Here is a 144,179-nt window from a genome sequence, read left to right as displayed (position 1 = left end):
TTCCTGGAATAAAAACCTGAGCTAGAGAACTTTATGTTCTCTCTAAGGCAGTGTTTCTCAATCTTTTTTTTTTCCCCTAATCACCCCCTCCCCGTGAACTTTTAATACCACAGGTATACCGTATATCTATTCATGTACTGAGAAGGGCCACAAACAACTGTAGTATCTGATCTGGTTTTTCTCACCCTCTATAACCAATTTTTACCTCCTTGTCAATAATACTGTCCTCTGTTAAGAATGCATGCTCTAAGGAAAGTCTGTAAGCCCTTTCGTACTGTCATTGTCTATCCACATATTACAACACTATGGTATGAACAAAAGCCTCCATGTAGGCTGACTTCACAGGAAATGTAGTAATGGAAGAATTTGGGTTCTTTCTCGCTAGCTTCTGAGGTTGTGTGTTTGAGGGTGGCTGCCGGTGTGTTTTGCGAGAACGGGGAATGAATAACACCAAAGTAACTGCCTCCAAGCTGGAGATTCCAGTTGTCCTTATTATATACAGTCAGTTTTCAATTACGTGTGCTAATGAGGTCCAGCAAGAGGATGGGTAATTGAAATCCACAAAGAATTCCCAAATCTCATTTAGGAAACTATTTCAAGCTCCTTCTTGAGCCTGTGAACATGTAAGGACCAGACTAGGATAACTATTGTTTCCAGCCTCAGATGGAGTGGGAATAACAATCATGCCATGTTCACCTTGTATTCATCCAGTGGAGCCTTCTCTTTACCAGGTAAACTTTGTGAGTTCTGTTCACTGAGGTATCTTACTTAAGCCCACAGGGTCCATATGTGGTAGGTATCATCTTTCTATTTTAAAGAAATGAAACTGACTTGCTCCAAGTGCTACCAGTAGGAAATGGCAGAATCCGGTTCAAACTCAGGTAATTCTAATTCCAAGTAAGTTCCTCTGTAGTATCATCAAAGCCTTATGCAAAAGCTAGAAAGACCTGGAAAATGTTCAATGCAATTGAATTCAGTGCATTTTGAATTGTTAATCAATTCAAATGCTAATTGTTTGAGCTTTAAAGTTAGACAAACTGGATTTATTTCTTTCTAATTACGTGTCCATAAGCAAGTTTCTTAACTACTCTTGTGTTTCCATCAACATTCTAATCAGTAAAACTGTGTTGTAGGGAAGATTAAATGAGACAGTGTTTTCAAGCACCTAGTACATCATCTGCATCAAAACATCCTGTTTCCTGTCCCATCCATCAGTTTAGTCCTCATGTCACTTATTTGGCTTTTGTCCTACGCTTCCCTGCATTGTTACATGTCACTTTACAGTATCTGTCTGGCCTTTTTTGCTGTTCTCATAAAGGTTGTTCTCAAATTTCCATATTTATATCTTTTCAGTGTATGAAATTGTATACATTGCACACTGATACTCCTAAAAATGACTGTTCTGAGCTAATTTTAGACTTCTTTACATCACCCAGTGAGCAAGAATTTGAACTTTCAAATGGAGGCGCCTCCAGGATGGCAACAATTTTTGTTTGTTCTATTATATGAACAGTTGATTGCATTTGCCCTTCTAATTTTAGAATGGGTGAAAAACAGTGATGAATAAAATTGTGAGATGATAGAAGGTATACCCTAAGTGGCAGATCTGTGGCTTCAAATGGATGTTTATTGAACTTCAGCCTATATCTGTGTTCAGTTGTGAGGGTAAGAAAAAAATGAAAGGTCATCCAGGAAACATCAAGGTCTATCTTCTCAGACTACCTCAAAGGAGAGGAGTCGGGGATATGAAGAAATCTTTAGATTGTGAATTGTGAATCTATGTAAAAATTATTGCTATAATTTGAATGCCCAGAGGAGTTCAAGGCTGAGAGAGATATTGCCAGAGGTAAAACTCACACAGATTCCTCCCTCAAGGAGAGAATGCCAGAGTTCAATTCCTTTTGACAAAAACTTCAAAAAGAAAAAACCAGAAGTTGCTGCCATAAAGTCATCTTTATAAACTCCTGCTCAATATCCTGCACAATCTCATTTTGCAAATCCTTTTTCCCACAATGAAGTGATGTGTTTTTTCTGTTTATAAGATGCCATCTTTAGAAAGTAAGTTCCTTAGAGGCAGAAATATATTTTGTTCACTGAAGAACTCCAAGCACCCAGATCAGTACCTGGCATAGAATAATCACTTAATAATTATTTACTGAATTTAATTCAAGTAAAGTCAAGTTGGAATAAGATATTACTTTATAAAATTATTTGCTATATTCAATTTTCTCTGTGTTAAACAATCATGTGTACCTGGTGTAACCCAGGAGTTTAAGGAAAGCTAAAATGGAAAATACAATTAGGATTTTATTATTTTAGCTCTTTCAGGTCCAGAAAAGTTAAGCATCAGGTTAGGTTCTGTCTTGCATGAAAAGTTTAATATTGATCATGTCACTAAACTTCCCTGAACCTGATTTAAGATAAATAAATAATGACATGTTTATGTAGCAAACTATTTGTTTAGCAAACTATTTGTTTATCTATGTATCCTCCTCACAGAATTAGGACACCTTCTAAGAATACATACAATGGACCAAAACAAATTAGATAAACTGAATAAAGAAATGTATAAATACATGTGTAAGTTTCAAAAAAACTATAAGCTAAAGGAGAAGATATGACAAAGAATAAAGCTTTGGTTTTTTCAGTTTTAAGTTAAGAAATGGCACCAACCTTGCAGATTGATGTATTGAATGATTTTATGTGATATTAACTGTAAACTTAACACATTTTAGGTCTTTTAGTTGTAATAGTTGTTGTAATTGTAATCTTAAAGATGAGTAGGGTAACTTCATGTTTCCTACCTTCATACCATTTGTGGCATTAATCTCCCCTCTGCACTGTAATCTTTGTGACAATTGTGGATACTCAGTGGGTATTACTGAGGGTGACACAGTGTGTGGTAGATTATATGCAAAGATGGCCACTAGCAACACCTCCTATTCTTATATGTCTGCTGGGCCTCTCCTCTAGAAGTGCAGTTTATTTTCCTTTCTCTTAAATCTGGGATGACCTTGTGACTTGCTTTGTCCAAAAGAATGGAACGGAAGTAATATTGCACCAAGCTTTGTGAAGTGTTGAAACTTGTATTTTCACTCTCTTGGGAGCCCTCTGAGACACCATATAAAGGAGTCCATCTACCCTGCTAGACAGAGAGGCCATAAGTAGAGAAACAAACCCAGTCATTCCCGGCCATTCTAGTCACCCGCTCTAGCTGGAGCTCCAGTCATGTGCGTGAAGCCATCCGAGATCCTCCAATCCAGGGGAGCCACCCAGCCAAGAACACATGGGGCAGAGAAGAGCTGTCCACCCAAATCCTGGCCAATCTGGAGAATTGTGGGCAAAAGCGTGGCTCTTGTTGGAAGCCACTCACTTTTGGGGTGGCTCTTTATGCAGCAATAGATCAACAGCATGGTTTTCCCTGGGCAGAACCCCAGCCTCAGAAGTGCCCTATCCAATAGTAGTTTGTTTTGTTTGCTTCACCTGTTATCTCCTATCCTGAGCAACTTCCTCTTTATTTCTTCAGTTACCACTCCATTAGCTGATCTATCCACTGTCCATGGATTTTCAAGGAAGATCAGTGATGTTGTGAAAAGGGCCTTGACCTTTGATTGGTACCCCAGGGAAGACTATCAGGTGTGAGGACTAAGTGAAGATATTTAAATATTTAAAACTCAGAGTTGTTTAACAATACAGAAATGGAAATCTGGGCCTTTTATAGACCAAATACCAGAAACTGGATGTCACAGTGGCTTGTTTGCATAAGGCAAAAAGGAAGGAAAATGACATTAGTCAGTCCCAGTGGACCGCAATAAGATATTGGTATTGCGCAGGAAATACAACCTCACTTCCCTTAAAAGTGAAAAAGAAGCGTAGCACACACACAAACATGCCCTTTTTATTTTCAATTTTAATGTATTATACAATCAATATTTTAATGACAAGGAAAAGAATAAAATAAGCCACAGTCTTACCACCAAATTCAACTATTTTCATTTTGCCAAGTTCTTTTCCAGTCATCTTCCATGTGCGTTAACTGTAAGCCCTTATTTTTAGCTGGTTAATTATCCAGCTTCTCTTGCACAAGAATAAAGACCAATAGGAACCGAAAGGAGTGAGAGAAGCAGGGAAGGAAAATAAGGGAACTGTGCCCCCTGTCTCCATGGAGGCTTGGAGAGAAGGTGTTAATGGTTAATTTATATCTTCATTTATTCAGTCAATGAACATTATTGCAAGTATTTTAAGTACTTTCCATTTCTTAACATTCTTCAGCTGTGTAACTACTTGTTCCATGGTCTTCTGCCCAATTAGACTGTGAGTTATACATGTCAAGATCTGTTTTATCTTATTCACAATTATTTTTCTAGCATTTAATATAATGTCTAGCACTTTGAAGGTATTAAGTAAATATTAGTTGGATTGAAGCACGGGAATGGCAAGTCTAGAGAATATATTTACCAAACCAGAGATGGAAGGAAAGAAGTAAGGAGGAATGGTGGTTGTTAAATAGTGGGTAAGAGTCTATATATTAAAAGGAAAACATGCATGCCCTAATGTACTTTAAAATAAATGTGGTCTATTTGATTAATCCTGCTAGTTAGGATTTGGGTCTTCTGGAAAAATAATGATGAAACCATCTCCGGAGACATTGTGTATTCAGTTCATTTAATATTTATATTGAGCTTCTTAACTCAGCATCCTCAAGGAGACTGAAAATGATCATTGGAATGTGCAGTGATACTCAGGAGGATGGGGTAAGAGCACTCCCCACTCTCCCAGTCCCAGATAAATCAACATAGATTGAGTTAAATTTAGGTACTTTCCTGAAGGGCGGAGGAAGTACTATAGAATATTCAGAAAGGAAATATCCTTTCTCATCTCTTTCTCCACAAGACTCTAGCAGAAGTTTAAAAAGTAGGTTTGCTATTACGAAGAATAAAAAATATAAGTTAGGGGATTCCCTGGTGGCGCAGTAGTTGAGAGTCCGCCTGCCGATGCGGGGGATGCGGGTTCGTGCCCCAGTCCAGAAAGATTCCACGTGCCGCGGAGCGGCTGGGCCTGCGTGTCCGGAGCCTGTGCTCTGCAATGGAAGAGGCCACAGCAGTGAGAGGCCACAGCAGTGAGAGGCCGGCGTACCGCAAAAAAATATATATATATAAGTTAGAGTAGAGGTCAAAAAAAGACCCCAAAATTCAGTGGCTTTAAAGAAGATAAAAATTTATTGTGCTCTCTCATAGTAGTCTACAGGTGGGCAGACAAGGCCAGTAGACAGATTTGCTCAACAAAATAACTGACATTTAGATTTTTTTCCCATGGATGTTGATCCATCATCCGCTACTGAGGCAGTACTTCTCAAATGTTAATGTGCATTCAAACCACCTGAGGATCTTGCTAAGATGCAGATTCTGGTTCAGTGGGACTAGGATGGGGCCCAAGATTGTGCATTTCTAAAGGGCATCCAGGTGATGCTGATGCTGCTAGTCCAAAGACCACACTAGGGGTAGCAAGGCCCTAGGGTGGCACTGTCATTATCTGCATTGTCAAAGCTGGGTGGCTGGCTTTTTTTTTTTTTTTTTTGCAGTAAGCAGGCCTCCCACTGTTGTGGCCTCTCCCATTGCGGAGCACAGGCTCCGGACACGCAGGCTCAGCGGCCATGGCTTGCGGGCCCAGACGCTCTGCAGCATGTGGGATCTTCCCGGACCGGGGCACGAACCCGTGTCCCCTGCATTGGCAGGCGGACTCCCAACCACTGCGCCACCAGGGAAGCCCGGCTGGCATATTTTGATTCCAGTTTTCAGGAAAGGGAAAGAGAACAAGTCCAGGGCAAAAAGTTTCCTTAAAGTGAACAATGTAGAAATTATATGCATACCATCTGCTTATATTCAAAATCAAAGTCTTAGTACGATGGCCATGCTGGGGTTCCATGGGGCTGGCAAATGTGCTTAGTCTCTAGTTGGCAGCCATGTTGCCAGCAAAAAATGTGGAGTGGAGGAGGAAAGCACTATTACCCTAGGAAAAGAGAGAATGGCTGTTGGGGAACTGTTATCAGTCTACACACAAAAACAAAGGAGGCAGGAATGTGTAATGAAGCAATAGACATGAAATGGAACACCAAGAAATAGGATGTATGAGCTAGATATTACCCTTAAACCTATGAAGACAGCTTTAGCAAAAAGCTATTGGATCAGAAGTCTATGGGTGCTGACAGAATCCCATTTTAAGTTTTCAACCCCTGGCATGCTTTGCTTGCGTGTCCTCTGTGACTTATTCTTGGGGGGTGCTGACAATATGATAGGTAACTGGGAATGGCTCAGAGACTATTTTATTTTATTTTTGGCTGCAGTGGGTCTTCATTGCTGCACGCGGGCTTTCTCTAGTTGTGGCGAGCGGGGGCTGCCCCTTGTTGTGCATGGGCTTCTCATTGCGGTGGCTTCTCTTGCGGCGGAGCACGGGCTCTAGGCGTGTGGGCTCAGTAGTTGTGGTGCACAGGCTTAGTTGCTCCGTGGTCTGTGGGATCTTCCCCGACCAGGGCTCGAACCCATGTCCCGTGCATTGGCAGGCAGATTCTTAACCACTGTGCCACCAGGGAAGTCCCCAGAGACTATTTAGAGACACTGAGTAGACACTGACATCTGCCTATGGTTTGAGAAAAGAGATGTAAACAAAAATCAAGAACATAGCTAAGATGTCATTAAAGACATTAGGCTAAATATTAAGAAAATCCAAGCATAAATTAGGAACTTCTGGACATAGTTAACATGATTTTTTATCCCTGTGACCATCAGTTTACCCGGGACGTATTTTGAAATTTGCTTCTGACGGCATCAGAAAGAAAATTCATTGCCTAGCCCTTTGATATGACACATTTTCTCGGAACATTCAGTTGCATAATAAATTTGAGAAGCTTCCAGCAAAGAAAATTACATAAACTTTTCTGATAGTCCCACCTCATTTCAACATTTAATTATCCTCTGTCTTACATAAGATCTTGCTTGGATCTAACGTCATTAGAGTGACCATGTTGGAACACTTTTGAAATTGAAATGGGCATTGTTAACAATTATGCCAGAACAATAGGTATAAACCAGGACTGTCCTGGGTAACCCAAGGGATATATAACTTAGTCTAGGTAATACCTATCATATCTTCTCTCTCTCTCTCTCTCTCTCTCTCTCTCTCTCTATATATATATATATATATATATATATATATATATATATATATATAATTATATAATATATAAAAATATATTATTTCTTCAGTAGAAGTAGGGAACATTAACTGTATTAATAAGGTTCTTTAAGATTGTAATGAATAGTCAGTTGCAGATTGTCTGGTAATGAGAGTTTGTTCCAATAAAAATAACAAGAAGGTGTGGCTGGGGAGCTGTGCAATCAGTCACTGTTGACTCTAATCCTGTACTTTTAAGAATGGGATGTTCAACATCATTCAGGATATAGTCTGGGTTCCACTGTCTCTTCCTCTCTGTGTGCCTTTGTTGGGCAGAGATATTGCCAAGTCCAAAGCACTTGGCCTTCTTCACATCAAGCGCATTCAAGTTTGCCTTGTTCCATCAATAGTACCCAGGGAACAAAGACAGTTTACCTCACTGAAAATGTGAACTTTATGTGGGCTTTTTGTAGGAAAAAAAAAAAAACTAGTTGAGGATCATTTGCTCTGAAGTCATAGCATGCACATAGAACACTGTGAATAGGACTTCCCTGGTGGCACAGTGGTTAAGAATCCACCTGCCAACGCAGGGGACACGGGTTCGAGCCCTGGTCCGGAAAGATCCCACATGCCGCGGAGCAACTAAGCCCGTGCGCCACAACTACTGAGCCCACGTGCCACAACTACTGAACCCCACAAGCTCTAGGGCCCATGCTCCGCAACAATAGAAGCCACTGCAATGAGAAGCCCACACACTGCAACGAAGAGTAACCCCCATTCGCCACAACTAGAGAAACCCTGCGCACAGCAACAAAGACCCAATGCAACCAAAAAAAAAACAAAAGAACACTTTGAACATTTCTCTAGTAAAACAAATCTGTTGTGTTGTATATTTCCACTTATGTTTTTTGCTTTAAATGGAAGAAGCATACAATTAATTGGGATATTCAGAAAGGAAATAACATTCTTTCCTATCTCTTTTTCCATGTGACTTTGTAGAGGTTAAAAAAGTAGATTGTGGGGCTTCTCTGGTGGCGCAGTGGTTGAGAGTCCGCGTGCCGATGCAGGGGACGCGGGTTCATGACCCGGTCTGGGAGGTTCCCACATGCCGCGGAGCGGCTGGGCCTGTGAGCCATGGCTGCTGGGCCTGCACGTCCGGAGCCTGTGCTCCGCAGCGGGAGAGGCCACACAGTGAGAGGCCCGCGTACCGCAAAAAAAAAAAAAAAAAGTAGATTGTAGATTGTGGTCCATTATGACCATATAGCTTATTTGGTCATTTGATTACTCCTTTGTAGGATTCTGTTACCAGAAGAAGTGGGGAGAGTGAATGTGATGGGCAGACAAAAATACAAATACTATAATGCTGGACAAGTGATAAAAGCTGATAGAGTGAAGTAGAAAATGTGTGGAACTTACCCCAGTGATACTGGCAATCTGAACAGGAGCTGCCCTCCAAGATGAGAGTTTAGATTGTGTCTGGAGAGGAATGCTATGTAGAAGGTGTGAACTCAGAATCTCATAGCCCAGAGAGGGTTTCATAATGAAAGAACGTATTGTGCGGGAAAGGGAGCTAAGGTTATAACCTGGAAAAAATCAGATGTTGCCTTAAGCCACAGAGACTCAATTGGAAGTATAAATATGGTAATGCATATGATAAAGACAGTTAAGTGAGGGATGAGGGGATGCAGGGTCAAGGTCAGGGATTTTTGTATATGGCTTCTTGAATTTTGCGTATCTGGTAGAGAATATTTCTTTTAAATGTGGGTCCTAGCTTGTTTCATGATAGTGGAAAATAATTCTTAAACAAGTTGAAAAGAACCAAATTAGATAAATTTCTTATTTCAAGGAAGTACAGAGCACTGAGATAGAAATTCCCTTCCATAGACACTCCACTGCCTGGGCGAGAGAAATGAAGCCAGCAAGGAGGCCACGAGTGGGCGAGTGTGATGGTATTTCGGAGGCGAGAGCTCCTTGAGCATTCACTCTTTCCTTGCTGTACCAAGTGCCAACACTATCCATAGTTTTTTTTTTTTTTTTTTTTTTTTTTTGTGGTATGTGGGCCTCTCACTGTTGTGGCCTCCCCCGTTGCGGAGCACAGGCTCCGGACGCGCAGGCTCCGGACGCGCAGGCTCAGCGGCCATGGCTCACGGGCCCAGCCGCTCCGCGGCATATGGGATCCTCCCAGACCGGGGCACGAACCCGTATCCCCTGCATCGGCAGGCGGACTCTCAACCACTTGCGCCACCAGGGAGGCCCTATCCATAGTTTTTAAATGTGCTGTTCCCCAGCAGAGTGGAGACATGCAATAATACTTTATTGGATGAATGTATGATTGGTACTATTATTTCCCTTTTCCCCCTTCAAATACGAGCAAAGCCTGAACGTCCAACCTTCCCTCTCTCTAAACACTGTGAAGGAACCAAGCCTAGAAACAGACTTAAACCTAAGGTGTTCCTTTTAGTATTTTCCACAAGCTAAATAAACTTTAACCTATTCAACTTGCTAATGTCTAGACCCAGTGTATTCTCTTAATTATATTCCTTTTCAGGGCCAACAGGACCAGTTACTAAGGTATAAGAAGGAGCATGTATAGTTAACCAACTTGAATCAGAGACAGGGATACAGAACCCAGCTACTAATCATGGGTTAAGGGCTTATTGTGGCAGAGACTGAGTTGGTATTCACCAAATCTATTTTCTCTTCTCCCTGAAACATTTTTCAGTCTTGTTTACAATTAAATGTGATTATGTTTTAGCTAATATAATGGGAAAAAAAGTGATATGTGCAAATTTTAGATCTGCTCAATAACCTTCCATCCCTCCATAGCATACAATCTTTGTTTTCTTTTCTATTCCCCTGGCTTAGTGATAATAAGCATGGTGACCTGGGATACTATAGTTTGAAGATAACAGAATCGCAAGATGAAGGAAGTCCCAAATCTTCACTTGGAGGAGAGCCACCTGCCTATCAGATGTCTGTTTTGGACTTTATATGAGTAAGAAATAAACATATTTTGTATTATGTCACTGAGATGCTGATGTCTATCTGCTGTAGCAACTAGCATCACCTAACTGGTTCCTATACACATGAAGAAAGAATCATGGAAATTAGAGCTGGAAAGGGCCTTAGAAATCATCAAGTCCAACTCTCTCAATATTCAGAAGTGTGGCCCAGAGAGGTAAAATATTTCCCCAAGACTAATGAGCTAGTACTAGAATCCATGTGTTATATATTAGTCAGGATGAACTGTAACTGTACTAAACAAAAAACAGTAATGTATTGGCTCACATAACTGAAAAACTCATGGGTAGGGCTTCATCCAGAGGCTGAGACAATATCATCAGGATTTGGCCTTGCCCCCTCTCTCTGCTGTTCCTTCTACTGGGTGAGCTCTGTTCTTAGGAAGACTCTCCACTTTTGGGAGCAAAATGTCTGCTGGCAGCTCCAAGATACAACCCCAAAAGAATGAGAGTTTTTCTTTACTTCGTTTTAAACAAAAATCCTGGAATAATTGCTTCTGATTGACGTAGCCCTGTCGTATGCCCATCTCAGGACCAAATGCTGCAGCCACCAACCTAGATGACTTGCTAGGTGGCATCGACCCCACGCATAAGATCTAGAAAAGCCAGAGGTCAGTGTTCTTACCTTACGTAACTCAATGCACCATCTCTTCCTCACAAGAGCATTGACCATGCATTTACTCATTGTAGATTTGCAGTATGCCAGGCTCTGTGCAGGATGCTATAATGGATAAAAAGATAAATAAGACACAGGTCCTTCACTCAAAGAACTATCAATCTTGTGTGTTTGATAAAACATATACACAAATAATTACCTGGCCACCAAGCAACCATACGAGCAAGCTATCAATCATAACTAGGATATGCTTAGAGTTTATGATTGCAATTTCCTACCATGGGACAACATGCTTGTTAAAATCCACAGTCAGTGCCATTAAAAAGAGGAGAAACAGTTGAACTAGGGAATTAAAGAAAGGCCAATTGAAACATACTTGGGGAAAATAGAATAAAGCTGGTTTTCCCTTGTAATTCCAAATTCCAGCTTTAGTTACTAAAACAAAAGCCCAATGTATCAAAAGTAGTTTAAACAAGATAGAACTGTAGTTCTCTCTCATAGAACATTTTAACAATAAATGATAATAAGGCAGCTTCATAGTGTGAAAGGTCTAAATTCCTTCTGTCTCCATCATTCCTGATGGTGCTCTCTCCTCATGCTTGAAGGTGGATTGCCAACACATCTCCTCAATCAGCTTTCGGCAAGCAAGAAGATGGAAAGGTTCAAGGGAAAGACATGCTTTTTCCTTCTAAAGGTACAACCCAGAAGTTGCAAACATTACTTCTGCTCATATCCCATTGACTACAAGGGAGACTGGGAAATAGCTTTTGTAGCTGAGCGTTCTAATAAGGGACAAAGAGAATGGGCACTAAGGGACGGCTAGCAATCATGCTACACAGTAGAAATAATGATTTAATCTATCCATGAATGATTAGGGAGAACGTAGGTATTATTTAGTCAACTTCTATTGTAGGAAACCAAGATTCAGAGAGGTTGAATGATTTAGCTAAAGTCACACAGCAAATTATTGAGGGAGCCAGGACACAAATTGGTGTTAGTTGACTTCAGATGGTAAACCGTTGTTATCACCCTGTGCTGCCTGTATTTTATTTTTATTATTTTTTAAAATACATGCACTTTTTTTCCTTTTTAATGCTTCTAGTACTCTTTGTTTTAAAATTTATTTATTTATTTATTTACTTGTGGCTACTTTGGGTCTTCATTGCTGCACGAGGGCTTTCTCCAGTTGCAGCGAGTGGGGGCTACTCTTCGTTGCAGTGCATGGGCTTCTCATTGCCGTGGCTTCTCTTGTTGTGGAGCACGGGCTCTAGGCACCCGGGCTTCAGCAGTTGTGGGACGTGGGCTCAGTAGCTGTGGCTCGTGGGCTCTAGAGTGCAGGCTCAGTAGTTGTGGCTCACAGGCTTAGTTGCTCCATGGCATGTGGGATCTTCCCGGACCCAGGCTCGAACCTGTGTCCCCTGCATTGGCAGGAGGATTCTTAACCCCTGCACCACCAGGGAAGTCCTGTGCTTCCTTTAAAAGTGCTTTGTCACATAAAGTTGTAAAAAAGAAAGTAGTAGTGTAAGATATCAGTGAGAGCTTTTATAAGAAATGTTAAAAGGCAGAAATACTGATTTTTTTATTGCATAGTTGATAGAGCTTATATAGATTTTAAGATATTTGGTTGTGTTATTTAATGCAAATTAATATGCAGTCACAAGAATTAAAGTATCACAGAAGTGGTTAAAAGTAAAAATCTTCCCAGGCATGACCGCTGTTAACAATTTGTGCAGAGATCTTCTCAGGTAGATTTTCAAAGGTTCTTGTGTTTATTCCCAAAGTGATGAGACTCCCAGCAATATTTTTTAAAGTAGGATCAAGGGAAAAAGGCAAGTAGATTAGCAGAACCATTCCCATTCCCAGTCACTGCAAAGTGGGGTGATTCTTTGGTTAGGAAACTTTGGAGGCATCTGGGGTCAGGCCACAGAGAAGTAAAGAGCCAGTATAAGAGGTGGGCACACCTGCAGTTGTCATCTTGCCAACACCAGGACTGGTTGCTTGGCATCAATTCCTCCCTCCATCTCCATAACCAGCGCTCCATCCAAGCTGATATTATCCCTGAGGACACTGCCTTCCTTCCTCCCCAAAGACTGGCTTCCACAGCCACATTCACTTGGTGGAAAATATTAAGTTTAAGGGCAAAGGGGGAGGAAGAGCATGAGTTTTTTGTGTGATTTTCTGATCATTCAGAATGGCAGCCCAGAACTGTATTCCCATTCATTCTGTCTGTCCAAGAGATAGTGTGTGCTGAAAGGCAGAGAGCTCAGTTCAAGGCCTTGTGCCACTATTTACCATACATGTGCCTTGTAACAAGTCACTTAGCTCTTTGAGCCTAAATTTCTTCATGGTGACCAGGGACAATTAATCTTACCGGGTTGAGAAAATTAGTGAGATGCTGTATATGAACACTGTTGTAACTCTAAGCCTTTGTGGAAGAGACATTTAAGGCCCTGCTATCAATGGGCTACACTACCTTCTTTCTTGATTCAAGTAATTTCTGATATTAAAAAGAGTAAACGTGTTCATATACCATTGAAATTTGTGTTGAAAAACCCACAAGTTCTAATTTATAAAAATATTTTGAGGAACAGGACATAACAACAAAAATATTGGACTAAAATCTAATATTCATAATTCTTTAGGGACTTAGCAAGCCCCAGGTTATAAGTTTGAAGTGCCTTGGCTATTTTTAGCATTAATAAAAGGATTCTCCTTAATGAATAAGCCGTAATTCTGTAACATTATTCTTAATCTCAGAACTAGATCTGAGGGGCTAGTCCTTTTATTTTTTGTTTTTATTGTGAGTTCTATTACTTCCTTTTTTAGTTCTAAACTTCACACGAAGATTCTCTGGGCCATTACTATGTTGGCAACAAGGGAAATGGATTGAGGAAGCCTAACAGGTAGGGGTGATAGCCAGCAGGTACCATTAATTCAGGCTAAAAGTGGTGGTTTAAGGCTGGCCTTTCTTCTGATTAATACCTGAATCAGTGCTAACAGGGACATTTCATTAAATAAGCAAATGTCAGTTTGAAAATCAACTCATTCTTGAGGAGAGTAGAGTAAACTTAAAGCATCTTTACTTTGTTTGGGCAGGAAGGTTTAAATCAAAGGCAGATTTTTTTTTGTTTTTTTTGGCAGATATGTTTTTCAACTCCCCAAACAAATGTCATTTACAAGTTGACTGAATTGCATAGACTTGCCCTTGAGTTTTGGTCCTGTTTTAAGCATAGTTTGGGGTCACTTAAAAAATAAGCAAACAAATGAATCAACCTCCTCCACTGCTCCCCTCCCTGCAAAGAAACCCAACAAACAAAATCAGTGGTGTCAGGAATGCACTAACCATTTTTGCTCATAGACATAGCAGCATGTGTGTCTTTCTTCCCAAGATCCATTTTCAACCAAGAATACAAGCAAGTGCATACTCCTAATCCTTGCCATTCCCTTGAAGATATTCCTGAATCTACACACACATATATATATATATATATTATACATATATGTCAACCCCAAAGTGTTTGAAGACAGCAATTTGTGAATTGGTATATCTGTCTTCCTTCTTTATTTCTTTCTCTCTTTCTTTCTTTTGAAACATTTTAAGCTAGTGACTAATAAAACTAAGATTTTCCAGCTTTTCAACCAAAGATTAGAAACCCTACCCATTTCCTGGCCTCTGATAATTTTGCTTCCATTTATAGGACACAAAGAAAAGACAGCATGGGGAAATCAGTTAATTCAGAAATTACTTCTCTGTCAGTTGTGCATATTGAAATCAGATGTATAGACATACAGAAAGAAAATTATGAGGAAAACAAGAAATTCAGAGAACTCAATCATTTCTATTATGACTGAATCAAAACAATTATTTAAGCCACTATATCTATCAAGTCTAAGCATAGCTTATATAAATGAGGATTAAAGTTTGAATTACTCCAAACTATCAGGTTATTCTATTGATACTTTTCTACAATACACTGAAATATTCACTTTCTGTATTTTAGATTTGAGATTGTGGGTGATCAATTGCTTTCTTTTTTCTTCAAAAAAATTTTGACTCACATATACTATCAAAATCGGTGTTACTTTTTAAATTAGAAAAGTGAATAAAATATTATAGTCAATTTTTATCATTAGAATACTCTTTTCTGTTCTAAAATGTTGATTCCACTGTGAAAAGTAAGAATTAATAGTTGTTGATTTTGCTGTTGTCCTCTACTGTTCAATTAATCTTAGAATTTTTTTGATGGAATCTTTGTTGGCAAGATACCACAATTCTGAAGTCAGTGTACTTTCATAAAATTGAATATTTCTCTTATGTAATAAGTCTCAGGGAGGTAACAAAAGCCAAATTATTCAACCTAGAAAGAGCCTGAATCACCTCTAATAGAAGCTAAAATTTATAATTTTGTTTAATTTTGCCTTATGCTTATTTTATGAACTTTAGTTTCACCTAAAGAAGAGTCAGGTACCTGATTCTGACCAGGAAATGAAACAAAGACTTAGGCACATTTGCCTTAAACAAAGTAAAGTTTTGAATTTCTGACAGTAATATAACCGTTAATATAATTTATTTTTTATATTTAGCAACCAGATAATTTCTAAAAAAGATTGACTAATGACTGACATTAGTCAGAGGAACTCTAATAGTCAAAGAAAATTCCCCAGAAGGAAATATCACAACAGTCTTCCTTGGTTTAATTTATGAAATTGATTAATAAACCTGAAATACAAATTTGCCTCCATGACAAAGATGAGCAGTTTATTGTGACCTCTTAATATTAGCAGTCAATCCACAGCAACATTAGACAAGGAACAGTTAAAACATGTTAGCTTTCAGCAATTTAATGTGTTCCCACCATTAAAATGATTATTTCAAACCAGTATTCCTTCTAATGCTTCAATGTTTTAGGAAAAATAAGCTTCTATTGACTATCTCAACAAATTCAGATGTTTACGATTTTTTTCCCATATTGAGGTTAGGAGTTATTGGAAATTTTTTAGCAGTAAAGATAATAGGTATGACTGCAAATAAATCATTCTTGTGTATGTGTTACATTTTTTACTAGAAATAAATTCCATCTATGAAAAGCAGAACAGCCTGATGTTTAAGAATACAGATCTGTGTCAGAAACTTGGAGTCAAATCTTGCCTCTGCCAATTACTAGTGGCAAAACTTTCAACAAGTTATATAACCCACCTGACACTCAGTTTCCTCATCTGTAAAATGGGAACGTCTCATTGGAATGTTGTAATGATTATACAAAATACAAAACTACAGTTTCTTATCCAAAACCCTAAGGCCTAATGTGTTTCAGAATTTAGATAGTATGTTTACAAAGGAAATATGGTGAACATACCATATATTATGCAATACCCCCACTAGAGTCTGGGGTGGCACTCCAAAATCAAACATGTTGTGTTAGTCAGCTCCTGCCTCAATAATTCCTCATAAGAAAACACACCAAAACTCAATGGCTTACAAAAACAATCGTATGTATATGTTTTTATTTATATGTCTGTGGGTCAGTTGGCATGACCACTTCAGCCTGTGGGTCACCTGAGCTCAGCTAGGATTGGCTGGGTTTGCTCCAGAAGGTAGTTTGGGGAGGCTGTTCTGCATTTCTTCTCATTCTTCTTGGACCAGCAATTTCCTGGGGCAGGCTTTCTCATGGTGAATCATAGGAAGGCCAGAGGCAAACCAAATTCAAACCTCACAAGCAGATTTAAAGCCCCTGCTCTCATCACCTTCACTCCATTCCACTGGCCAAAGCAAGATATACGAATATACTCATATTAAGTGGGATAAACACTAATTATAAATAACCTCATTATAGTCTGGTTTTCAGAACTTTTTGAATTTTGTATTTGTTACTAAGACATTGTGGATCAGTAATGTACGCAAAGAAAGCACTTTTACTGTGCCTGATAACAGATAGTCTTCTTCTGTGCTCACAGATGATGTATAACCTTTACGGTACCTAGGGACTTAACTGTTGAAAACTTTTCCCCATGTCATGCCAAACATATTAAAATGTATTTCTATCCCCTCTTGCATATATGAATAAAATTGAACTGTAACTAGTTAGATGACATAATTCTAGATTGTAATGATGCCTAAACATTTATTAAACTTAATTAAGTTATTTTAATTTTCTTCTTGAAGGTTGAAACGAGTAATATGTCTTTAAATCTGAAATACCTACATGTAAACACAACATAGAGCTTACTATGTTACCTTACTAATAGCCAGGCACTATTAAACTTCACATGTAGAGCTAATTTAATCCTTATAAATACTCTGTGAGTTAGGCACTATTGTTATCCTCAGTTTGATATCCCCAGATAAAGAAACTGGAGCATCTTAGATGCTCTAAAACTTAAATCAAGTTCACATACCTAGGAAGCTGCAGAATTGGGATTCAAATCCAGGGGGAGCCCACTCTCTTCTCCTTTCTCTTAACCTTGTGCTAAGTGTTTTTGTAAACACAAAGAAGCTTAAGTTTTTCATCAGTGGACCAAGAATCCGTTGTGGATAAAAAAAGTCCCTGTTTGCACATGAATCTAGGACTTCTCCAGCTATCTTTTAAGATTTGGAAGATCTAGTCACTAGTTTACTTTTTGTTAGTTCCGTTTATCTGTGAGCTCCTGAAAGGCAGGAGGGCCATGTGCTATACCATTATATTTCCAGCGTCTGGCATAATGGCTGGCATATAATAGGCACCAAATATATATTTGTTGAACAAAATGAATGACCAAATGAGTAAGCTATACATAATTAATGCATTTTAAACATGGACCTTTAAGGTAATAGTGTGTATAATTTCCATCAAATCACGTGGTATTTCCACTCATCCTTTTACTCTGCAATTCCTACTCCTGGGACTAAGAGCTGCAGTAAGGATGGCCTCCCCTCTGATCAAGGCAGGCAAAAGCTACTGCTGGTACCTGATTCCTAATGTTCTCCATGGCACCTTGGCTCTTTCAGATTTCATCTACTTCTTTTGTTGCTCTCACAGGGCCTAACAAAAGCTTCAGACCCATAGGAGGTCCATAAAATAATGCTTATTCAATTGGATTATAACATCAGTGAAGGCTGTAGATGATGCAAGCCAATTGTGAGGAGGCTTGGGGAGTTCAGCCCCAGGGATGTTCCTGCCATTCAGCTAGTGTATCTCATCCACTCCTACTCTGTAATCACTCTGCTTAAAGAATATCTGAACAATTTTCAGGTGGGTTAATTAAACTTCACATTTTCCATTTATTTACTAATTCATACTGCCATGTTTTTAACCAGAGTGAGATAGTTACTTAGACTTCAATAATATTCTCCTAAAATAAAGAAAACAAATCTTGGCAATAAAGTTATACTTAACATTTAAGGCCAGCTAATAATTAGTGACTATACCATTTATGTGTTCCCTTAGTTTTCTGAGAATCATGTTTCTAAGGGGATTTGAAGTAAAGCTATGGACTTGTATTCAGAGTGGAATATTGCCCAGTAACAGTGCTATCTACCATATATTTATCCCTAACCCTTTTGGCCTAGATTGTAATTAAAGAGAGGGTTATTACAACAGCATGGTTATTACTTGTTTCATGTTACAGTAGGTTGGTTGATGTCTTCTTGAAAAATAAAGAACTCAACTTTAAGCTGAGCGATTTTTCTAAATACCCTGATGCCATTCTTGAGTGCACAAAATTATGATTTCTCAGGTTTCGAAAGAAGATGAAATAAATCCAAAGATTTATGAAAGAAAAACCATAGAAAACAATACTGCTGAATTACTGGCAATTGAACCAGACAAAAGAGTCAAAATGAATTACATTTATTTTTAAAGCTAAATCATGAAGAAATAGCAAATCAAAAATAAATAAAACAAGAGACATTTTTATGCTCACAAAGGAGATTTCTTAGCATTTTTCTGGGACTTCAAAGATTCTCACACACATGCACAATTGACAAAAATTTTCCATTGCTTTTTATTTTTATTTTTTCAAATTTATTTATTTATTTATTTTTGGCTGCACTGGGTCTTCGTTGCTGTGTGCAGGCTTTCTCTAGTTGCGATGAGCGAGGACTACTCTTTGTTGTGGTGCGTGGGCTTCTCATTTCGGTGGCTTCTCTTGTTGCGAAGCATGGGCTGTAGGGTGTGTGGACTTCAATAGTTGTGGCATGCAGACTCAGTAGTTGTGGCACACGGGCTTAGCTGCTCCGCAGCATGAGGGATCTTCCCAGACCAGGGCTTGGACCCATGTCCTCTGAATTGGCAGGTGGATTCTTAACCACTGTGCCACCAGGGAAGTCCTCCATTGCTTTTTAAAATTAACTATTTTATTACAATAGTAATATAGGCTCAATATTTTAAATATTAACAGAATAGAGAGGTATAGGTAAAACAAAATTTCCCTGCCTTCTGTCCATCATACTCTGTAATCCCACTTTCTGGAGATAACTACTGGTAACATTTTCTTCCTTTTACAGCCGTTGAAAAGGTTTCACTTTTATTCTTTGTATTAGTTTGCTAGGGTTACCATAACACAATACCAGACTGGGGGCCTTAAACAAGAGAAATGTATTTTCTCACAGTTCTGGAGGCCAGAATCCCAAGATTAAGGTGTTTGAAGGGTTGATTTCTTCTGAGGCCTCTCTCCTTGTGTCATACACAGCTGTTTCCTCCCTCTGTCTTCTTGCAGTCTTTCCTCTGTGCATCTCCATCTCTCTGAGTCCTAATCTCTTCTTCTTATGGGGACACCAGTCACATTGGAGTAGGGCCACCCTAACAGCCTCCTCTTAACCTAGTCACCTCTTTAAAAGTCCTATCTCCAAATACAGTCACATTCAGGGGATCTGGGGGTTAAGGTTTCTACATATGAATTTTGGGGAGACACAACTCAGCCCATAACACTATTAAAAGCAATACTACAACAAAATTGTGAAATTCCTGTACATATATCTTCAAAAACCTTTGCAAGTATATGAGTAGGATAAATTTCAACATGGAGGTCAAAGGATATGCTCGTTAGTAATTTGGAAAAATGTCGATAAATTTCCTAAAATGGTTTATAATAATTTATACTATCAACAATACATAGAAATATCAATTTCCCTTTAGCCTTGAACTGACCTAATCTTTTAATTTTTAACTGAATAGAAAAAAGTGACAATTTATTCTTGTTTTAATTTGTACAATTTAAAATATGAATATGGTTGGGTATCTTTTCATGTGTTAATTGTCTATTAAGATTTTTTTTTCCATGAACTCCCTTGCCCATTTTTTCTCTTGGGTTATTTATCTTTTACTTACTTATTTGTGAGAATTTCTTGTATATTAAGGATGCTTTTTCATATGTATTACAAATATTTTTTCCAATTTGTTCTTGTCTATAATTTTGCCCTTTTTTATTGCATAGTCTTAAAATTGATAAAAACTTAAAATATTAAGATATAAATTTGGATATTAAATGTTCTTGAATAGCTTGAGAGGTTTGAAAAATGCTTTAGAAAGGCCTTTCCCATGCCAAAATTGTTTATGTGTTACTATTATCTCAAGTTCTCGTCCAGGTATTTTATGGTTTCTTTTTTCACATTTAAGTTTCTTTTTTCACATTTTAATATAGAAGGAGAAGAAGAATATTCAGCTTTATGTATGTCAAATGTTCAGCCATTCTCACCAACATTATTTATTCAACAATTCATATTTTCCTAATTTATTAAAGTTGGCTTTTATCACTTATTAAATTCTGAAAATTATTCAAGTTTATTTATGAATTCTCTCTTCTGTCTCATTGATCTGTTTGTCTAATCTAAGGTCAGGGAAATACAGTTTGAAATACTTTACTTGTTACTCTCCTCATGATTTTTCTCTTAGAATTTTTTCTTACATGTACATTTTTCACATGAATTTTAGCATCATTTAGTTCAAGTTAAAAAAAAAACAACACAAAACCTTGTTCATATTTTTGATTGATTCAAAGATAACTGATGTCTTTTTAAATATTGACTCCTCTATCCAAATTAAGGAAATCTTTTCATGTATTTAACTCTTCTTATAGGTACCTCAGAGGAATTTTTAACTTCTGTGCCTTTTTTGTTATATTAATTCCTAGAATCTCAATATTTCATAGTAATTGTGAATGAGACTTTCCCTTAATTCTACTTTCTGATAGTTAATCATTAAGGTAAAGTAACTGTCTTTCATATTAAATTTTTGATTAACCATATTAATGAATTTTTATTGTGCTAAATAATTTTTATTTGAATTGTTTGTAATTTTTAGGTTTATAATTATATCAATTACAAATTATTGTAAATTTGTTTCCTTTTTGCTTCTTTTTAAATTCTCTTGTCCAGTTGCACTGGCTAGCATTTCCAAAATAAACATCAAATAATAGTGTTGACTTTTCAATTTTACATTGTACTGAAGGAATTGGCCATAACTATAAGAAAACAAAATAAAGCTGTAATGTTTGGAAAGGAAGAAGTAAAATTGTCATTATTTGTACATGACATGATTGTTCATGTAAAAATTCAAAAGAATCTACAAATAAATTATAAAAATAACTTAATTTTGCAAGGTCACTGGATAGAAGGTCAATATAGAAATATATATATAGGTACCAAACTAGAAAATAAAAATTTTTAAATTACCATTTATAATAGCACCAAAAAATCCAATATTTAAGAACAGATCTAACAAAAGAAGCATAAGACCTCTTCCCTTAAAATTAAAATATGACTGAGAGAATCTAAAGAAGACTCAAATCATTAGAAGAGACCCCATGTTTATTGATTGGAAAACTTAGTATAATAAGATGTCAATTCTTGGCAAATTGTTTCAATGCAATCCTCATCAAAACCCAGCAAGTTCTGTTGTGGAAATTGACAAGATGATTCTAAAATTTATTTAAAGTTCAGAGAACTTAGGAGAGCCAAGGCAATTTTGAAGAAGAGCTAATCTGGTAAACTTAATTTATATCAAGTTTTAGCATAAAGCTTTAATAATTAAAACAGTCTAGTGTTACCACAACTTGAGATAAATAGACAAATGGCAGAGGATACAGATCCCAGAAGAAGACCTGCACAAATATGTTTACCTGATTTAGCTACATAGCAACTACTGCAATTCAGTGGGAAAGAAGTGGTGCTGGATCAATTGGCTAGACATACAGAAAAATTAATTTGAGGTGAATCATAATCTTTTACATGAAAATAAAACAATTGAACTTCTAGAAGAAAACACAGGAGAATATCTTCATGACCTTAGAGTTAGACAAGGTTTCTAAAAATGGAGCATCAAGACAAACTGTAAAAGGAAAGATTGAAACATTGAACTTAAGAATGTTAAGAATTAACATTAAGAATGTCTATTCATGGGCCTCCCTGGTGGCGCAGTGGTTAAGAGTCCGCCTGCCGATGCAGGGGATACGGGTTCGTGCCCCGGTCTGGGAGGATCCCATATGCCGCGGAGCGGCTGGGCCCGTGAGCCATGGCCGCTGGGCCTGCGCGTCCGGAGCCTGTGCTCCGCAACGGGAGAGGCCACAACAGTGAGAGGCCCGCATACCGCAAAAAAAAAAAAAAAAAAAAAAGAATGTCTATTCATGAAAAAACACCATTTAAATAGAGAAAAGACAAGCCATAGAACAAGAGATATCTGCAATACAAATCCTGAAGAAGGGTCTGTATCAAGAATATACAAAGAACTGCAAAAATCAACCAATTTAAAAATGGAGGGCTTCCCGGGTGGCGCAATGGTTGAGAGTCCGCCTGCCAATGCAGGGGACACAGGTTCGTGCCCCGGTCCAGGAAGGTCCCACATGCCGTCGAGCGGCTAGGCCTGTGAGCCATGGCTCACACATGGCTGCTGAGCCTGTGTGTCCAGAGCCTGTGCTCCGCAATGGGAGAGGCCACAACAGTGAGAGGCCCGCGTACCGCAAAAAAAAAATAAATAAAAAAATAAAATAAAATAAATTAAAAAAATAAAAATGGAAAGAAGACTTGAACAGACATTTCACAAAAGAGGATATCAAATGACCAAAAGTCAACAGTATTAGAGAGCAGGGAAATACAAATTAAAACTCCAAAGATATACTCATACATCCCACCAGAAAGGCTAAAATTAAAGAACTGATAATGCTAAGTGTTGATGAAGATGTGGAACAACTGGAGCTTACATTGCCAGTATATGTTGACACACTTACTTTGGAAAATTATTCTACAGTATCTGTTAACATTGAATACACCCATATATCTATAGCTTAACAATTCCACTTTTGCTATATACCTAGCAGAAAGGAATGATTATGTCCACCAAAAGACATATATAAGAATACTTACAGCAGCTTTATCATAAGTCAAAAACTGGGATCAACTCAAATATTGTATAAATTGTAACATATTTACACAATAAAATGAAATAAAATAATGCTACATGCAATAACATGGATGGATCTCACAGACAAAATTTGGGGGGGAAAACAGCAGTCAAAAGATAACAAACCCATATTATGAAGTTCTGAAACAGGAAAAAACATCAATGGTGATAAAGATGAAAAGGGATTAGCACTGGAGGATTGATTGACTGGAAGAGAGCACAGAAGAACCTTTTGAGATTAAGGAAATGTTCTATACCTTGATCTAGGCAGTATCTTATATATGTATTTTCTACAGCTGAATTATGTCCTCCTTCAAAGTCATATGTTAAAGTCCCACCCCCCAGTACCTAAGAATGTAACTATATTTGAAGATAAGGTCTTTGAAGAGGTGATTAAGTTAAAAGAGACCATTTGGGAGGGGCCCTAATCCAATATGACTGATGTTTTTATGAGAAGAGGAGGGGACATCAGGGGTACAAACACACAGAGCAAAGATCATATGAAAAGACAGTAGGAGAGTGGCCATGTTCAAGCCAGGAGAGAAGTCTCAGAGGAATGCAACTCTGCCAGCACTTTAATGTTATATTTACAGCCTCCAGAACTGTGAGAAAATAAATTTGTTACTTAAGTCACCCAGTCTGTGGTATTTTGTTATGGCATCTCTAGCAAACAAATACAGTATTCATTTGTAGAAATTCATCAATGCGTATACCTATGATTTATATAGTTTACTGTATGTAAGTTACATATACATCCATCTAAATTAAAAAAACAAAGTTTCCTTCTGGCAGACAACCTAACTTATCCCAAACACATCAGTCCTACTCATCATTGGAAACCTGTATCATAGTTTATCCAGGATTTTCTGCAGAGCTCATCACTCTATCTGATTATCTTTAGCTCCACCTTAGCCTTTTCAGCTACAAGATTTTGCTCTATTTTTCCATGACAAGAAGAGGAATGGGGGGAGAGTGTGGAATTAGCATGATCTTGTTATTTTGGACACTTCAGTGAGCTGCAATTTAGAGTCCCATTTCTAGGTCCATCAGTAACTTTTTGTGCAACCCTGGATTTCTGCCTTCCCTACCTTGTACTTCTGCTTTCCTGTATAGAAAATGGTAATAATCATAATTGGCCAGACCTCCAAGGTTGTGAAGATTACTAAGATAGTATCTTAAAATTGTACAGAATTGGTGCTATACAAACACAGAAGAAGTGTTATTATTCCCAGTCCAATAATAAACATGGTTTCAAATGATAGCTTTTAAAGATCTATAATCATAATGAGAACATCACTTCTCGACCCTTATTATGTTCCTATTTCCCATGGCTATAGGTCTCCAAAGCAATATGGTGGAGACACAATGACACATTATACTACCTCTTTTGTATGAGCTTTAGGAGTTACTCTTCCCTGATTTTAATATTGCCTATCTATCTATCTATATATTTTGCCTACTTGGAGAACACCTGCTCATTTTTACAAACTCATCTAGAGTTATTTTTTTCTCTAAAGACTTATATGAACTCCTTTACTCACTCTTTGTTCTTGCTTCTCAATGCCCATGTTTCCTTATATGGTAATTCCATTAAAACAACAACTACTACTAGCTACAGCTGCCCTTTACTTAGTGTTGCCATGTTCCAGGCAGTGATCAAAGTTCTTTATATATAGTAAAACTTAAAATCTTAATAGCAATCATATGATGTAGGCATAAATAATTTAAATGAATTTCCTAAGATCACACAGGAGGTATGTGGCAAGGCCAGGCTTTGAACAAGCTCTATCTTGTTCTAGAGTCTGTGTTTTGTGTTTGTTTGTTTTTTTCTGGCCACACTGCAAGGCATGTGGGATTTTAGTTCCCCGACCAGGGACAGAACCTGTGCCCCCTGTGGTGGAAGCACGGAGTCTTAATCACTCGACCACCAGGGAAGTCCCTAGAGTCTGTTTTCTTAACCTCTTTGTAATTCTACCTGTTATACTTCATTGTACTTGTTGGCTTTAATGTCCTTTTCATTTTCTAGATTTTTATTTTCTGAAGAGAAGAAACATTCTCTGGAGTATTTAGTGTCTTTCATACAGTAGGTATTCAATAAATGGTTGACTGAATAAAAGAGACCCTCACTCTCATACTGGAAAGGTACCTATAAGTTTGTATTAAATGATCTGAGAAAGAGAAATTTCCAAGGAATTCTGAAACAAGCCTTTAAAAGAGTAAAAGTATACTCTTTTGCACTGAGTATTCACTTCAAGGTTTTTATGGGTTTCCAGTTTGAACTTTTATTCAGTTTTCTTTAAGTTTATCTGTATAGGTAATCAAGGAGAAAAATGACACCTACCTCACAGAGGGTGTTGTAAGGACTGAATGAAGTAATACATGTAATATATTCAGAGCAGTGCCTGGTAGATAGAAAACCTTAAGGTATGCTACTATCACTGCTATTTGAATCAAAGGCAGAAGAGAGCATCTCTTAAGTGCAAGGACTTTGGTGCTATACTGATTGGGTTCACAGCCCAGCTCCAGTGTTTATTAACTTTGTGATCCTGGGTAAATTACTAATCCTCTCTAAACCAAAGTTTCCCCAGTGCCTAAAATAGCATAATAGCATGTATCTCAAATGGTTGTTGTGACGTTAAAATGTTCTAAGTGATATGTATAAGAGTACACTTAGAACACTTAATCCTCACTACAACTATTTGAGGTATATATTTGTATTTTACTTTAGTAGTTCTAAGTATTATATATTTACACATTCTATCTATCTATCTATCTATCTATCTATCTATCTATCTATCTATCTCCCTAACTATCTAACTATCTCACTTCAAACAGGGTCTGTTATGTAGTAAGTATGATATGAGTATTTTGTGTTATTATAATGATGCATTATTTATGATGCCTGGCAGGTAATATTGTCAGTATATGTTGACTACATTTACAAATGAGAAGTCTAGGATAATTTATAGGTTTCCATTGGGTCTCTGGATAGCCAGCACTTTTAAACAGACAATGCAACAGGAAAAATACCACGAAATCATAGCTTGGTGACATCGCCTTAGGGGTCAACTAGTCTATCCCAATAATTATGTCACAAGGAGAAAGACATAAGCTAGACTGTGAATTATACACAGTGAGGTACAAAGAAGTGCCTTGGTGAGTCTGGGAACAAAAGGTAATACAAAAGAACTAGATCTGAGAGTACTCAGTGGAATTTTGCTAGACAAGGGCTTAAAAAGTAGGTTTTATTTGTAGGCAGTGGGAAGATACCACAGAATTATATTCAGAAAGTGAGCAAAACAGATCTGTGTTTTATAACGATCATACTTGGAAACTGTGTGCAGACTGGATTATCTAGAGTAACAAACCAGAGATTGGAGAATTGTTAAGGAAGGTCTTCAGTAGTCCCAATTTGGAGAGATAATGAGGGTCTGGAGTTGCAGAGAAGTGGGGAAGATGGAGACGAAAAGGTAGCTCATTATGGGTAAGGAAGACAGAATCTGGTCTGGATAACTGATTGGATGTGGGGTAATGAATCAAGGATTGCCTTGTAACTTGGGTAATTGGTTGGAAAGTTGGGCCATTAAGTGAGATACAGAAGACACCTGGTTGGTTTGGAGATGCATGTAGGCAGAGATGTCTAGGAAGTGACATCTATAGACTCTATGAGTCTATAGTTTAGTCAAGAGGTCAGGGCTGAAGATCCAGATTTGCCCACGGATTCTATGAGAAGAGATGAGGTAAAGGAAAGAATACTCAGGGATATTACCATTCAAGGAGTGGGCAGAGGAAATGGAGCTGGTGAAAGAGAGTGAAGGGGATGTTAGAGAAATAGGAAGAGAATCGAGAAAGCAAAGTTATTAAAGCTGAGGTAGGGAGAGCTTTTCCAAAAGTAGTGTTAAATTTCAGAGGCATCAAGTAGGATGAAGACCAAAGAGGTCACTGGTGATATTTGTCAGAGTAGAGAAGAGTAGAGTCAGTGGAATACTGGGTCTGGAATCTAGATCATCTGCAGTAAGTCAGGGAGGGAATGGGAAATGAGGTTATAAAGCCTGCAAATATGAACCATTCTTTCCAGAGATTTGATTCACAGCCAAAAGAAGGAAGCCAGTGAAGATGATGGATTAAGGACAATGTGAAGGGTGTATTTTAGGATGGAGATTTGAGAGTAAGATTGAAGAAAGGTAGGAAAAAAGATCATTAAAGAAGCAAGTTGTAGAAGGTGATGGAAGGTAATTAATAATAATAGCTAACAATTATTGATTGTATACCATGAGCTAAGTACTCTGTCTAGGAAGTGCTTTCCACAGGCTAATTCATTTAATCCTTATTCTCATCCTGGAGGCAGGGGCTAAACAGAGCACACACTCTTAACCCTTAGGCTGTGCTGGCCAGCTCTCTAAAATAGGCTTAAGAGCATAAGTAAAGGTGGATATGCATCAGTAAAGTTGTATGCTTTGCCCAAGAGGGGGTTCATTGCTTCTTTGGAGATCAGGCATTGGAAAATATTGATGAGTTTGGAGGCTAAGAATGTTTATACCTGTTGGCTCCTTCCCCCAACTTCCCCAGTAAAATAGAGCAACTGTTTTGAGAGGGAGGTGAAGAGACAAAGATCAGGAAGAAAGATCTGTAAGAATCACTACAGAGCCTGGGTTTCTAATAGAATTAAATAAAGTCTTCTGAGTAAAACACAGTCCTTTTACCTTAAAAAAATGTGTGACTTAATAAAGGAGATATGACAAGTGCCCAAATAACTACAATATCAGGTAGCATGTGTGAAGGGATATAATAGACATAGCTATATGAGGGTTCACCCAAAGGAGATACTGTATCTGCTTATAAGGCAGGAGAATCAAAAAGTATCTCCAACTATATCTGTGATACTGGAAAAATAAAGTTTCAGCAAGCAGTCCTAGAGGCTTAGTATCCCATTCTTTCTAACAGACAGCTCTACAGCTCCATAAGAGCAGGGTTGTTCCATGAGAGAGTTTTCAACAAGGATTACAGGGAATTGGAGTTGATGGGAACAAAGCACGGGGGAAGGAAGAGTCCCTGAACAGGGAAGGATGGGAAGGCAAGGGTTGAGAGCACTGAACCTGTTTTCCAACTAAAAAATGTCAGCCACCTCTAAGATTATTCTCCTCTTCTTCCTCCTGCTCTTCCTCTAGGTCCTCATTATTGAGTGCTTATCAAATGCCTGGTACTTTACTAAGCTCTCTATACATTGAATGTATTCAATCTTCTCCATAGCTTTTGTGAAGATGTGATCCTCTCTACTTTACAGGTGACTTAGCTGAGGCTCTAAGAGGTCATGTTACTTGCCCAGGGAATTCCACCCAGATCTGTTTGATCTTTATCCTTACTTCTCACACTGCCTCCAATAATTATACAAACAGCACCTGGCATATAGGAGATATCCCATACATTAATAATGATGATAATAATAGTAATAATAATTATTAATGGATATATATCCAACAACACGTGGTGCTTTGGGGATTTATCAAGATGTTAAGGTGAACAGAGTCCAAGGTACATTTGTGGGAGTGATAGAAAAGGAAAAAATTAATTTGTTTATTTATTTTTAGCAAATCCATTGAACTTAAAATCAACCAGTTTTAAATACTTTACACAAATTATCTCATTTAATCTGCGTAATGATCATACTTAGGGAGGGTATTATTATTCCCATTTTACAGGTGAGGGTACTGAGTGACAAAACAATTACCCTAACTGGCCCAGGCACACAACCAATAATTGGCAAAGCAAGGATTCAGATCCCAGGTAATCTGGCCCCAGATCCATGCTCTTCACTGCTACACTATGCTGACTCTGAAGGTTAAATGGAGCCAGAGTGTGGAGGACCTCGTACATTCAGCCAAGGAAGGCACACCCCCTCTCAGAGCACATTCCCTTTCTCTTTCTCAGATCAGAGTGTCTTCCATGCGTCTTACACCAGTGATTCTTTAGGGCTTACTATCTTGGCTAATAGAGCCATTGCATCACCAAGATCGTTGGACACACCTGAGATTATAAGCTTTATGAGAGTAAGAGTATATCTGTCCTTTTTGTATTTGTATCCCAGCACTTGCCAGACACTTGGCAGATGGTAAATGTATAATAAATTTTTATGAAATAAATGAAAAGAAGTATCATCAAATCATTCAGGCTTCAGGTTCAGATATCCTAGAAAGGTAAGACATATATCAGAAGTAGGAATTTTTACCCATATAAATGATACAGTAAGATGAATAATATTTATAAAGCAACTTGAAACTTTGTGTAGAGACAACACAATAGCAAACAAAAATATTTTAGGACTCAATCTGCAGCTTAGTTAAGCCAAAATTAATTTTGTTCATTGAATGTCTTTTCCTAATGTATATTCTTCAAGGATGTTCTCAAAACACTGTGAAATCATGCTTAACAATTTCTTCCATGAGTCATTTGACTTGAAAATTGATCTTCAACTTGGAAAAGCCTTAGTGGCAGATCCAAGGAAGGAAAGAATTGCAAAGATTTAAGGCTTTATTGGGGGGAGTTTGACCTGAGTGAGAGTAAGGTGCTGAAGAAAAAAAGAGTTGAGTGTATGAACTAAGTAGTAGCTGAAAAACACTAAAACAGGGCCTGTCTCAGAATTGGCAGGAAAAGGGGTTTCTGTATGATTGTCTCCTGAGGGAAACATGGGAAAGCAGGAGTTAGGCCCCTCAGCCCAATGACAACATGATCTCTACTCACTTCCACAGCCTTATGGGGTTCTTTCTTTGATAAGTTCAAAGGGCATGGCTGACATAAAGGAGGTGAGAACCTAGGCTCTGAAGTGAGCTTTCTAAAGTAGGCTGCATGAGGGCAAGGCCTGTGTTGGGCTCACTGCTCTTCCCCAGGGTCTAGATCAGCCCCTGGCACTTAGAGGAGTTCAGTACATATTTGGTGATTGAATGAATGGAGTGTTGCATCTACTTTAGAATCTTAATTCCCCACGTTACTAGCTCTGTGGCCAAGGGAATATTCGTTACCTTCTCTGAACTGGCTTTCCCCTTTTAAAAATGATAAAAATAGTACCTACCTCAAAAGTTGTCACGTGCATTAATGGTGATAACATGTGTAAAGCATTTCATGGAGTGCTTGGTACATAGGAAGCAATATAAGTTCTTGTTGTTGTTGCTGTTATAATTATTGGTGTTATTATTAGGGGCTATTTGCTGCCATGTATCTGACATTTGGGGAATTACCTGCCCTCCCTCACTCCCAGTCATCCCAGTTTCCTTTGGCTAGTGGGAAGTAGAAATATGAAGTTCCTTGACTTTCACGTATTTTATTCTCATACAACCTTTACTTTCCCACATTACACATAGACGCCTGAAGCTGTTTTTATTGGAGACTGTCCTTCATGCTGAGCTGCTTAGTGATGATTCTGAGCTAATTTACAATTAACACGGGGGTAAGGACTGGGCTTTGGTCCAAGTCAGGGCCTATTCTCACCCCAGATGGTCTAGGGCTGACGTTAAGTCTGAGCCCCTCTTCTTGCCATTGGCCACCTGTGGGGGGCCTTCTTGAACCCCTGGACAGCCAGGGACTGGGACATGTTCATTGGTCATTCATTCATTCAGCTAAATTTGTGTGCTGACTCTGTGCCGCGGTGTTGAGTGCTGTCCACACATCATAGGATCACTGTCCAGGCTCTCCTCCCACTGCTACTCTCGCTGGGGAGAAGCAGATGGAAAGGAGCTTGTGAGCATGACAGAGCACAAGGTGAGATGGGGAGGAAGAGCAGTCGTGAGAGGATGGGGAGTGGGGGCAGCAGTCAGCTCAGACCCCATTAGGCTTATACAGGCTATGAAAACACGCTAAGAGAAAAAGCCCTTTCCTCCACCTCTGCTCCAGGAACCCAGCAGGTGTGACCTCTGAGGTTTAAACACTGGAGGCATGTCTGCTCTCTGCCGAAGCTTCTTTCAAGCCTGGGAAGCAGCAGGGTGCTGGCTGGCTACTTCAAGTTGTCAGCTGCCTCCCACTGGAGGCCTCTGGAAACCTATAAAGTTTCTTACGTGCCCTTCCGGTTGCAATTTCAGAGTCAATAATTAGGTGTTTCATAGTTCTTTGGGGTTTTTTTGTTTGTTTTTTTCTATCTGGGAACAGAAATCTCCTCCTTTATAACATGCAAAATGTTTGTTGAGTGCCCACTTTGTGCCAGGCTCTGTGCTAGACACTTTGTAACATTATTTTGCTTAATGCTCACCACAAACTATGAGGTTATATTATCACCTTTTTTTTTAGAAATAAGAAAAATAAATATCAAAAAGGTAAGTAATTTTCTCAAGTTTATTTACACAATTAGTAAGACTTAAAGTTGGGCATGAATAAGCCTAATGTCTGAAATGTATGCGAAATGTGAAAGAAAAAGTGAAATGGAGAACTTCAGGGCAGGTGCTGATATGTAAAAAGGGAGGGGTGGCGGGGTATTTATTAATTAAACAAATTCATCTAAAGATCAGGTTGAAATACTTGTCTTCCAAGCTCTGGGTTCTACATAGTTCCTACCCAAGGTTAGCCTGTGAAGGAGGGGGCTGGGAAGGGTCTTGTGTGTATACACAAAACAAGACAATGGGACTCAGAGAAAGAAGGGAAGGGTGGTTCTGTGTGGAAAAAAAATAAGCATTTTAAAAGAAACTGAATATATATATATATATATATATATATATATATATATATATATATATATACACACATTCAGGGAGAGAGACAGAGTGAGGGAGAAAAGTGACGCTGAATAATAGAGTGTGAACCCCAAATGCCTGCTCGCATTCACAGGCACTAACTGTGAGAAAATACCAACAACGGAGGAGCTGCGGGGATGCTATTTATGGATAAAAGCTATTTATGAGAATGAGAAGCCTCAGAGTAGGACTATTACTCTTGTTAGGTCCCTCCGAGAGTAAATTATGTGTTTGAGTAGGTAGGTGCAACTCTTTTGTATTTCTATGTTACATTTACTGCGATGACAATAATGATATGCCACCCTTGGCTTCCAAAGGGGGCTTTCTCAACTTGAGGAACTGAGTCTCGCTCTGTGCAAGTTGCTGTGCTGGGGCTGTGAGAGACACAAAGGCTCAGTCCCTATCTCCTTGTTTTTAAGGAGCTTGCCAGCCACGGGTGACAATACAGCACATATATAGATAGATGTGCAAACTTCAGCGCAGGAAAATGTGCCAGATAGGCATTTAGTCAGTGAACGCTATACAGGAATGGGGGTTGGGAGAGGGGGAGGAATTGCAGTGCATCCACCTTCAGTTAGATATTCATTTATTCATACATTCGTTCACTCATTCATTCATCCATTCAATAAATATGCACTGCAATCTTTATGACCTTCCATATGCCAAACCCTTCAAATAAATCAATGGATAAATCAGGATCCCCAACTTAAAGTCTAGTGACGTGGAGTTGGAATGATCAGTTTCAGTTGGCAGAGCTGGATTGCATCCTTGGATTATCTGTCTTTTGGACAATGTACCTAATGACTCCAAAAAGTGTTTTACTGGTGATTGGGCTCAGTTTTTAGAATAGAATATCTATATTTAAGGTTCACTGAGTGTTGTTCAGAGTTCAGTACTAGATGTTGGCCTTATTAGCACTTTTGTCAAATAGTTAATCACCCAGACTGATCCTAAAACATGCTTCCAAAAATAATTACAACATGATAAAATTTTAGAGCTGAGAAAGAACCAATTAGTGATCAGTTTTACTAGTCTTTTAACACAAGATTTTTGTTTTCTTCTAAGGGTTCCTAAATATAATCATCGTTATCATCATCATCATATCTTGCAAGAATACCATGAGGTAGGTACTATTATGATCTCCATTTTACAGATGAGAAACCTGAGCCTCAGTGTGGGTAAATGACTCTGTAATGGTTTATGGTGATCACACATAGCAAGAGACAGAGCTGGGATCCAGCGGACTCAAACACTCATGCTCTTTTCTACTCATCTGTGTTATTCCCTTGGGAAATAAGGATCCAATAGTCACTTTTAATATTCATAAAGACATAATAGACATTGTGAATTTTTTAAAGCAGTTTATGGTGATCAATATTGCATGTTGTCTGCCCTACACTCAGTTGGGCAATATTGGTAATCTCAGGCAAGCTAGAAGCATTTATTAGCAATTAGAAATATCTCTTTTTAATAAAAATGGTTATATAAGTGCCTGTTCAAAATAGGGGATCATATTTGTGGGGAACCAGTATTTTATCCCAAGCCTCTGGTTTCCAGATGTGGACACTGGAACATACGGAGTTAAGCCAGTTACTCTGAAGAGATGCATTTGGGAGCTACGGGGATGGGGTGTGTTGTAGCAGTTGATAGAAAAATGAGTTGAGGACTCATTAATCTTAAATGAAGAAACCAATGCAACTAGCCAAGAATATCTTATGGATCCAATTCAAACTTGAAGTGCGTGGGACACCCATTTCTTTCTTCTTAAATAGTGAAATGTAATATCAAATGGAGAGTAAATCTTGATATTGAATCCTGTCAACCTTACTTTAGAAATATCCCTTGATGTTAAAAAAAGGAATTCTAACCCTAAGGCATTATTATTTAAATGTGTGGAAGTTGCCAGCTTGTTGAGATGAGAACACAGAATGTAGAGTTAACTAGCAGTAAGGTGAGAAGGACATTCTTACTTCTTTTTATGATGCTCTGGAACTAATTCTGACAGGGAAAAAAATGATTTAAGATTCTGAAAAGGTAAAGAAGGAATGCAAAAATAACCCACGCTGGTCTATCTATGTTTGGGTACCAAAGTGCTGACCGCTATTGTTCACAACAATTCTGTCTATTTCTGACCATTTGCCATTTGATCTGCTGTTCTGTAAAGTAAAGATGGTTAATCACTATTCAGTGAATAACAGCTAGTCTGGGGCTCCTCCAGGTCAAGGGCAAGTGTCTTCACATCTTGGTATCCTCAAGTACTTAGAAAAGAAAAGTTGGGACAAGTTAAGGGTGCAATATGTGCCTATTGGTTAAAGGGAAGAATAAATAAATAACAACTGTATCCCCAGAACTGTTAAAAACTGTTAGACTCCAAGGAGATGGAATTTTATATATGTATGGTTTGGCACCTGTCCTTAAGGAGTTCCTGGTCTAGCTGGAGATTAGAATCGAACACTTCTATTAAGTGTAACCTGCATGGCATCTTCTATAAGGGCACCGAGAAATCAGGAACAGAGTAGAGGAGGAGACAGGGCTTGGCATATTCCCTTGGTATGACGAGGGTGTAGGTGGAGGCGAGGGACAAGAAACTAGGCATGTAAGGGGTGGTGGGTGGTGGAAACTGTGTATGTGTGAGAATAGGGTGTTACCAAACCAAGGGTCTGTGGGGCAATGTGAGTTATACTGGTCAAGTGGCTAGTTTATGTAACGTGGAACAGCCAGGCCCAGGAATTTAGACTTGATGGAGCAGGAAATCTCTAGAGTCCCACTTACCTTTCCCCCTGGAAGTTAAGCATAAATAGAAATATATCCTTACAAAGAGAGGACAAACATTGTAACTTAATATGTGTTCCCTCTAAGGCAAATAAGGTCTCAGGCTTTTGAAATGCACACCGTGGGCTTGCTTTCACATTCACTTATTTATTCATTCCACAAAACTTTACAGAGGACCTACTAGAGCTAGAATTTTGTTAAGCACCACGGGGGGTACAAAGATGAAGAGCACTCGGTCCCTATCCCCCAGGAGTTTACAGCTAAATGGTGGAGACAAACGTGTGCACACAAGTCCTTGCAATAGGAGGTAAGAACGTAAACACAGGAATTGTAGGGTCTTAATGCCCGGAGATATTAAAAGGAGGTGGTTTGGAAAGTAAGAAAGATTTTTCAGGCGAGCTGGTTTTTAAATGAGGTTTAAAACTCCGATGGGGTAGAATATATTTTCTTTCAAGGCAAGAGCCAGGGTTAAGGCTCTGGAAACCTATGGAATGGGGGGATAATGTGGTAATGAACAGTGGCCTGATCTGGCTGGAGCGCAGGGTTCCCCAAGGGGTGTAGTGGGGGGGATTTAGCTGGGTATTTGCCCAATAACGAGGCTGGGATCAGGCAGAAGGAAGCCCAGCTGAGACTTTATTCCGCATCTCCGTGCTTTGACTTAAGCATCTATTGGGTCCCTTTAAAAAATTCTCCTCCTCTTTCCTAAAGAGAGTTCTAGCAGTTGGGGGTGGGGACCATTTCCTAAAGTCAAGGCGTAAGTTAAAGGTCTGCCGAGCTGCCCACGGGGGATTTAAATCTCGCACCAGAAGAGGAAACGTGTGGGAAGCGGAGTAGGGGGAACCCACTAAACAACATCAGCCCCCAAACGACACGAGCCCCTGGCGGGACAGGTTGCCTTCCAGACCCGGGAGCCGGACACCAGCACCCGCCAGAGCTCGGAGCCCCGCACTGGCGGGCAAGAGGGAGTGGAAGAGCGGGAGGTAGGGAGGGAGGGAGGAAGCGCGAGAGGGAGGGAGGAAGAAAGGGAGGGAGGCGGCGTCATGTGATCCGCTTCCCTGCTCCTTTAAGCGTCCACAGGCGGCGGAGCGGCCACAATCACAGCTCCTGGCATTGGGGGAGCCCGAGCCGGCTGTGCCGGGGGAATCCGTGCGGGCGTCTTCCGTCCCGGTCCCATCCTCGCCGCGCTCCCGCACCCCTGAAGTTTTGCAGCGCCCAGAAAGGAGGCGAGGGAGAAGGGAGCGTGAGAGGAAAGGGAGCAAAAAGCACACCCTAAAACATTTATTTCAAGGAGAAAAGAAAAAGGGGGGCGCAAAAATGGCTGGGGCAATTATAGAAAACATGAGCACCAAGAAGCTGTGCATTGTTGGTGGGATTCTGCTCCTGTTCCAAATCATCGCCTTTCTGGTGGGAGGCTTGATGGGTAAGTGCGAGAGCTGCAAACTTTTCCCCCTTTTCTCTCTTTTCGGGCCCCTTCCCTCTTTGCCTCTTCGGCTACTTGTTACAGTATCACTGCCTTGCTTCTATGATCTAATTAGTCCGGCTATTGTGCTTAAGAAAGCAGAGCTCCATGGGGCTCCGTGGGGCACAATCCAGTCTAGTGGCTAAGAGAAAAGGAGGGGGAAAAGTTTTGGCCTAGTTTCAGTATCCACTTGAAAGGAAGGAGGGGGGTAGCGGGGGTGGGAATCTTAAGCATGGCGACGGATCGCGCGAGGAAGCGCTGGGTTACAAAGTTGATTGCCGCTCCCCCCGCTTTTTCCCGCGTTCCCCCCCCTTTTCCTCTCGCTTCCCTCCCAATCAGCTCCCGGAGGGCAACGTAATCGACTTTATTAGGAACAACTGAAGAGTCAGAGAACTGCGCCCGGCGCAAACCCAGAGAGCCCTGTTACAGGGCTGGGATCTCTGCATGTGTAAACGCTTTGGGTTGTCTCAGCTGGGGGCTGAGAGTTTGCATTTGGGGTCCTGACCTTCGTGCCCTCGGCTTCCTCGTCGCACTCCCGTCCCACGCCCCGCCGTGGCCGTCCGCAAGGTCCGAGCCTTGGCCCGGAGCCTGGATGGGGTGAGGTACGGTGGGAGAAAGTCCTTGGATGGCGCTGCGGGAAGTTGGAGAGGTCGGAGGGGAAAGGCGTATCGGAAAGGTGTTGCTTTTGGCCTCCCGCCCTCGCGAATCTCCCCCTCCCCCACTTCTTAGAGCTCCGAGAGCCGGTGAGTCTGGAGCCCCGGGTCCTACCTTGGCGCCTAGGAGGGCGGCCTGCGCCCCGCCGCAGCCCCCCGCAGGTGACAGCTCCCCCCCTGGGAGACCTCCCCGGCGTGCATCGCCCGGACCTCTCGAGCCAAACACGCTTCCGGGTGAAGAAGATGGTTTCACAGACCTTCCACTCAAAAATACTCCCTTCTTCTCGCCGTGTCTCCATCTCCATCCATCCTCCCGCCTCTCCGCACAGTCGCTTTCCCCTTACCCTCGAGATTTAGGACGTCCCGGCGCAAACTTCAGCGCCAACTTCGCCACGGGTAGGGATGAGAGGCTTGGCTTCCGTATTTCGCAGATCTGTAAAACTTTGCGGAGTGGAGAGTCTACGGAGGGGCTTTCTGCGCGCGTCCCTTTTCCGGAGCCCGCGCGGCGCGGGTGTCGTCGTGGTCGTGAGAGCTGCACAGGCTTGGGCACCTCGAGTCCTGTGCCTGACGTTTTGTCTCCAGACTGGGTTTGATGGGAACAAATGAAAGGGAGTCTGGTTTTGTAAATCACCGTAACATCCAAGCTAATTGTTTAAACAAAGGAGAGTGGGTGAAGCTTCACCAAGGAGAGAAATTTCTGGAGGAGATCGTGCCTTTCGCTGTGTGTGTATCCACAAAGCAGAAGGAGGTTCAGAGTTTTCCAAGCTCGTATCCTCAATTTGGGTCAAACAGCTTAATCTTTTTATTCCTGGAACCCTCCCCCCACCCCTCCCGTTAGGAGCTCCTGTTTAGCTACGTGCAATCTCCATGTTTCCCTGTATTGGATTTTTCGAGGCTCTTAATACATTCTCTACTGGGAGCTGAAGGCAGCCTTCTCTGTGCCCTCACGGTGATTATGCAGCGGTTACAATTACACCTCTTGTCTCCCTTGATGAGCAGTTGCAGTTAGATGCCATTGGATCTTGTGTGATTTCAGTGGCAGACCATAATTAAAATTTCTTGCACCTTGTGCTTTCAGAATTAAATTGGCCTATTATCCCTGTCTGACCTTCATCCTCTTTGAGGTTTTTGCACAAGCAGTGAACCATTACACATAGTTCCCTGGTATTTGTTGGTGTGTGTTTCTTTTTCTAAAGTTGATCTAGCCCATTATCCACTGTTGTAGGTTTCTTAGGGCACTTCTGGAACTAGCATAATTTCTGGAATCTTAGTACTGTGGAGAAGGTCCAAGGGCATTGGTGAGTGGCTGCTGGACATTGGAGTTTCCATACGATCAGAACAGTTGTATATTCAAGGAGGGGTTTGTTTGGAGTAAGTGGTGCCAAGGGTTGTTTTTCCCTGAGAACTTGATTAGTGACCATATCTGATAACAATCTCAAAAAGTTAGTGATAGGTCTAGATTCCCCTCAGTAAATCAACTGATTGAATTCCATCTTTGCTTGAAAAAGAAAACTATCTCTGTATAACACTTCTTGGGGGAAATTGTTGTGTACGTTTACCTCTTACCTCTCCTCCTTAGCTGCCAAGGCTATGTCCCTAGTTCTGGCCTGAAGGCTGAAAAGATCAGATCCATTTCACCGCAACACTTGAATAGTGGCTTAGCCCTTACCTCAACCAGTTGTAGAGTAATTTTTTTTTTTTTTTTGCTGTTAAACAAATCTAAGAACTTAGCTATGCTATAAGACCTAAACATGGGAAATAAATATCAACAAAAGGTAAGTGATACGTCTTCCCACCAAACTTCCCTAAACTGGAAAGCAGGTGAAACTAAGCAAAGGATGGAACTTCAAGAAAGTGAGTGAGTGGAATCAGTAGCTGGAGAAGTGTGTAGGCTGGAAAGTCTAAGTAAAGTCCAGAAACCTCCTCTTCCACGCTCCCCAGTGAGAAGAGAACTTCTTCACTGCTCAACCCTATTGATCCCGTTGTCTTAGGTGTGCATTGTCTTTCTAATTCATCTGCAGAGGCCAAGTGAGAAAGTGAAATCTTCACTTTGAATTGGCCTTGGTATATAAGTTCCTTTTTGATCACTGTTGTCCTAGATGAAAGGAAACATGACAGCCTAGCCTAGAAAGGGGAGGATCCGAATGGAAAAGCTCCTGATGGTAAGGGTGTTGTAAGTACTCCACACACGCAGACGCAAAACAAAAACAATCACCCCCCCCCCAAACAATAATGACAAACCATGCACCCAAGGTGACAGGCACTTTTTCAGTTAACCAACAGGCTTCAGTCTCCTCATTGGTAGGTTGATGAGTTTAAGATTCCTTTCAGTTGTGAAATTGTATGAATTTTTCAGTGCTTAAGTTTTATGTGGCATTCAGACTGGTGTTTGGTTGTAGCCTTCTAGAATTGATGCGGAAAAATTTAAACACTAGGTAAAAAGGAAATAAGAGGGATTGGGTTTTGGTTTAGTCAGCTTAAATCCTCCCCTGCTCCAACAGCCTTCTTAGAACCAAGGTTTTTTTGGTTTGTTTTTGTGCTTGTTTTGTTTGTTTTGTGCCAGGGTCTGTATACTGCTAAGCCTTTAATGGGATTTTTCAAGAAGTCTCTGGGAAGCTATATCTTATGTGGTAGAATTTGGGGTACTTAAGAATTCACTGAATTATGCCATGCTTTTGTAAAAACTTTGAGTCATTATAAAATCATGCATCTGATTGTTTTCTTATGTATTGAGAAGGTTTCTTAAGTGGCTAACTTATTTTGTATTTAGAATTCATTTAAAAATTTAAGAACCCCTGAAGGAAAAGAAAATATTTTTAGAGATATAGCTTAATCTTTAGCCTCCTTAAAAATAAGCCTGCAGAAAATTTTAAAAATAATTTTCCTTTGATTTCACGTTTGGTGAGTTTAGTTCATAGAGAAGCAGCTGCAGGGGTGGTGGAAGCGGGGAGGGGAAGGAGACCATGTGTGCTGAAACAAGAGTGCAGCCGACGAAAAATCATGAACTTGATTCCCTGGCCTATTATGTGCAATTTGCTCAGCTTCAAATTAGTCATGTCTGGGAGATATAATGGTTGGAAAAGCAGGTCACCGTTCCCACCTGTTCTAAAACTGGTAAGAGTATAAAGATCAGGATTGGATGAATAGAAAATTATTGCATTGTTTTAAGCATACCCATAAATTAGAATATTCCAAACTTAAACACAAATATGTATCAACAAATTGCCCATTATTATTTTTTTAGGAAGGATTGCTTTCTTTCAAAGGCTTAGTGTGTGAGCAGCCTTTTCTTGTTTTTTATTGCTGAGAATATTATATGTGTGTATGCATGTATAATACACATACATATACACACATATATAATCAGTTTTCTCAATTTTAGCATAGACTTATCTACTGCTTTTCAATGATATAGCCCGTATTATTGTGCTATTATTGTTTGAATGGCAACTATGGATGGTTTTGATTGTGGTCCATTAATATGAAGAGTTTTTGTTTCTGCTACTGTCACTTACTTGAAAGGGGCAGGATTTTAAGAAATTAGATAAAATTACAGTTATGCAGAGTATATAAGTGTTTGCTTCCCAATATATTAGGTTTTAAACTTGTTGTAGTATTTATTACATTTTAACATATATTAATAATGCAATACTTGGCAGTCCTGCAGTGTTTGGGTATCTGTTGAGAAAAGAACTAATGAACTTGCTTTTGGTTGATGTTACTCCACATTTTTCTGTATTTGATTCTTATTTTGTAAAATTTCATATCTGACTAAACCATGTCATTTTTTTCTTTGTTAACTATCAGAGTATCTAATATGGTTTGTAGAAGTACTGTGCAACCTCAAAAATTCTTTTGTAAAGAGTGGGAAATTTTTTGTAATTGAAATTACATTATTTGACTTTTAAAAAACTATCTAAGCTATCTACTTGGTTATTGCAACAGAGTCATGCTAGTGCTAACAGTCTCTAATCATGCTTTCATCTAATCATTCAGTACAGCCTGTCTAGGCTTCTATTGGAACTTTCCCTTTTCCCTGTTCAAAGTGAGAAACATTTCCTTGAGATAATAGTGTGACTTTGTAAGGTTTTCAAGTCCCCTGCCTGGAACCCAGATCTAGACTCAAAGCCTTCCCTAGCTAGTTGACATTTTGCAGTAATGCAGCCTTAAAAAAAATTTTCTTTTTAATCCATGTAGACTGAGGAAATATTCTTACCTTATCTTCCTCATAAAGGTGTTTCTATGGAGATTTAGAATTTGGAATTGTGTGAAAGTCCTTAGCTTAGAGCTCATGTATGTTACCTACCTAGTGTGCAAAATATTGATTAGAGCCTAATGTGTACCCAGCATAGTGCTACAATGCTGACTAGAGCTTAGGAAAGAGGGGACTTGAAGCCTGAGTAACCTCGGGGAGCCAGAGGTAGAAAAGAGTCCCTCTTAATCCAAGTTCACTAGCCAAAGATTTCTTATGATGAGGTTTTTAATATCATGATAATTCTCACTCATTTACTGGGAATTTGAGAACATGTGAAATGAGAAGCCAAAGGGTTATATTAATATTTCATCTTAACATATTAATATAACAATATAAATAATGCTAAACATGTGTTAAATATGTACTGTGTGCCAGACTTTGTTTAATTTGATTCATGCAAAGCCTTGCCACATTGGTACTGTTGTACCCATTTTACACATAAGTAAACTGAGGTACAGAAAGGTCTAGAAAAATTGCTCAAGATTACCTAGCTAGTCAGGGTCAAAACTCAGATTGGATTCCAGTCAATCCAGAATTATCAACCATTAGGTGCTCCTGACCCCACTTCCCAAAGCCTTGCCTTCTAGGGCTGAATAGAAATGGTTTGAATGTAGACAGACATGATAAGTAACACTGCAAATGCAACCAATTTCTCATTTCTAACCAACAGGTAACATGTTAAAAGAAAAAGTATAAAATGTGATGATAAGTGAAATGGAGTCCAGCTGTACTTAATAAAGCAGAGCCTTGACCCAGCTAAGGGAGGACAACTTCTGAGAAGTCTATATATGCCAGTCCAACCAATTTCTTACAGGTTTTAACCAGTCCCCATAATTCTATGAATAATCCAACTGGCTGAGCAGCCAAGTTCATTAGCCACAAAGTGTTTGAGTTCTGCTACCTTAAGGAAGATTACTCAATTTTATTTTATCTAGTTAGTGGTTTTAACATTTATACAGTTATATAAGTCTGGACTTTTTCAAAGGAAGAGGAGAGAAGAAATCAACTGAGGTTGGAGAGGTTTTTTAGAGGGTGTGGATTGGCAGTGAGAGCAGTTGAAAGAAGAGCCTCTTACTGAAAGTTGAAAATTCAGTTTCCCCAAAGGATAATTTTTGTTTATATATACACCCATGCATAATAACAAGGGCATTTCAAACTGGAGGCTTCCATGCTGACGCCATGAATAGGTACATGTCCTATTGAAAAAAATGCTGATGGATTTTCTCTATTGAGAGATTTACTGCCCTCAGTTTTAATAGAGACTCTGAGATGAAGGGAGACAGAGAGCATCAAGATGTGAAAAGATCACGTCTATTTCATTTGTCTTCTGTTTTCTCTGAGGTGTTGTAACGGTGGCACAATAGAATAGACAAGTGTGCCAGATGTGGATGGTTCCCAGAAAAAGTGACTGGATAGGGATGGGAGTGGAGAGGAGGAGCTTGAGGCACTGAACTTCTCAGACTTGATGATGAAATGTTTTGCATTTTTTCCTTTTCATAATAGGGCTAATCAAAAAGAATTGATAAATAACAGAAAAGAGCAACTCATATGTTTTAGAATACAGAAATCCTAAGGTTCTTTAGCCCTTTAACACTACCTCTCCCTCCCCTCCATCCCTCCCACCCTACCATGTTCCACCCATAATTAAATTTTGTTGAGGAGCAAAAGCAATAATCAGAGTGTCATCTGACCAGTAGTGAGGGATTTGGCTAATTATGATTTGTTGCTTTTTTGAAGATTTATTGGGTGACTATGGAAAACATTTTACATGTATTGATTCACTTAATGAACATAACAACCTAGAGGAGCAGGTACTTTCTCCAGTTTTCAGGTGAGCATGAGGCTCACTTAAGGAACTTTTCAGAGTTAACAGAGATGGTAAATAAGAGGGCTGGCATTCAAGCCCGTGATCCTGAACTGAATCAAGCCATGCTCTCAAGTCTAATGCCACTCTCCTCCTATTGTTCCTTCAATTTCTATGGGAAACAAAGAGTCAAGTGTGATGAAACATTCTACACAGATTCAATAGAAGATGAAAGCTCAGACTGGCTTTTTCTGCTTCTACGCCTTTCCCAGACCACGTACTCCCATCACTGCCTGGGTACTATTCATTGACCTAGTTACTTCCTATACAAATGATCCCAATTCCTAAAATATATTAACCTCCTTCACCAGCTATTGTAAATGTTGGCCAGTGCTTGCAGGCAATGCCGAAGAGGGCTGAACCCGAAGAAATTACACCCCAGCCCCCCCAAAAGAAATTATTACATACAGCAAAGAGTAACTGAGAGTTGTAATTGAAAACTTGTCAAAGAGTTGCTTCGACCTGAATGCCAGCTAGACTTAGCATACACAATAGGTCCTGAATATAGCTGTTAAATACAAGAAAGGGGAATGTGGGTGTGGAGAAGGGAGATAGGAGTAGAATATGGATTCAGGAAAGGAAAATTAAGGCCCATATAAACATATGAGAACATCTCTTTGGGACATAACTTATGCCTGGATTTCCAAAATCTACTTCCTATGTCACCCACTCCTCCCAAGCTGAGCTAGTGTTTCTCTACTTGCCTGTTTAAATCCTGGGCCTTCAAGTGCAATTTCTGCTCCCTCTTTTTCTTTTCTACTCTATTCTTTTAATATTCCCTGGTAAAGGGTGTTCTTTCTTCACTGGCCCACCGGAATTATAGGGCCTTCTTAATCTTCTAGTTAATTCCCTGGGTTAACTAAGAGGCTATATCCATAAATACACATTTCCAAGAAAGCAGAAGAAATTGAAAGAAGATGCCAAGTTATTACATTTGTTTTGGCAAGGCATTATGATTTTTCTTTATGAAGAAGGTAACCGGTCTGTAAATGATTGGTTCAGTTTTTTGGTTTTTTTTTTCAAGCCCCAGATTAAGGAGGTTAAGCTCATGAGAGCTGGTTGGGGGCCAGTTATCTGCTGCTTTTAGTTTTGGACTGAGCCCCTCCCAGGGAGAGAGTGCCTGGTCTCAGGGCAGCATCATGTAGTGAAGAGGAACTTGGCTGTAACTCTGCAGACGATCTGTGGTCTCCGTGATCGCAAATAAGTCACAAAAGCTCCTTGGCTCCCACCCTCAACTGTGATGTGGGGCAGAGGCCTCCTATTTCATGGATGACTGTAGTGAAGAATCCACTATCATGAGGATAAGGCACCCTTTGGGTTTCTCATTGAGCCAGGCCCACCAGAGATCTGATTCCCAGAGGACATTTTGCTGAAACCATCTGCTTAACCCATATCCATTTCTCCTACTTTTCTTTCTCTGTACCTCTCTGCTCTTAGATCTGGAAGAATTTAGCCTTGACGTCGTTTATTTTCTATGCTTTTTCTTTCTTGAGTCACCACCACTTTGTCAAACACCTCCAGATTCATGGATCTATTTAGGCAGAGGGAAGTGGAATGACCCAAAACATTACTCATTTTGAGTTTGAAGGTGCCCAGAGAGGTCAACCTGCTTTCTAACATGAATTCCCATTATAACTGTATGTCTCAGAATGAGCCTTCCCCAAATGGTAGATATTAATATTGTTGCAGATAACTAGCTAAAAAGAACATGAGTCTAAATCATTGTCCTAAAGCATGCACATTTTGCTCCAGGTTAATTACTTTTGCTTTATAGGCAATTTTAATAGAGGTTGGTTATGCCATTTTCTAAGTCTACAGCAGTTGGGACAATTTGCCACAGAAACTCACTGGCAGCAGAGAGATGTAGATGTGTGGTAGGTAACATGAGGACATGTTACCTAGAGAGAAAGGGAGCATGCCCCGGGTTCTGGGGTCTCTGGATATAGGCAAGTCATTTCACACCTAGCAGTAGCACCCCTTCCCCCTCCAGGGGCATCGTTACATTATAGGCTGGAGTATGTTAATTGACTCCATTCTAAAGCTTTGTGATCTTATCACTTGCCATGAGTGCAGCTTTTTGGATCCACTGTGTCTGTCCCCTTTGGTGGTATCTGGCCTGAATGGAAGCTGTGAAGCTTGTTGCTATTAAATTGTAAAGATGGAAGGGCCTTGGAGACCATCTTGTCCTACCTCCTTTGAGGACGAATCCGAGTCCCAAGAAAGGGAAGGGGCTTAGTTTACACAATTAGAGGCAGAGCCTTGGTTTAGACTCAGGTTCTAATGCCAGTCAGCACTCCAAGCATATATCTCTTTCTGCTTTTCAGCGTGAAGATCATCTGATTTCCGTCGTATAGTTAATGTGCAGAAAATTCCCAACCTGTGGTTCTTAAAGCTCTGTTGACTTTCCTGTTACTTGAAAATAAAGTAGCAATAACTTTACTGTCTTCTGCTTGCCTTTGTGTACTTAATGTTCTTAGCTAACTTCTGATGAAGCAATAGGATTATATGGAGTGTTAAGCTGTTCTATGTGGATTCTAAAGAATACCACATAATAATAAAAAACAAAAATAAAGGTAAATTTCTTCCTTGTTTGCTGAGCGGGTGGTACATCCCCTTTCTTCTGCTTGAGAAAATGTAAATTTAAAACTTAAAACTGTGCACTATGGTCCTTACCAATCCAACCCAAAATGACATCCTCATGTTTAAAGACTTCATCAGTCTAAAGCTTCCTTGTCTAAACATCTGTGACTAACTTTTGTGCTTTCAGGGGATGTTTGTGGCAGGCATAATTCTGAAGTTGTAGTGAGTTTAGGGGAAGTGACATGCCCTGTATTTTCTGGGTCTATTTTACATACAAAAGAAACAACAAAGTTCCTCATCCTTTGTATCTGCCATTTCTGCACTCTGAAGGTACTTGCAAGTAGAAAATTCAAATTGCCAAAACAGGGCTTAAATTGTTGAAGGCCTTATGCAGTTGTGTCTGACAAGCATATTTTTGTGATTTCAGAGGTGCCGGTATGACAGGGTAGATTCTTCTACTTCTCTTATTTTTGCTGAAACTAAGCAGAGTCACAAAGCACTGTTTTTCTGCACCTCTGATTTAGCTGTAATGAATTTTTTTCTTTTAATTCTCTCTTTAACATGCTTGCCTTCAGGTGATCCCAACCAGAAAGTTGGGATCCATATTTGTGAAACCCAGCCCTCTCTCAAGGCAGATCAAGACTTTTTTCTGTTCCTTTTACTACAGGTTCTTATATATTTTATCTGCTCTCATTTAGGTTAGAACTCGCCTGAGAACGGAATGCCTCAAATGTAGAAAAGACACATCCCCACATTCCTTTCTTTGCTCTGCTCTGTTGAGCTAGTTCTGGCTTGTGTGAAATGGGCTCTGCCTTCAGCCTCTGCGTGCCTGGGCAAAAGGAAGTTGTAGATAAGATTTTTACTGAGGCTTTGGAAAGAGACTGCACCAGGGGCCTTGCTGTCACTTAAAGAACACATCTGTACTTAGAAGGGATCAGCTTCTTCCGAATTGTGAGGTGGCAGTGGGTGAGGTGGGTAGGGGCTTGTGACAGGCAACTCCAGGGCCTTGGACATCCGTTCAGTCACCCAGTCTCCTAACTGTACAGCGTTTGCATGTTCACGAGCCAGCCTGTGTTAAATCCTCGGCCAGCATCGTTCTTTGAACATGCCCAAATGGAACAGAGTTATGCTCTATGAGCATGTGGTGTTTCTGGATAATAGTTGATGAAAGAGAAAGAAACAGAATAATTTGTAGATGCCTAAGATTTTTAAACTAAAAGTATGCTAAGGTCCCCTTTCAGTTAGCATCTTAGTTTTTTCTAGAGATCGGGAGAATTCTCTCATGTTGCTTCTCTACCCCACCTACCTGTTAAAAAAGACAAAGAGAGGGCTTCCCTGGTGGCACAGTGGTTGAGAGTCCGCCTGCCGAGGCAGGGGACACGGGTTCGTGCCCCGGTCCGGGAGGATACCACATGCCGTGAAGCAACTAAGCCCGTGAGCCATGGCTGCTGAGCCTGCGTGTCCGGAGCCTGTGCTCCGCAACGGGAGAGGCCACAACAGGGAGAGGCCCGCGTACCGCAAAAAAAAAAAAAAGACAAAGAGAGAAAATATAGTTTGGGAGAGGGATGAGCAGTAGGCTTGGGATTTGAACAAAATCAACACTAGTATATATTTGAGAAGACAACATTTCCAGGTCAGGATGTGGTTAGGTACTGATACCAGCTCTGTCCAGGGAAGCCGCCAGCTCTCTGTGCATCTCATGTTAGAGTAACTCTCCCAGCTAAGCAGTGACGTTACAGGAATTTAGAAGTTGCCTTTAATGACTTGGGCTTCTTATAAGATTCCTAGGGAATTGTCACACTGCAAAACAACATGGTGTTGGCTCAAGGTTTTCCATATGATGTTTCTGTTCAATGATAGACTTACTGATTTAAAGTGATCAGATTTCTAACTGCTGGCATGTGGTTTTTGGGTTGATCAATGGGTGTGATCCGGTTTGTTATCAAACTTGGACAAACCATTTACATTCTATGAGCCAGCCTCAGTTTCCTTGTCTAAACATTTTTCCCTCACAGGAGGTTATGGGTTTAAATGAGAGAATATGTTACCTGTGCGTATGTGCTAGATCCATCAATATATGTTAGACATTTCCCTGAATTAGAAGTCGTCACTAATTAGCTTTTTAAGGATTTTTTTGAGTCATCCCATGTCTAGTTAGGCTCATGGCAGCTTATTTCTGCCTCTTAGTGAATTACATAAAATTAGAAACCCAGCCACCCTGCTTGATAGCCTTCCCATTAAGCATAATCCATGCAAGCCAGCAGTTCAAGAAGCATGTCATCCACACATTTGGTGAATTAGAGCAGGTAACTTACTTTTTGATCCAGTTCGTGATAGTTTTCACCAAGGTTTAATTTGAATCTTAAATTTTGCCTTTTAAAATGCTTGCCAGTATTCATGGCTCTTTATAGCATATATAGCCCAGGTAGCTTGACTTTTAAATGAATACCACTCAATATGTGGAAGAGAGATTCCATCCATGCTTGCTGCCTGGCAAATCCCAGTTGTTCTGTTTTACATTATAAAATTGAAGTCATCATCCACTGGGAAATGTTTTTGCTTCTAGATATAATATAAATGACAAAGACCTTTGAAAGTCAAGCTTCAAGGAAAGAAATGATCTTTTTCTTATAAAATGTTAACTACTTCTGAAACCTTAGCTAGAATTATTGTGTTGTATTATAAGGAATTATAAAGAAAAATAAAGTTAAAATATAATCCCTGTAAGACTATAAACTACATGAGAGCAAGGATGGTCTAATGTGCTCATCTTTATCTCCAGTGGTTACTACAGGGTAGTGCAGTGTAGGTGCTCAGTAATACTTCTTGAAGAAATAGATAAATGCCTTGCATTTTGGACCTGTTGCAGGGGTAGCTAAAATGCTTCAACTTTAAGGTCAGCCCTAAAATTTCTAACGCTCTATTCTGGGCTATTCTTTTATAATTTAAATGAGGACAGGTTTCTTATTGCTTACTTGAACTTAAAAGATTATGTCACCTTCATGACTTATATGCTTAGATTTATAAAATTGTAAGTTTGAGGAGTTTGGGGAAGGGACCTTTTCTTGTTATGTTGTACAATAGAAACTAAAGCACAGAGAAATTGCAATGAGAGAAGATTTGAACCAAGTTTCCTGACTGCTAGGGGAGTGTTTCATTACCTATGCCTAGAGTTACAGTGATTACTACTAGGCCTGATTTATGTATTGGGTCTTTATTTGGCCATAAAGGCAGAAAATTGATTGTGGTTATCCATACTAGCTGATAAAGTTTGCTGGGAAAAAGGGACACCCTAGTACATGAATCTTGAATATTCAAATGGGAATGTGGAACCATAATGGAATTTTGTGATTTATTATCTTTAAGAATTAAGTGTGTTTCTTCTGCTCCCTGAGAGCTGATTTTTAGGGGCTTCTTTAAGAAGATCACATAATTTGCTTAATTTTCTATAAACTTTTAAAGATGGAAAATTCATCTTTCAGAATTTCCCTTCCAAGAATTTTGCAGATGTATTTATGGTTCTTCTTAGAGATCAGTAATGTATTTGTAATGTCAGCTTTTATAACTGCCCTTGACAAGAAAGCATAAGACATTCAAATAACCACCTCTGCATCCCATTGTGTTCAGCTTGTTGATCTGGTGGGTGGGAATGAATTCATCCATACATTCTTCCAGGTTCCTGAACTACTGAAACATGCTGTGTGGAATAGGTGCCTGCAGGCAAAGAGGAGCCTGGGCCTGCTGACTTTCCAGTGGAGCCAGGTGGAAAGGTGGAAACAGAGATTTAAGAAGCAGATGTATACTGAAAGGGAAGGAAGCAAAAACCAAGGAGAAAGCTATGCAAAAGCTGGACTTGGACTTCTCTTAGCCAGACCTTCCAGCTAGAGGTGGAAGTATTGGGGAGGGGACACAGAGCTGACACAAGAGTCAGGGGAGAGGAGGCGGTGGTGATGGAGAGAAAATGGGCTTGAAAGAGGCGACAGGAATTCCTCCTCGGTTGGGTCATCACATCATCATGCAGGCCTTCCCTCTAAAATAATGACGTGTGTGTGTGTGTGTGTGTGTGTGTGTGTGCGCGCACGTGCTATGAACCTATCCACTGCTCTAAAGGCTAGGTAAAACCACAGTGGAAATAGAAGTTTGCTATTCTAAATATAAGCAAGAGTGTTGCATTCAGAAGGACTGGATAGAAATCCTGGCTCTACCCCTTGGTGGCTATGTGGCCTTGAACAAATTATTTAAACTCAGAACCAGAGTTTCCTCATCTACCTCTTGGGTAAAATGGGAGTAGTAGCGCTTGTGACATTGCTGTGAGGATTAAATGAAATAATCTGTGAAATGAAAAGTATGTATACAGTAACTTGCAAATTGTAACCACATAGAATGTGCTACATGTTATTTTATTATTAGTCTTATTCTTTTAACCCAAGAATGATTTCCCAGTGTTAAATCACCCAGAGTCCTTTGGGAGCTGACATAAAAGGTTTTCTGCCTGCTCCGAACCTGGATACAATGGTTCAGGGAGATGTAGGTGGCTCTAGAGTCGGGTTTAGATTGCTAGTGACTAGAGACATGCATTTTTGTCCCCTCCTAATTTTATTTGTTTTTAAGCAAGAACACAATGATGTTAAAGGAATTAAAAGCAAAGAAAAAAGGAAAAGAATCCTCCTAAAATGCACCATTTTAATACAATTCCGTGTTAATTTTTTATTTTTTCACACTTCTGTGACTATTTCCAATTTTATATAAAAGAAATGTAAAAGCCTAGTTAGCAGAGGCTCAGACGTTTATTGTTTATGCCTCTACCAATTATGTGTTTTCTTTGGAAATTCAGCAGTCAGTTCCTCCTCTCCTTCTAAGACTCTTCTCTCATACTTAACTCAAGATTGCTTGTTGAACCATTGAACCATGGGAAATTCATTTTCAAAATCTGCTTAATTGCTGTGAGACTTTTAATTTGTTCTGGATGATGGTGCTAATGTCTGGGAACTGGGACCGAAGCCCTCCAAAGTTGTTAATTCAATCAGCCACTGTGCCCTTGCCATGCCTAATGAAGGGAGGGGGGTATCCAGACCCCTCTCACAAAGAGGCTGGGTCCCTCCTGACCACCTCGTCAAAGATGAATAAGAGGGACCCCACAGTTAGGTCGAACACTTGGGGCAAATTACCAGGGTGTCAGTCCACATTATCCAAAGCCCTGGGTTGTGCTTTCCCAAATAATTATTCAGTTGGTTTTATGTAGGAGCCCAGAGTTTTAAGGCATGGTTTTTGTGTGCATGTGTTCACACCTGCTAATCTGCAAAATTCTTTAATCACCAGCGTCTATTTGGCTCTGTCTGCAATCTGTAAGATCATAAACATCACCCCCAGACTATTGATATTCCTGTTAACCACTGAAGTTTTCCATGGCGAGACTGGTGAAAGCTTGCTCTGTCCTCATGATAAATTAGCTTGTTTATTCCTCTTCTGCTTATTTCTATCCTGCTGTTGGTTAGTGTAATGAAGCAGAAGTCCATTGTGTATGTTCATTGGGTAGCGATCCTCTGGCACCAAAGGGGGTAATTGAGTAGAAAGGCAGAATGCTGTTGGTGCATGGGAGAAGTTAACACCACATGAGGTCACCAGGCTTCAAGCTTTAATCAATGTGGACACAATGCAATTGAGATTTTGAAAAGGATTTGTTTATAGTGTGAGAGTAAGGGTCAGTAGTTAATTTGAAATGCTGTAGGTGTGTTTTCCTTGAACCAAGAAGGTACAGAGCATGTGTCATAGAGGATTGTAAATATCCTCAAGGGAGGGATGTAATTGGGGTGGAGGCTTAAAAAGAAGGGAATTTAAGAACTTCAGTGTGCTTATTATTGACCCATCCATGTTTCATTTAAACTTTTACCATTCTTCACAATGGGAAAAAGACTGTAGGAAAAAACCCTATAAAAGTCCATAGTATAAGGGCACAGCCCTACCAAGAAACAACTTTTTTGTTTTTTTTAAAGCAATGCTTTCCTTTGGGAAGATATTTGGAGTGCTATAAAATACTGCACTGCGAGTACTTAGTAGTACTAATATTACTCTTAGTATTAGCTGCTAATTCTCAAAGAATTCCCACTCTCAAAAGTTTACATCTTTTAGGATTTTTAATTGCTGTGGCTTGAATGAGATAATATGAAAACCCTTAACCCCTCTACTCATTTATGCTGCTGCCTCTTTCCATTTCAGGCTCCAGTCTAAACCAAGCATGTCTGTCTGCTTTTTGGATTATCTTTGACATTTCTCCCCGTTATTTAATTACCTACATTTCAACAGCTAGAAACACCATGCTTTTATAATCACTATTCCAATTTGAAAGTAGAGAGGGCCCTATCCTTTTGTTGCAGGGAAACTCTGCAGGCCAACGTCTGGTTTTCAGAAATGACTACAGGAAAAGAACGTGAAGGCTATGGCAGAGCCAAAGACTAGACATAGACTCAGGGATGCTTTGTTAAGTGCATGTTAAACCTAGGTGATGACTTCATACTCCTAATACCTCATATTTGTATAGTGCTTTTATCTTTCTTCAAAGCACGTTCATATAAATGATCTCATTTGATCTTAATAACAGCACTCTGAGACAGGTCAGTCCACCAGGATTATTCACATTTTAAAGTTATGGAAACTGAAATGGAGAATAGCTGTGTTTGTGGTTAGTTTTGTTTGAGAAGGGTTGATTTGGTAAGATTTATTTGTGGTGGAGTTACCCTGAGGATTTGAAGATTAATTGCTACATGATGATATAGGATAAAGAGTAGTAAAAAGCTTAGTTTTTTAAATATAGAGAATTATTTCTTACAGAAGTTGCTGTATATTAACCAAACATTACTTTCTGAGCTATCTTCTAGGACAAGTACATGTCACCTGTGGTCCATCATGTTTAATTTCCCCATGTAACACTCAGCTGCTCCCTTAAACAATTGTTAAGCAAATATGTCAAAAATATCTCTTCGAAGGAACAACAAATTTTAGCCTGTTGAAGGTGTCCAGATATTTTGACCTTTCCCTGGGCAGATCTGGGTCTTTAGAACCCTATGGAAAATCTTAAAGAAGGGGCCAGGGAGCACCTAGAGATGAAAGTGAAATTAATTTACTAATTTTAGCTAGTAAATGGTGCTGTGGTATGGTCACCCACTTAGTAACTCTTCCATGGTATGCTTTTCTCCCTTAAAGTCATGCCAACAAATATGCATTGAAAAGCCATTTTTGGTGTTGGTATGATAGCCCATAGAATGGATTACCATAATTAGTTTACCTAATCTCCTACTGTTGGACATTGATGTTATTTCCAGTTTGGGGGCTACATAATAGCACTACTGGGAAAAGCTCCCTTGTAGTTAAATTTTTATTCATGCCCTTAATTATTTTCTTAGCAATTTCACTTCTGTGAATTTATCTGAGGTCAAAAATCATGCCCATTTTTAAAGATTTTGATAATATCCATCTCGCCCTTCGAGATCAATGATAACCATCACATATACCTCATAAGTCAATCCTAGGAGTGTCCATATCCCTGCATCTTGGCCAGTACTGGGCATTAATTTTATTTTTAAAAATTTTGCTAATGTGCCAAGAATATTTTTTTCTTTCTTTCTTTCTTTCTTTTTTTTTTTTTTGCGGTACGCGGGCCTCTCACTGTTGTGGCCTCTCCCGTTGCGGAGCACAGGCTCCGGACGCGCAGGCTCAGCAGCCATGGCTCACGGGCCCAGCCTCTCCGCGGCATGTGGGATCTTCCCGGACCGGGGCACGAAGCCGTGTCCCCTGCATCAGCAGGCGGACTCTCAACCACTGCGCCACCAGGGAAGCCCTTTTTCTTTTAATTTACATTTCTTTGATTACTGGTGAGGGTGAACCTATTTTCATATGCTTATTGGCTACTTATAGTCTTTTGTGACTTGCCTGGTTGTTTCCTTCCTTTAGTATACTATTTTCAAAGTTGATCGTCCTTGTAATACAACTTGTTAGAGATTAGGGAAAAAGGGAAGACTTACGGAGGAGGATGGTTCAGCCTAATTCTGTTGATAGCAGGATCCTGCATTTCCTTTGTGGTACCTTCCCTTTCCCACTCTCAGACCATGTGCTTTAAGAGAATTTTCATCTCTGACTCCAGTTATGGACATGTGACCAAGCCACAGGGGACACATGGCTCAATTTAGTCTAATCAGAATGAAGTCTGAGATTTGTTGTGGAAGCTACCAGGAAGAGATGTCCTCTCTGTTTATTACTGAACCTGAACCCAGATAATATGAGCCTGGAACTGCTGGAGCCCTTCCAATGAAGTCTGAAAATGAAGCTAGTAAAATATGATAGAATTCAGTGACCGTAGAGAGATGAGATCTGTTGATATAATTTGATTTCTCAAAACAACCACTATCTAAAGACTATGCTGTCTCTGGACATTTTGCATCTTCACCTTGCTAATTGATTAATTTAATTTTTGCTCAAGCAGCTTTGTGCAGGGTTTCCTTTCTTTTGCAGCCAAAAGACCCCAGACTGATTTACTTACTATGCCTTTGGTTTAAAGATAGGTCAATGGAGACTGCTGCTATATCGTAGAAGGTGTATTTGAAGAGTTTGCTCATGTTAGGTCTTTGGTAACAATTAAAAAATAAAATTAGGTATGGAACCAACTTCTGTTAGGCGCAGCTCTTCCAACTATAGCAATAGTTGAAATGGGGTATGTGTGTGTGTGTGTGTGTGTGTTGTGTCACGGTTGGAGCACCAACTGGCTGGTGAAGATCATTAGTGACAATTCTTGGAACTTGGCCAGGCTGTTGGCTTTGAAGCAAAGCTCATTGCAACATGTACTCCTGCTCAGCTAGATGTGTGTGTGAAATGGATGGCAAGAGGATGTCCCAGCAGCTAAAATGAGGTTCTTGATGGCACCACAGGAGAAGCTTAATGACTGCCCAAGCAGGCTAGTATTTGGGGGGATGGTTGGGAAACTTGAGTAGGTATTATGGTGACTTGAGGTTTCTTTGGGGCATCCAGAAATCTGTGAGACAGAACAAAGGATGATCTGGCACATGTTACTACAGTCCCTGAGCTGGGTTAGTCATGGGCTACAGAAGGAATGCACACATGGATCTTGCCTTTGGGCAACTTAACTTTGATTAGAGAGATAAGAGCGATCAAATAAGACAGTCTGTTGTCAAGGTCAAAGTGGGTGAAATGGATTAAGTGCTCTAAGTATTTTTTAGATCAGATATAAAGATTTTTTTGAAGAATTAGGGAGTTTGACCTGGGCCTTTGCAGTGTGGGTGGTCATTGGAAGCACAATTTGATGTACATAATTCAAGACAAGATTCACGTCAAGACAAGATTCACGTCATTCAAGGCACTGAATTAAGAGCAAGCTTAATAGAAAAAGCTATGAGTAGAGTATCAAGAGATCTGGCTCTAGCCCCATTTGCCTCCTTAGACATATCACTTAATCTCTCATGCTTCTTCTTGCCTTTGATTATTTGCTGAGTAGACCTGGTAATGCTTTCCTTGGCAAATAAAGACAGAGGCATGTCTTTCTCAAAGCCAACTACGTTGGCTTTTCCCACCCATTTCTTTTCTTTTTGTTAAAGGCATTAAAGTAAGTCCTCAGAGTCTTTAGGTTACTGGCAGATTATAAACTTGTTTAGATGGTGATTAAGGTATATCTTAGCACTTTGCTAAATTCTGGGGAACATAAAGAGGCAGAAATCATGATAATCTGCTCATCTGTCGTGTCATGGAAAGAAAGCGTGAAGTTAATGAGTTGAGATCTCAGGGAACCTATTTCTCACCAGCTATGAGACTAGGTTTGCTTTTAGTATCTTGTCTGTACCCTACCATAGATCTGTAAATTGGTAAATAAGAGGATGTGTATGAAGGCAAGGCACTTATCTTTTGTAATGTACCAAAGAGAAATGAGGTGGCACCATTTTAGCTGAGTAGACAGGCAGGACATACATAAAAATATCATTAATAAAACAGAGCATGGTGTGGTAAAAATGTTAGGTAATATTAATTGAGCACTTACTATGTGCTAGGCAATGTGCTAAGTGTTTTATATGCATTATGTTGGCCCACTAACATGGTTGAGCTGGAACTAGAATCTTTGTTTCACTTGCTGTTTTCATGTTTGAAGGTCTAGAGAGACTGAATGATCCTTAAAGCACTGATTTGGACTTCTTTAACTGGATAATTGTATTTTCTTTAAAAACTGTAAGTTCGAAAAGCGGTGGAGTTTTGGGGACAAAACCTGGGGGTGGTTGTAAATTGACCAGAAGGTTTACAAATACCCATAAGGACCGGCATTGTGTTAGACATTGTGGGCAAATCCATTCAGCCTAGGGCCTTCCGTCTGTATTTCCCTTTGTGAACTCTTTTGCTGAATGTCCCATCATCCTTTGTGAGATGAGGTCCTGTTCATCCTGTCTGCTTTCACGACATAAATGTTTTAGGAACTCTCCACAGACTGGCTGGATTGTCTCTTTAGGCTATGAACAGATTGTGTGGGTGATGAGACAAGTAGGAAAAGACTCAGCAATCAAAAAAGGGAGGTGGAAGTCTCTTTCTCTGGCTCTCAGAATGGAGCTTGGACACAAAGGGAACTTCGTTAATCATGCCTCCTTTGTAATCAGAATGGTGGAGGCATTTTTTTTTAAACCACTATTATTTTGTCCTTTGTCTCGTCTGAGTGAAACCAATTGTTAATAGCTAATCGAGGGGTTAAAAATTTCCCAGACATAGCCAGGCAGAATCAACTTCACTTGATAAAGTAGTGGGTTGATTCTGGTTGGAACACCAAGTCAGGTGTGGTGACAGGCTTCTTGCAGACATGGTGCTCGTCTGATAGGATACCCTTGTCCAAGATCTACATGGTGCCAGCTTTGTGCTTAGTTGATGAAAATTTCATGCATGTGTGAGAAATGGGGAAGAGATAGGTAAGACTTGGGTGTTTTGGTGAGTTAGGATTCAGTCACTTTGTAGTATTAAGTCCCTAAAACAAGCACTGAGTGGACAACTCCAAACATCTCAATTTACTGAGCAACTTGGACAGCTTACTTGTTTAATCTTTCTGTAGTTGCTTTCTTAGAAATCAAAAGAGGATAATAATCTTTGGTACCCACTTAATGGGTGTAAAACAATGAGAATATAAACGCTTTGAGTGCCCTGGAGATGAAGAGATAGGGAAAATTCTCTTAATGTATTATTCATATATAATATGGTAAGCTGAATCAGTATTTTTTTTGAAAACCTGTTATTATTTTAGCACCTCCTCCCTTTTACAAGGGAGGTTGTGTGCCTTAGCAGAAGTTGACTTTGTAATAATTTTATTTGCCAAGACAGGTCCAGCAAATTTACAACGTGGTGGGTTTTCTAAGAGGAAAGGTTGAGGTTAGCCCTGTCCTAGCCATTCCCTGAATCTGGTGGTGAGTTGTTTTATAATGAATTGTTGGTTGAGGGCAAGTCAAGGATAGTGAAACCAAAGGCAATATCAGTGTTTAGAAGAAAGCTGTCAACTGTTATTCTAGCTATTCCTTACCTGGATGTTTGTCTATTTTCTTTAAAAAATTGAATGGATTTTTAAAATCAGATAGAGCTGGCTGTAAATTCCAAGAAACAGGCATCACAGTGTATTAGGGTTGGAAGACAAAAGAAAGAGCTGCTTGATTCTTGGTCCTTTTTTTAAAAGCCTATTGCCCTACCCCTTCATCTATTCAGAAGAGAAAAAAAATCCCCCACAAGGTCTTCCCCTCTTATCTGGTACCACTTAAATGATATTTTCTTCCCAGGCAAGATGGGAGTCTACCTCTCCTATTATGGCGATGAACTAATGCTGGTGCTTTTTGCCCAATGGAGATCCCCACCTGTCCCACCCTCCATTTGTCTGTTTTCAGCAGGAATCCACAATTTCCCAGTTCTTTAGAGAAACAGAGATTCTTGTTTTGTAAGGGGCCTGGGAATTTGTCTAGTCTAACCTCACCCACACTGGGGTCTCCCCAACACAGACGACCTCCCTGGCAGCATTTTTTTCCATTCCAGTGACGGTTGCTCAGTAGACAATTAAAATTGTTTAATTTTTCAATCGAGTTGAAACACTATGATGGTTAAATGTTCTTTCTTATAATTCAATGGAAAACTGGTTTCCATTACCACATTGTATTTTCCACTCATGAATCCTGGACTTTCCTTTTGGAATAATCTAGAATATGTGCTGCTTCCCTTTTGTTAGATGGTGGCCTTCCAAATAATTGAAGATGCCTCTCATTTCTCTCTGACTTTCCCTTTTCCAGGTGAAAACACCATTGTCTGGTAAGATTCCTTACCAGAATCTTGCTGTCCCTGTCTGGTGATTGTATTCCCAGTCAAGATTAAGTTTACCTCTGCTACCATGGCAACCAGCTACTGCTTGTTGTTTCTGCTTAGAGGAAACCACCATTTTCCTGTCTTCAGTAGAAAATCCATAATTCAAAAATCAACTTGTCAGTGTCCTTAGAACAAACATGCCTCTATTACTGGTGATCAGCTTAGTTCAGAGAGCACTGAGTTCTACAACAGTCTGTGTGCTGGCCCCTCCATTTTAACTCATGTAACTTATGCCAAATGTACTTCGCATATATGTCTGCACTGGTTTTTCTCATTAGGAGAAATATTGTGACTTGAGACAGAGAGAGACTCTGGACTCAGATGGATTTAGGTTCAAATCCCAGCTCAACCCTTTATTGGCTGTGACCTTGGTTGAGTTATTTACATTTTCAGAGCCTCATTTTACTCATCTCTAAATGGAGATAATGATATCTACCACTTACTGCTGTATAAGAATGAAAATCAATCCAGTTAAATCCCCTAGCCTACTTCCTGGCACATATGAAATACCCAGCGATTGGTAGCTGTTATAATCATTTACAATTTGTAGATGACAACCTGATGCCCGATGCAGCCAGTCCAGCATGCAGGCAACTGTGATGGTTATGGATTATTCAGAGCTTGGAATCCCCATAGTTGCAAACTCTGAAAAGGGAGTGTCGCAAATTGGCTTAGTGGGGTATGAATTTTTCTCCGAAGCCCGAATGATTGTGATAAAGCCAGGGTTCTCAACCAGGAGTGATTTTGCCCCCCAGGGGATATTTGGCAATGTCTAGAGACATTTTTGATTTGCACTACATTCGGGCGGAGGAGAGAAGATGCTCCTGGCAACTAGTGAACAGAAGCCAGGGCTGCTGCCAAATACCCTGTAGTGCCCAGAAGAGCCTCCACATTTATCCAGCCCCAAATGTCAACAGTGGCCGGGGTTGAGAAACCCTGGGGTAGAGGGATGGCGGCAGGGTAGCCAGGAGTATTAAGAGGGAATAGGCATGTGCAGCTCTCTGATTGTAAAGAGCCCAGGCTTTGAACAAAATATTGAAATAAAATGATGATAGGGCTTCCCTGGTGGCGCAGTGGTTGAGAGTCTGCCTGCCGGTGCAGGGGATGCGGGTTCATGCCCCGGTCTGGGAAGATCCCACATGCCGTGGAGAAGCTGGGCCCATGAGCCATGGCCGCTGAGCCTGCACGTCCAGAGCCTGTGCTCCGCAGTGGGAGAGACCACAACAGTGAGAGGCCTGCATACCACAAAAATTAAATAAATAAATAAATAAATAAATGATGATATAGTGTAGGTGTAGCTCTAACCTCATATGGTCAGCCCCATAATCCTAACTTGCCTTTTCTAAAATGTTAATCCTTTCCATCTTCCCAGTGTCATGTGCGGATTAAATAAGTCCCGCCAAAGGTTTGGATGACGTTTTTGCACCTGTTAATCTATTTTGTTTGTGTTGCCCCCATGTAAAGACATGACTAGCCTAATAGAGCCATCTTGAAGTAGTGATTCTGTCAAAGAAATAGGCAATCCCCCCAAAATGAATTAAAGTAATATAGTAACTTCAGTTCTCTATTCATACTGTGAAACACGGTAAAGAAGACGTATAATCTGTAGCACTACTTCTGGAAATCCCCCTTTTCTTCGATGCTTCTAACTTCTCTCTTCCAAAATACCCCTAAAACCTCCTCTGGTAAAATCCCCCCCACCCCCAGCCCAAGCCCATCTCTTCCACTTGTCCCTTTTCTCTTGATTGTGTATCATGAAAACTCAAAGAATCCATTTAGCAATAAGTTGAACCCTTGTTGGGGGCTGGTGAGGGCCTGCAACAGAGCAAGCAAACCCAGCATTCTCTCTATCTGCAGGGAGGAGGCGATGGAGTAGGGAAGACCCACATTAATACTTTTGGCTATAGTTATTTTCTAATAATTTATGGAAATAACTGAAAAAAGATGTTATTAAGCACATTTCACTGAGGAGAAAATTAAGAGCTAATTCTGTGTTCAAACAACAGGCTACTTAGGATATCCCTGGGATGTTTCTTAGGGAAAGACGTCTTAGATGTTCAAGTTAAAATTCTGATAGAACCATCTCCGATTGCTGAGAACCTCTGTTTTTAATGAACCAAGATTCAGACCCTCTAGTTCCTTGAATGTTTAGATAAACACATCCCTTGGGGGAGGGAGGGGGAGACAGGATAGAGAGCAAGGAGCATGTCACCATCTCCCACCAGATTATTCTTCTCCATCTTCTGGCAGCTTTCTTATTATCAGTAGTTAACATTCATTAAGGCCTTACTATGTGCAAGGTATTGTGATAGGCTCTTTTTACTAATTATTTTATCTTTACAACAAACTTATGAGGTGGGTACTCATAGTAAACTTTTCCAAAGGAGAAACCGGCATTTTGTAAGGCCATGAAAATTTCCCAACTACATTGCTAGTAAGAAACAGAGTTAGATTTGATCCCAAGTTTTTCTGAGTCTAGAGCCCTTGCTTTTAATTTCTCTTGTTCTGTTTTTGTAGATGCCTACAGCAACCTAAAGAACATTTTCGGTGAAAGCATTTCCCTTGCTGCACTGTAATTGTCATTTTCTCTTGTGGAACATTTTTTATAGAGGGTAAATTTTGAAATATATTAAGAACCCAGCAGTTTAAATGAAAATCTGAATGAATGTTATGAATTGATGTCTCGTTAGCAAATTTTGTCCATGATCTTTTGGCTTAGGGCAGTGTTTGCCATGACTTCCATTTCTTCTGAATAATAGACTCAGCTCTGTTGAGCCTATTTCTATCAACCTGAAAAATAGAGGTTGGACATACTCCAGATTATTTCATTGTGTTGGAATGTCTTTGTGTTGTTATACTGCAAGTGTATGGGCCATTGGCTGGAAGCTGGAATGGAGTTTTGGTTTTTTTTCCCTAAACGTTTTCATTATGATTAGGTTGGACCACCTTCCCATACTATGTATTACAGGGGTATATTTCATCGTGCTGAATATATCAGTATGAAATTTTACATATACAGTTGGCTCTAGCTTGCCTTTGCTTTCTGGAATAATTTGTTGATGTCAGCAGTTGTTGGAAGATAGAAAACACCCAGAGCCCATTTCGGCCTCAATAAGCAGCAGAGAAGAGTAGGAGATTACAGTCTTTTCCTCTAACAGATGTGAAAATACAAGGAAAATGAGGGGAGAAGGGGCTAGATGGGCAAGGCATGTCAGCCTGTAATGTTGGCATATATATTGGTCCTAATTTAAAAGGGTATTTTTCAACCTTAAAAGAATGACTTTCAGGGCTTCCCTGGTGGTGCAGTGGTTGAGAGTCCACCTGCCGATGCAGGGGATATGGGTTCTTGCCCCCGTTCGGGAAGATCCCACATGCCGTGGAGCTGCTGGGCCCGTGAGCCATGGCTGCTGAGCCTGCGCGTCTGGAGCCTGTGCTCCACAACAGGAGAGGCCACAACAGTGAGAGGCCCACATACCGCAAAAAAAAAAAAAAAAAAAAAGAATGGCTTTCACCATAACATAGAACATATAAATTCCCTTTAGAGTCGAAGAATTTCTAAGTTAGGAATGTCTAGCAGTTAAAATACTGCCCTTTACAGTTGAGAGAACTGGGGCCCAAGATTGGTTGAATACTTTGCCTGCTTAGTGGCATATCCAGTACTAGAACTCCACAATCCTGATTCATTGATAATTTATGATAATTGATAATTCATTCTGCCAAGGTTCTTATCCTCAAACTTGTAGTAATTCAGGATAGCAGACCAATTTGTGGCCCAGAGTTGAAGCTCTAAATGTCTGAAGGGTGCTCATAGAATATAATGATGGAGAAGGCCCTAAAGGCTGTCTTTCCATCCCCATCAGTGCTCAAATGTCCTCTGCGCTCTTTGCACTTACCAAGTGTTTCTAGCAGGAGCATTTGTACTCAACACAGGTATGAGTAACTCATTGTCTTCAACTGGTCAGGTTAACTTCGGACCATCTGATTTCTATTGCTCTCAGATTTCCTTCCTTAGGACTTGCAGCATTGGAACCACCTAGAATAAATCTAACTCCTCTTCCAAATCTTAGTCATTCATGTATTAGACCTTTTATCTGTAACACCCCCTGCATCATACAGACTGAGCTCTTTAATTTAACAAGCTCTACACCCCCAGCTTCTTTATATTCTGCCTGTCATATGACATATCACTCATTTTCCTTTGATTCCTCTCCTAGAAAATGACATTGCCATCCATCTTCTGCCCATGCAAGGAACTTGGACATCCTTGACTTCTCCCTCTCACTCATGTCCCAGGTTAACCAACAGGGCCCACAAATTCTTCCTCCTAACTAGCTCTTCCCTCCAGTCACAATTGCATTTGCCTGTCACCATTCAGAAGCTCCATGTGTCATCTCAAGACTTCTGATACCATCCTGTGCTCCACAGTTCCTTCAACACCAGAAGTCTTCCATTGCTTTTCTTTGCTACTCTTTTGTGAACTTTCATATGTAATTCATTGGACCACAGAGAAAATCTCATTTAGAGCTGCTAGGTAAATAGATCATAATGCCGCAGAAGATTCTTTTGCCCAGGTTTCTGTCTGAGCTGTTTTGTAGATTTGATCTCAGAAGTAGGATTTGATGCCTTTAAAAGCAAATGACTTGTGTAGGGGATGTTAATGAAATGGCCAAAAATTTCCCTATATATGTTCTTAGGAATATAGATTTTGTTATAAAATCTTCAAATTTGCAGCCATTAATTATATACACTTAAGTCTAAGATGTGAATATTTTATCTCATTTTGTCTCCTATTTTTCTTTCCACCATGCAGGCCTTGATCCCTTCAAGGCAGTGCTGGTATAGGGTAAATAATTGTTAAGTCCTACCTTTGTGAACCTCAGTTTCCAGGGAATAATGCTAAAGAGTGGTATCTAAACGTGCTCCCACAATTTTAATATTGGCTTCAAACCCTCATAGTAAACAGGTAAAGGCTAATGAGTAAACTGGCAATTGAGGCAATGTGGTGTATTGGAAGGAGCAGCAGATGTGAAGTGAGACCAGGGTTCTAGTCCCAGCTCTGCCACTTACTGGTGGGACAAAGCCACCAATCTTCCGCATATGCAGTGTGGACCATTATAATAACAACTTCACCTGTTTCCTATGAGGATTAGTTGATCCAAGTGTCTGAAAGTGCTTTGTAAAATGCAACGTGCAGTTCACATATTAGTGTTCATGTCTATTATTATTATTATTATTATTATTATTATTATTATTTTTGCGATACATGGGCCTCTCACTGTTGTGGCCTCTCCCGTTGTGGAGCACAGGCTCCGGACACGCAGGCTCAGCGGCCATGGCTCACGGGCCCAGCCGCTCCGCGGCATGTGGGATCTTCCCGGACCAGGGCACGAACCCGTGTCCCCTGCATCGGCAGGCAGACTTTCAACCACTGCACCACCAGGGAAGCCCTCATGTTTATTATTAACATTGATAATATTGATAAAAGTAGAATATCTGTACTTTATAAATAATACATGTCTGATAATAATAAATTATAGGTAATAAACATGTGAAATTATTGTAGAATGTAATAGGTACTTCAGAACAAAGCAGCTATTTCTCCTAGAAGATTTAATTTGGGAGTTTTCTAACCCTAAAGTTTCACTCCAAAGGTGTGCCAGTGGTGAGCTTGCTGGTTCATAGAGCCAGGTGGCCACCTTTGTGTCTTCCCTACCTACATAGCTGCCAGGAGCAGTTTTGGGGGCCTCTACAGAGGCTCTGAGAGATTTTCCACACAAAAGCTTGTTCACCCTCCATGCTGGGTTTATGAGATCATAGCCAAGGTAGTAAATTATAAGATGCTATAATTCACTTTCCATAGGTGGTCTTGGCTGCATTCCACAGCCTTTTGGCTGAATGGTGGCTGATTTTGACGCACTGGCACCAAGTCAGAAATTCAGCCCAGATGACTGGTTTGCTGAGCGATGAGCAATAGTGTCAACAGATGAGCCGTTTGCTTTTTCTGTGGAGGACTTTTGTGTTCACTTCGTGTGTAGTTTCTAGTGTTTTGAGTCTTTTTGAAGCGATGGAGAAACAGTCATTGTAGGTATTTTTCAGAGCTAGAGGTTAGAAATATTTGATGTACCTGTCAAGCTTCTTAATTTAATCTCTGTTCATTGCCAGACACCAAAGTTGAGGGTCAGTTTTTTTAATCTGAATTCAGGATTGCTCCCCCAATTAGCACGTCTAATGGTTGGCAGATTTTATGTGCTAACACTCTGGCAGGGCTCTTTATGTGCATTTTATTATTTTTTCAAAAAGAGGGAAAAAAAACTGGCATTAATCTTGAGCCTAAAGTAACTTCATGTTTACCACAGCATTTCAAATACTATGTAAGAATTTGGCTCTGTGTCCTGAAGCACAGTAATTTTTTTCCTTTTGGTTCCAGCGCTCCTCAATTCCACAGGATCCAAGCCAGACAAGTAATGGAAGCCAAGTGGCGCTTCATGTTTGCTGTGTAGATTCTGACAAATGTAGAGTAATTCTTCTATTCCTCAAAGCTGTTGCATCTTTGGCTCCAGAACAATTGAGGTTGTAGGCTAAGCATTTAAAATCCTCATCAGCCTAAGATGTAAACATACACTATTTTTCAATATTTTTTAAGGAAGGAATGAATTACACAAGTGTTTGCTACAATTTCTGGACCTTTCCTGTCAAAATGTCTGTCATTTATTCATAAGTTTATGTTGTAGGGAACTGTTTTAAAATACGTGTTTGACTTGTGTGTGTACAGTACAAATTACTTTGCATTCATCTCTGCTATGTGGGGTGTGTGTGTGTTTGTGTGTTTTGGTGGTGGTAGGTTAGTGTAGAGGAATGTTCTGCTGTGTTTAAAAATTTAGCTTTCTTAGAACAGATGTTAGCATAATTAACTACTACTTACTGAAAACGGCTGGCAAGAATGAATTGCACGTCACTTAATGTACCCCGTTACGCCCACTGGGGCATAGCTAGGATAATTCTGAAAATTACTTCTCCAGATCTTGGCCCTGCACACCCACTTTTGGTTCTCTAGTGACTGAGATTGAATCGTGAAATAATATTTTAGTTAGTAATGTAGTAAGATTTAATTGGTATGGTTGAAATATAGGAGAATTTTATCTTCAAAGTCAATGGCAGAGGTAGAGTGAGTGTCTGACCATTACACCTTCAGAGCAATTTATGTAAAGGAATTAACAGACTGAGTCAGTTAATTCTGAAGCACTCAGTTTAACACAAGTATTTACACTTCCTTTAGCTGAAAAGTTTTGAAGTGGTCATTATTATGAGGCATTCTAAAACTTAGGTATATGCTGTGGTAGATACTAAGAAATCTTTTTAGGAACTGACCTGGAGGGAACAGTAAGCAGAATTGGTTAAGGAATTGCTAGTTGTCTAAAACCTCTCAACTCAACCAGATAATATGATGTGGCTACTTCAGTTGTATAGTATATCCCACATGTATCCTTTTTTTTTTTTTAAAGCTTTCTTTTTTTTAAAATTTATTTATTTTTGCTGTGTTGGGTCTTCGCTTCTGTGCGAGGGCTTTCTCTAGTTGCGGTGAGCGGGGCCCACTCTTCATCGCGGTGCGCGGGCCTCTCACTGTCGCGGCCTCTCTTGTTGCGGAGCACAAGCTCCAGACGCGCAGGCTCAGTAGTTGTGGCTCACAGGCCTAGTTGCTCCGCGGCATGTGGGATCCTCCCAGACCAGGGCTCGAACCTGCGTCCCCTGCATTGGCAGGCAGATTCTCAACCACTGAGCCACCAGGGAAGTCCCCACATGTATCCTTTTAACTAGAATTAAGGTAGAAGGTTTCTGAGCTTAAGAAAGGCAGGTGCAATCTCTGAGGGAATTCAATTTAATACATTTAAAAACTAATTTTTAAATTTAGCTGAAGATTCCTTTATGTTAAATGAGTGTTTGGGGGGTGGTTTGAATAAAACTTGTAGTTGTATAAATAACAGGTATTCATCTGTTCTCCTTGGTTTCTGTGGCCACCTATGTTCCTCTGCCCCTCTTTTCCCCATCCCCTTCCTTGGGAGGGAATCAAAAAATTCTAAGCAAACCCTGGAATTGTCCAAGGGCCTTAGAGGCCCAATGCCTTTCATATAAATTCTCATTTAAGCAAGCATAGATATTCAGATAGTCAAAGCTTAGAACCAATTTGAGTATATAATCTTTTATGAACATCTGATACATACCATCCATGATGAACATCTTATATGTACCGTTCATAGCCAGGAAATGGAAGTTTTCTCTATATTACAAAGTGAAATGGATATTGAGCCATTTAGCTTTGTAGTTCAGGTGAAAGCTGTGGGGCTTACATTATCCAGCTATTGCTTTTATTCTCTACTTTCATAGATACAGACATAGGCCAAGTAATTCTTAGTGCCCCAAACATTAATTCCATGCTTTTAAATCAGCCTCAACTCTTTTTAAAAAATAAAGTCTAATATTCTCTTCCTAGTATCCAGAATCTTTTAGGGAACAAAGTAGAGAACAAATAAACAAATTAAATTGTAAAAAATAAACCAATTATTCATGTTTATACGGGTCAGAGAGATTTCAAGAGTTAAATCAACCTCCCTCTTGAGTCAGTAGAAAGTATCTGCTAGCAATTGTCTGTGTTTTTATTTATTTATTTATTTATTTTCACTTTAATATTTTAATACATCTCTCTTCTAAATATAATTCTGTCACATATTTTTTGCACCTATATAAACAGCTTAATAAGTTATTTTAAGAAATAGGAATGAAATTAAAGGAAATAACACCTTAAATTTTTATTAATTAGCAAAAACAAAATAATGAAAAATAAGAGTAATGAACTCATATAAGTGCACCATTTTCTACAACAAAGAAATATAACACTTTCAAGAAAGTAAATAATTGTAAGAATATAAATAATGTACTTTGTTTAAACAGTTCTATAGTTTACCTGGATCAGACTTATTGCATATATTTCATAACAGTTTAAAAATTTCTCCAGATTTAAATGTTAAGTCCCCAAATTCATAACATTATATATCACATTTCATTCCAGAAGAGAAAATGACCTGGTCTCAGGGATAGTTGCTTACAGCTTGGATATTTTGTAAACTTTTATATGAAGTATTAATATAATTTCTTTCATTCAGACAATTAAAACAATTTTCCTGGAATATAATAGGGTACAAAATGTGTAGAAATCTTATAGTTAAATGGGATCAAATCAGACAGCAAAGATTTCCCAGACCATAAAATCTATGAAGACAGGAAGCAAGTGATTTAACTTTCAATATGTTAATTTACAGATCTAACTCTTCATTTATGTTTGACATTAAAACAAATTTTGAATAAGTACTGTTACAGAATTTTTTTCTAGGGACAATCTTATACTGGTTGGGTTATTCTGTCAATTATTATATATTCATTATTAGATCATATAATTAATGGGAGTCTACTCAGCTTTGTTTCATTTCATTAATTGTAAGGGTGTGTTTTTATTTTTTTAAATGTTTTTCTTCCAGTTTTATTGAGATATAGTTGACATACAGCACTGTATAAGTTTAAGGGGTACAGGATAATGATTTGACTTACATACATCATGAAATGATTGTGTTTTTAAATCAGTGTGTATAGTTTTGTTTTTTCATTTTTGTTAGCTAAGATGCTATTATAAAAATAAAATTCTCTAAAATATTTCTGAAATGTTTGACCATTTTTAATTAAAATCGTTACTTTTTCAATTAGAGAGGTTCTGGTTATTAATGCTTGTAAACATGAATTACCCTTTTAATTGGTCTGTTTTCCACATTCTTTCCCCTTGGAGCCCAAAGCACATTAATCCTGAAATATCATTTCGGTTGCAAGGAAGACAGTCTTCCTCTAATTTAGGTGAAGTCTATTCTGATAATGGAGACTGCACAGGCTCTTTGGAGACCCCATTGCCTTCTCCCTTCCTTCCGGGGCACCGTGTTGCTCATGTCTGGCCTTGTGGCTACCTATAAGATACCAACAGTGTCTTAGAAGGAAAGATTCCCCCAAATAAAAGTTCTTTGTTATTTATGGATCTCTTCATGTCGCTGTACAAAGTGAAGCTGAGACTGTTGGGAACAGAAGCCAAGGCCCCCTAGAGAACTAGACCCCTGGTCAGAGAAAGCAAAGGGCTGTAACAAGGTTAGGGCTGTGCAGCATTTTCACCTAGTAAATGATCTCTTCTTAAATTTGATGCTCAAGGGCTTCCCTGGTGGCGCAGTGGTTGGGAGTCTGCCTGCGAATGCAGGGGATGCAGGTTTGAGCTCCAGTCCGGGAAGATCCCACATGCCGCGGAGCGGCTGGGCCCGAGAGCCATGGCCGCTGAGCCTGCGCGTCCGGAGCCTGTGCTCCACAACGTGAGAGGCCACAACAGTGAGAGGCCCGCGTACCGCAAAAGAAAAAAAAAAATTTGATGCTCAAACACAGACCGTACGATTGGCCTTCGGTATCCTCAGATCAACCAGCCAGGGATTGATCTGCTGATCAGGAGGGCCGACTATATAGTGCCATTTTACAGAAGGGACTTGAGCATCCTCAGAATTTCGTATCCATAGGGGCCGTGGAAGCAATCCTCCACGGATACAGAAGAACGACTGTATTGTGGTTTTCTAGATAGCCTCTGACCCAGCACATGCTCTTCTTCAGCGCCTTCCCTACTCCTGTCCCCTTTTCCACCTGGCTAACTAACACCTGCTCTCCTTGAAGTCTAAGTCCAGGCCTCGGGCAAGCAGCTCTCCCAGCCCCCTTCACAAATGATGCCTCCTGTGCAACATCTGTAAGGGCACGTTTCTATCAGGATGGACTTCTCTGCCAACTTCTCACCCTCCCACACTCGACTGTGAGCAACTCAGGGTCTGGGACTGTCATTTGTCTCTATCTTTAGTTTGCACAGTGCCCGCATAATAGTAATACTCCTAGATAACTGCTAAAGGAAACTTCTTTACTTGTAATAAAGCAAAGAAATAAATAGTCTGTGTTGGCTTAAACGGAGACCATGTGTCATGTCAGCATGTTGTTTTAATTTTATTTTAACTTTTCTAGGAGGCAACCAAGTCTTGTGTCTCTGTCCAGCTCTCTAATTAAAGGTTCTGGCGGGAGTAGGGGCTAATGATTTGATGTTGACTCAGCTTTGAGCATGATAGCGGTAGTGGTTGGCCAGATAGTAATTTGTAAACTGGACAGGCATTTGAGATGCCATAACAGGAAGCTGACTGGAGTCAATGAATATTCTTCCAAAAGAAGTACAGGTTTAGTCATTGTTCACTTACATTTTTATTCAAGGTTGCATTGTAATGATGACTGGAATTTTTGCCTCATTCTAGTGAATTCATTTCTCCTGGCTTCCAAATATCTGACTATGGCCCTTTCTCAGGTAATGTCAGGGTAAATATAGTATCACCACAACTATACTTACTTTTTCCTGTAATTATTTATGTATTGTCTGTTTTCCCCATTATTTTTACATTCCACATGGCTGGTGTCTGTTAGGTTCCCTCAAGCACCTAACAGTGCTTCGTGCATAGTAGGTATTCAAGACATATTTGGTGAATGCAGTATGAGCCTTAGTGATGTATGTCACTGAAGGGTCACTGAGTTTTTAAAGAGGCTTCATGTTGTGTTTGTCCAGTTTTTCACAGCCTCGAATTAGAAGTCTTATTGATTTCACATCACTTTAAATGTTGTGTAGTGTCATATTTCACAGTTCTCTGCTATTGTGGAGAGACGGAGGCCAAAAATACTGTGTTGAAATACAGATAAAAAAAGGAAAAAAAATGGCCTATGTTTGACACGGTAAAGAGAACTGGCCTCAAAATGGGGTGGTGTTTTCAAAGAGTAGCTTGTGTTTTATAACTTCTGTGCCTACTCCAAAAGTTGTGTTAACCTACCATAAACTAACCAGTCCACAGTGCCTGGGCATATTCATTTTGGTCCAAACTGCTCTGTCTATGAAATTGTACTGATGTAGAAGTATCTTTGGGCCACTTGTTTTCAACTAAGTGCTACGAATGGGTAGAGTAGGGACATTTATAATATGTGCCGAAGCAGCTGGGTGATATTACATTACTATCCTAGGAATACTGAGGAGTGGTTATTTTTAGCTTTCACCTGAGCAAACATGACTCAGTTTGTTGACCTGAATCCATCTAGTTCCTTCTTAAGTACACAAACTATTAATCCCTAGAACCATGCTGGCGACTGAGGCCTTCCTTGCATATAACTGTTGGTTAGTTGACTGTGGCTTGTTCAAAGGTCACAGATAATTTCAGCTTCTCCCATTTCATTCTCTTCTCTTACAATAAAGTCCCTCACACTTTTTAAAAATTTAAAGACAGAAATCAAAGTTCTTTTGATTTTAGACACTGCTTTGTGATCTATGTAGTCACATTGTTGGCTATAGCTGATGAAAACACCTTCTATAGTAGGCAAGGAGCTAAGAGCTATAGACTTTGTTTTTGGCTTACTTTGATATGCTTTCTACATAAGAAACACCTGGAAATTCACTTTTAGCTGGAGTAGGAAGTTGTCTTAAACTGTAAACATGTTATTCAGGGAACATTAACTGCCCATGTTTGAATAACAGAATGTCTGTTTACTTTCTCAAATAATACAAGGGTTTTGCCTTTTGAGCACTATTAGAAATGGAAAATGTTGAATTATCTTCAGGTTTTTAAAGTTATACAAAAGGTTTTTTAGACTAGATTTATTCAAGTGAAGAAAAATACTTGTGATTCTTATAGAACAGCTTGAGATGCACTTGCGGCTTCCCAAGTTCATTGCCATGATATTTATGAAAATATTAGTATTCCTGGGATTTTCTTCTTTATGCAAGAAACACTAGACTAATGAAAGAATGAAAATAATTCAGGCTGCTACAAAGGCAGGCGTTCACCGTGTCCATTAAAAATGCAGCCTTTGTGCCTGTAAAGTGTTCAGCTTCTCTGTTATTAAGTTTGGAATGTGGTTTTGGAGGTTAACTGGGAACTCAGATAGTTATTTTTCATTTTGGTCTAAGGAGGGAAAGACTTGTTTTTCAAAAGGAAAAAAAAAATAAAGAAATGAAAAAAGGTTAGGTTCATTTTGGAAGAATAGAAGTTTTAAAATGTAGTAACTATTTTCTGCAGCAAATAGTCAGTTTGAGTATGTTAGCCAAAAATAGAATTCGTGACTTTTGTCTCCCTGTTTATTCTCCAACCACATTAAAAGAAGTTTAGTTAAATGTGCCATTTGGTCTTTGTAATGTTGGTGGGCTATTTAGCAGAGTCAGGATAACCAAAGTTTGATTGGTTCATATTTCTAATAATAAGTGAGATGTCTGATTTTAGATGGATTAGGTGTAAAATGTATTCATGATACAGTTTTGAGTTTTAAAGAAAAACTTCCCTGGCCTGGATTAGTGGTGGCTCTGTGTTGTGGTATTCAGGATACTACATTGAAGAACTTTCAGCTAGAGTTTAGCAGTGCTGTGTTTTCTGGCAAGTTTTAGTAGGCATCATCCCAACTTTCTGGGAACATAACATTTTACTACTCAAAATTTACTGTTAGGATTGATATTTAGGGATAGAAAAATGTGTATTTGAGCACTAGAAGTAGGGCAAAGTATTAATAATACACACTCTTGCGTCATAAATGACTTTTCCTCTTGCTTTACATATTCCTCTAGTTGCTATTTGATCTCTGTCAAGTAAGAGATGATTTCTGTTCATAAAGGGTCTGAAAGCACTGCATGTCAGGTATCATATGTGCAAAATTAAACATATTTAAACCATGCACATAAACCAGATTTATGTTTTCCTTCCACTACTTTCAGAGAAAAGTTTTATAAATAGATTTAAAAATATATTGTAGTAGAAGGATCTACATGAAGAAAACTATGAAAATTTTCAAAGAGATATTAAAATGGACTGCAGTTAATAAAGAAGTGATCACTGTTCTTGGGTGGGAAAACTAAATGTCAGGAAAGGATACTGACTCTGTCCACATTAATTTATAGATGTAATGTAATTTCAATCAGATCCCAGCAAAAAATATAAACATGAAATGGCATGGGGGAGGAGTTTTACTCTATCAGATATTGATATAAACCATCAGTTTACATGACTTAAAACCATGTTGTGTTGGGCCATGAATTTACAGTCCAACACATGGAAATAGACTAGATTGTCCAGAAATATCTATTTGTATACATAAGACAAAGGTGCTGTCATAAAGCAACAAAAAAGGAGAGTTTGTTCAGTAAAGAATAATTTAAATATTTAGAAAAATGAAGCTAGATTCTCACCTCATCCCTTATATCAAAACAAATTCCAGGTGGATCAACTATTTAAATATTTAAAAAATGAAATTGTTAAAAATGACTAGAAGGTAAAAGTTTATTGAATTTGGAGATTAGAAAGTCTCTCTATACACAGAAGAATGGGAAGAACATAAAAGTGTGATTGTACATGAAATCTGGGATTTCTCTGTATTAAAATATGCCGTAAACAAATTGAGACAGCAGAGGGAAAAGTTGAGGTAAATCACTAACAAAACATATTAGGCAAAGAATTATTCTTATTTATAGACAACCTTTACAAAACAAGGGGTGGGGGGTTATAGGTAAATTAAAAGGGTGTATCGTGTGCTTATTTTGCAACCACTAGTTGAAAAATTTTAATTACATAGAAAATGTTTATAATATAATAGCTAAAATTAATTTTATATTTTTTCATGTACTTTCAAGCACTGTTCTGAATACTTTTCATATGTTAATTTGTTTAATGTATACAACGACTCAGAAAGTGTGACAAGATCTGAGACATTGAGGAAGTGATTCCAAGGGAAATCGAAGCCAATGACATTGTGTCTTCTGTCCACAGTCCCCTCCCCTCCATGGAGATGAGTCCTTGGTTCCAGGTCATGCTGTTTATCCTGCAGCTGGACACTGCATTCAAGCTATTATTTTTGCCATTTAAGATATAACAAGACTAATACACAGACAGGTTTAGAAATTCACCCCAAACTTTGCTAGCTTGGATTCATGATGACACAACCAGAAATGAGAGAGCCAGGCAAGTTGGCTTCACAGCTTGTGTTATTTACCACTGTTCTACTCTACTTTGCTAAGTGATTAAAAAGAAGAAGCTACAAATAGGTATGACCCTATTTTGTAACAATATGTGTTAATATTAGTATGTATTTTAAAGTTATACAAATTAATTCCTCTATAAATTTGTATCTAGTTACACACTCATAGAAAAGACAGATAATTTGATATTTTTCCAACAGTGGTTACTTCTCTTTAGTGGGATTTTGGGTAAATGTTGTTTTGAACTTTAACATTTCTGTATTTTGCAAATTTTCTGTTATAATTATGTGACCATTTTATAATCACAAAATTGTGTTGTTAATGTTATATATTTCAAATTTGATGATCCCTCTTGAAATGCATGTATCGTATTTTAGTATATCCTTGAAGCGTCAGTCAGTGTTTGGGTTCCATCCTCTGATAGGTACATTAAATGGGGGCCCAAAGTCAGAAAAACTCTTTCTCTCAATCAAAAGCAGTGTTGTAGAATTTCAGAGTTAAGAAGAATCTTAGAAACCAGCCATCTTGCTTGAATTTTAGAAGCCAACCATCTTATTTCTCAGTTGAGGATCCTGAAGCTACTATAGATTTAACCAATTTACCCAAAATTACCTGAGAGTAAGTCATTCAACCAGGCTTCAGACCCAGGTCTTCTGACTTCAGACACTGTGTTCTGTGAAGCCCCTGAGGTCTCCAAGCCCTCAGGCAGGTGAAAAGTGAAGCACAGTTGATTTTTGTGACATTTGTTTGGAATGAGGAAGGAACTGAACAAAACTGAAGAAAACAAATGTATTCTTTCAATAAATAACAGTCACTGAAAACAATGGGAAGGCTCTTGGGGATGCTTTATGATGCCTCTGGAGGTCACTGAAGGATCCTCACCCGGATTTGGGAGATCTCTTGGTATTAATGACCTCAAGTTATAGAAGGTGGTGTGAAAAATGGAGAGAGGACAGTAGTGGAAAGAATATTAGAAAGAAATAGGCACTTCCGTGGATGATTCTTCTAAAACAGGAAAATATTCTCTTTTCAGCTCCAGGACCCACAACGGCAGTGTCCTACATGTCAGTGAAATGCGTGGATGTCCGTAAAAACCATCACAAGACAAAATGGTTAATGCCTTGGGGACCCAACCAGTGTGACAAGATCCGAGACATTGAGGAAGCGATTCCAAGGGAAATCGAAGCCAATGACATTGTGTTTTCTGTTCACATTCCCCTCCCCTCCATGGAGATGAGTCCTTGGTTCCAGTTCATGCTATTTATCCTGCAGCTGGACATTGCATTCAAGCTGAACAACCAAATCAGTAAGTGCATTCTCCCCATCCCTCTCCTATCCTGGAGAATTTCTCTCTTCAGGCTTTTCAGAACCAGTTATAATAACAGTAAAATAATAGTATTACTAGTGACAATTATCGACTGCTTTCTACTTACTAGACACTTTTCTGAGTACTCTACCTGAATTAACCCATTTAATTCCTAGAGGTAGGTCTTATTTCATTTTACACATAGAAAACTCAGACATCAGTGAGACTGCCCAAAGTCAGAAGGCTAGAGAGTGGAAGAGCTGGAATTCAAAGTCAGGCGGCCAGAGCCCTGCCCTAACCAAGTTTCATCACCTCTCTAGTGCTGAGAGGGAGCTCATCCTAGTGGAGTGATTTGAGGGTTTCTGAAAGGTCCCATCTTTGCAAATGTCTTTTCTGGCTGGGCTTTGAGTGGAGCCATTGTCTTAGAAAAATATACCTGTCAAAATGGGAATACCAACCCACGAGCACCCATTTTCCCACAAACCAGGTTATTTTTCTAGCTTACTCAATTATGATTCAAGACTCTGAGGGCATGAGGCATATAAACATTTTGTGAGGAGAAGATTATTGGGTGATTTTGGAGAGGAAGATCCACTTGTGGCATCTGAGGACAGTATAAGGAATCTGCAATTGAGAAGGAAGAGAACGTTTTTTACTGAAGCAGGATCAGGGGTGAGAATGAAAGAGAAAAAGGTGTGTTGAAGACAGATCTGCCTAGGGCCTATCCATGGATTAAAGCACGTTTTCAATTCTAATTTTCCTGTATCAACAATTATCTTGATACACAATCACATTGATTTTACTCTGTTTAGGAGTTGGAGCAATATGTGTGCCTGGTTGACATTTTATCTGGAACAGATTATGCTAAGATAATTTTTCAAAATGTAGAGTTTCCACCCTACCCCTAATTCATTCAGTTTCTTACTCATTATTTCAAACTGTTTTTGAGTACCCACTACGGCCACATACCAAATTGATGGCTGGACATGTGGTTACATGTAAAGACACTGTCCTTCAAGGGGCTTATAGTTAAGTGGAAATCACAGGCAAATAACCAGTCATTACAGTAGAGTGTGCTAGGTGCTGTGACCAAGGTATACCCAGGAGCTGTGGGAGCATAAAGAAAAGGCTTCAGAGCAGAGAAAGGGAAGGCTGCCTTGGTGCGCATACACACACGTGTGTGTGTGTGTGTGTGTGTGTGTGTAGAGGTGAGCAGACACATCTTTGAGGTGAGTGTTAAATAGTGAAAACCCTGACAAGGAGTTGGGTTGAGGGTGGGTGCAAGTGGAAGAGTACTTTAGGTAGAAGTAATGGCTGATGGGCACATCTGGACCTTCATAACAGCATTCAAGTGGTACTTCCCACATCCGTATTCTCTTGCCTATTGACTTGCTTACTCATTCATTGCTTGTGTAACACATTTGTTCATTCAAGCTTTATTAAGTCTCAGCCATGTGTTAAGCAGTAGGTACTGAAGATACAATATTGAACAAAGCACTAGGGAAGAAGTGGTTGGGAGAAAGATACTTAAACATACCATAAGGAAAGATAAGTGCTATAACGAGAGGAATATGCCATATAATGTGTGAGAATCGGGCAGGAAACTTTGCTATGAGGTTAAAAACTGAGACTAAAGCTAATGTATATATCTTGAGGTTTGGGCTTTCATAGTCCTAATTCTAAGAATGTATTCAAGGAAAGGAGAATTACAACAGTTAGAGGAGCCATGGTAGGCTGACATGGGTAGATTAACTGGCTCATTTATGTTTTGGTGTGAAGGTCAAGGACAGAGTTTTCTGTTATCTGGTTGTCTGTTGTGTATTTCAGGAATAATGTTCCCAGACAGACTCCTAGCTCCAAGTATAAAGGAAATGATTTACTCTGTAATAGAAATTAAATAATTGCTCTGTATTGGCTGTATTAGTGCTGGGTATAACAAATTATCCTGAAATTTAGCAGCATAAATCAATAAGCATGTATTATCTCCCTATTTCTCTGGGTCAGGGATCTGGGTACAGCTTAACTTGGGAGTCTCTGGCTGAGCTTCTCTTTTGAGGTTGCAGTCAAAGTGTTGGTCTGGTCTGCAGTCTCATGAGAAGGCTTGAAGGCTCGACTGGTGGAGATCTGCTTCATGTGGTCACTCATGTGGTCGCTGGTAGGCCTTGTTCCATCACCGCATGGGCCTTGCCATGGGGCTGTCTTAGAGTAGGTCCCCCCCACCCCTCAATAAGGGCTAGTGATGAGAGAGAGGCAGAGAGAGAGAGAGAGAGAGAGAGAGAGAAAACGCAGGTGCCTAAGACAGAAGCCACTCAGTCTTAGAAGTGACATCTCATCTCTTCTACTGTATTCTACTGGTTAGAAGTGAACGAGTAAGTGCAGCCCACACTTGAGGGAGATTACATATGGCATGAATATCGGGAAATGGAGATCATTGAGGACCAATGAGTTGATCAATCAAGCCTATATGATGAAACCTCCATAAAAACCCAGACGGAGAGCTTCCAGGTTGGGGAATCAGAATGCTTCCACGTGGCACCATACTGGACCCCAAACTCCATGAGGACAGAAGCTCCTTTGTTAGGGATCTTGCCCTATGTATCTAGATGTTGATTTGTATCTACTTTAATATCTTTTGTAATAAACCTATAATCTAATTAATAAATGGGTTTCTGAGTTCTGTGAGCAGCTCTAGCAAATTAATCAAACCTGAGAAGGGGGTTGTGGGAACCTCTAGTTCATAGCTACTAGGTTGGAAGTACAGGTAACAACCTGGACTTGGCAGCTGGCATCTGAAGTCTAAGGAGGGGACCATGGGATCCTCCATTCTGTAGCCAGTAGGTCAGAGGTGCAGGTAACAACCTGGGCTTGTGATTAGCGTCTGAAGAGAGGGGCAGTTTTGTGCGACTGAGCCCTTAACCTGTGGGATCTGATGATATCTCTGGGTAGATAGTGTCAGAATTGAGTTGAATTGTAGGACACCCTACTGGCATCAGAATTGTTGGATGTGTGGGAAATTTCACACCCCATCCTTATTGGTTGTCAGAACCTATTACATATCTTAATAACTTCACAGATGAATTGCTTCCCATCAAATATTAATTCTAAACATCAAAAATGCCTATGTTGGTAAGGCTTTAACTAAAACATTGCTATATGTAAATGAAATGTGAATGCATCTTATGTTTTTTTTCCCCAAGTACATCTTCAGGTTCCAAAATATATTTTATCTTCATCTAGAAAAAGAGTGGACTAAAGATTCTTTATCTTAGAAACATACTTTAATTTCTTATAACGTGAGGGTCTGCACTTAATAGGGGCACACTAAAAAATTTTTTTCCGAGCGAGGGCTACTCTTCGTTGCAGTGCACGGGCTTCTCATTGTGGTGGCTTCTCTTGTTGCGGAGCAGGGGCTCTAGGTGCGCAGGCTTCAGTAGTTGCGGCATGTGGGCTCAGTACTTGTGGCACACAGGCTTAGTTGCTCCACGGCATGTGGGATCTTCCCGGACTAGGGATTTAACCTGTGTCCCCTGCATTGGCAGGCAGATTCTTAACCACTGTGCCACCAGGGAAGCCCCCCACACTAAAAATTTAACAAGATGGACAGCTAACAGTTCCTTCAATAAATGTATAAAATAACTGAAACCATAGAGTCATCAAGAAAACCGGATCAAAAAATGCTTATTTTGAGCAGTAGCTCTGGGTGGAGGCTGTTGACTTTAATATGAAAATGTTACATTTTGGGTTTATGAGAATATTTTTTCTTTAAATGTATTCTCCTTACCTTTTGCTTGTGGGCATTAAGGAGGGCATTGATGAAAGCGGGATGGTATGTCTTTGCTGATTGATATAGACATATACACACATACATATATTTTAATTATAATAATATTTATAAGACACGGTAGGTCTGGGTTTTACCCTGATCCTTATATTAAAGAGTATGTGCGGCTGCCGGTTCACTTTTTATATTTTATCATTGTTTGGATGCCTTTCTGACAGCAAGAGATGGGGCAGAAGAAAAGAGATAAGTGTGGTGAACAAGATCCTATTATATGTGGATGGCTTTCTGTTTATCAGAGATTCAGCTCTAGCAATATTACCTCAAATGGAAGGAAAAGTCAGGCCAATCCTGTTTTTTTTTAAACTTTCCTAGACAGTCTGTAAAATGAGTTTCAGATTTCAAGTAGTAAGAGATTTCACATTTGGACTATGAAATTAAAGTTAGGATTATATATATATATGTGTGTATATATATATATATATGTATTCAGAGTTTTCATGTATCTTTGAAGGGTCTTTGAGCAGATAAAATAATCTAAGGACTATATATTTTAAAGGACAGTCATTTGGTGCTAAATTTTATTCATTTTATTTTTAAATTTATTTATTTATTTAAATTTTTATTTATTTATTTATTTTTGGGTGAGTTGGGTCTTCGTTGCTTCACGCAGGCTTTCTCTAGTTGCGGCAAATGGGCTACTCTTCGTTGCGGTGTGCGGGCTTCTCATTGCGGTGGCTTCTCTTGTTGTAGAGCACCAGCTCTAGGCATCGGGCTCAGTAGTTGTGGCATGTGGGCTCAGTAGTTGTGGCTCTCGGGCTCTAGAGCACAGGCTCAGTAGTTGTGGTGCACGGGCTTAGTTGCTCCATGACATGTGGGATCTTCCCGGATCAGGGCTTGAACCCGTGTCCCCCACACTGGCAGGCGGATTCTTAACAACTGCGCCACCAGGGAAGCCCTGTTTATTCCTTTTAAACTTTCAATTTAAGATGATACAGGTTTTGGCTAGGATTTGAAATCTTGACAATCCATCAGAAACTGAATAAGAATTGACATTCACTTTAAAAACTGGTCATTGTTTCATCAACTTCAAGATTTCATCAGACTGATGTTTTTTGGAGGGAAATGATGATATTATAGGGTAATTTACAGTAATAAAAGTGTTTAGAGAATGTGTATATTTTATTTGATTGTTGAAAAAGATGATATTCCATGTTTATTATTCAATAAAATAATCCATACTTGAAAAAGCAATTTTAAGCAGAATCCCTACTATCATTTTTAAAACATAAACAGTTAAAAAACCTACAGTTGTCATTCAGTAATAAGTATGAAAAGTAGTAGCCAGTTCAACTTGTAAATGGTGATAGTTTTAAAACTATAGTCTGCAGGATCTGGGAAGGGAAAGCCAGTTGAATAGAATCTAGTTCTAGATGCTTAGAAAGTGGACATTTCAGTAAATGCCAATTACAGGTGGCCCTCCGTATCTCATCCTTGGATACTGAGGGCCTATTGTACTATGGTACTTTGTATAGGTTACTTGAGCATCCATAGATTTTGGTATTTGCTGAGGGTTGAGGGTGGAGGGTGGTCCTGGAAACAATCTCCTTGGATAACGAGGGATGACTGTACAAATTCTGAGCAGACCTGTCTGTTGAAATCTATGTTTGGGTCACTGCTGACTTTTACCTAAACATTTCAGAGGCATGGAATTAACGTGTTTGTCAGGGCACAAACGTGGTGCTTCTATAGAGTTGAAAGAGACAGAGAACTTCAGTTTTTGCTCTGGAGAGTTAGAAAATGGAGGGAGTGTGAGTGGACTAAAAAGTGTGAAAAAAAAGTCAACCTAAACATCTGGTGTCTGGATGGTTGATCATTGAGAAAAATGAATGCTTATCTATGTGATGTGCTTAGATTGTTCTGTAACAGCAAATTCTGTTACTTGAAAATATCCTCTAGAGTGAGTGTATGTCATCCTTTTTAAAGTGTTTTATCAGTCACTTAATTTATGTATGTATTTGTGAAATACAGGTTTGGGTTGGCTAAAATGGTACCCACTTGTAATGGAATGTCGCTCTACTGATTACAACTGCAAGTCACATACTTAGCATAACCTCAGACTCTCCATGGGGCTTCTTTTGAGGAACTTGGGTGGAGAGATCAAAGAAGGAGGCTTTTTTTGACATGTCTCTACCCAGCTTTCAAATCTACTGTTGAAATAGAAGCACTGAAATTCTTTGGCAGAAAGCCTCAAGGTGGATTGATCTGTCTTGAGTAGTAAATCTAGGATTTCAGGGGTCTAAATATCCCTTAGGATGAAGAAATACTGATAAATGGTGTGGGATGGGGAAAGCCAGAGCATTTATTCTGTTCTTAGGTAATGAAGTCATTATGTTTTGCCTCGAACCCCGTGCTGTATGCTATAATTGAGTATTGTCTTATTTGCTTGTTTCATTCTTGCAAATGACTACATGTAACGATGGAATTATTTCTGTAACAAGGATTTTTCTTTTCTCAAACTGAAAACATTTCTGTAAAACATTTCTAGTAAAAAAAAAAGTAGAATGATATTATTACCCAGTCATTGTTCAAGTTAGATGGCTGAGTGTCCTGGGAGGAAATTGCCTAACTTTTTATGAAATGATTGTGTGCTTCCATTTGTGTATCTATTATAGAATGTTAGTTAGACACCACATGAAGACAGAATAAAGGAACAATCTGCTGACTGTAGAAAATAAACTGTCACATTATCTAAAATGATTAGGGATGAATTTATAGAAGGAAGAAAGACGGAATCCTATTGTGATCTTATTGTTGACCATCAGCAAGAGTCATGGTTCTTAATTCTATTATATTTTGAGATGCCTCTTGGAAAGAGTCCACAAAGAGAGCTTAATGGGGCAGAGGATTCTGTACACCATAAAACTACAACTACTGTGATGGAACAGACCATTGGTAATATGGTATTCACATAACTGGAATTCCATGCTTCATCAGATAATCCTCTTTAACAAACGATACTAAAGCAAGTCACTGAGAAGAAATCTAATTCTACCCTCCCACTCCCATTCCCCCACTTCCCCTAATAGGGACCTTCTTTTATTCATGACCATGTCACAGTCTCTATTTATAAGAAACATTTCTGATTGGACAGTTTTTGTTACAGGCTGGTGACACCAAGATTTTTTAAGTTACCTTTTAAATTTCTTTACCTGCCCCAGAGTCAATGTGAGCAGAAATAAAAACCTCAAATTTTTCATCTCCTCTCGCCCCTCCCCCTTAAAAAAAGATAAGCTGAAAAAGCTCAAAACACACCGGAAAGATGTGGCAGACTTAAATGGAGTGGGGTTTGAGGTGGTGGGTAAAGGTAAAGAGGTTGTGACTATTCGAGATGGATTTACACGGCCATTCCTTTTTCTTATGGAGTCGTGTTTCCCCTTCAAACCAAGGCTAGAACCTAGAACTTACAAGCATGACTCAGTCTTACCTACTGACTTGAAATAGAAGGAAACTAAAGTCGTGGGAGAAGACCATATTTTGTTGATTAACCCAGGATAGTGAATATTAAGGACATCATGTTTGTTTACTCTCATTGATGGATTATCTTTCCCTTTGTGGGAATCTTCAGGCACAACTTTGGAATTAACCATTGTGAACGTGTTTATATTGGCAGGAGCATGGGAACCTTTGGCTTTGTTTTATTTGGGTGTGATGGGTGTAAGCACGTGACTTGGACAGCATCACTATAAAGCTGTCTGGATCTCTATATATGGCTCAATGGTTTTGGGTTCTGTATTTCCAAATGAAAAAATCCAGTTGAGAAACAGAGTTGGGCTCTTTCAAAACCTTCCCAAGATGTTTTATTAATGTTTATAGTTTGCTTATCCAGTCCCTCCCACTTCCTTCTAGTCATTCATTGACTTACCAGTCCATTTAACATTGGAAGCTAGACCGTTTTGGATTGGTCTTTAGTCTTAGCAAAACACTCATCTATGGTCTTGAATAATTTGCAGTAATTGTTACTAAACATCAACTGTGTGATTGCAGGCTCTGAGCACTGGAAGATTGGTTAGAGTGCTGCTGGTCTAATTATCTTTAACCAGGAGTCTATGGGTAGGGTTCAAGGGCCACATGAGCCCCTGATACTCTGTGAAATTTTAGTCATATTTACTTATGTGCATTTTGGGAGTAAAAGGGTTTCTGGCTTTCGTCAGGTTTTCAAATGGGTGTTTGGCCCCAAAATGTTAAAGGACTAGTCCTTTAGTTTACTAGATGAGGAAACCTTACAATACTTGCCCACTGTAGCACAGCTGGCTGGAGACAGAGCAGGATCTCCTGGTGTATATCAGCCATGTAGGCAGGTGGATGGTACCTAGCAACAAGTAGCTACCGTATACAGAGCAGTGAGCCTTCTGCCAAACAGCGGCCTCTAAGATTCTTGGACAGAAGTTGTGCTGGTCTTTCTAAAATGGTGTATTCTCTATGGTTTTTTTTTTTTTTTTTTTAAATCTCCCAAGTTCAGGAAATGTAGTGCAGTCTAGAATCTAGACTAGGAGGTAGGCTGGTCCTGTTTATAGTGCCACAGCTGCAGATCACCCATGTGTCTCATTTCCTGCTCTGAGTTTAGAATATAAATGAGGAGATTCTCTTTGCATCCATAACAAGTATATCCTGGTTACTAAAATAAAAGCCTGGTGACATCAATGAAAAATGGGAACAGCAAAGCCACCAGCAGCAGCAGATTCCTTGTTGGTGCTCCACTATATATAAGGTGTTTTTGTGCTTTTACCTCCTCTTCTAATTTGGGGTATTTTTGTTAATATTTAAATGCCAGTCAATCACCACATAGCTAATATGAGGTTATTTTATGAGGAATCATACCTTTATTTTGGGTAACCTAAGAAAATATGAAGTAAAATTATTTTCTGGATGATGCTTTTCAAAGCAAAAGAAAGTTAGATGGGGAAAGAAAATTCTTTGTTAAGCAAAGCAGAATTCTACTTGCCAAAGTGCCAGGGATTCTACAATGGAAAAAACCACTTTCTTCAACATCTACCTACTGTCTACACACTGATGCTAGAAATGGTTCCAGTTCCTCTTTTGCTTTAGTAAGTTAGTGCTAATGGTATTAGTAGGAGAGGTAGTAGTAATTCTTTAAAGGAAGAAGAGGTTCTGGTTTTTTAATTGTTCTGGTTTAAGTTGTTTCCTAAAGTAATTGTCCAATGAATCTATCTTTCCTGCCTTGCTGGTTATTCATATTATGACCACAAAGGAAAGCCCAGGCCTGACCTAACAAGCAAGATTATGTGTTCTTTAAAGGTAAAGGTTGGGGGAAGATTGTAAACATTTAAATTTAGTTATCTTCTAAAAAGTTACTCTCAACGTAGAAAAGAGTTTTAATAGTTGAAGTTGTTCAGCAATGAAAAGGCTGTCTCTTCAAGTAGTGAGCAGCCTGTCATTGGTAGTAATCAACCAGAAGCTGGTTGAAGGGGGAATTATAATGATGACCCCAAGTGATAACTTGCATTTGGTGGTGATTTCTTTACAAAGTACTTTTGTACTAGGAGTGCTGGTGGTTGTCTGTGTTGCCAGCCATTTGCTTTGGCCTCATGTCATTTTCCTGCATAACTTGTCTATCTCTCCTCTCTGATTGTGGGCTTCCACCGTGCCTGCTGAGTGGGCACCTGGCCACATGATCAGTCCCCCAGCCACAGGTGATTGGATTAGGATGGGCCCTTGCCCCAAGGGGGAACAATTAGATTCTCTCTTATAACAAATCGGGATTCACTATTTCTAGGTCCACCTTCATTGGCATTTAAACTGAAGAGTCCTGGGGGCTACCTGGGCAGCAGGTGTTGGAGATGTTGGAGAGAAAAGTTGTTTGGCAGATTGGGAAAATCAGATGCGAGGAGAAAAGTGGAGACAAAGGACCATAATTATGGGGTATAATTATGATCAACTGCAAATGATGAATCTCTCTCTGACAGGTTTCTCTTCCTGGTTCTGGTTCCTCAAGCTTGTCAGCACTTTGTGTCCTGAGTTTCTTGAGATACCTTTGTATCCTTCCAGCTAATTTCTGCTTAAGCTAGTGTGCATAAAATCCTGTTACTTGCAAGCAAATCATCTCTGATTAAGACAACTTTATTTTATTTCATCTGATCATCTCAATAGTTCTTCTCCCTTATAAAATCAGAGGAAACTGAGGATGAGAGAAGCTAAATGATTTGTCCAAAGGCTCCCAGCTGAGAAATAGAGGGGTTACAAGTGAAAGCAATCTTGGAACTCTAGTGCCTTGATCCCACTGAGTCTATGGCGTGAATCCATCCAAAGTGCTCTGGAGAGGCTTCCTGATCTGAGTGGGAAATCATACAAGATGACTCCTAAGGTTCCATCCACTGTACATCTCTTTTGCTGAAGAGTCCATGACTCACTTAAGATTCTTTGGCTCTATAAAAATCTCATGAGTATCCCTTCAGCTTTGTGAATCAGTTACTTCAAAGACTTTAAGTGTAACCATTTTAGAAGATGCTGCTCAGTGGGGATGGATGCCTCTTTGTTAGTGGGTGAACTTAGTGTTGAAATGAGTGAGTTTTCTTGTCTTTTATTTTGTTACGTGTTACCTTGTGTTCATTTCTAGTCCTTGGGTAGGCAGACAGGGTTGGTGTACTGGAAGTGTATTTTTAGTCTGACATTAAAAAATGTATCATAGACACCAACACAGGAAACAGTTTTTAGGTGAGTCAGTATACAAATAACCTCAAAGAGTTTTCATAAAGGGATGGTAGATCTTTTAAATTTAACAGTCCAGTTTCTGAGGCCCCCTTCCCAATGTCCTGCATTCATTTATTGCTTATTTATTGGGCTTCTACTATGTGCTGGCATTTTTTACTCAGGAATTAAGGTATAAAGATAAGTCCTTATCTTTCATAATACAGTTTCAAAAAACATCATGACCCTTCTTTGTTTACTTCTCCCTATCCTGAAAGACTGAATTTTGAGGGCAAGGACTGTATCTTGTTCTTGTATCTTTGGGTCCCTAGCACAGCCCCTGGCACAGTAAATACTTTAGATGTAGTCAAAAGAATTAGGTGCTCACTGTCTAATTCAGAGAGAAAGAAACAAAAAAATCACAGTAATGTGTTCAGTGCTAAGTGCCCAGAATATTCCGTGAACACAGAAGGGGAAATGATGAACTAACTGCGAAGATAGTTTTTTAACTGAGTCTTGAAGGGTGGAATCTTAAAGGAGATGTTGGAATTTGTGACTGTCTACTATCTGATGGCAAAGGAACAATCCAAGGGCAGCCTTATTTTGTTCTGGGAAGCCAGAGTTTTGGGGCCAAATCCCCGACCTATCACTTATAAATTATATGACACTTTTGGTAAGTTTGTGAACTTCCTTATACTTCATTTTCTTTATCAATAGAATAGATATAATGGTAGTACCACCCTTATTAGGATTGTTTTAAGGATGAAACTAGAATAAAATACACATGAGGCTTCTACATAGTAAGTGTACAGAGTAAACGCTCAGTAAAGGTGAGTATTATTCTTGGACTTGAGCAGAGAGAAGAAATGTGAGTTCTGGAGAGAATATAGTAGCCCAGAAAGGGAGGCAGCAGGGTCAAATGTGCAAAACAAGGACCTGGGTGGATGATGGCCTTAGGCCTTTCATTACTTCAGGACAGTGGTTCTTAACTTTGGATCAAGGACCTTGACCTTGGGAGAAAAATGTGCATAAGCCCCATTCAAATATTTTGTATTCATACTTCAACAGAAGACCTGAAGGTCATCTGTGGAATTTAGAGGTTTATGAATCTCAAGGTAAGAGTTCCAACTTCATGGTATAGGTAGACCCCATGCGTGCCAAATTTCATGTTGATCACCACCTAAGCAATTGGAGAACACCCTAAAACAGAAGTTACGGGAAATTCTCAGCATCCTTAGGAGAATATGTCCACAAGGGATGATTTAATCTTATTTGACTGTAAACATATGAATATGTAAATTAAAGTGTTTGGGAATAGAGTAATAAGTCAAGATGGGAGCGGAGGTATGTGGGTGACAACCTTTTAGAGGTCTGCAAACTGAGATTATAGAAGGTATGTGATTTCTCCACGGTCATCTGGTTTGCAGCTGAGAAAGGCAGGACTAAGACCCATATTTTTCCACCGTGAAATACTGTGAAATGACGTGTTGTATGCAAAGGACAGTAAATTTACTTGTTAGAAGAATTCTAGATTGGAGAGAAAAGATAAGCTCCTGACAGATAGAGGGCCAGTCTGTGAGTTGCCTTGATGACCAGGCTAAGAAACTTGGAGTTTGATCCTTGAGGAAAGGAATTGAAAATCACATATTTAGGGCTGAAATGAAATGTGGAATTCAAGATTTGAGACTCATAGCTTGTCCTTTGAATTATACAGCAGCTGGAAATCGAATTTCTTTTTTTTCCATCTGGACTTCTCTCATGGTGGTCTTCCCGACGGGAGGGCATCTGTGAACTTTTTAATGGGAGAAGTCGTAAAGCTGGGTTAGGGCTGTGTTCACACAAGGCTGGCTTCCGAGGCAGGTAAAATCGAACTCCCCTTTTTCTTTTCAGTTACAGACACAGACATTGCTGCCGCCACCAGCTGAGTGACTCGGAATCTAGGGGTTGCCAGTAATTGTGGGTTTTAAGTCACAGAGGAGAAAGATAAGAGGCGAGCAAGGCTGGTTTTTTCACAATTAAATGTTGCCTCTCGGGCTTCTCTGTCGGCAGGAATCCAAGAGGTCAGGACCCACCAGCCATATTATTTTTCTCCCTGGCTGCCTGCTGTCATTCTTATCCCTTTCTCATTCATGGGAACGAAGAAAAGGTGGGTTGGAAATAAAAAGCTTGCTCTAGCCTACTTTTTCCTTTACGAAACTTGTCGGAAACAAAGCTTTCCCGTGAAACAGACGGGATCCCCTCTGGTAGCTGGCTTTTCCTGCCAGCAGCACAAAGATATTTTCTGGGGGGGAGAGAAACCATTGTTGAAATGCACTTTTGTCCTTTTATAGTTATGACTTTGTTTTTTCTCAAGGACTGCCATGGACTCTGGTATTTTTGTATTTGTTTAACTCATGTTAGTCAAAATCAAGTTTTTATCCCTGGTTGCTCCAACTCCATTATAAGTGCCCTGAGGGCAGGAATTGTTCTACTGTTCTTTGTTTTTACTGCAGTGCCTCAAAGGTAGAAGGCAGTTAAGCAGCTAGTGGTTTAGTTTTCTGCATTCATGAGATGTTAGAACTAGAAGGACCTTAGTCATCATACGTTCAACTTCAGTATTTAATGAAAGAATACAGTGTGTACAGTGACTTACTCCAATTGTGCAGCTAATTAGTGGCTTTTCTAGAGCAAGAAACAGGCCTTGTCCCCGAACTCATGACATGATGGGAAAGGCCTGGAGTGGTGGAGGTGGGCAAGCCTGGTTCATAGTTTGCCTCCTTCCCAGTTTCCTCATTTTGAGATTGCAGGTGATCATTTACATCTGGCTGGCATCTATGTGCAGCTGAAAATGTCTGCACATAATAAGCACTCAAAAATGTGAGCTTTAGGGCTTCCCTGGTGGCTCAGTGGTTGAGAGTCCGCCTGCCGAGGCAGGGGACACGGGTTCCTGCCGGGGTCCGGGAAGATCCCACATGCCGCAGAGCGGCTGGGTCCGTGAGCCATGGCCGCTGGGCCTGTGCGTCCGGAGCCTGTGCTCCGCAACGTGAGAGGCCACAACAGTGAGAGGCCCGTGTACCACAAAAAAAAAAAAAAAAAAAAAAAAAAAAAAAAAGTGAGCTTTAGAGAATCATTGTTTTATTTCTTTTTGAAATACAAGACCTCCTTTATAAGAAAACACATTTCTTTTTTTAATTTTGATTTTATTTATTTATTTTTTATGTCTTTAGAATATCCTTTATTATTATTTTTTAAACATCTTTATTGGAGTATAATTGCTTTACAATGGTGTGTTAGTTTCTGCTGTATAACAAAGTGAATCAGCTATACATATGTCCCCATATCTCCTCCCTCTTGCGTCTCCCTCCCATCCTCCCTATCCCACCCCTCTAGGTGGTCACAGAGCACCGAGCTGATCTCCCTGTGCTATGCAGCTGCTTCCCACTAGCTATCTATTTTACCTTTTGTAGTGTATATATGTCCATGCCACTCTCTCACTTCATCCCAGCTTACCTTCCCTCTCCCTGTGTCCTCAAGTCCGTTCTCTACGTCTGCGTCTTTATTCCCGTCTTGCCCCTAGGTTCTTTGGAACCTTTTTTTTTTTTTTTTAGATTCCACATATATGTGTTAGCATATGGTATTTGTTTTTTCTCTTTCTGACTTACTTCACTCTGTATGACAGACTCTAGGTCCATCCACCTCACTACAAATAACTCAATTTCGTTTCCTTTTATGGCTGAGTAATATTCCATTGTATATATGTGCCACATCTTCTTTATCCATTCGTCTGTCGATGGACACTTAGGTTGTTTCCATGTCCTGGCTATTGTAAATAGTGCTGCAGTGAACATTGTGGTACATGACTCTTTTTGAATTACGGTTAAGAAAACACATTTCTGGGATCTCTTTAATGTCAGAAAACGTAGCCTGATTGCTGTTGTGAGGACAGCTTAGGAGGGAGAGCAGGTTAATAGGGCTCCTGGTTGGATGCAGCGTAGAATTGCCTACAAGTGGAAACTGGTCCTGCCCACAGATAAAAAAGGCCACAAGTGCAATGCTTTTGCCTGGGTCCCATCAGCCCTCGCTGGGAGGGAGTTGGGTTGCTATGTTCAGCAGTTAGTAAGGGATGCCTGCTGTGCCTGCCTTGCTGAGCAAGAGGCTCGACTGTAGGGGGTGGGAGGGCACGAACGAGAGTCCACGGGCCCAGCTTGCGTCAGGAGTGAGATAAACATAAATGACGGTAGGTGATGCAGTGGGAGAGGGGAAGGCCAGGGTCTGAGGGAACACAAGAGGCACTGGCACAAGCCATGCGAGAGGACGCTTTCCAGGCCTGGTGTTGTTCAGAGGCAAGTTTGAGGAGAGGTGCACAGAGAGACCGACAGAGATGAAGGGGGTGCCAACATTACATGAAAGGAAAGAGGCTTTCACAGGAGAGACTGAGGGAGACGGCTGGAGAGGAAGAGCAGAAGAAGGAACCTCCTTTTAGTACTGGTGGCTTTTATTGAGGGAGGGGCCGTTGAGGTCTTCGGGGCCCAACCCAGGGTCCTGGTTTTCTTCTCTCTCTCACAGACACACACGCCTTCTCCACACAGACACACACGCCTTCTCCACCCTCTTTGTGGTGTTATGAGTCCAACCATCTCCCGGAAGCCTGAGCAGCAGCCCAACATTGTCCCATTGCTGCCCGGAGGTCAGGGAATGCCCTTGCTGATGATCAAGGGGAGGACCTACTCTGCAAATAGCACCCCAGTCCCATGTGCAATAATTCCCCACCTAAGCCGCACGAAACACATACTCTGTGCAAATAACACTGGCCTGACTCCAGCAGTGACACAGCTGTTGAAACAGCTTAGTCACCGGGGCGATGGAGGTGGTGTGGCTCCGGAATGCGGGGTGCAGCGATCTGACATTTAGCTGGCTGGCAGCCACCCTGAGAGCCAGCACAGATCTGTGGGAGAGCTGCAGAGAGAATCTGCTTCCTGTCCACAAGCATTCCCTTGTTTCTTTTGAAGTCCAACCATAATCCCCTCCCTGGGCAGGACAGACTGGGGAACAAAATGTTTTGGGACCGAGGAGAGGGGGAAAAAAAGGGTGAATTCCTTTGAGACACCTGGTTTGTTTCCCTTAATGATCCATGTTAATTTCCTGGATAACTTTTTTTTTTTTTTCCTGCCTCAGGCTAGGCAGAGTGTGATTTAGACTTCCTGAAGGTAGGGCGGGGCAGGGGGGAAGAGCTAACTTATCTAGAAAATGGAGTGACTTTCTTAGCTTTTAAGGTATCCAGGTAATGTAGGAAAAAGTTAAGAAGACAAGTCCTGGCCCTCCTGCCTGATCTTGATTGCATTTCTTCAGCCGTTTCATCTGCCAGAGCTCCTGTCTGAAGGACTCTGGGCAGATCTGGGCACATTACTTCACTGGTTTCATCAGGATTTGAGGAGGACTAATAAACTGCCACAGAGTGACCCCATTCCTCTTCCAGCCCTTTGAAGAAGTGACCTTTGTGTTTTCTCTTTATCCTGGACTTCTTCTGCACTGTTTGTTTTGGGAGTTGTTAAGTTAAATTAGCCATCCCTTTCCTCTCCTGGTTACTGTATGAGAATGCAGCTGTCAGTCTGTGAACTCTGCCGTCGTCTATTTTTAGGTTCAGTGTGAATGAAGCTCTCTTCTCTAATTGCATTCAGAGAGAGAGAGAGAGAGGGAGGGAGGCAGGTAGATTTTCGTAACCATCACACTGGCTATTATTCTAGATGCTCTGTGCACCGATGGTGTCCTGGGGAGAAAGCAAAGAAACCCACTGTGTGTTTCCCTCCCTTGGCTGTCAAGTTTGTTTTCACTCCACATTTATGTTGATTATGGTCAAATAGGAAAGAGCAGTGTCGCCACATTTGCTCTCCAGTGTTTTAACACTTGCCAGCTTGGATGGTTCTGATTTCTCTAGCTTTTTTAGGAAAAGATTGGCTCATTGTTGAGTTCAAATTCCTTGGAAAATGGGGAAGGTCCTTCTGGTGACCTTTACTATGAGATGAAATAATCTTAAACATGCTGAAAACTGTGTAACTGCAGCGGGCCACAGTTTCTTCTAGATCTCTCTGCCCCTTCCCCCACCTTATCCCAGTCTGCCTTTCACACAGCTGCCAGATCTCTTTGCTTAAGCATCCTTCTAAAGAAAATGCCGGGACTTCTCTGGTGGCGCAGTGGTTAAGAATCCGCCTGCCAATGCAGGGAACACAGGTTTGATCCCTGGTCCGGGAGGACCCCACGTGCTGCGGAGCAACTAAGCCCGTGCGCCACAACTACTGAGCCTGCGCTCTGGAGTCCACGAGCCACAACTACTGAGCCCACGTGCCTAGAGCCCATGCTCTGCAACAAGAGAAACCACCGCAATGAGAAGCCCGTGCACGGCAATGAAGAGTAGCCCCCGCTTGCCACAACTAGAGAAAGTCTGTGCGCAGCAACAAAGACTCAACCCAGCCAAAGAAATAAATAAGTAAAATATTAAAATAAATAAATAAAATGCAGCGTTCAGAGCACGTTTCTTCTCTTTGTCAGAAAATCCTTCCTCCTCTCAACCTTGTCTGTTTTCTCCACTCCTCTTCCCATTCCCCGCCGTATTGAATTAGTTGATTTCTCTGACTACACTGTCCTATTTTTTGCTTCCATGACTCTTTAGGCATGCGGCTTCCTCTGCCTATAATTTCTTCTCCTGCTTCCTTACCTAGTGAACTCTTACTCATCCTGTGATTCACAGTTAAACATCATCTATTCTAGATGAGATAATCTAGAACGTCATGTATTCTATGCTGCATTTCTTGTCCCCCTACCAGGCACTCTTGACATCTTTGTGCTGACTACAGTCATCCCTCGATATCCTTGGGGGATTGGTTACAGGATCCACCTGAATATCAAAATTCATGGACGCCCAAGTTCTTTGTGTAAAATGGTGCAGTACAGTCAGCCTTGTATATCTGCAGGTTCTGCATCTGTATATAGAGGACTGACTGTATATACCTACTTTAGATGTACTACCCACATGAGATAGTACTTATTTATGTATATGCCTGCATATACATAAAAAAATATGTATATTTCCCCACCTTACTGTGAACAATCGAGGGCAATGACTTTGCCTTGTATGTCTTTTTCATCCCCACTATTGTGCATAGAAACTAGTAGGTGCTTAAACATATTTGGTGGAGGAAAAAATGAATTGGATTGGATGATCCACTTAGAATTAGAGGTTTCAGAGGTACATTATTCCATCTTGGTGGCCACACCAGCTGTTATGACTTCCTGTTATGAGTTCCTGATGGGCTTCTTTTCTGTCTTGGAAAAGTAGGCTTGAGTAGATTACCAGAGACATGACGTGTTCTACCCAAATGGGTGCTGTACAGTTTTTCTTCTCTGAAGTCTCTTGCCAGTAGTTCCAGCTCTTCTCTTATCCCTATAGACTTGGGCAGGTATGATACACACCTCAAAGACCCATCTTTTTATTGCTTTACTTAAACCTTAAACTCTAGAACAGGTCAGAAAACTATTTGGTTTCTAGTCCCTGTGGCTACATCTTTTCTCCTCCTTTACCCCTACTAGCCCTCTCAAGCAGAACACTACTGCATCCCCATATTATAATTCAGATGGAGAGGGAGGAAGGACATGGTGCCTCCCTCAGGCTCACTCCCCTTCCACCCAGCCCCGGGAACAGCATATTGCTTCTTGATGGGACCCTTGGCCAAATTTGAGGAACATCCTTTTTTCGGAGTGTGTGTGTGTGTTGGTGGAGGGGGGGTGTGGGAGAAGGGAAGCAGGCAGTGGGGAAAAGAAAGTGAATGCCACCAAAACAGAGCAAACTATAGACTACACACGTTTGTTATAGAGGTGATGGAGTGATGGAGGGAATTTTGGATTGTAGGAATATTTGGAGAAAGAAGAATGATATTCATTAATTTGGCAAATATTTAATGACTATCTGTTTTGGAAAGACATGGGTGATAGAGCTGTGAGCAAGACTGAGGTAGTCTCTGGCTTTCAGGGACCTCTCAGTCTAAGTGGGAGGTGGGTAGGGAAAGAGATACAGGTAAGTAGTCCTGTAGCTGAACTGCAGTAGGATACGTGTTATGGTGCTGGACACACAGGGTACTGTGCGAGCAAGAGGAGGGGCACTTCATCCATTTTAGTGGGTGAGGGAAGGTGGGAATGAATCTGTAGAATTCTAGAAGATGAGCAGGAGTTGTTCTGGCACGAGTGGGAATGCCAAACACTACCTGCAGAGTACTGTCTGCAGCCCAGAGGCAAAGAAGCTCTTTTGTAATTCATCCTCTCAAAGGGGACACCTATTAAAAACCTCGTGTGTAAGCAGGGACCCCAAGTGCAGTAAGTGTAGGTAACCTTGAGTAGCAGACTTAAAAAAGCAGTCAGCATTTACTGAGCGCTTACTGTATGCCAGGGCTGTGCTGAGTGATTAGCGCATTTAGTCCTCACAACCGTAGGAGATGGGCGTACTGTTCTCCCCCTTTTATAGAGAGAGAAGTTCAGTGGCTTGCCTGCTGTTGCACACCTTGCCTACTTGGCCACCAAGTGGCCAAGGTGGGCCGTGATTCCAGGCTGCCTCTCTCCAGAGCCTGAATTCTTACCCGTCTTCCAGGCTGGAGGCAGGATGGCAGGCTAAGGTGACTAGTCTTGGGGGGCAGGAATAGGGAAGGGTTTGCGAGATGAGACCCTGGGATGCTAACCAAGAGTCAGATCTTAGTCTCTTATGCCATTTAAGGAGTTTCAACATTAGACTGAGGGTAATGTAAAGACATTGAAAGTATCTCAGAAATCATCTATCTGGCTACAGTGTGAAACACAGGCATGGGGCATGTGTTTGCATCATCTAGACCTGAGATGATGGTGGCCTTGAACACGGGGAGTGGTGGTAAGGAGAGAGACAGGGATAAATCTGCAAGACTTGATGAGCTGAGAGAATTGACCAGATTTGGTGGTTTGGCTTTCTTTTCTGAACCACAGAAATAAAGCCATCCAGTGGGTAGTGAGTGTGCAGATTTGAAACTTAGGAGGGGAATCTGAACTTGAGAGGTGGCTGGTGTCCCAAGAGCAGATGAGACCCCTCAGGGCAAGTGAGCTGAGTTGGAAGGGGAAGGAGCTATTCTACAACCCAGTGAACACCAGGATGTATTTTTTCTATATTCTGTGGTCCTGCAGATTCATTTGTTTACAAAACATTTGATGCCCCAGCTACTTTTCCAAATGTATAGCCTTTAAGCGGTCCAGTAGGGTGCAGTAAGTGTGAGTGGATGTTTTCTAATGGCAAAGGGCCTGATGTGAGGAACATTCCCCTATGCCCTAGTCATGTTTCATAGACAGCTTACTTCAATTAGGAGATACTGCTTCAGAATATAGCAAGGGATCATTCTGATGATGCTTAGAAAAATGTCTTCCTACATGTGGAAAATATTTCTCCACAACGCAAATGCTTGACGTGATGGGGGAAAAATGAGCGAGGTGGTGTGAACTAAACTGTTAGGCTGGTTTGCAAAATAATTGTACTCATTCATTTTATAACTGCTTACACCCAGGCCTGTAGGGCATCTTAAGAAAACAGCTGAGACCAAATTTATAATTAGCTGAGTCCATTTTTGCCAGACCTAACCGTGGATATAGGACAGGGTTGGTTTTGTTATTTCCTTAATTGAAAACGTCGAGAAAATACAAGCCAGGTCGGGGAGTTTTTGATCAGGGTAGGAATGCTGGCATAAATAACCCCAGATTATATGTCTGCAGGAGGCTGGGAGGAGGCTGGTCTGCACGGCCTCCTTCTGAGGTTACCCAAACAAACCTGGTGACTGGCCACTCCCCTATGTAATGTGGGAATGCATGTGAGCATTTTGAAATCTCTTTACTTTTTTCCCAGAACAAGGGCCCAGGGAAATCAAGGTTTCTTAGGGAACTGAAAAGCTTTTGACAACCATAAAATAATTCTTTAATAACTCTTAATGTAACTTGTCCTCCCCCTTTTCCACTTTATTTCCAGTTAATTGATCAATAATATAACATAACCATCCTAGGACTGGATGGAAAGGGAGTGAGTATTTTTAAGTACCTATATGCCAAGTGGTCCTGTCAACAGCCTTGGGAAGTAGCTCCCACTATTTCTATGTTGCAGAGGTGGAAACTAAGACATTTCAGGTCTCTCAGCTAGGAAGACATAAAGATTAAATTGAAAAGCAGATCTGTTTGGCTGCCAAACTCTTTGTACTATCCTGGCTGGCAAATACCTGTTTCTAAAAGTGTAAGTAAGAAGCATTTTGATTACTTTCTTTCTTTTTCCTCAAGGAAAGCTCATCTTTCATCACTTTAGCCCCTCCTCCCAGGGGCCATTCTTACCTTAAGCAGCTGCCCTAGGTTTCTTGAGGTGCTCACACTGTTCTCCTAGCTATTTGTCCCCCCACCATTTTTGGCGTATGCTAAGGACTTGCTCACCTCTCTGGCCTTCCACTTGTCTTTAGAAAACTGATTGGCAAACACTTTTCTCATGAAGAGCAAGGCGTTTTAACTCATACAGAGATAAATGCTTCTTAAGGATATGATTGGTCTATACTTCCCAATATGGAAAGGCACAGATTTTTCTGCTGGTAATGATACTCTGCAGTCTGGGTTGGCTCCTCTGGAACCCTAGAGTGCAGGTTCCTCACACCAGAGCACTGCTCCCATAACAGGATGGAAATACCGAGTGTGCCTTTCCACACCTCCCTTCCCAGTATTGAGAATGGATTTTCCCTGCAACCAAAATGTGTCTCCAAAGCCATTTGAGAAACGCGAGGCTCCGACAACCCACAGGATAGCAAAGCTGCTGGTCTCGTTTAGGTGTGGAAAACCATGCATTTCAAATCTATAAATGCCCTATGCTGATATACTTCACAACTTTACCCCATGGAACTGGTATAACCAGCGTCCTTGTTTTATAGGGAAGGTTCTCCAGGTGCCAGAGGTAGCCTTGGCCTTCCTGCCATTCTCCCAGGGCGTTCAAATTGGATGCTTTACTTTCATTATCTCTGTGGGGAGGGGAGGGGTGTCACGAGACCAGTGTTTTATTACATGCAACATAGTCATTAAAACTGAACTTTGTTTCCGAGTCCATTGGAGACAGAAGAGAAAGTGATTCTGGTGGCTGACTTCAGAGCTTTGCTGTGTTTCTCTGCCCAGTGTTTTCCTTTTTCTGAGTTTTGTGTTCCAGGTTTGGATACGGGTTCATTGTGGGAGGTTCCATGTCCCTGAAACCCGGTAATTATTTTGAATTAAAGTAAGTATAAGACTGACTTTCACTTCCCTAATAAAATGATAAAAACAATAGCTAACCCTTCATGCTTTCTGCACTATTCTAAGGATTTTTCATGTAGTATCTAATTTAATGATCACAGAATCCTAGGAGGCAAGTCCTATTCCAACAGGGTAAGGAACCTGAATGTTCATGGCAGGGTGGGTAGGGGAGATCACAGAGTCCAGCCAGGGAAGGCTCGAGGGCCACTTGAACCGGCCATTCTCCCTGTGGTTTCTGTAAGAACTGTACGCCATGAAACTCTAGAAGCTTGAGTGTCTGATGTTTCTAGGGGTAAAACTTTCCAAGCCTTGGCTTCTCTGCCTCATAAACAGGAATGATAACACCTGCCCCCAGATGGCAAAGGAAGTAAGGAGGTGATGTGTGAGGATTAGGCAGAGTATGTGGTAAAGTTCATGAACCAAAATAGAAAGCTTTAGAAAGAACTTCGCCTAATGCTGAAATGGAAAGAAAAGAGAACGGTGGTGTGGGGGGAGTATGAAAAGTGTCCCCTCAAAGAATGACACAGCTTGCCTGATGTCTTATTAGCTGACCTGCGCAGAGATTTTGTTTCCTTTTATTTTTAGGGAATTGGTTATTGACATTTAAAGACTGAGAGATGTTGTATAACCAGCTGCATTTCTGGCTTCTCTTGAAAGAAGCAGCAGGTCTGGTCGAAAGACCTGTGCTGCCTTACAATGATGGCTGGAGCTGAAAGCAGCTGCCCCCAGTCCACGGGGCTCACTCCTGTCCCTGACTACATGCCCGGTTAGGGCCAGATCCACACCATGAACACAAGCGTCCCCAGGCTTCCAACTCCACGCTGGGGGGGTCACATCACACTCCTCCAGTCAGTTTTCTGAAGTAGTGCTGTGTTTCTCTCCTGTAGAAAGTTGTGTTTGGTCAGAGTTGAGTGGTCTCTGCACGCAGTGTGTTTGATTCAACTGTTAAGTTTCTTTTGAATTCTCTTTCTACCAACAAAGGTAACAGAGAGTGGTGGGGTCTAGGGTGATCTGGACTGAGGTTTAAGGCCCAGCTCTGCAATTACTAGCCATGTACTCTTGGACAATTTATATAACTAACCTCTTCTTTATAGGATGGGTGTGAGGATCGAAGGGGACAGTGTACACGCGGAGACTTGCTTTTATTAAAGACCTACCTATTCATATTTTGTGACTAGTTTGAGGGGCTTCTTTCATCATAAGTTACCCAGTTTTCTTTAAGCCATACAAAAAAGATGGCTGTCTTTTAAGACAGTTTCAAAATACTTCTCTTTCTCATGTTACCAACAATAATACAACTTCAGGCAAGTCACTTCATATCTGAGGACCCTGGTTTACTCACTAATCAAAAGGAAATATCCATGCCCACTTTATAAGTTGTTTCACGAGGTCATTTAAATGAAAGCACGGAAGTCACGAGGGCCTAACACAGAGTAATTGTACACGAAAACAGTGTTTAAAATTTTTGTTTGTTTGTTTGTTTCTTTGTTTTGCGGTACACGGGCCTCTCACTGTTGTGGCCTCTCCCGTTGCGGAGCACAGGCTCCGGACACGCAGGCTTAGCGGCCATGGCTCACAGGCCCAGCCACTCCGCAGCATGTGGGATCTTCCCGGACCGGGGCACGAACCCGTGTCCCCTGCATCGGCAGGCGGACTCTCAACCACTGCGCCACCAGGGAAGCCCCTTTTGTTTGTTTTTAACAGCATATTTTAAAACAGTCTGGGGGCTCCCAACAGGTGGCAATGACTTTTAAAGCCAGAGCAGGCCAGGAGGCCAGTCTGTCTGGCCCTTTCTCTCCCTGAGGCACCTGCTCTGTACCAGGCCCACTCCTAACATTTGTGGGGTGCAAGGTAAGAGTACCTATGAAGGCATGGCTGCCACATGTCTCAATATTTTAAAGTGATAAATTTGGCTTAGCAAATTGTTAAGCCAAATAAGTCTTATCATCCAATTGTAACAAATTTACTTTCGTAATGCACTGGAAGTCTGGATGTGAATTTAAGATTCTTGGGTGCCTTGGAATTCCGTGCCAAAAATGTGATGGACCAGGGAGTGTGGGCTTCTAGATGTCTTTTCTTCCCACCCCTGGCTCCATCCCATACAAAGAGTGTGTTTCTGTGTGGACACCCCACCCTCCAAGCTCAATCTCTGTCCGTATCCTCCTCCAAACAGCAGCCCTTTGAGCACTCCTGAGCCCAAGGGTGCACAAGTAGTTGTGTAGTTCCCTCTGCGAGGCCAGATCTGGGGAAGAGGTTCCCCCCAGTCCCACGATGTGGAAGTAGGCTCAGGGCTGTCTGGGTACATATTCTGGGGTCCTGAGTTCCTGGACCATGTTCTAAAAATTGGGGGAGGGGTTAGGATCTTGATGGACATGTCCCCTTCACTTCAGGGTCTTCTCATCTGGAGAGGAAGAGAACAGCTGGAAAAGGGCCAGACAGAGCAGGACCCTTTAAAAGTGTGGCGCCCAGATTCAGGGCCCCTCCTGCTGTGTGTCTAGGGCCAGTGCTGCTCTGAACCCTGGTCCTCCAAGGAGTGCAATATGAGAATTGATAACTTCCTTTATACCTTTCAGTTTTTTTTTTTTTTTTGCGGTACGCGGGCCTCTCACTGTTGTGGCCTCTCCCGCTGCGGACCACAGGCTCCAGACGTGCAGGCTCAGCGGCCATGGCTCATGAGCCCAGCTGCTCAGCGGCATGTGGGATCCTCCCGGACCGGGGCACAAACCCATGTCCCCTGCATCGGCAGGCAGACTCTCAACCACTGCGCCACCAGGGAAGCCCTACCTTTCAGATTTATACTGTTGAGTTCTGTGGTTCTGGAAGTGCCCTTTTGACAGAGTTGAAAGTCACAATTCCTAATCCCAATGTTAGAAATGAAAAGGAGGTACCCTGGTGCCTAATACTGAACTCACAGATGGGAGCTCTGCTCAATTCTTTCTTTGGACCACTGAGGCTGCCAAGTGACAAACAGTTGTAGCCATTCTGGTTCCTAACCAAGAGGATATACAAACTCCGAGCATTGCTTCTGCCAAGCCAGGCGTCCCACAGTTTCTTATACAGACTCTTATTATCCATTCTCAGCCCTGGGTCTCTGCACAGCCTGGTGTCCTCAAGTCCAGAGTCTCCTGGATTATGTGGAGATGGGAAGATGGATGAGAACTGGGGTTCCAGTGATTCTGTGTACAGACTTTGACCCCGCTACCCTGTCGTCAGCATCTTGCCTCTTCTGTCTTATGCAACACCTGGTGCTTTCCAGTTCTGAGTGGCTTGGGGGTCTATTGGACATGTTGGCTCACTTTTCCAAAATATACCTTCTGTGGAGTTTCGGTTGTGCCCATCTCTGTGGCTGTCAGGAAATCCTACTCCATCTGTTTTTCATCTTCGAAAAAATTGTTGCAGTCTCTGGTTTGCTCATGTCACTACCATTTTTCCCCCTTGTGATTTAATATCCTTTGTGTTCTTTTTTTTTTTTTTTTTTTTTTTTTTGCGGTATGCGGGCCTCTCACTGTTGTGGCCTCCCCCGTTGCGGAGCACAGGCTCCGGATGCGCAGGCTCCGGACGCGCAGGCTCAGCGGCCATGGCTCACGGGCCCAGCCGCTCCGCGGCATATGGGATCCCCCCAGACCGGGGCACGAACCCGTATCCCCTGCATCGGCAGGCGGACTCTCAACCACTTGCGCCACCAGGGAGGCCCGCCTTTGTGTTCTTTTACTGTTTTTTTTGTTCGGTTTTTTTGTGGAGTTTCAGGAGTGAGAGGAGGAAAACATAAGTAGCCAATTCACCATGTTTGACTGAGACTTATTATCTTTAGTTATTTTTTCATTGAAGTATAGTTAATTTACAGTATTATATTAGTTTCAGATATACAGCATAGAGATTCAGGGTTTGTTTGTTTGTTTTTTTTACAGATTATACTCTATTAACAGTTATTATAAAATAATGGCTATAATCCCCTATGCTATACAATATATCCTTGTTGTTTTTCTATTTTATACATAGCAGTTTGTATCTCTTAATCTCATGCCACTCACCCTTTCCCTCTCCCTGCAGGTAACCACTAGTTTGTTTTCTATATCTGTTTCTATTTTGCTATATACATTCGTTTGTATTATTTTTTAGATTCCACATATAAGTGATATCATATAGTATTTGTCTTTCTCTGACATAAGCAAAGCATAATATTCTCTAGGTCTATTCACATAGCTGCAAATGGCAGAACTTTATTCTCTTTTATGGCTGAGTAATATTCCATTGTGTGTGCTTATGTGTGTGTGTGTATTTATATATGTATGTATATATATATATATTTATACCACATCTTCTTTATCCATTTGTCTGTCAGTGGACACTTGGATTGCTTCCATATCTTGGCTACTGAAAATAGTGCTGCTATGAACATTAGGGTGCATGTATCTTTTCGAATTAGTGTTTTCATTTTTTCTGGATATATACCCAGGAGTGGAATTGCTGGATTGTGTGGTAGTTCTATTTTTAGTTTTTTGAGGAACCTCCATACTGTTTTCCGTAGTGGCTGCACCAATTTACATTCCCACCAACAGTGTACAGGGTTCTTTTTTCTCTACATCCTCACCAACACTTGTTACTTGTAGACTTTTTGATGGTAGCCATTCTGATGGGTGTGAGGTAATATCTCACTGTGCTTTGACTTGCATTTCTCTAATATTAGAAATGTTGAGCATCTTTTCATGTGACTGTTGGCCATCTGTATATCTTCTTTGGAAAAATGTCTATTCAAGTCTTCTGCCCATTTTTTGACTGGATTGTTTGTTTTTTTGATACTGAGTTGTATGAGCTGTTTGTATATTTTGGATTTTAATCCCTTGTCAGTTGCATCATTTGCATATATTTTCTCCCATTCTGTAGGCTGTCTTTTTGTTTTATCATTGCTTCCCTTTGCATGCAAAAACTTTTAAGTTTAATTAGGTCCCATTTGTTTATTTTTGCTTTTATTTCTTTTGCCTTAGGGGACAAATCCAAAAAAATATTGCTGTGATTTATGTCAAAGAGCATTCTGCCTATGTTATCTTCTTTATGGTATCATGTTCTACATTTAGGTCTTTAATCAATTTTGAGTTTATTTTTGTATATAGTGTGAGGAAATGTTGTAATCTCATTCTTTTACATGTAGCTGTCCAGTTTCCCCAGCACTACTTATTAAAGTGACTATCTTTTCTCCATTGTATATTCTTGCTTCCTTTCTCATAGATTAATTGACCACAGGTGTTTGGGTTTATTTCTGGGCTCACTATTCTGTTCCATTGATCTATGTGTCTGTTTTTGTGCCAATACCATGCTGTTTTGATTACTGTAGCTTTGTAGTATAGTCTGAAATCTGGGAAGGTGACACCTTCAGCTTTATTCTTTTTTTCTCAAGATTGCTTTGGCAATTCTGGGTCTTTTGTGGTTCCATATAAACTTTAGGGTTATTTGTTTTAGTTCTGTGAAAAAGGTCATCGGTATTTTCATAGGGACTGCATTAAATCTATAGATAGCTCTGTAGCATGGCCATTTTAACAATATTGATTATTCCGATACAAGAGCATGGGAGATCTTTCCACTTCTTTGTATCATCTTCAGTTTCCTTCATCAGTATTTTATAGTTTGCAGAGTATAGGTCTTTTATCTTCTTGGTTAAGTTTATTCCTAGGTATTTTATTCTTTTTGATGTGATTTTTGAATGGGATTTTTTTTTTACTTTCTCTTTCTGATAGTTCATTATTAGTGACAGAGGGTTTAAATAATACTAATAAAGGAGCAGGTGCTGATGTTCATGAAGGTTTGGTCTATATCAGAATGGCCTCAAATTCCTTCTTTCCTGCATTATTTCCTTCTCTTCCTAGATTTCCTCAGAGAACCAGGGATTCACCACACTGTCAAATTGTCTACAAGCCACACTGGGTCAGTGGAAAGAACAGCCCTAATTTTTCAGACAGCAGTTATTCTTATGTTTCCCTTGTGACCTGATATTCAGGTTCCAGAGCCTAGAACTGAGCCCAGTCTCATAACCCTAGTGGGAGCTGGCTCACCAAGGTCATTTTGAAAATGTAGTCTGTGCTTTTTTTCCTCCATTAAGACTCCTCTGTTCTTGAACTTGCTCAACAGAGTATAAAACAGACAAAATGGATAGAGGAAGTTTTTATTACTCTAATCTCCTTAATGAGTTCTATGGTGAGTTAAACCCATTCATGGTCCTTATTGATATGGAAGTGTATGTGAATGTTCCTTTGCACAATTATGAACTTATTATTATATTCCTATCTGTGTATAAGTCTTTAATTTGGAAAAACCCTTTACCTCTTATATTAACTTTGTCCATACTCTGAAGAAGGGGTTTTGAGAAGCAGCAGAGCCTATATTTGAGAGCTTCTTGGGGGTAATTTTAAAAAGGATGCTTTCAGACTAGAGTATGTCCTGAAGAAAGCACCCAAGATACTTAAATCATGTCTCTGAGGGGTGGCTGAAAAAGTTGGTCATTTTTATCAGAGAGGAGAGGAAACACAGGCAGATGAGTTGCAGGTTTCAAGTACCTAAGGAACTTTTGTGGAAAAAGGACTTCATCTGCTGTGGGACTCCTACAGGCAGACCTAGGACCAGTAGTGCAAGTTAAGGAGGATGAATGCTGACCGTGAGTTGGAATCTGACCATTTGAACTGCCTCAGAGAGAGTGAGACCCCTGTCTCTGGAGGAATTTAAGTGGATGCTCTTTGACTCCTTGGCAGAACAGTTGGTTATGGGAGGGAACCCAACCTCCAGCTTAGACAGTCATCCTATGACTTTTAAGTCCTTGGGTTTGGAGAGTCAGGTTTGGCATTTGATAGGAACTGATATGTCTCTTTTGTCTTATTGGTTTCCATGGTAGAGCCTATAAGAATTTTTAAACTGTTTCCAAAGTATCTTCCCAGAAGCTGTTTCTGAATTGTGCATCCTTTCTCTTGCAGGAGAAAATGCAGAAGTTTCCATGGACATTTCCCTGGCTTACCGAGATGACATGTTTGCTGAGTGGACTGAAATGGCCCATGAGAGAGTGCCCCGGAAACTCAAATGTACCTTCACCTCCCCCAAGGTAGGGTACCTTGAAGTCTCAGTTGATGAGGTTTTTTATTTTGTTTCCAGGTATGTGGGAACATTTGCTCAGACACATTTCTTGTTCCTAAGCATGCATGACCCACAAAGGTTAGTAGTCACTGTCCTTGGTCCTAGAAGAGGGCCATGTAGATATTTCATGTCCCTGCAAAGGAGGAAAGAACAGAACAAGGAATGTCTGTTTGAAGTGATTTAGTTGTTTCTCTGAAATACCTCCGTAAAAATAAATTCTTGTTCTTTGGATATTAACAAAAAGTGTTTGAAGATCATTGCTAAGTTAATTTTAGATGTACAGATCTGTTCATATCGGTTCAATGCATGTGTCTGCTTCTCTGTTTCATTGGCATCTCTGTTGCCAAAGTCAGTGTGCAGGTGTGAAGACTAACAATCCCAGGGAACAAACACCACAGACAAAAAGAGGACCTGAGGGAGAAATCTAGTTTCCTTTGAGACCTCTCAGTTCTCTTACATACTTTTAGGACTCTCCTTTCTTTGGTTCTTACGGGAAGACTCATTTAACCACCAAGGGGAGGAAAGCCACTATCCTTCATTGAGAGTAGGGAGACACTTTCTCTTGGACAAAGGCCTTAGATTCTCCAGGAATTAAAATACAGGCATGGACTCAGTGACCCTCAGAGGATAGTGGGATTTGTCTGTATAAGGACCAAATCAGAATTAGTGAGGAGCCCTTTTCCAGTGCCACATGCTACCCTCACACATGCCTCCCCAAGATTCTGTCCCCCTCCCCCCTCACCACCCCCTTCCCCCCTTGAAAGTCTCTGTGAAGTTGAAATGGAGCCGTAGTTACTGTTACTCATGGTTACTCACATTCCTCAAGAGTGTTGACAAGGAACACCACCAGCTAGGTGATCTCTGATGTCCCTTCACAGACATAAACAGTCTTGTTTTCTTTGCACGAAATGCATGAGAGGCCAAACTGCACTGAAGCACATTCCTGATTATGTCATTTGTCACTTGATATCTTCAGGTCAGTTGCTCCTGAAGGATTTGGGCTACTTTGTAGTACTCGCTCTGTTGACTGATTTAGTTCCACTCTTCTCCTAACATTGGTCTTTCCTAACTTCACTTTTGCCTATAACTGGAAAATTGGGGTTCCCTGTGGAATGGTAAGAATGGCAGGTTGAAGCCTCTGAGTACCATGCCCCTGCCCTGTCCATCCTGCCCCGAAGAGGAGTAAGATGAGGCCAGGCAGGTTCATGAACACTAGTTAAAGGCCTGGATTTGGAGCAAAACATACTTGGCTTCACTTCCAGGCTGTTTTCACTTACTGACTGCATGACCTCAGGCAAGCTTGCGTCATCTGTCCAAGCTTCAGTTTCTCCTTTGCAAAATGGGATAATAATACCTGCCCTGGGAATTTTATAAGGACGAGATGAGATAATGAACCTTATCACTTAAAATCAAGTCTGGGACAGGTTTCACCAGTCGGGCCAACAGGACAAAAGGTATAAATTAAAACTCTCATGGGCAAACTATGCACCCTACACATAAGCATCTTTTGGGGCACCTGGTGTTTGTTAATTCTCCCTCCCCAGGTTCCCTATACAAGAGCTATGGAAAGTGTGGTCTAAGGACTAACAGCGTCAGCATCACCTGGTAGCTTGTAGGAAATGCAGATTCCCAGGGCACACGCCAAACCTATGAATCAAAATCTCAGCATGTAGGACCAAGGAATCTGTGTTTTAACAGGATTTCAATTCCTTCTCTTAAGCCTGATAAAGTTTGAAAGTCACTTCAGTAGACCCTTTACTGAATGGTCAAATATAGGGTTCCCCCCACCCAAAAGCCATCTGGAATTGTTTTGGGTAGGCCTTTGGGGGCAATTTATAGGTAAAAATGAATGGTCAAGAGAAATTGGAGGTAGCAGGAGAGAGATATGTAATATTTCTAGACCTTTATATGCAATGGAGGAAATTAATTAAAAGTTGACCTCATCATTCAGAGGTTAAGACTGGTTGGCTGTCTAAGCTAAAGGATATAAAGCTTTTGGATACAGAATTTAAACCTCAGAAAAGGGAAAAGTCATTTCTCATCTTATGTATACACTTAGAGGGCACTAAGAAGCAGAGTCAGGGGGAGGCCGTTAAGAAGACTACAACTGCTTCTTAATGACAGTTGCTTAATTATCTTTAGGATGTGTTGATCCCTTTCAAGAAAGATATTAAACCTTGAAAAGTGTGAAGGAAATGAATCATCAAATCTATGCTTTTTGATTGCAGTGAAATTTAGACTTGAGTTTGAAGATTAAATGAGAAATTGCTTTAAAGCTTTTTAGTCCCTGGTGGATTGTGAAGTTAAAAAAAAAGTCAAGTTGCCACCTGCTGTAATTTGTCCTAATTAGCCAGGCTTATGCTGGATTTGGGGGAGGGCGGAGGGACGTTGGGGAAAGGAAAAGGAGGGAGGAAGAGAGAGAAGGAAATCTTTCTTCCTAAATGCCCTAAATACTGGCAGAGGCAGAACCTCAGTGAATAAGGAAATGTCCCCAGCAGCATACAGTGAATTTGTCTCTGAGACAGGTAGGCCAGGCCAGGATCCCAGGACCCTGTGTGTCTCTCTCATTTGTTGGACTTAGGTAAACTTGTCTCATGTGGTGGTGTTACCCTTTCTGTAGGGACAGGGAAGTGGAGGACACACAGAGACCCCTGACGGGGCATTAGAAGGAACCCCAGAGATCATATAATTAAGCCTTCTTGCTTTACTTAGGAAGAAAGTGAGGCCAAATGAGGTGGATGACCTTCCCCAGGTACCCAGCAAGGGGTGAGGTCAGGACTAGAATTTCAGCCTCCTGGCTTGAAGTTCAGGGCCCTCCTTATCACAGCACAATGCCTGCCTTCAGGCATGTCTGAGGCAAAACAGCATTCCTTTCTTCCTGCTGCACTCACGAGTCCTCCTCCGAATCAGAGCTGGAGGCTGGACTTGGGAGACCCATGTCCTCAACCCAATTCTGCCATGACTTTTGGACCTTGGGTGAGCCACATAATCAAGTCAGTGGCATTAGACTAAATAAGTTTTGTTTCCTTCAAACTCTCAGTTTCTATAAATAAGACCCTGACTGGAAACACATCAGAAAACCCACCTCTTGCTGTTACCATAGCAGGTAATCAGCCTCCTGAGTGTAGCTTCATCTGAGGCTGAGTTAGAGCCTGTACTGTATTTTCAGTAGTTCTGCAGAGTCCTAATAATAGCCTTGATTTGTAAGTATAAGAGAAAGGAGCAGAGGGGAGAGGAAGACAGATTTATACAGGAAGACTCATCCAACCTGAAGCTGGAGTTTGGAAAAGAAGGATCCTTTCTACAGAAGAATTTTTAAAATCTTACATGCCGTGTCTAATCAACTGGTAGTTCTGATAAGAGCCCCTTAGACCTTAGAGGATGAAAGATTATCATGATTGATTAGTGATGTCTGCCATGAGTGGGAAAGGGAAAAATGGAAGTGCATAAGCAAGATATTTGCCTGCTCTACCTCTAGTTATGTGTGTCTTCCATTTCTGTACAAAGGTCTGTTTATTGCACTCTAAGCTCTGACTGTCCAGTAAAGAGCCCCCCCATCCCCTGCCCCAAGATCACAGAAGAAACAGACTCCTTTTTATCTTCCTTTTGATTTCTCCACTGGATTTTTTACTCTGAAGATTAACAAAAAATTTTGGAGGCCCTGAGAATTTAGGCTTAGGAACACCAAATCAGTCCCCCATCACTTCATCAGGAGGTAATACGCAAACATTGAAGCTGGCATACGAACCCAGCAGTGAAGACAAGACACTCATCTGCTTTATCAGGGAAGAGTCCTCGGTTGCTGAAGCTCCTGCCTATACGTGTCCATACTTACCCGCTTCCCCCACCCCTCAGCTGGGACACATAGCCATGTGTCCTGCGAAGGAAGAGCAGAATTTAGTTTTCAAAAGCAAGTTGTACTACTTGCCAATCTCCCACTGCCATGTGCTGGCTGGTACCTCTTAAATTGTTTGGCAGGAAGTCCAAGAGGCTTTTCTAGAAACTGGGCTAAATTTTTGTTTATTTAATTTCTGCTCCCTCTGCCATCTTGTCTCTTGGGCAGTTAGAAAGCTTTAGAGGCAAAGAATTGCAAGTGGTCATCTCTAGCAAGCTAATCTCATTGTTTCCTTTCATCTCCCTGTGTCTTCCCCAAATTCCAAGGGCTTCTTGGGTAGCTTCTTTTTTTGGGGGGGGGGTCAAATCAATAAAAAGTAGATATTTTCAGCTTCTGGTAGCTTCTCCTGCAGGCCAAAACCATGTAAATAAGTAGTCATCATCCAAGAAAGTGATGAACATTAGCAAGGGCTTCCTCCTGAACATTTGAGTTGACTGTTCTACAGAGCCTTAGAGGTCTCCGATGGTATGCTGCAAATAAAATTGTAGCCCTGGTAGACCAAGTTAGTCTGACGTGAGGCTCTAATGAGGACTGAAGAGCTGAGAAAGGTGTCGAAATAGAAGAATTTCTGCTTTTACCTAAAATTTCTGGTTCTGTCTCGAATGTGGCTGGGTTTTATTTTTATCTTTTTATAAAGTTATTTATTTCTTTTTGGTTGTGTTGGGTCTGCGTTGCTGTGCGCAGGCTTTCTCTTGTTGCAGCAAGTGGGGGCTACTCTTCATTGTGGTGTGCATGCTTCTCACTGTGGTGGCTTTTCTTGTTGCGGAGCATGGGCTCTAGGCACGTGGGCTTCAGTAGTTGTGGCTCGCCAGTTCAGTAGTTGTGGCTTGTGGGCTCTAGAGTGCAGGCTCAGTAGTTGTGGCTCATGGGCTTAGGTGCTCTGTGGCATGTGGGATCTTCCTGGACCAGGGCTTGAACCCATGTCCCCTGCATTGGCAGGAGGATTCTTAACCACTGTACCACCAGGGAAGTCCCTGGGTTTTATTTTGTGGGAGGGGGCAGCTTGTAGATGCCATGCCTCCAGTGTACCCTATTATCTGTACCTCTGAGGTATACCTTTAAGCATTAGCTTTTTAGAATTGGTGATATGAGGCAAAGGCAAGACACTTCAGACATCGTCTATTGGAAATAGTGACCATGCCTCAAACCCTCCACTCTTCTTCCAGACCGCAGAACATGAGGGCCGTTACTATGAATGTGACGTCCTTCCTTTCATGGAAATTGGGTCTGTGGCTCATAAGTATTACCTTCTAAACATCCGGCTGCCTGTGAATGAGAAGAAGAAAATCAATGTTGGGATTGGAGAGATTAAGGATATCCGGCTGGTGGTAAGTGAATCTGATTGATCCAGGAAGCCTGTCACATCAAAGCACTGGCTAAGAACACTGGTTGTGAGCATGTGTATTAGAAAGATGCTCCATCTCACTCTTGAATTCTCCATGTCTCAACTATTTCGTTAAGAAGTAAGAAGAATAACAAACCCATGGAAATGGAAAGTAATGCAATTATTGTGTCCATTTAAGATTTTATTATGATGGTCATGATTATATAGTGAATAACACCAAGATAAAGTAATTTTTTTTTACATGTTTCACCTTGCAAGCACAAATGTTAAAGGGAGCAGTTGTGATTTAGGTTCTTTCCATTTTATCTCTTTAGTAGGGGAAAAAATAGAATGTTCAGCATGACTTTTTATATCTAATTTAGGATTTTTTACATCTAAAAAACAAATTCATATTTACTCTAGAAAATTAGAAGCACAAATAAGCACAGAGTAGAACATAAACGTTACCTGTAACATCCTGCCATCTAGAGAAATAACCACTTTGAGGTTATGCCGTATTTCCTCAATATTTTTCTCTGTGTATATACGTATATAATCCTTCCCTTACAAAAAAAAAAGGCCATCATACTCAACTGACTCTTTCGTTCCTTGCTTTTTAAAATTAATTGTATGTATCTTTCCTTGGAAGAAATTTTGAGAATATTTAAAATGTCTTAATTTGGGATTATTCTACATGAAACCCAGAATTTCAGTGTTTCTGTATCTTCATTAGCAAATACTAAAAGCACTTTGATACAGTGGTTTTCAAGAGTTTCTTCACTGTGAAATACGGTGGCTGGTGCTTATGTATATACCAACTTTCATGGGCATACTATGTCAGTAGGCACCCACAAAATCTTTTTCATCTCTTGAAGAGAGAATGTGTTTATATGCAACTCCTGTGGCAGTGACATCCATTCCACCCCTTTCTCTCCACTAAAGGAAGGATATTGTAACACAAGCAAGGTATAATGAAATCTTATGGGAATAACCTGAAAGCCACTCTAACAAATTTTTTTAAAATGTTGTTATCATTAACAATACTGTATTAATAGAAACAAATCACATTACAACTGTATTCCAACTGTTGGCACAATGTAGGCACTCAATATTTGTCTGATGAGTGTATTAACTAGACACCCACATATTACTGAACGCCCACATATTATTAAAAACGTGATGGAAAATATTTGTGTTGAGATCTGGGATTGATTCACCAATGAATGGCAAGGGTATGTGTAAAGTTACATATGTATTCAAGATGTTGATAATATAATACATTTCTCTGAGTTCATAAAGAGTTTGTGACAAAAAAAATTAATGGTATATTGTGAATACAGTATAAATATACTTTGTAGTACTGCTTAGCATTCCACAGTACGGATTTACCTTAACACGTTTTACCAATGCCAACATTTTGGGCATCTAAGATAGCTCCAATTTTTCAATGAAAACCTTATAGACAAATCTTTGATCATGTTCTTAATCATTCCCTTAGGATAGAGTGAGTCTATCTTTATGCCTTTTGATTTATATTTCTACAGTGCCTGAGGAGGGGCCCGGGGGGTAGGATGAGGACAGTACATGCTGTGAATGTTAGCGCTCTTGATCTTGAAAGTTCAGCAAAAAAGATCTCCATTTACCTCTCCCCAGAATGCATCTGCTGGTAGAAAATAACACTAAGATATATTGACCTTCAAAATTATGATTGGTCTCTATCTAGGGAATTCACCAAAATGGAGGCTTCACCAAGGTGTGGTTTGCCATGAAGACCTTCCTTACACCCAGCATCTTCATCATTATGGTGTGGTATTGGAGAAGGATCACCATGATGTCTCGACCCCCAGTGCTTCTGGAAAAGTAAGAGCTGATTTTGGAGCACCCTTAAGGAACGCTGGCATCCTGTGATTTGCCTGCCATGGACCTGGTTTTGCTGGGAGCCTAGTTCAAGTGGTCAGTGTGTTATCAATACTTGGGCTGGTGATTTGACCGCAAATCAGCCTGGACTCCTTTTTCTCCTTCAGCTTTCATGTGCAAATTATTATTAAATCCTAGGGGTTCTACTGCTCTCATATTTCCAGCTCTCTGTTGTATCTTTGCTCTTCATTTCCATGTTCTGAATCAGATACTTCTCTCTATTACAGTGGACGAACTGCCTTGCTGCTAACTGATCCCAACCCCTCTCACTGCCAGAAGGATGATGTTTCTGTAGACATAGCCCCTTTCTCTCCCACATTATTGACTTTTTCCTTTCTGCTGGATTATTCCCATTAATACACAGACACACTCTGCCTTCTCCCATTCTTAGTCAAAACTCTTTGTACTTCCCCCTGAAGCCACCACACCAATTTTTCTGCTTTTTACAGCAAAACTCCTCAAAAATCTTGTCTATATATCTTCTCCTCCTGCTTTTTCTTGAGCTCCTTCAACCCCTTATTAAAATTGCTCAACAGAACCACCAATGACCTCCACATTCCAAATGCAGTGCTCATTTCTCAGTCCTCGCTTTTCTTGACTTGTCATTAGCATTTGGCATAACTGATCACTCCCTTTTTCTTCATAGAGCCTCCTCCACATTCTCATTGTTATTCTCCTTTGCTGACCACTCAGTCTCCATGGCTGTTTCCAGTGATTTTTCCGACCTCTTAAACTTTGGAACCAGGGCTCGGTCTTTGGACATCTTCTTTTTCTTAGCTACGCTGCTTTCCCTAGGTAATCTCATCTAGTCTTGTGGTCTTAAAAAATCATCTACACTCTGATGACTCTACATTTACATGGTCAACCTCAGCTTCTCCCAAATCTAGACCCAAATATTCTACCTGTTTACTTAACATCTTCACTCACACAGAAATGTAACACATACGAAGAACACTTGTTTTCCTCTCACTTCAAACTTGCTCCTCTTCGGGCCCTCCTGGTCTTTGGAATTGGCAACTCTATCCTTTCAGCTGCTCAGAAGCAGCTGAGCAGACATGTAGGAGGCATCCTTTACTTCTCTTTTTTCACACGCCTCTTCCAACACACCAGGAAATCTCACCATTTCCATTCCTACCACCCTAATCTAACTCACCATGATTTCTCATTTTTCACCTGGATTATAGGAAATAGCCTCTTATTTGCTATAAGATGCTCCTCTTGTTTCCATCATTTTCCTTCCTGAAATCTATTCATACAGCAGACAGACTGTTCCCTTTTAAGTAGAAATTGGATGACGTCACTGCTCTGCTCAAAGCTCTCTACTGGCTTTTCATTTCCTTTGCTCTGGCCTATAAACCCTCGATGATCCTGGCTCTTCACCACCTCTAAATTTTATCTCCTATTCTCTGCACCACCTACCATCCACCTTGATGGTTCTCAGACATGCCCAGCATGCACCCACGTTAGAGCCTTTGCACTTGCTATTCTTTTCATCTGAAGTGCTCTTTCCCAGGTATCATTGTGGCTCAATGCCTCATTTCCTTCAGGACCTGATATAATTTCTGTCTTAAAGGCTTTTTCCCATCTACCTTATTTAAGTTGCACCCGATCTCTCTCCATTCTCCTACCTTGCTTTATTATACTTCTTCATAATACTCATTCTCTATTTATTTATTATCATTCCTCCCATACCCCTCCACTCACTCCATCTGAATACAAGCATCACTAGAGCAGAATTCTTACCTACTTTGTTTACTACTATATCCCCAGCATTTAGAATAGTGACTGGAACATAGTAGGAGCTCAATAAATATAAATTTGTTGAATGAATGAATGGAATGATGTCACTCCATTGCTTAACCTTCTTATTGGATCCTCAGTCCTTTCAAGATAATTTTCAAATTCTCTAATGAGGTATGCAAGTTTCTTTACCAGCTCAGCCTTTTTTATTTCTCTGGTATCATGTCCTGTCATTTCCTGATATGTGCCACATACAGATCCCCAAATGCTTCAGGCTGTTCCAGACTTCCGTGCCTCCCTCCAGGCTCTTCCCTCTGCTGGGAATGCCCTTCCACCTCCCTAATCTTGACTCACAACTCAGTTCAATTTCTGTCTCTATCAAAGTGAGAAATCCTGGTAGCAGCCTGTGCACACTTCTGTCACATTACTTATCACAGTTTGTCTGGCTCAGCCACTGAATATACCTCCTTGAAGGAAAGAACTGGTCCTATTCATTTAGGTATGTATGTCCCTAACAAAATGCCTGGTACATGATTTGTGCTTAATAAACATATCATGGGTGTGAATGAAAGTGTGAATAAGTCAGTAACAAAATAAATGATATTTTGATAGAGAAGTGGAAATAACAGGAGAAAAGCAAAATAAAAATGAAACAAGCAGCTAAAATAATTTGTATTTCATATTGTTTGGAGTCATGTATTATTGAAACAAATATGCTTGTATACTTTATAGTTGCTGAGGATATCATAATAATGAGTGTTTTTAATGATCAGGTTAATGATAACCTGAATAGGTAAGAGCAGATAATTATATTCAGTGAGGTCTGTTTAAGAAGGCAAGGGAGGGTGAAAACACTATAGGAAGCTCTTGATCTGACGTGGCACCAAGATAAAGTCCAGAGCATTCAGGAGGTTAGGTTCAGTTACTGTGTAGAAAGATTAATGTAACACTCCTTCATTCTGCAGTGGTGCCAGTGAAAGAAGACATTTAGCATCTCTGTGTAAAGACTCATTATGAGAGCAAAGAAACTGGTCATATGGCTTCAGTCCCAATATGTAACATCTCAGTTCCCAAAACTGGGTTTTGATTTTTAAATCAAAAATGTTTTGCCTCCCAGATGAATAAAGTAGTTTTCCTGATATTGTCTCACCATCAGAGTCATCTTTGCCCTTGGGATTTCCATGACTTTTATCAATATCCCAGTGGAATGGTTTTCCATTGGGTTTGACTGGACCTGGATGCTATTGTTTGGCGATATCCGACAGGGCATCTTCTATGCAATGCTTCTCTCCTTCTGGATCATCTTCTGTGGTGAGCACATGATGGTAAGAGCGCCCTGGGGAAGAGGCAGTGGATGAGGCAGAATAAACTAGTGGTTACAGGAGTAGTGAGCTCAAGAGCCCTGGAGTCAGACTCGTGGTTCAGGTTCCTGCATTACCACTTATAAACTAGCTGGCAAGTGACTTGACCACTCTGAATCTCAGGTTCCTCAACTATAAAATGGGTTTTAAAGGCTAATGTATAGGGTTTTCGTGAGGTTTAAATGAGATAACATGGCTAAGTATTTAGCAGAAAGTAAATGCACAAACATTAATGATGATCACTCTTTCTTGTCCTTTGGCTTCAGCTCTGCTTGTGCCTAGGACCAAGGTAACCGCCAGAGAATGTGGGCCGGGCTCTTTCCAGCTGGCAATTTGTCCAGGTGGCCTAGTAACCCCTATTACCCTGAAATACTGACCTCCCTGGTCTCAGTTTGCACAGACACCAAATCATATTTCAAGAGGGATTGAAGATACCATGGATAAAAATAAGAATGGTGCAGTCATCACGTTGTGGCTAGGAGGATAGGCCAGCTGGAGCTTGGTCCTTGTGTCAGGCACATGGGCCTCATAGCAGAGCGGACTGTTTTTAAATTCCATTATGGTTTGATCATTGCTTCTGAAGCCTTGCAGCCCTTCCACAAGAGCAGTGAGCAGAGAGAGAAGCTCTTCCTTACAGCTGGGGTGGGCATGAGGGGTCCTTCAGCCCTCGGCAGCAGGGATGGGAGTTGAGGTGACTCGGGGCAGCAGCAGGACAGCCAGTCTGGGTGGATTGCCTAGCCTGGATGCTACGACATGTCTTTTACCTTTCCCTGTTTTCTCACTTTACATTCCTTCATTTTCTGTCTCTTAACATCTTTGTATATCTATCAAGAGGAATCGTTCTTCTTTTTAATGAAGATAGACTTTATTTCTATTTTCCTAACCATAAGAGACCTCTTACACTTGACGTATTTTAATGCATTTAAGTCTTTATTTTGTCCTCTGGGAACTACCCCACCTGAAAAAACACAAGTGATAAGTCACATAAGAATTTAATTCTGAATGAGTTATTTTGTGGATCACAGAACTTCCACTACCTAAGGGGAGCAAAATTTGCCACTCAAAACCAAAATCTCTCTTTGACGTGTGAATTATTTCTAGCTGAAACAATCAAGGTTCAAAAGACTCAGGAAGAAACTTGGACCTTCCCCCTAACTGCCTAAAACAATTTCAGTAGAGGCCCTGTTCCCTGAATAGAGCTATCACCAGAGACATCTGCAAGAATATGGGCTGGGTGTGGTGGGGAAAGCTCTAAGCAGGGCCTCAAAAATCAGTTTACTCCATCTCATTGAGTCAGCAGGGCCCAGCAAACATTTATTTACCAAACATTTGGTTTTCCATCTCCATGTGAATTGCCTTCCTCCCCTTTGAAGTCCCAAACCACTACCCCCAACAGCCTCTTTTGTCTTCAGCTGAAGATGGTATTTAAGAAGTGAGGGTCAGCGGCCTGGTGATTAGGTCAAGGTATTTATAAAAGCTAAGCAAAGTGTGGATCTATTTTTTAGATAATTTATGGAAGATGTCAAGAAAGAGTTGTTAAGGTTTTATGATGTAATTGTTTTTAAAAAACAAAAAGCTATGTACAACTTGGAGAAATGTTTTCCATTTGTGAACACTATGTTTCTTATCTATATCATGAAGGAATTATGGAATGGGTGCATTTTTCTCTAAGTAAATTTTCCACCCATTTATTGCTATCAAAGAAAAAGGGAGGTGAGGGTTTTGGCCATTTTGGCAAGTTATTCAGTTGTCCTGGGACTATCCCATGTTATTAAACTTTTGTTTGATTTTCACCTTGTTAATCTGTCTCATGTCACTTTAATTCTTAGACCAGCCAGAAGAACCTAGAAGGGTAGAGGAAAATATCTTCCTCCCTGACAGGTACAAGGCCTTTCTTTGTGTTCCCTCCTGTGGCATCCTGTTCTTATGAGAACAGGGTGAGAGCCCTTATGGATGGGCTTGTATGCTGATCTAGCACGATGCTTGATACACAACAGGTGGTCAGCAAGGATTGTTGGATGACTGAGTCACCTATAGAATTGCTTTGCTCTCCCACATCTTGATCTCATTTTTCAACTTGGTTTTCCTCAGGATCAGCATGAGCGGAATCACATAGCAGGGTATTGGAAGCAAGTCGGACCAATTGCTGTTGGCTCTTTCTGTCTCTTCATATTTGACATGTGTGAGAGGTGAGCAGGGGGATCGTGGGACTCTGGGCTGAAAGGCATGTCACCAGGTCCACTCCCAGCTCTTTTGAAAAAGTATCTGAAAAGGAGAGGGGGTGGTCGGGAGCCTGTAGGATGAAAGCACGGGACATGGTCACATCCTCAGATAAGCACTGGGATTAAATCAGAGACAGAGCTCTTTATAGCTACAAAATATTTGAGCTGATTGTATTCTTCAAACTCCGTTTTCTCTTTTAAGTCCTCTGTGACTTAGTCTAAATACAGTCTCCGCCCCTCTGGCTGAAAAGCTGAGGGTATGTAAGGAGGAAAGTTCCCCTTTGCCTCTGTATTAATTGTTTCTTGCCTTTCCATCTCGTTTCTCTTTGTAGAGGGGTACAACTCACGAATCCCTTCTACAGTATCTGGACTACAGATGTTGGAACAGAGCTGGCTGTATCCTTTCTTGATGGGCTCAGGGTTTTATTTCGTCCCATAGCCGCCTGGTCCCCAAGATCATTTTCTAAGTCCCACTGATGCTCTCCGTATGTGCTCAGCCAGGGCTTTGATCTTCAGACCAATGATAACAGCACAATTAAGGCAAATAATGAGGAGAATTAATGCTTGCTTTCAAGCCTGGGTGATAGCAGGCCAAATGAGAGATAGCAGCACATCCCCATGGCAGAAGAATCAGAGTAGCTGGTCTTACTGCTGCCTGTCTAAATGATCTATTATACACTTGTTCACTGCAGACTGAAGCATGACTAGCTTTTCCCTGGAGCCACGGAGGTTCATCTCTGGGCCCCTGTGGGAGAGCCTGTTTCTGAAGTCGTCTGTGTGCAAGGCTTCTTACAGTGACTTTGGTGTGCTGGCATCCCATGCTGCTGCTATTCATTTCCAAGACCAAGTGGAGATAAGGCTAAGGGGATTAGTTCCAGAGGAGTCACCCAGGCTTCTGGTTGGTTGGCCTAAAGTGTCTGAGTCATCTTTATGAAGCAGAAGCGACAGTCTTAGCTTATCCCTTTTAGGATGCTGGATTTAAATATTTTATCTTCCTCAACAATATGTTAAGTGCTTCAGGAGAAACAGACTGTCCTCTGGAGAGGGGGCTTGAGTTGTATTCTTTCTTGATAGATAATATCTTGTCCTGTGCTGGTGAATATGCTTTGTTTGGCCATGATCAATAATATCATTGCTTTAAAGACAAGAGAGTTGAGCTCCCCCTTTCCGCTCCGCGCCCCCTCAAATGTGAGCTGCACAACACCAAGAATATTTATAATGTTAAGTCTGCCTCAACCCCTTTATTCTGTAGATGTGATAGAGGTCTAAGGAGGCAAATAAATTGTCAAGTCTTGCAGCAAACAACTCTTTTCTCTTCATCCAAGGGTACCATTGATTTTAGGAAAGAAAGAGAAACTGCGTTCAATATATTATTTAATGAAATATAAATGCTGAGTTCACACTTGTTAAAATTTTTTAAAATATGCAACTTGGCATGGAGTTGTAGCAGAAAAAAGTTGGAGTCTGGTCACCTGCCTCCGAAGCCAGCTCACTCTACCCCAAACCTGGTTGGTTCTCAGATTAAGCTTTGAAGATCGGCCTCAGAGTATATTGCTCCCACCCTCAGCTCCCACTTTAGCCATGCGTTCTTCTGCTCCCCGTTCCATTTGACAAGATTTTTCTCGTGGTGAGAGAAGGTTGCGACAGAACTTCATCCCTGGTTTTACTTGAAGACCTGCAGTCTCAGGCCCAGTATCCCTTGTAGCAGCAGCTGCTGCTATTGCACCCAGCCCCACTCCATCCCCTCCAGATTCCAGGGTATCTCAATCTCCTTATAAAAATCCAGGGACTAGGGGCTTCCCTGGTGGCGCAGTGGTTGAGAGTCCGCCTGCCGATGCAGGGGACGTGGGTTCGTGCCCCAGTCTGGAAAGATCCCACGTGCCGCGGAGCGGCTGGGCCCGTGAGCCATGGCCGCTGAGCCTGCGCGTCCGGAGCCTGTGCTCCGCAATGGGAGAGGCCACAACAGTGAGAGACCCGCATACCGCAAAAAAAAAAAAAAAAAAAAAAAAAAAAAAAAATCCAGGGACTAGCCCAATGGTTCCCAAACATTGTTGTACTTGGTTTCCCAGCCCTTGGAAAATCTGATTCTGTAGATCTGCGGTGAGACCTAGGCACCTGTATTTTAACTCTTGTGGTGATTTTAATGCAACTTTCCACTTGATCGATATTTTACAACCAATATCCAATATTTTAGTGCTTTTCAAATTTACTGTGCATTTGACACTCCTTGGGACCTTGTTAAAAGGCAGATTCTGATTCAGTAGGTCTAGGGTGGACCCTAGAGTCTGCATTTCTAAAAGCAAGGCTCCATTCCTCTTCTTACTCAGCTTAGAAAGCAATTTGGAACATTCCTCACTGGTACTTTTGTGTCAGAAAACCTCTCTATTGTTGATATTAGAATGCCAGGTTTTAAGATTTTTATCCTCCTGAGAACTGCCTAAATATTTGGAGACAAAGAGCATTGCCCACAGAGATGGGGAGAGAAGTACTTGAGTCCTTGGTGATGAGCTGGCCATTTCCTTGACTGGACGCCATCAGATGGCCTTCATCATTGTGGCTGGCATCTGCCTCTGCCTCTACTTCCTGTTTCTGTGCTTCATGGTCTTTCAGGTGTTTCGGAACATCAGCGGGAAGCAGTCCAGCCTGTCAGCCATGAGCAAAGTCCGGCGGCTGCACTATGAGGTGAGCACATCTCTGGGCTCATTCAGGAACTGGTGCCCACTGTCTTCTGCTTGTTGTGAACACACACACACACACACACACACACACACCCCACTACACCTGGAGATGTAGGCGAGATGGAAGCCTTTATTTCAAATACACAGTGAGAGATTCTCATGTAATGTAGAACCTCTAGGCAAAATAAGAGGCTAAATCCTACTCTGAGAGGCATCTAACTTTCTGGCTTATCTAGATCTTGGAGTTTTCTGTGGTATAAATGTCTTTCTATCCCCAATAAGGAGTAAACTTGCTCAGCGGGTTCTTCAGCTTTGGAATGGAATGTGGGTGTGTGCTAGATAGGAGACCTGACTATGGTAGAATTGGGATCTGGCTTGGAGTGAGGCTTTATTTAAAGTTCTCTTGCTGAGAATCAGCCTTGAGAGTTGGGTTCAGCCCAGGTGATCTGATTTCCAGATTTCAATTAACCAACTTTCCCCTAAAATGTCCAGCAGGTGCTCACTCTGTTTATAGATCATGTCCCTATTCGAGAGAAACACACGACAGCCTCGCATCTCTAATGCAGGCAACACATTCTTAATTTTTCAAGGATCCCTTAGGCTCATGCCTAAGTGGCTGTCCTTGGAGACATGGGCCTAATTCCTTTGTGCAAAGAGAAACAGAAACTGCAGAACCACAGCGTTTTTATATGCAGCGGAAATAAGAGCCCCTGAATAAGAGACGTCTCTCCCTGAAACACAGGTTCCCTCAAATCCTCTCAGGAAAGCAGGGGCACTTTCAGAAGCTTTGCCTGTGTCTAGAGCTGGAGTGACACATTAGAAAATTCAACCAAATCCACTTCATGCTGATTAATATGCACATTTCTCTTTGTTCACTGGAGCAGAGTTTTATTACAACCGCAGAAAACTTGGATTTGGTAACTTTGAACCCTTGCAGAGAAGCATAACTAGCTTAGCAGGGAAATTAGCAGCCTCATGACGTGCTGTGAATATAATTTCCCAGGCTCTGGTATCACTGTTTCATGACAGATAAGAACGTTGGAAATATTGGGCCCAGTACATTTTTCCAGCCATATTCACTTCTGCAGGAGAATTGTTACTTTGTGAGATTATTTTACTGTTACTCTTAGGGATTTGGTTTTACCGATTTCTTTAAAATTAGCTTTTGATAGATTTATATATTGAGAAAAGGATTGGTGGTAGCTGGTAGAATGCTAAACTGCTCTTTCTCTCTTTCCTAATAGGGGCTGATTTTCAGGTTCAAGTTCCTCATGCTTATCACCTTGGCTTGTGCTGCCATGACTGTCATCTTCTTCATCGTTAGTCAGGTAAGTTGACCCTCAGAGGGCAGGATGAGAATGTCCTGAAATGGTGCCTCTGCTTTGCACAGAAAATTCTATAGAGCTACTGTGAAAGGAGCAGAGAGGCTGTTGTGCTGGGCAGCTGATCAAGCCATTGCTTTTAGGCTGCTCTAATCTGGGACTTGTTATCACCTGGCCAGAGGTAGACTGAATTTTTCTTTCAGTACAGCCTGGTAGGAGGGAAAAGTTGCTAAATAAATTAAAAGGCTGCAGCTAGACTGAAGGGCACTTGTTTCATTTACTTAAGAGAATAACTTTTCAAGCCCGGTAGCAGACCACCAACAAGCAAGTATTAATTTGATTTGATCTTTATCTAGCATTAACATAGATCCTTTTACAGTCCATTAGCCATTCTTTGTAACAATTATATTGCCACTTAAACACGAAATGTAATTCAAAATTCCCCTTAATAGAGCTTTATCTTTCTGCTGGTTACTTCCAAAGCTCAACATTTTGCTCTACTTGAAAATCTCAACAATGGTAATGATAATGATTTTTAAATATTGGTAACTTGCTTTGGAAAGTGGAAAGTACTGTTTAAATCACACATATTCCGTACCTATCATGCTTTTGAGCTTCACAAAAATCTGATGTGTAAGTAGGATAGGAATTGCTAATCCAGTTTGCTAGAATATGAAGTCTAATGGCCTTAGAGACATTTCTCATTTATGCTGTTTTCCAACTGGGTGGGACTATGGATGGATTACTGAACACTTCTAAGGTTTAATTTTCTTATCCATAAAATGGATATAATAATAGCACCACCTGAAGAAGGCGGCTGTAAGGATCATATGAAGTAATGCTTGCAAAGTGATTTGCAGAGGGCCTGGCAAGCTGTGAGCGTGAGTAGCTGTGCTCTTATGAATAGCAGCAGGGTGAGTGTTGTGCCAAAGGACATACAGTGAGTTAGGCACCAGAATCCAGTCTTTTGATTTTCTTTGCCAGCTGCTCTGTCATCCCTATATTTGATTAAAAGTGAGAATGTTAGTAGTACAGATAGAGCCTTAGGACAAGACTTGCCCCATTCTGCTAGCAAGCTTCCTTTTAGGAGAGGGGCTCCTAAGCTTTTTTGTGTCCTGGACCCCTTAAGTAACCTTAGGTGAAGGCCATGGCCTTCCAAACATCGAAAGGCCTCTTCTTTGAATGTTTTTAAATGAACAAAATACTTTGGATTTCAAAGGGAATCATATAGATACATAGATAGATAGATAGGCGATATATATTTGCCGTTATACATATTACAGAGATTTCAGATATATAAGTGTAATTGATATGAAAATATGATTTCTATTGGTGACAAAATTACAGGTATTGCTAATATTATGGGGATTTGTTTTTTACATTCATAATTGAAAGAAATGGTAACTTTCAGTTAGAGACTGGTGAAAATAAAGACATAATTTTTTCCCGCTCTAGTTCATGGACCCCTTGAATTCTATCCAGGGATACCCAAGGGTACCTCTAATCCCTAGAGCCCTGTTGGCTACGCCCACTGAGCAGTGTTAGTGATGCTGCTGAAGGCTGATGTGAATAGAAAAAAATAAAACAAATATACATACACATCTTCAGAGGTTCTGTTCACCACCTCTGCTTTGACCTATAACAGTGCTGTGTTTGTATCAGACTGTTTGTTTATAAAACCTTGGCAACTTCACCCTCCACTCCAAATGCAGTAAAAATATTTCAGATTCTGAATGAGTTTTTTATTCAACCAGCTGAGGCTCAAACAAGGGTGTCTGAGGCCAGACTTATCCCTTGGCTGATTCCCTCATGTGCCCCAAATGCTTTCCAGTCCTCCAGACCCTCAGTAATGCACTGTGACACTTAATACAGCCAATTCTGCAAGGCTGCGAGAGCAGGACACACACTCTTTGGAGAAACAGAACCTTGAGGAAGATGGGCTGAGGAATAAAAGGTAATAGCAAGATACGTTCTCAGGGAGGCAGAAAGAAAGGACCCCTTTGCTCCTAACACGTGCTTCTGCTACTTTAGAAAGCTGAAGTCATTCCCCCATGGCCCCATCACATCCCACTTACTCTCTTGTTTCTGCAGAGCGTCTCTCCCATCTGAAGGCAAGAGGGATTTTTGGCTGATCTTTAAGCTGGCTACATGTTGCCCAAATTTAATCTTGTACATGTTTCGTTAGTACACCTTTCTGAGGCAAAGGAGGCCAACCTTCCAAGTCGCAGAGTTTGTGGCTTTTCTTCGGAGAAAAAGATTAATATTCTACTGCCCAGTATTTTCTAACACGGCTGCAGCCTGTGGCTGGCTTTTTATATCTGCTGCGACAGTTGGCCTGGAGTGGATTTCAACTCTAAGGGGGTAGCGATGAGGTCTTTTGGATTCCATTAGTTCTTTACAGTCCTCCTGCTGGGTTATTTTTTTTTAAGGTTTATTTATAGATATCTAAGACGTTTTCAGGCATAACTGTCAGTGTCCGAGGTACTGTATTAATATAATCATCAGAGGATTTATTTTTTAATGTCATTTTGGAATGTCTCAGCAATGAGCTCACCTGAAAGAAAACCTATTGGGTAACTTTCTGAAATAGATCCCAGCCTTAGGTAAAAGGAATGTATTAAAACTCCCATTATACTCTCAGGCTTGCTGGGAGAGCTTGCATTTAAGCTCCGTGAAATATAATGCGAGGGGATCTCGCCAGGATATTGAAGCTCTGAGGCCAGGAATGAAAGGCCGACGGAAGCTGTGGAATGCAGTGACCTTGAGGCTTTGTAGTTGGGTACTGAGGTGCAGTCTTTTAATGCCTGCCATTTAAATGGCCTCAGTCATAGCAACCAAGTGATGGCACGTCACAGTCTGGTATTTTAGCCCCTTCCCTCTGGAAAAGAAAGAAGCATTCCATTTAGGGATGGCAGGCAGTAGGGAACAGAAGTGCAATGTAAGAAAGACGGTCACTGACCTTCACTAAGGGGATTCCAGGTGCCTGACATTTAGGTCGAGCCACATGCAGCAAACTCCCAGAGAGCCTTCCCCAGTTCTTTTTTTGTATGTGATCACTTCATTCTGTTACTTACAGAGGAAATGTTTCCAGTAAGAGAGCCTGTGTCTGGGATTTGGAAACCTCGTCGTAAAGTGGAATGTTGGTTGTCAAGACTACTGGGTGTAAAGGGATTTGACCTTCACTTGGCTACAGGGGTATAATTGGGTGGTTTCACACAAAAGTAAATTGTTCAAAAGTGAAATCAGGAAAAACGGGGACTTTTAGAAATAAGACTTCAGGCAGAGGGGAGATTCTTTTCTTTTCTTTTTTTTTTTTTTTGGTTGGGGCTACCTGATTTTTCTCTCTGGAAGTTTAAAGGGGGTGACTGTCACCTCTTTGACTTGCCATTAATAAGATTTTGGATTTACAAGGCCTGCTCTGTTGAGGCTGCTCATTGTGGTACATATTGGTGGGAATGTACTCTGAGCTCAGGATGTCTCAGGCATGAGTAATTGAGAGAGAAATGGGGAAAGCACAATGGGGTCTCCAAACAGTAGAGTGACATTATGTATACAGTCTGTTTATGCAAATTCAACTCCTTGCCCTCAGCAGGAAGTAATGCATTTAGAGATTACAAATCAAATAGTATGGGTAATTCTGCAACTGCATTTTAAACAAGTGCAGGTGTCCTAAAGCAAGCATGGGATGGGGGCATGAATCTACTGTTTCCTCAGCCAGTCCTGGTTCCAGTGCATCCCTCAGAGTATAAGCATCTCATTTCAGTGTTTCTACTGTAAAACTGTATTTTGCATATATATCTAGTTTGTTATATACCAAACATTACTACATCTGGGATACATAGTTCATATAATTACAGATTTGAATATAAAAACCTGTGTATGTGTGTGTGTGTGTATATATATATATATATATATACACACACACAGACACATACTGTGTAAATATGTGCATTGTGCTCAATTAAGTGAATTTCAAAGGAAATTTGACCCAATAGTTGCCTCTTAGTCTCTCTAACTAAGAGACTCATCCTATTTAAGATAATATTCCTACTCTTGTGTTGTATAATGGTTAGGAACACCCACCTTTTTGGTGGGTCAGAGCCACAACTTTCTGGCTGAGCAATCTTGGGCAAGATACTCTGTGTCACAGTTTACCATCAGTTGAGTGGAGATATTACCTGCCTTCCTCACAGAATTGTTATTAAGACTAGATGATATCTTCAACATACAGTTCTTAGTATAGTGCCTGACCCATCATTAGCACTGAATAAACGTTAACTATCATTATTCTTGTTATTATTTCTAAAAGTCTTAGCTTTGTTAATATCTACGTTAACAATTTGTTTTAAGTGATAATAAAGGAATAGAGTAGAGAGTACTATTTAAATGATTTGACCTATTGACTACTCATTAGGTTATTGACTACTCCTTTTAAGTGTAATTATTATGGTTTACTATGGACTGCAATGTTTTCTTTTTACTTCTTAGATACTTCCTAAAAGTGACTCTTTCTATACACCCTTTCTACCTCCCTGTATTTGTGCCGGCATTCTTGCACTCATCCCTGTGCTTTTGCCCGTATTGATTCAACAAATATCTCTCTGTAGAGCGCCATTGTGTACCAGGCATGCAGGGGGGTGTTTCCTTAGAAACACTTCAAGCCTGTGTCCTTCTGCTTCTCCATACTGCCCCACTCAGGAAAACTACTCACTCCGAGGACCCATTTGTTTATTTAACCAACCCTGTGGTATATCAGGTGCTGAAGATACGGCAGAAAACAAACCAGAACTGGTCTCTGCCTGCAGGGAGTTTACATCCAGCTGGGAAGACAGGTAGCAGAGGAGGAACTATAATTGTAGATAAGCGTTAAGACTCAAATGCCGTTTCATTAAATTAGAGATAATGCTGTGCTGCTGTTTTAGGAAGAGACACTACCCAGGTGATGCTGATGTGCAGCCAAGATGAGAACCACTGACTTTGTGCCTGACACATAGTAAACCCTCAATTAACATTAATTCATACTAGTATGATTCAGATTAAAAGATGGAATCTTACATGGCCCTTTACTTTCACATATATGGAAGAGACTTGGTGTTTGTGTTAGTTGGTTCCTATGTTGGAGTTGTTTCTTCTTGGTTCCAATTGAATGTCACTCCTTTATCCTGTAGGTGACTGAAGGCCATTGGAAGTGGGGCGGCGTCACGGTCCAAGTGAACAGTGCCTTTTTTACAGGCATCTATGGCATGTGGAACCTGTATGTCTTTGCTTTGATGTTCTTGTATGCACCATCCCATAAGAACTATGGGGAAGACCAGTCCAATGGTGAGTTCCAGCCTCTTTGGCATAGCTTTAATCAGGATAAGTAGGCTTCTGTCTCTACAAGACTTAGATAGCAAAGGCTCTGGGTTCCCCAGTCGAATGTTCCCTCCAAGTGTGAATGAACACCTCCAGGGACTCTGGGGCCATAAGACAAAGCACCAGCATAGGGCAGGTATTTCTATTAAGTCCTCATTTTAAAAAAATCTTTAAAATACATTGGGAATATTGCATTCTAGTCTACAATACCTCCCAGTCTTAGTACAAAAATTAAATTTACTTTCCTCAATTTTTTGAACAAAATTGACTATTGGAAAGTGTGCTACATTTATTCTTCTAGTTTGAGAACCACAATCTGAGATATCAGGTGGATGGGGACTGGGCCCTGAGTGGAAGTGGAGCTAGCTTCGTTTTTCCCCTGCTCATTTTCCTGCAAGCCTGTTGACACATCCAAACCAGTAGCTATTCTCCTGTCCCCATAGCCTTCCTCCCCTTAAGTGCTAGTATGTGCTGTCTTTGGTGCTGCTGCAAGGAGCCTTGGAGAACTTAGTCAGTCTAGTCATTTTATAGATGAGGAAACTAAGACCCAGAGAAGGGAGAGGCTTGCCTGGGGTTTCTCTACCAGCCATGGCAGAGGGAAATGAACATTACTGCCTGGGCCAGTGCTGTTAACATGGAAGAGGTGACCTGGTAAACAACACATCTGAGAGCTCCTTTTTCTTTGCATACTTAGGCCTACATTCTTTGGCTCCACCTTTATTCTTTCTTCCCTTTTTCATGCCTGCTTTACCCTGACCATGTGCCTCCTATTCCCCAAACAAAAGATGCTTTTTGTCAAATCAGAGCCAGTGCCCTTCACTCTGCCCTGAAGCAGAGATCGGGGCTTTAAGGTCTGCATGTCTGTGTGGCACCAAGGGTTGGCCTTGCTCATAGGAAGTGCTCAGCAAGTGTCTGCTGAGTCGATGGATTCATATCCCCCCTCCATCTGGGCCTGATAAAACCCTACTCGTCTTTTGGGTCCATTCAAAATGTTTTCTCCTCCTTCAGACCCATTCCTGATCACCCCAGTTGGAGTCCGGCAAATTATATTCAATAGAATATTTTTGCCATGGGATGTTGGTAGGCTTTAGTAGTCAAATGAATTTGAGAATCATTGGGTTTTTAATCAGCATTAATATGATTTTACTGCAAGAATGCCTTTAGCACATTAACTTGTACTGTGTCTTCTAAAATGGGTGGAGGTAACAGCACTTCCAAATTATTATTTTTTAAAATTATTTATTTATTTATTTGGCTGCGCTGGGTCTTAATTGCGGCACACGGATCTGTAGTTGTGGTATACGGGATCTTTAGTTGTGGCATGTGGGCTCCTAGTTGTGGCATGTGGGATCTAGTTCCCTGACCAGGGATCAAACCCGGGCCCCCTGCATTGGGAGCACAGAGTCTTAACCACTGGAACCCTTTTTCCAGGCATGGTATCTTCTGGAACTAGTGTTCTGAAGAGCAGGCCTGGGGGAACATTACTACACTTTTCACATGACACTCACTGTGTAGGTGTAGTAGATGAGTTTGCCTGTGCCTTCTCTCTCCTGCTGGAACACTTAACTCCTTAAGGGCCAGGATCGGTTCTTAAGGGTGCTTTGAAAATGTTGAGTGCATTAATGCTTTAGAAATATATAATAATAAGAGTTCTAGATAAGCTTTCTTATTTCACAGATGGGCCAGTGATCTTGAGATAGGTCATCTTGAGATGACATGAGGGATGGAGCAGGGAGAGGAGGGCATAGGGTCGTGGAATGGTCTCAGCCACCATCTGTCCCCAGTATTACACCTGCCTCTTCTGTACAAAAGCATCCTAGACGCCAGGCCTCTCTTCCTTTCTAATCCATGACTTCCTGTCACACTATCAAGTCCATCTCTGACTATGGGTCCTGGGCAAGAATAAAGACCTTTGGCTCACCTATCCACCTGCCCAACTCTTGGTTTGATTGACTTCCCTTCTGCAAAGTTTGTGAGCCAGGTAGCCTTCAGCTTCCTTTCCACTGCTAGCACTCTGTGTTTTACTATATGTATGGTAATGGGAGCATGTAGTCTCTTAGTGGCCCTCCATAATGCCAAAGGAAGGGATTCTGGGCTTGTGAACAAGAATCTTGATTTCATTTCATGGCCATCCTCTTGGACTTTGACAGAAACCATATGGACTTGTCCTTGACTTGAGAGTATTAAGCAGGAACCTAGTAGGTGGAGTTCTTGCCTTCCAGGGAAATACTACCTAAAGCAATGGCTGGACTTCCTGGGATGTTGGAATAATAATCCTAGCGGGTAACAGTTATTGAGTACTGACTGCATGTTACAGCACTTTATGGACGTAAACTATTCTGGTTGTTTTTGCTGTGTGACTGGTGGCGAACTGCTTCCCTCTCTGTGCACCACTTCTCCCACCTATACGTGATCTCTTAAAATCTTTTGGGACCGTAAAATTCTATGGTTCTCTTCGTTCCCGTTAGCAAGGAAGGGGCAGAAGATCACCTCCTTTCATAAAGTGTCAGCCCAGAGGGTGATTCCGTCACACGTAAGGGATTTCTAAACACTGGTGAGAATTCGCCCAAGCCCAGCACTTTCAGGCACATGGGAGGCCAGAGCTGTAGCCAGGTCTGCAGAGGCAGGATGACTGCCTGCCACCCTGTGGGGTCAGATGCTTGAGCTGCTAGCCAAGTGTTAGGCCGCTCCCATGAGGACGTCTTACTCAGCACAGCAGCCACCCTCCTAGGCTTCGAACCTTGCCGTTGAGAATAGAACTTGGTTTGTTCCCCAACAGATTTGTTGTTGTTTTTGAAGTCTACACAACACACAGATCTGTAATTTCACAGAAAGCTCAAAAGCTATTCTCAACAGGAGGTCATATCCACTGAATCCCTTGCAAAGAGGTGTTTGGAAATGTCTATGGCTGTACTGGATTGTCATTTATGACCTGGACATGCCACTGGCATTTAGTGACCAGATTCTAGGGATGCTAAATGTCCTACAAGGAGCAAAACAGTCCCTTATAGTAAAGAGTTATCCTGCCCAAAATGCCAATAGGGCCCTTGTTGAAAAACATTCAAACAATCTAGCAGGCAGGCTCCTTTGGGACCCTGTTCTGATCATAAACACAATTTTTAGTCACACGATTTAGCAGCCCTGCAGTGACATGACCCACTGTGACTTTGCAGAAGCCTGTAAGCCCCTAGCAGCTTGTTGTGCCCTTAACTTACCTGGCTGGTGCTGTGCCCTGTGCATTTGGAAAGGGCTCTTCCAAGTTGGGTTCTCCGATCATTTTCCTTCTCTGCTCTCTTCCCTTTTTATCTCTTCATCCGCTGCCAGATAACACAATGTATCGTAGGAATTATGGAGCGTTTGTCAAGATTTTGAAGCTCCTTGGAAAAAGCTAATTTGGAATATTACATGGAAACCTAGAAAATGAACTCTCAGAGGGATACACTGTATTTTTTAAAATATATCTTTATTGGAGTATAACTGCTTCACAATACTGTGCTAGCCTCTGTCGCACAACAGAGTGAATCAGCCACGTGCATACATACATCCCCATATACCCTCTGTCTTGGGCCTCCCTCCCACCCTCCCTATCCCACCCCTCTAGGTCATCACAAAGCATAGAGCTGCTCTCCCTGTGCTATGCTGCTGCTTCCCACTAGCTAACCATTTTACATTTGGTAGTGTATATATGTCCATGCTACTCTCACTTCGCCAAGGCTACCCCCTGCCCTCCGTGTCCTCAAGTCCATTCTCTATGTCTACGTCTTTGTTACTGCCCTGCCACGAGGTGCATCAGTACCATTTTGTTGTTGTTGTTGTTTTCAGATTCCATATAGATGTGTTAGCATATGGTATTTGTTTTTCTCTTTCTGACTTACTTCACTCTGTATGACAGACTCTAGGTCCATCTACCTCACTACAAATAACTCAGTTTCGTTCCTTTTTATGGCTGAGTAATATTCCATTGTATATATGTGCCACATCTTCTTTATCCATTCATCTGTCGATGGACATTTAGGTTGCTTCCATGTCCTAGCTATTGTAAATAGTGCTGCAATGAACACTGTGGTACATGTCTCTCTTTGAAATATGGTTTTCTCAGGGTATATGCCCAGTAGTGGGATTGCTGGGTCATATGGTAGTTCTACTTTAAGTTTTTTGAGGAACCTCCATACTGTTCTCTGTAGTGGCTGTATCAATTTACATTCGCACCAACAGTGCAGGAGGGTTCCCTTTACACTACACCCTTTCCAGCATTTACTGTTTCTAGATTTTTTGATGATGGCCATTATGACCAGTGTGAGGTGATAACTCATTGTAGTTTGGATTTGCATTTCTCTAATAATTAGTGATGTTGAGCATCTTTTCATTTGCCTCTTGGCCATCTGTATGTCTTCTTTGGTGAAATGTCTATTTAGGTCTTCCATGCATTTTTAAATAGGATTGTTTGTTTTTTTGATATTGAGCTCCATGTGCTGTTTGTATGTTTTGGAGACTGATCCTTCGTCCATTGTTTCATTTGCAAATATTTTCTCCCATTCTGAGGGTTGGCTTTTCATTTTGTTTATGGTTTCCTTTGCTGTGCAAAAGCTTTTACGTTTAATTAGTTTCTGTTTGTTTATTTTTGTTTTTATTTTCATTACTCTAGGAGGTGGGTGAAAAAAGATCTTGCTGTGGTTTATGTCAAAGAGTGTTTTTCCTATGTTTTCCTCTAAGAGTTTTATAGTGTCTGGTCTTACATTTAGGTCTTTAATCCATTTGGAGTTTATTTTTGTGTATGGTGTTAGGGAGTGTTCTAATTTCATTCTTTTAAATGTAGCTGTCCAGTTTTCCCAGCACCACTTATTGAAGAGGCTGCCTTTTCTCCATTGTATGTTCTTGCCTCCCTTGTCGTAAATTTGGTGGCCATATGTGCATGGATTTATCTCTAGGCTTTCTATCCTGTACCATTGATCTATATTTCTGTTTTTGTGCCAGTACCATACTGTCTTGATTACTGTAGCTTTGTAGTATAGTTTGAATTCAGGGAGCCTGATTCCTCCAGCTCCGTTTTTCTTTCTCAAGATTGCTTTGGATATTTGGGGTCTTTTGTGTTTCCATACAAACTGTCAAATTTTTTCTAATTCTCTGAAGAATGCCATTGGTAATTTGATAGGGATTGCATTGAATCTGTAGATTGCTTTGGGTAGTAGAGTCATTTTGACAATATTGATTCTTCCAATCCAAGAACATGGTGTATTCCTCCATCTGTTTATGTCATCTTTGATTTCTTTCATCAGTGTTTTATAGTTTTCTGAGTACAAGTCTTCGCCTCCTTAGGCAGGTTTATTCCTAGGTATTTTATTCTTTTTGTTGCGATGGTAAATGGGATTGTTTCCTTAATTTCTCTTTCTGATTTTTTGTTGTTAGTGTATAGGAATACCAGAGATTTCTGTGCATTAATTTTGTATCCTGCAACCTTACCAAATTCATTGATTAGCTCTAGTAGTTTTCTGGTGGCATCTTTAGGATTTTCTATGTATAGTATCATGTCATCTGCAAACAGTGACAGTTTTATTTCTTCTTTTCCCATTTTTATTCCTTTTATTTCTTTTTCTTCTCTGATTGCTGTGGCTAGGTCTTCCAAAACTATGTTGAATAAGAGTGGTGAGAGTGGACATCTTTGTCTTGTTCCGGATCTTAATAGAAATGCTTTCAGTGTTTCACCACTGAGTATGATGTTTGCTGTGGGTTTGTAATATGTGGCCTTTATTATGTTGAGGCAGGTTCCCTCTGTGCCCATTTTCTGGAGAGTTTTTATCATAAATCTGTGTTGAATTTTGTCAAAAGCTTTCTCTGCATCTATTGAGATGATCATATGGTTTTTATTCTTCAATTTGTTAATATGGTGTATCACATAGATTGATTTGCATATATTGAAGAATCCTTGCATCCCTGGGATAAATCCCACTTGATCATGGTGTATGACCCTTTTAATGTGTTGTTGGCTTCTGTTTGCTAGTATTTTGTTCAGGATTTTTGCGTCTATTTTCATCAGTGATATTGGACTATAATTTTCTTTTTTTGTAATATCTTTTTCTGCTTTTGGTATCAGGGTGATGGTCACTTTGTAGAATGAATTTGGGAGTGTTCCTCCCCCTGTACTTTTTGGAAGAGTTTGAGAAGAATCAGTTTTAGCTCTTCTCTAAATGTTTGATAGAATTCGCCTGTGAAGCCATCTGGTCCTGGACTTTTGTTTGTTGGAAGAGTTTTAATTACAGTTTCAATTTCATTACTTGTAATAGGTCCGTTTATATTTTCTAATTCTTCCTGGTTCAGTCTTGGAAAGTTGTACCTTTCCAAGAATTTGTCCATTTCTTCGTGGTTGTCCATTTTATTGGCACATAGTTTGTAGTAGTGTCTTATTATTCTTTGTACTTCTGTGGTGTCAGTTGTGATTTCTCCATTTTCATTTCTAATTTTATTGATTTGCGTCCTCTCCCCTTTTTTCTTGATGAGTCTGGCTAAGGGTTTATCAATTTTCTTTATCTTCTCAAAGAACCAGCTTTTAGTTTTATTGATGTTTGCTATCGTTTCCTTCATTTCTTTTTCATTTATTTCTGATCTGATCTTTATGATTTCTTTCCTTCTGCTAACTTTGGGGTATTTTTGTTCTTCTTTCTCTAATTGCTTTAGGTCTAGGGTTAGATTGTTTATTTGAGATTTTTCTTGTTTCTTGAGGTGAGATTGAATTGCTATAAACTTCCCTCTTAGAACTGCTTTTGTGTTCCATAGGTTTTGGGTCATCATGTTTCTGTGTATTTTTTTTATTTCTTCTTTGATTTCCTCAGTGATCTCTTGGTTATTTAGTAGCTCACTGTTTAGCCTCCATGTATTTGTGGTTTTTACAGGTTTTTTCCTGTAATTGATTTCCAGTCTCATAGCATTGTGGTCAGAAAAGATGCTTGATAATTTCAATTTTCTTAAATTTACCGAGGCTTGATTTGTGACCCAAGAGGTGATCTATCCTGGAGAATGGTCTGTGTCTAGTTGAGAAGTGTATTCTGCAACTTTAGGGTGGAATGTTCTATAAATATCAATTAAATCTATCTGGTCTATTGTGTCATCTAAAGCTTGTGTTTCCTTCTTTTCTGTTTGGATGATCTGTCCATTGGTTTAAGTGGGGTGTTAAAGTCCCCTACTATTATTGTGTTACTGTCGATTTCCCCTTTCATGGTTGTTAGCATTGGCCTTATGTCTTGAGGTGGATTTATGCACCCTATTTTAGGTGCCAAAACATTTATAATTGTTATATCTTCTTCTTGGATTGATCCCTTGATCATTATGTAGTGTCCTTCCTTATCTCTTGTAACAGTCTTTATTTTAAAGTCTATTTTATCTGATATGCATATTGCTACTCCAGCTTTCTTGTGATTTCCATTAGCATGGAATATCTTTTTCCATCCCTTCACTTTCAGTCTGTATGTGTCCGTAGGTCTGAAGTGGGTCTCTTGTAGACAGGCATTATATGGGTCTTGTTTTTGTATCCATTTAGCCAGTCTATGTCTTTTGGTTGGGACATTTAATCCATTTATGTTCAAGGTTATTATTGATATGTATGTTCCTATTACCATTTTCTTAATTGTTCTGTGTTTGTTTTTGTGGGTCTTTTTCTTCTCTTGTGTTTCCTGCCTAGAGAAGTTTCTTTAGCATTTGTTGTAAAGCTGGTTTGGTGGTGCTGAATTCTCTTAGCTTTGGCTTGTCTGAAAAGCTTTTGATTGCTCCATTGAATCTGAATGAGATCCTTGCTGGGTAGAGTAATCTTGGTTGTAGGTTTTTCTCTTTCATCCCTTAAAGTATATCCTGCCACTCCCTTATGGCCTGCAGAGTTTCTGCTGAAAAGCCAGCTGATAACCTTATGAGATTTCCTTTGTATGTTATTTTTTGTTTTTCCGTTGCTGCTTTTAATATTTTTTCTTTGAATTTAATTTTTGTTAGTTTGATTAATATGTGGTTTGATGTGTTTCTCTTGGGGTTTATCCTGGATGGGACTCTCTGTGCTTCTTGGACTTGGGTGACTATTTCCTTTCCCATGTTAGGGAAGTTTTCCATGGGGCCTAAGCAGGGGTGGGGTTTGGGCAGTGGGTGGGCCCTATGCTTAGGACCCACAGGACTGGAAAAGGCCCTGGGGGTGTTGAGGGTGGGGCTTAGGCTAAGTGGAACAGAAGGGGCCCAGGCATGCCTCCCGCCTCTGGTCTCAGAGCACTGGGGACCCCACCTGGGAGCTCAGTGGGTTTCCCGGGCTCGAGTGGGTGGGGCCAGCGCCCTCTGTTCCTCTCCCACTACTCTGGTCCTGGAGGCCCCCTCCTGCCCGCCTCTCCTGATCTCCTCCCCGTCTCCGTCCTATGCCCCCAGGACCCACGCAGCCTGGAGTGGTCCTCCCCGTCTCCGTCCTATGCCCCCAGGACCCACGCAGCCTGGAGTGGGCCTCTGAGGGTGTAGGACCTGGCCCGAGAGTCAGGCAGACTTCTCTGGACGATTGGGCAGGGGATGCACTGGGTGTGCTCCCCCTGATCCAAGCCTCCAGGGGTGAACCCCTTCCCCCTCTCAGCCACCCCTCAAGGGCACTGGTCCTGTCTGGCCTCCACTTCTCCTACCTCCTCAGTCCCCCCATGTCCTACCAGTTCGCTCGGGGATTCGTCCTGTCACCTTGGGCTTCGAGGTACCCCACCAGCATCCTGCCGGTGCCCATGTTGTGGGGAGATGCAAACTCCTCATCTTCCCACACTGCCCTACACTGTATTTTTAAATTCTCCGGCTCTCTGGATGGCATTCCTCCTCCTTCCTCAGCTTTCCCATGCTCCTTTTCCTTTCTTGCGGAAAGTTTTATTTTTAAATGGCTTGGACTCCCTCCCCACTCTAGCTTTTAAGGTCCAGAGCCAAGAATTTGGATCTCTTGCTATGGAGAATGAATCCTAGGTATGTGGCTCTTCTTGCCTTCGTGAGATGGATCCTGAGTGGAGCTCTGGAGAAAGCTCATTTCCAGGAACTTGGCAAGCAGTTTCTGATGCGGCAGAGGCCAGAGGGGCTAAGGAAAGAGAAAGAACCATTGAAAAGTGTTGTTTTGTTTGGGAGATGGAGAGAGATGCTGAGAAATATGTGTGTGTGTGTGTGTGTGTGTGTGTGTGTGGAGTGGATAGGAAGGAAATGAAAGCAGAGAGCACAGACTTTTGCTTCTCCCTTTTGGTCAAGGAATGGACAGAGAGAAACAAAGCGGGCAGCAGGTTTGAGAAAGGGTCAGTTTCCAAAGAACATTTTCTCTCACATAATTCTGTTTATTGTGTGGCTTGGAAAATGAGCCTTAAAAATGAACCAGTGAGTGCCTCAGTGCTTCACACTGTGCTGGATTTGAGAGGATGAGTGACAAAGACACATGCTTGCTGTCACAGAGCTAGCAGTCTGATCTAGGAGACAAGACTTCCTACTCTGCCTCCTGAAACATGGGACGTGGCAGGACAACTCCAGCCAGGGTGTCCAAGCCAGAATGTTTTCATGTTGTCAGCGGCTCATTGGTGCCGCAGGGGTGCAGTGCTCCAGGTTCCTAACTGTCGGTTGATCCACCATAGCTGGCTGCAGTGTTGGTATAAACACATTCAAATCAGTCTATATATATATGGTCACAAAATTAATTTACGTCCATGTTTACTAAACGATTACCCTTAGTTTTATAAACCATAGAGATCCCAATTCTCAGATTCTTATATGAGAAGAACAGGAATGTTTTTGAATGCTTGTAATCTGTATTTTGATTGAGGATCATACGGTGGATTTTGAAAGGCTTTATTTAGACTATGTGTGTACTTAATATACCTTAATTAATAAAACTGAAGAGTTTTTAATGTGTTAAAAATATATATAATGAGACTATCAATGTATACATATGTATCTGTTTACATATAATCATCTTATGTGTATATATGTGTATACATATATATAGATACACATATACTTTTTTTCCTTTAATTTAGCAAAGATACTTTAGACCTTCTCTTTCAAGGACCATTCACATTTTCTGCCGTGCTCCTGATGCCTTTACATTAAAGCTTTTCCTTTTACCTGTTTCCATAATCAGTCTGCGAATCATTCTGGATGTCTTCCCAGGCAGAAATGAACTGCAACACAGGCTGATGTTAACCCTTATCCCGGAGCAAAGGCTTCATCTCTCAGGGGTACACCATTGATGCCCTGCACACAGGACACACTGTCCAGATCCCCTCAGTCACCAGTTCATGTAGGGAAAAAAAGTTGGAGTTGCTTATGAAGTCAGTTCTTGATACTAGCTTTCGTTTTTGTGTTATTTCATTTATAAAATTCTTTTCAGAAGGTTTTAGAAAAAAAAGTGAGAAATGGAATTCCTGACTGGATGACTATGACAGAGGGAACAGGAGACACTCTAAGTGCCAACAGGTTCCTTTCTATTTCTATTCCCACTAAATGTCTTCTGTCTGACACATTCTTTCTGCTGGAAGCCACAGCAGCAACCCCAGGCCCTGTGTCTTAGTAGCTACCGTTCAGTGTCAGTTTTGCTTCTGGAGGCTTCTGAGGTCTCCTGCTGCTTGTTTCACAGGAAAGGTGGCTTTGGCTTTTGTTGCCTCAGTAAATGTTTGGTTTGAGTCATGAGGCTTTGACAGTGGCCGCCTTTTGTTGCGATCTTTCCCCTGCTTGTGTGTTAAGTGACACGCACCTACCCATGGCCAGGCTGGCTTCCCCTTGATGTCTGTGAGCAGCGATGGAATCGGTCTTCCCTCTAGGACTGGGCTTAGATTCTGAAGTGGGTCTTGATAGCCTGTCTTCACATGGTCTTTCCTGTGTGCATGTCTGTATCCTCATCTCTTTTTTTCTCAGAAGGAGAAATTATGGTTATATTGGATTAGGGCTCACCCTAATGACTTCATTTTAACTTAATCACCTCTTTAAAGACCCTGTATCCAAATACAGTCACATTCTGAAGTACTGGGAATGAGGACTTCAACAAATGGATTGGCAGGGAGGTACAATTCAAGCTACGATGCTAAGATTTCTTGCAAAATGTCTAGGATTTATTGTTCCCCTCCTTAGAGGTGCCTGGCACTGAGTGTCTGGAGGCACCATGGAGGTAGATGGAAAATGGCTCACTTCAAGCCTGGTATAAACCACCTTGATCGTTGAAAGGGATTGAGAGATCCCTGAACCCTTCCTACCAAGGCCACTCTGCCTTATCCCCCAGAAGGGATCACAAAGGCTGAGTCATCCCAAAAGCACTTTTTTTTTTTTTTTTTTTTTGCGGTACGTGGGCCTCTCACTGTTGTGGCCTCTCCCGTTGTGGAGCACAGGCTCCAGATGCACAGGCTCAGCGGCCATGGGTCACGGGCCTAGCCGCTCTGCGGCATGTGGGATCTTCCTGGACTGGGGCCCGAACCCGTGTCCCCTGTATTGGCAGGCGGACTCTCAACCACTGCGTCACCAGGGAAGCCCAGCACACCTGTTTTCTAGCTGAGTGTTTGTCCCTAAACCCCAGTGGGGAATTCCAGTGCTGCGGTGCTGGGCTAGATAGAGCCGTGTAGAGCAGAGCAGGGAGGAGCTGGACCGGCCCAGGTGAGGAAGTATTGGTGGGTGTTTTTAATGATCACTTACTACATAGCAGATACTGTGCTGGTGACTTACATTCTTTAAAAAAAATTTTTTTTTAAAGATTTAGAAAACCCACCATCCAGTATTTTGTTAACACCCAAAATGTAGAAAGGATATAATTGTAAACAACAGTCCTTGGCGTGGAAATAATTTAGCTTTACAAACAATACACTCCTTGATTTTCTCATTTTGCCATTGAACCAGGGACATCATTACAGAGAGTTATCATTTGAGCTTAGCGTTGAAGGTGAAAATGGGAAGAGGTTTGTTGTGGGACTGGAAAAATTTCCACATAAAAGTCAGGAGTGTTATAGAAAGAACATAAGCTTTGGAGGTAGACACAGATGGTTTGGAATCCTGGCTCCAATATATACTGTGTATGACCTCAAGAAATAAATACCAACTCATAGTATGAGAGTTTTCTGGCTTCCACATCTGAGTAATGAGGTACTGATTTGCCTTAGTGGTTGTGAGGACAGAATTAGGTAGCCCTTACTAATATTAGAAGAATGTGGATCTCTCCCAAATTCTGTGAAACAACCTTGGAATTAAATTAGAAGTTTCCCTTCTTTGACTAAAGTAGCCACATTTACACAAATAATTGTCGTTAAAATGCTGCCAGTCTTAGGAAGCTGTGCTCATCATTATATCATTAGAGTGCAGTTTATGTAGCTTTCTGCATCCCCAGTATGCATTCCAGCAGTTAAAATCAAGCAGCAGCTGCATATCTGTGGATGTCATACCATAGATGTGGATCTATTGATAGTCCTCTGAGATTAAATCCCATGGCAGAGATTGGTCTCATTTCACAATGGTTAGAAACAAGGCTTCATCTTTTTTCTTTTTTTCTTTTTTTTGTGGTACGTGGGCCTCTCACTGCTGTGGCCTCTCCCGCTGTGGAGCACAGGGTCCGGACGCGCAGGCTCAGCGGCCATGGCTCACGGGCCCAGCTGCTCCGTGGCATGTGGGATCTTCCCGGACCGGGGCACAAACCCACGTCCCCTGCATCGGCAGGTGGACTCTCAACCACTATGCCACCAGGGAAGCCCAAGGCTTCATCTTATTGTTAATTAGCTGTGATGAACTGACATCATAACTAGGAAGAGAGACTTACTGCAAACTGAAGAATTCTTTTCCTTTCATAATTTATTCTTTTCCATTTATTCTGCCCCTACCCCCTAATAAGAAACATATCACATTTTCAGAAGGGTTTGTTTTGTTTTGTTTTGTTGTCTTGGAAGAGAAGAGACTTTGAACATGTTTGTGCAGTGAGCAGCAGAAGCTGAGAGAGGGAGGGTAGCAGGTGGAGTGAGACCTTGGCAGAAGAGGAAGTCTGTGGAGTTTGGAGACAAATGCCAGGATCCCTACTCCTGCTATGTCACTCTCATTTTCCCATCCATTCCCTAAGGGGAAAATGTTGGTCTTCAAGGTACAATGAAACCACACATGAATCATGGATTTTCCTAGCCAGGGTCCCATTAATCCAGGTGCTCATTCCGGCTCTGCTGGGAGCAAGCCTGGTCACATTAGAGAAATTCATTGCCTATTTGAGCCTTGGTGTCTTCACATCTTATTAGGAAATACAGGGCATGCTAAGCCCCTAAAAGTGCATATGGTAAATACTCATAAATAATAGCTCTCCTTACTATCAGTGCCCTGATGTTGTGTGCTATAAACTTCCTTTCATCAGATGCAAATGCAAAATTAATATGCTGAACAGTTCATCCAAATTACTGTATGTATATGTCTATGACAGTAACATATTGTATGTGGATTAGTACTTCACCGGCAGTCTCAATGGGTGTTGGAAACTTGAATATTTACACAGAGTCAGCATAACCTAAGGTTGAGGAGCCTCATTGCTCCGGTTTCAACCCCACATCACTATTTATCAACTTGGGTCTTGGGAAAGCTACTTGACCTCTCTATGCCTCAGTTTCTTCTTCAAAAGAATGGAAATGATGAAATAGTACCTCTCTCAAAGGGCTGGTAATGAGGATTAAATGCATAAACATTTGTAAAGTGTTTAGAATGGAGTCAGACATAGGACAAGCACTATAATATAGGTACCTGTTAAAATTAAAAAGCCCAAGTAATTTTGGCTGTTTTTTCACATGATGTGATCTGTAATGGTCATACATATTTTCCAGGACCTGCTAATTGGAATCACATTTAAGCTTAAATAATTGGTGCCTTCGGTTCAAAATCTGAGTAGAATTACAATCTAGTATCTATTTCTATGAAGTCTTTAGTGAAAGGGATTCCTTAGGTAAACACTTGGAGGTACTAATGAGTCTACTGGGGTGCTCAGGACTCTCTTTGAAATTTTGATGACTCTCAGACATGCAGATCATGAAATTGGCTTTGAAGTTTTGGTTGGCTCACCCAGATATGCAAATCTAGAATTAGCTTTGACCAAGAAATTTGAGGTTTAAGCCCGTTCTTGACTGAGGAGTGGACTAGAAGTTGCAGCAGCGAGAATGTAAGTTAGTGACCTGGGAAAACTTGCTCATTGTATAATTACTCGTGGCCCCAGGCAGCTCTGTGTAAAGCCTTTAAGCAGCCTTTCCACCCTACTGGTGCATGCCAAGGGCCGTAGCACTGGAGTCTGGGCTGATACCCCTTTGGTACCTGCTCTGCCCCCTGTCCTTGGATTGGACACTTGCTAGAACAGCCCCAAACTGCTATTAACAGTTTCTGCAACAGCTAATGACCCTGCTTCTGGGACTAAAGATTCTCCTGGGTAGAGGGCTACAATTCCAGCATTTCATAAGACTGATTTAGTTGCACAGCTGCTGAGGGTCTACAGTGAAAAATGAATATGCCGTGGCACACATGAAGGGCACCAGCCAAGCAGCCTGCAGGACCAGTGAGTTGGGTGACCCCTAGGGTCCTAAGGCCATCAGATTAATGGATGCCTAGCAATTCGTAAACTAGTGACAAGATATTAGTTGGGCCAGAGCTTTCTTCTAAGTAATAGTATGGAATCTCAATTGAAAACAGTGCTTGTGTGTTTAATTCCATGCTTTGAAGTAGGAAAGATTTCAATTCCAGAAGCTATGAAATCATATGTGTACAATGTAAGTAAAAAAAAAATCCCAGACATAACCTTAACCTTTTGTTCTCCAGCACCCCTCTCTGCAAATATGCCTGTACATGTGCACCCCACATACAGTCTAACTGAGAACCATTTGGTCTTGGTGTTTTTCGTTTTCCCTTTGCCAACTATATATTCACTTGATGGTCTTACAGCAGGTAGCAGACTTTAAGGGTTTAACACAGAAACTTATTTTTCTCCTGCTAGTTGAGAAGAGGCCACATTATTCCATTTTAGCAGAGGAATACCTTTGTCCACTGGTGATGACTCCAGAACACTGGTGTTGTGTAGAATCCTGGGGGCAACAGAAAATTCAGAGCACATTTCTTATGCTTTTTTCCTGGAGGAGAAAACCCCTAATTATTCCTAAAGGCATTACACATAGTGCCCTGTCCAATCTGTTGGTAAATATAGGCAGGTCTTCTTTACCTTCACATGGCCGTAGCTGCTTTGTAAATTATTCACAGCGAATGTGTACGTGATTTTGGAGTCAGACCTACCTTCCTTGGCCTAGTTCCCGGCTCCATCGTGTGTCTGCTCCTCTTCCTGACCCCCCTCCCAGCTTCCTCACCTGTAAAGCTGGCAAGACCAGAGTTCCTGCCTCGGAGGGCTCTCGTGAGGATTAAATACGGCAAAAACTGCATGGTCGTGTCAATAGACGCAGAAGACGCATTTGACAAATTTCAACCATCACGTATAAAGCATCAAGAATAGCGTCAGGCACAAAGTAAGCTCTATTAAATGTTAATAATATTATGAATAACGTAGGCAGTAAGCTGACTCATCTATCCTTAAAATGTCTTCTCTGGGAGACAGAAATGCTAAGAAATTACTGGCAAGTCCAAGTGCAAAGGGTGGGAGTCAGCCCTAGTTTTAGGAGTCTGTGCCCTGGTTTTTTCTCTAAGCTCAGAATGTGAAAGAGCTCTGGCGTTGGGCGGTTGTTACTGAGACGAATCCCAGCTTTCTCCTTCCTCCTTGATCACATCTAACACCAAAAACCCTGTTTCAGGCGATCTGGGTGTCCACAGTGGGGAAGAACTCCAGCTCACCACCACTATCACCCACGTGGACGGACCCACCGAGATCTACAAGTTGACCCGCAAGGAGGCCCAGGAGTAGGAGGCTGCAGCACCCGGCTGGGACTGTCCCCCACACCCCAGCCCCTCTAACTAGAGTGGGGAGCGTGCCAGAGAGCTCCACGTGCAAATGAATGCTCTGTCTCTTAGCTGTGGTTTACTTGGACCAGCAGTGTGGATGTTTGTCAGCTTGCCTTCTGATGGTAACTCTTGGAGGAAGATTCCTGCAGCCACTAATGCATTGTGTATGATAACAAACCCTCTGGTATGACACATGTTCTGTGATCATTGTTAATTAGTGACATAGTAACAGCTGTAACAGGTGGTTAGTCAACCTCGTGTGTTGGGGGTGCCCTCCTTGGGGGATGGTTTGGGCCAGATGGGGTCTATATGGAGTGGAATATTTGATTCTTTTTTTTTCCAGTTTTAGATTCTAGGATAGAGTTTAACATTCTTTGCTGTCAAGATGGGCTGGTGTCATAGTCTTCTTGCCTCTTAGTCCATGACCACTTTTTTTTTCCCTATTTATATCACCAAGTAGCCTATCGAGTTAATATTTAAGTTGTCAATAGATATGTGCCCTTATTTTTTACGGCATAATATAAAATAACTGAATTTCATGAGAAGGTCTGTTACACCAGGGGCATTTCAGCTTTGAAACCAAATCTGTATATCCAGTACTAACCAGTCTGTTGGATGTGGGTTTTAAAAAATGTTTGCTAAACTACCCAAGTAGGATTTATTGTATTAAATGGCCTCTGGGTCTGAAAAGCTTTTTTAACCTCTTGCTTAAAATGTGTTTTCTTTTGATAAGATGCTTCAAACAGCCTCCGAAAGTGTAGATCCAATCATTTAAATAAACCTGTATGTATATGCATATATGTATATGCACACCTCGTCCTCATGCTCAGCCAGAACATGTGCATGCAGATTCTTTTCCGTGTTGCGTCTATGGGGTAGGGGGAAACAGCTCTATGAAAAATTAAAATATTTTGCCATCAAATCAAAGTGTTTGGGGGTGCTATATATTTCTGGAAATAGGGTAACATTTTCTGCACTGGATGGTTAACCTACCTAGGCTGGCATGTGTGACAGAAAGGGTGGGGGGAAAATGTACATGATTTAGAAGTAAATTATGACCCTCCTACCTATGCCCACTTCTCCAAATAGCCTGTTTCATTGTACTTTAACTATGCCATTGGAAAGACAACATGGTACAGCAGAGAGAAAGAATACTGGATCTGAGATTAGAAGGCAGAGTTTCCTAGCAGAGGCCCAACATTTATTACATAGCATGACCTTGTTGAAGCCACCTGACCTGGCTGTTCCCTCACCTACAAACTGGCATTCATAAACTTTAACTGCTTCATGGGGTGGCAGTGCAAATTAAGTCAGTTAATGTGTATGGAAATGCATTTTAAACTCTGAAGCTGTGTAACTATGTTCTTTCTGGATTTTAAAGACAACTTCATGAGTGTCCTGTTTTTCAGACATTGATGCCTGGAGGTTTGGAGCACAATCCATTTAATTCACCTACTCGGCAGTCCTTCTCCATCCTTTCTTTTCCCTGATTTTGGCTAAAACCATGGTAAATAATGATGGGAGGAAATACTTTGGCTTTGGCTTTTCTCTCAGGCCTTTTCCTGTCCTGGTAAACATTTGATGGTGTTTAATCCAATGCACTCAACATCCACTTCTGATCGACTACTGTGATGCCAGGAATTAGATGTAGCCCATGTCTCACAGTCTAGAAGGGAAGATGAACTTAAAACACGACAAGTAATCTCCTGCCCCAGAGGATGGATGAGAGTTTCTCCTAAGGAGATGGGGAAAGGGCCTGAGATAGACCTTAAAGAAGAAGAAGTAAGATTTTACGAGGGCTGAAGGACAAAGGGAACAACAGTAAAAAATCATAGAGGAAGTGAAGAACAGAGAATGTTTGGACAAGGCTGGTCATCAGGCCTGACTGGCACATAAAAGGAGTGGATATAGCAGAAGATGGGCCCCATGCATCTGTGAGCCAGAATGAGAAGGGTCCTTAATGCTATGGGAAGAGCTATCAGACTCAGCCTAGAGTTTTAAGCAGAAAAGTGATATGATCAGAGTTACTGCCGGAGCAACAGAAAGGCTGGACAAGCCCAGCAAAAAGATCACAAACCCTGGAACCAGGGCAATAGTAGAGGACATGGAGAAGAGGGGATTAATTTTGGAGATAAAACCGGCAAGGCCTGAGCATTCTGAATGTGGACCTCATGAAAAGCAAGAGCAGAGTCAAATTTCAAGCCCTCCTAGGTGAGGGAACGTTAGGGCCCTTGACAGAATTAGGGATTTTTGGAGAGGAAGTATCAGTGAATCTATTACCTAATGGTCTGTAAGTACTAGAAGCCAAGTCTAGCAAGCTTAACTAAAAGAGCGGCTTCAGTAGAACTTTCCAAGAGCACCCAGCACCAGGAATTCATGGACCTTTCCCCTAAAACACTACCATTAACTAGTCCAAGTCTTTGTCTCTCTCGCTTCAAAACTAGGGGAGGGTGAGTGTGTGGCTCAGTCTCAGGCAGGTGGCTGCCCCTGTGTAGATCACCTGGGATCAGGAAGCCAAGTCAAATGGCTGCTAGAAGCTTACCCTGTGGATTGACATCAGTTTCTAAAGAATGGAGAATCCATTTTGAGCTGGGCACACAATCAGAAAAGATGAATTACAGTGGGCCAGATGAGGAGTTTGGAGTTTTGGGTTTTAAAAGCCATCTTCTGGAGAAATTGACAAGCTAGCAGTTGGAAACAAGAGAAGAAGAGGACCAGTCAGGGCAGGAGGCTTTGCAGCCATCATCACTGAGAATGAAGTTCAGCTTGGCAGAGCAGCAAAGTGTCAGATAGCTGTGAGTGATGAACTGGGCACAGCCCATTCAAGAGGTGAGAGGAAGAAACTGAGATAGATGACTCACAGGAACACAAGGTGTCAAGCCAAAGAAAGAACCAGACCCAAGGGAAAAAAGTTCAATACCCTGAGAGATTCAACAGCATTTAAAGATTGAATAAGGCCTGTTGGATTTGGTGGTTTGGACATGTGGGACCTCATGGCAAGGGCAGACATTAGAGTGCTCATGATGGGAAGAAAAGAGGTAGGACGGTGGTCCAGGAGGAACCAGAGTCTGGGGAGAGAACGGGACTGAGTTTGTAAACTCTGAGGGGTGAGAGTCAGCCATGAAGTAACTAAGCCCCAAGGAAGGTCAGAGACTTGGGATAAAGGACACAAGCTGATGAGTTAGCTTTGAAAGAGTGAAAGGTCACTTTTATCCAGAGACAGGAGAGAAATAACCGATGGATGTTAGAGGAGAAACTTTAGGTCAAAAGGAGAGAAGTTGCAGCCTGTCCCTCTGTGTGTTCTGTTTTCTCCACGAAC

The 144,179-nt window shown here is 40.9% G+C and overlaps 1 protein-coding gene across 5 annotated transcripts; it reads left to right on the top strand.

The window, feature by feature from the left end:
- Positions 1-35,716: 35,716 nt before the first annotated feature.
- On the top strand, positions 35,717-141,656 carry WLS (Wnt ligand secretion mediator). Of its 5 annotated transcripts, none has more exons than XM_060089945.1 (13): positions 35,717-36,083; positions 73,983-74,255; positions 102,990-103,114; positions 108,208-108,369; positions 110,089-110,225; positions 113,179-113,347; positions 115,475-115,572; positions 115,938-116,001; positions 118,144-118,287; positions 119,528-119,611; positions 124,774-124,927; positions 140,266-140,430; positions 140,713-140,802. In XM_060089945.1, the coding sequence occupies exons 1-12, from the start codon at positions 35,978-35,980 to the stop codon at positions 140,415-140,417; spliced, it is 1,668 nt and encodes a 555-aa protein (XP_059945928.1). In that variant the 5' UTR covers positions 35,717-35,977; the 3' UTR covers positions 140,418-140,430; positions 140,713-140,802. The 5 variants fall into 5 exon arrangements, with proteins under 5 accessions (XP_059945928.1, XP_059945930.1, XP_059945931.1 ...); XM_060089948.1 differs by lacking the exon at positions 35,717-36,083 and adding an exon at positions 36,501-36,724; XM_060089944.1 differs by lacking the exon at positions 35,717-36,083 and adding an exon at positions 36,731-36,865.
- The last annotated feature ends 2,523 nt before the right edge of the window (positions 141,657-144,179 follow it).

This window comes from Mesoplodon densirostris, chromosome 2, assembly GCF_025265405.1.
Source record: "Mesoplodon densirostris isolate mMesDen1 chromosome 2, mMesDen1 primary haplotype, whole genome shotgun sequence".
Lineage (NCBI taxonomy): Eukaryota > Metazoa > Chordata > Mammalia > Artiodactyla > Ziphiidae > Mesoplodon > Mesoplodon densirostris.
The sequence above is the reverse complement of the archived record's forward strand: the minus strand, read 5'-3'. Positions and strand labels throughout refer to the sequence as shown.

What these genes read in the sequence shown, in the direction of transcription:
- WLS (XM_060089944.1), top strand. Translation starts at nt 36,748, where the DNA reads ATGGCGCTGCGGGAAGTTGGAGAGGTCGGAGGGGAAAGGCGTATCGGA. An exon ending in GTACCTTCACCTCCCCCAAG is followed by an intron (nt 103,115 to 108,207) that starts GTAGGGTACCTT and finishes CTCTTCTTCCAG; the next exon opens with ACCGCAGAACATGAGGGCCG. An exon ending in ATGTTGGAACAGAGCTGGCT is followed by an intron (nt 116,002 to 118,143) that starts GTATCCTTTCTT and finishes GGACGCCATCAG; the next exon opens with ATGGCCTTCATCATTGTGGC.